Source organism: Haliotis rubra, unplaced genomic scaffold (genome assembly GCF_003918875.1).
Source record: "Haliotis rubra isolate DU_JTF1 unplaced genomic scaffold, ASM391887v1 Scf149, whole genome shotgun sequence".
NCBI lineage: Eukaryota > Metazoa > Mollusca > Gastropoda > Lepetellida > Haliotidae > Haliotis > Haliotis rubra.
Window position 1 is genome coordinate 699,931 of NW_025765436.1, and position 122,940 is coordinate 822,870.

General features: G+C 41.2%; 5 protein-coding genes across 11 annotated transcripts in view; 1 reads left to right on the plus strand and 4 right to left on the minus strand.

The window, feature by feature from the left end:
* The window catches only part of LOC124269971 (zinc finger protein 417-like), a 17,224-nt gene extending 11,530 nt beyond the window's left edge, over positions 1-5,694 (minus strand). Inside the window, exons 1-6 of the mRNA XM_046704969.1 lie at positions 5,599-5,694; positions 4,871-4,957; positions 4,465-4,699; positions 2,767-3,442; positions 2,205-2,457; positions 1,716-1,748 (exon numbers count right to left, since the gene is read on the minus strand). Coding sequence (XP_046560925.1) covers positions 1,716-1,748; positions 2,205-2,457; positions 2,767-3,442; positions 4,465-4,678 — 1,176 coding nt within the window. The 5' untranslated portion in view covers positions 4,679-4,699; positions 4,871-4,957; positions 5,599-5,694. The remainder of the gene's footprint in view (positions 1-1,715; positions 1,749-2,204; positions 2,458-2,766; positions 3,443-4,464; positions 4,700-4,870; positions 4,958-5,598) is intronic.
* A 10,181-nt stretch (positions 5,695-15,875) lies between these two features.
* LOC124269983 lies at positions 15,876-63,743 on the minus strand. Of its 6 annotated transcripts, XM_046704986.1 has the most exons (7): positions 63,579-63,743; positions 61,913-62,145; positions 55,986-57,514; positions 45,233-45,628; positions 36,803-37,198; positions 16,777-17,013; positions 15,876-16,716 (listed from the first exon to the last, which is right to left on the minus strand). In XM_046704986.1, exons 2-7 carry the CDS (start codon positions 62,142-62,144, stop codon positions 16,462-16,464), a joined length of 3,045 nt encoding a protein of 1,014 aa, XP_046560942.1. In that variant the 5' UTR covers position 62,145; positions 63,579-63,743; the 3' UTR covers positions 15,876-16,461. The 6 variants fall into 6 exon arrangements, with proteins under 6 accessions (XP_046560942.1, XP_046560945.1, XP_046560947.1 ...); XM_046704989.1 differs by lacking the exons at positions 36,803-37,198; positions 45,233-45,628; positions 55,986-57,514; positions 61,913-62,145; positions 63,579-63,743 and adding exons at positions 22,701-23,559; positions 23,629-24,460; positions 25,408-25,640; positions 28,471-28,590 and having other exon boundaries at positions 15,876-17,013; XM_046704991.1 differs by lacking the exons at positions 36,803-37,198; positions 45,233-45,628; positions 55,986-57,514; positions 61,913-62,145 and adding exons at positions 22,701-24,460; positions 25,408-25,640 and having other exon boundaries at positions 15,876-17,013; positions 63,579-63,739.
* An 11,170-nt stretch (positions 63,744-74,913) lies between these two features.
* On the minus strand, positions 74,914-94,555 carry LOC124269991. Of its 2 annotated transcripts, none has more exons than XM_046705001.1 (4): positions 94,422-94,555; positions 91,135-91,376; positions 88,569-90,331; positions 74,914-75,848 (listed from the first exon to the last, which is right to left on the minus strand). In XM_046705001.1, the coding sequence occupies exons 2-3, from the start codon at positions 91,373-91,375 to the stop codon at positions 89,259-89,261; spliced, it is 1,314 nt and encodes a 437-aa protein (XP_046560957.1). In that variant the 5' UTR covers position 91,376; positions 94,422-94,555; the 3' UTR covers positions 74,914-75,848; positions 88,569-89,258. The 2 variants fall into 2 exon arrangements, with proteins under 2 accessions (XP_046560957.1, XP_046560959.1); XM_046705003.1 differs by lacking the exon at positions 74,914-75,848 and adding an exon at positions 79,133-80,692.
* Positions 94,556-96,066: 1,511 nt separating this feature from the next.
* LOC124269996 (translation initiation factor IF-2-like) lies at positions 96,067-99,402 on the minus strand. The gene is made up of 2 exons (XM_046705015.1): positions 99,252-99,402; positions 96,067-98,107 (listed from the first exon to the last, which is right to left on the minus strand). Exon 2 carries the CDS (start codon positions 97,856-97,858, stop codon positions 96,953-96,955), a length of 906 nt encoding a protein of 301 aa, XP_046560971.1. The 5' UTR covers positions 97,859-98,107; positions 99,252-99,402; the 3' UTR covers positions 96,067-96,952.
* Positions 99,403-102,594: 3,192 nt separating this feature from the next.
* Positions 102,595-110,009, plus strand: LOC124269998 (cytochrome b-c1 complex subunit 7-like). The gene is made up of 4 exons (XM_046705017.1): positions 102,595-102,719; positions 105,127-105,189; positions 107,818-107,984; positions 109,746-110,009. The coding sequence occupies exons 1-4, from the start codon at positions 102,692-102,694 to the stop codon at positions 109,821-109,823; spliced, it is 336 nt and encodes a 111-aa protein (XP_046560973.1). The 5' UTR covers positions 102,595-102,691; the 3' UTR covers positions 109,824-110,009.
* The last annotated feature ends 12,931 nt before the right edge of the window (positions 110,010-122,940 follow it).

Sequence of the window (122,940 nt, forward strand, 5' to 3'; positions counted from 1 at the left end):
TCAGCTGTGCACACGCCCCCCATGATCTACCGGTGATTTTCGAAGATGAATTCTGATGCAATGATCGGAAAAATATCACCGTTATTTTATCAAGAGAAATATATTCTAGCATTGTGTAATTCTAAGTGCAGGTTTTGCTCTATCAACGTAAAATATTTATTATCATAACTAAGGCTATGTGACAGCACTTTTGTGTATTGTTCGCTGTTCGCATGTTCTGAAGTATACCCTTGGTGTGCCAGGCTACATTTAGTTTGACACGAGGTCGTGATGTTTTTAGACCAATCATCAAGCTAAAGAAATTACGGACGTTGCCGAGCTGCTTAATATGCAGCACCTGATTGGCTGAAGTAAACCTAAGGACTATACCACACATTAATGCAAGCAAAACCGAAAATAGATATCAGTCAAGAAACCGCTTTGGGTATTTGTCATGAAAAGAGAAAATGGTGAAAATGGTTTGGCTTAACAAACTGAAGAGTTTATCAACCTGATTCGCGGTCTTGTTTATATATTTACCAAAGATGCTTTTGATTTGCGATATGTAAATGCATCCCCAAGACCCACACATGTTATGCAGGTGCGTGAGTTGACACAATATGATAGGTATGTGGTCATTTATATTGCGTGACAGGTCACACATTGATTTTCATTTTTAGCAGGAGATGTACGTTAATAAGGGGGAATCCCACAATCGCGCAGCCTGGATGCACCACTGGACAATCAATTTTTTTTTAATAATCCCAAACTCTCTGCAGTCACCCATTTAATGGCAATCACATTTCAAAACAAAGAAATTCTTTGGGATTGGTCATATATTATAGGGGTTGGTGTGCAGGTTAGAACTGCATCACATTCAAATGACAACTAAATTGCTGATAAGTTATATTGTCAAATTTAACAATTATTTTGAGATCAAGTGGTGCCTCCGTTTTGCTTGATTCTTCTTCTTCACTGCAAGTTTCTCTTGCAAGATGTAAAATCGGCTCGTATTGATATGTCTAACATCCATGAAAATCTATGATCACTGTCAAGTTGACAAGTAAAATCAAAGAGGAAGCCATCAGCAATAGGCACATATGACGTCTAGTCATGTGATACCCACTTCTTCTCATTAACTGTCAAGTGTTTCCATAATAGGCGGAAATATGAGCACATTTTTTGTGTCTAATGTGATGTTATACACTATTTCGTCAATTATAAACATGGAAGGTGACTTTAAGAAACTTTAAGAATGATTTTATCTCTCTCTCTTCTCACTCACTAACTCACTCTCTCTCTCTTTCTTTCTCGCATTTATGCTGAGCATTGATAGGATATTTCTATCATCACAATTTCATAACAAATGAGTGAGTGAGTTTTAGCAATATTCCAGCAATATCTCGGCAGGGGACACCAGAAATGGGCTTCATACATTGTACCCATGTGGGAAATCAAACGCTGGTCTTTGGCATGATGAGTAAATGCTTTAACTACTAGGCTACCCCACTGCCCCATTAAAACATAAATGCAGATGTTATAACTATAAGTAGTCTGTAGCAATATCCCACATCAACATCAATATGCCTCTGGATGATGATATTCCTGTAGAATTAGGTGCCTGACTCTGAGGGTGTGGGTTTAAATCCCAGATGGGACTCAACCCAACAAAAGTACTAGAATCTGTAATCCCAAATATAGCATGTGTTACATTCCTGTACAAATTGTCGACTCACCAGGAAGTTTCCAGCTCTTCCTTTCTTCAGAGTCTGAAAACAAAAATAAAAATATTACTGTTGTTGATGCTGTTGTTGTTTTTGTTGTTACTAAGACTCTACTGCTTCATTAGGGATGTGTGAGTGTAAGTATGGTTTTACGCTGCTTTTAGCAGTATTCCAACAATATCACGGCAGGGGACACCAGAAATGGGCCTCACACATTGTGCCCACGTGGCTACTTCATTAGGAATAGGAATGCACTACCAATATGACTGGCCATGCCTGACAATGTACTTTCCCATTACAGTTTTAAAGTAGATATAATTTTCTGGGAGCTACATAGCTGAAAACTGACATGGCATAAAATCTCCACTCACTCACTTTGGCTCTACTGCAGTAATAGTGAATCACGGTACTGCTAGAAAACAGATTGATCATTATTTTTGTTACAGACTTGGAAAAAGTGCTAAGCTAACAAATCACATATTGAAAAGAACTTTGACAAACCTTGACAGCTGTCTTTCCTGGTTTCCTCTTCTTTCTAGGACTAGGAGATAAGAACTTGTTTGACTGGTCATTACCGTCTGTATGAGGAGGAAAAAGTGGTGTCTCATTTGGTTTTTTATCAAAGTCATCATCCACGGCTAAAACTTCATCAACATTGTCAACTTCTGATGTCACATCACACCCAACAGAATCAACACTCAAGATGGCAATTCCATGCCTCTTAGACATAGAATCTGCTCCTGCAGACTTGGATCTAGTTCTCAACAACACACACTTTCCTTAATGACTTATTCATATTAACTCTTGATGTTAATTTATTTGATTTTCGATTGTTGTCTCTGATGTCACAAAGGTGAGAAGCTGCAGAGTTACCAGTCTGAGCTAGAGCAGTGCTCCGACACCCACCTCTCTGTTTCGCTGGCCTGTTCTTGCTATAATCTAATTCATCAGGTTCGGTTTTCCTTCTCCTTATCTTGTTCTCTTCCTGTTTGTCACCGACTGTCAGACATTTAGAAAAGGACACTACTTCAGGAATATATCTGGATGGACTCCCTTCACTTACATCAGCTGATGATGATGTATGCAGGATGTCCTGAGAGACGGTCCTTCCTGAAACATTTGGCACAATATGGCCAATACAGACGGCTTGACCATCAACCATGTCCAGGTTTCTTTGCTGATTTTGTTTGACAAAACTTGATTACTTGGTATTGATGCCAGACCTGAAGCTTCTGTGTTAAATGTAACTTGTAGATTTGAGCTTAGTGGGTCTTCCTCCTCCACCTCATCTTTGACTCGACTGATGTCAAACTCTACACTGTCAGAGTGGGGGAGACACTCCGGGAGGAACACGGACTCCGTCTCATCTGTTGGCAGATCCGGTTTCTGTGAGTCTGATCTAGGAGAACCCCCAAACCAGTCATGATCTTTCTGGTCTCCACTGGACTGGTCTTGATCTGACTGGTCTCCACTGGACTGGTCTTGATCTGACTGGTCTCCACTGGATTTATACCTGACACCACGAAGGTCCAAAGAACTCAGTGTTGTGGCCTCAGAAGCAGATTTATCCATGTAAGTTGCTGTCATCACAGATGTTTGATTAGAAATAAATTCAACAAGGTATTCAAATTTCAGTTTTTTTCCAGTGTCCAACAGTTGAGCCCTGTTTGAGTCATTGACCATGACCTTTCCACTGTATAAGTAGTCAAGGATATTCTTCAGCACATCAAAGTCAACATCTGTAAAGACAAGTGACTGAGTAAGTGAGTGAGTTGAGTTTATCTTCACATAAATAATAATAATGACCATTTACAACACACCTTTTCCACACACTCGTGCATGCTCAAAGTGCAAACACATTATTACCCCGGATAACCCAAGCTGCCTGTGAGGCCCTAGAAGGTTATAAGTCACATGACTTGTCCCACCGGGTACCCACTTTCTGCTGGGTGAACAGAGGCAATTTTGAACAAACTCACTTGCCTAAGGTGAGACCACATGTGTCACATGTGCTTCGTTGTGGGGCAAGACTGAAGTCCTAGAAACCCTCAGGAGTCAAGCTGTCAAACCCATCCAAGGACTGTCCACGCTCAACATTGCTTAAGTTCAACTGATTTGTGACCTGAGCTCTATGCACAGGACCACACGCCACCAGAGCTAGTCAGCTTGTCAGTTTGATGTGGGAGTAAAGCCCAATGTGATGCACTTTGTTGAAGACAATGAGCATAGTATGTGCTGATGAGCATAGAAATACAACATAGAGAATGGGGTATTTGAATCTGCAATCGTTGGTTTCTGGTGCTCTTTAGGGTCACACCTCTTCACTGCAATTTCTGAGGATTTAACGACTGTACTATCTATGGCCCATGTAAATACGAGAGACATTTCTGGTTAGATAATATGTTGAAACTGAACCAATGAACATTGCATGTCAATGCTGAACACAGTACCGCTATAAACATTGCATGTCAATGCTGAACACAGTACCGCTATAAACATTGCATGTCAATGCTGAACACAGTACCGCTATAAACATTGCATGTCAATGCTGAACACAGTACCGCTTATAAACATTGCATGTCAATGCTGAACACAGTACCGCTATAAACATTGCATGTCAATGCTGAACACAGTACCGCTATAAACATTGCATGTCAATGCTGAACACAGTACCACTATAAACATTGCATCCACAATCTAGTACAAAACAAATTTACAGTACATTAATGTCACATGTAGATAGCTACACATTTGTACACACCTAATTCAACAGTGTCCACTGAACCATCTGAATTCCTTGGCATGTGCATGCTGTGGAAATACTCTGAGTGGGCGGCTAGAATTAACCAATGAGCTTTCAGCTCATATCCATCAGCAGTCTTCAGGGTAATGTCACACAGGCACTTTGTCTCATACAGACGATGCAGGCTTGTCGACAGATTTTGTTGATAATGGGGATCTTCTATACTCCCCATGCTTACTGTTCCTGTTTAGTCCTACAAAAAATAAAGTTTGTTTTCAAATATTGGTATATATGTCCTCATGTCGGACATTAATAATGTTTGCCTAATATGTGCACAAAAGGCATAATGTATGATGACTTAAACAATAAGTCTTCCATTTCAGTATCGTTAAATTGTCTGGTAGAGATCCTACTGGTATCTCACCTTCATATGAGCACCTGTTTTAAAGTAGGCCTATTATCCAGTGTCTGCATGCATCTCATTAGAAGTTAACAAGGTATCAAATTGTTCCTGCAAGGTACAGGATAATCGTAATCAACTACAGTGTATAACAAAACAACACTATGCAGACACAAAAATGTGAGTTTTTATTTATCTGAACGAAATGAGAAAGCAGCACCAGACACCACTATAAAGATATAGCCATTATTATTTTATGTTTCCAATTAAACATTATAATGTGTCTGTATTATGTACATCATGTATGTTATGTTTGGTACTCTTCTTCTAATCAAACGAGTCTGGACCAAATAATTCAGTGATTGACAACATGAGCGCCGATATATGCAACTTTGATGACATGTAACAAACAAGTCAGCTATAACCATCCGATCCCGTTCTTCGCCTCGCTCTTATGACAGTCGGTTGCTGAAGACAGTTCTAATCCCGATCTCCATGGATTGTAACGGAGGGGTCTTCAAATCGACAATCTGCCTGTTGATAATAAAGTTTCATTTCCTGGCAAAAAAATGTGCTTTTAAACCGCTTGCTAAGAGTAAGACTGGCAACTAATCCAAGTCATGCCACCGCTGTCATAGTTCACAAACTGACGAAGACCAGATTGGCCTAGCTTCTAGCTCTGCTCGACATGCTTATTTGCAAATGACATTACAAGGTGTGCTGACTACATTTCCATATCCATTTGCACTTACCTAATGTATTACATGAGGACTGTAAATTCACTGTATGCGTTACCCATAATTACAACCATAACAAGATTTCAGCAGTATTTTGCTTCGAACGGGCACTTGCTGAACTATAACTAGAATTGTCTCCCTTGTCTTATGGTCTGTTTTACAAATGTGTAATTTCTAAAACTCTTCGTCATGGTTCCAGCCTTCTCAGCGCCTTGTTTTATACCGGATAATAGACATATTTCTGTTCTTTGCTGCTACTCTTGTTGTCATGATCGATACCTGTCTCATTGAGCTGGTATTGTGAGTGTGTAAGTGTGTATCATGTGCGAGTGTGTGGGTGGAGGGTGGGGTGAGGGCGGCTAGCTCGTGCCAACAAACTACTAACATACTGACTATTATCAAACAATCTATTCAATTTCGCTTTTTCCCCCAAAAAAAATTATGTTTGAGTACTTTCGAGAAACCCATTCCTCCTTCACACCGACACAATCACTGAAATGTGAAACCAAACAAATGGATGATTCCTTATATAGAATCTATGGCCAATTCTGCACCGTTAATGTTGTTATATAGCCTACACTGGTGACACGTCCAAATTTGTTTCATTTACGTGTATTGTTAATTCACTCCCATTATGACTATTCCGGTGTATTCCCAGAATGGCCCCCGGGCCCCTGCCTATGACGTAACAAACCAAATTCAGGGTCCACTCCGGGACAACTCGTTAAGAAGGTGTGAACGTGGGGGCCAGTGTGGGACAACTTGTTAGTTGTCAAAACAAAGAGTTAGTCTGCTACTGTGAGTAGAAGACAGCAGTAATAAACTGCTACTGTGAGTAGAAGGTGGCATAAACCGACTATTCCCTGTCTGATTTCTCTAACAAAACAACATAATTCATTTCAAACTTGCTTGCAAAGGGCACTTTGTTTTAACTTCAAGATAAATCTCCTTTAAAGGTATTTAGGAGGTCATACCTGTCGTATGCAAAGCGAGGAAACAATTGCTTTTTTTAAGTATGTAACACAGAATTAGCCTGAGCCAACATCACCGTTTGCAATCACTGTTAAATCAAACATACTCATCAATTATTGAAACATTGTCGATACACATTTTTGCAGGACTTTAGGGACCGTTCATAACTTATGACTAGGGGTGGGGTTAGATGATGATATTAAGGGGGGTCACCCATTTTGTTCTGGGGAGGTAGGGGGTCATCAATTTTGTACACAAGTTTCTAGGGGGGTCAGCAATTTTGTACATAAAGATATTTAAAATTATGATTTAAAAATATGGAAAGGGGAGGGGGATCCATTGACTTTGTACATGACATGCAGGGGGGGTCACTTACTTTGTACAAAAAATTTAGGGGGGTCATTCACATTGTACATGCTTCTCCATAAAAATCATCATCATCCCACCCCACCTACCCCCAGCCATAAATTATGAACGGTCCCTTATTGACTTCTTTGTCATACAATGGCCGTGATACTCGTGATACAAGTTCATATAGACGGCATATAACCTTTTTTGAAACACGTACATAATTTGGACCTCCGGCATGGTTAAAAGCAGATATATAGCTACAATGGGAGGAAGTAAGAATATTCAACTATGGATGAGTGACACTATCCCAGTTATATTACATGATGTGCGATAAAATGCCGACGTCGTGCAGGTCTCAGACGTTTACCATTTTGGAGAAATCTACAAGCATGGGCAGGTTTGTTTGTTCATGTACAGGTATACGAGATGTAGAGATAGACCAGTGTCGTTCTAGCATTAAACTATCCTATATTGGTCCAACGTTGAACATTTCCTATGTTGGAAAAACATTCGAACTCCCTAACATTAATGAAAAAAAACCCCTTCTGATATCATTCCCAAAATGAGTGAGTAGTTTGGATGCTTCGAACTATGTTATAGTTACTGAAAAGTGCGGTGGCATAATATTTTAGCAATTCAGTGCATAGGGTCAGAGACCCGGTATATGGTCTCTGATAGGGTCAATATCCTTTTTAAATTGACGTTATCGTTCAAACAAAAATACCCACACCGTCGGCATACTTGCCTCGTGTGTATTTGTTAACAACTTTTATTATTCTTAACATAAAGTGGAGTCGTTTAGACAGGTTGGGGATCATGTATAATATTATATAATCCCTGCTCTGATCGGAGTGCAGTTGGCATAGTTTTCACCGAGCTGCAGTGTTGGCGTCTAAGGGAAGTAACTCTATTTACCATCGCCGCACAGGAAGTTCCCCCGAGCTTCAAAATGGCTGTCATTCACAGAGCCCTGTTCACCTGGTTTACTGTTTTAGTGTTTCTTATTCTTTTAGTACTGCGTTTGGACCACAAGGTTGAGTGGAACTGGTTCTTGATTTTCATCCCGCTGTGGCTTTTTGATGCTGTTGTTGTCATCTATATTACAGTAAATATGATCGTCCATTGTAAAAATGGTTATGATAGAAACGAACTGACAATGAGAAGAAAAGCCTGGTTTATGGCATCGGTTGTGCTCAAAATGTCGTTCCAAGTGTTACTCTGTCTCAAAGTACAGTACTTTTACGACATCATATCCACGTACATTGTGATGATTCCATTCTGGCTTGTTCTGTCAGGTGCATCGATTGATGTGTTCAGAAGTTTGATGAGGTTACATTGATATCCTGTGTGTTCTGTGTTGGCACACACATTATTTCTGACGTGGGATCCATCCGTCTACAGGAAATTCACCGTTCTAACAAGTCATTCCATTGTGTTGTTGACACCTAACCCAGCCTGTTTGAAGCAAGTTGCAGTGCTCAGCACCTATGTCATTCTTCATCATCCACGATATGTTTTTTGATGTTCTGGATATACTTTCATGTTAAGCAAGGTTGTTTTGGAAAAGTTTGTTCACCAAGGGATGCTCAATGGAAGTAGTAAACACTGATAATGTGTATCCACACAGGTAGCAAGGTGTAATATGCTGCCATGTATGACTGATACATACTGTTTACAGAGGGTATGGTCAATGCCTACAGAAAGAGCAGAAGGAATAGGTGATGATAACAACACTGGTAGTAACAATGACTTACCATAAATGACCAAAGCAAGAAATTCAAGGACTAGGTTCTGATTTCGGGGACGAGAATCATGAAAGCTATATTTATCTGGCATGTGTCCTTGTGCATGCAAGAATGCTAGAAACATTTACTGTTTGAATTTAATAGATGATGATATGTGTAGGTTAATGACTAATGTCTAGTCAAGTTGTCAACAGTATTACAGCAGTGGAAACAACATATCTAGTAGAAGTAGTAGTGGTGGTGGTCCGATTAATTGAAATACTAGTAATCGAAGATTGGTCGCAGTGACTAAATGACCAAGCAATCGAACATGTTTTCTCGTAATAGACACAACCAATCTTGGAACACTTGTTTGCATTACGATATTTTTCACAAGGCTGGGCTGGTTTTGTCTGGGTCATTAAATTTGCATTTCATAAGCACTACAAGCTCATTTCAAGTCATGATTGAATTTATCTTAAAGAATCTAGGAAATATGTGTTCCTAACATACTAACCATCATTTAAATATGTAAGAATTGCAAATGGACTCTATGCAATTTGCAAACAAACAAAAATTACTACATGTGTTTTTCTTTATTTTTGTTAGTGCATTAACAAAAATAACAGGAAATTTGATAAATGACGCTAACCAATTATTTTCAATGATTCATCGGTTGTAATGGACCAATCATCAATTACTAGATTTTACCCAATTCCCAACACTAAGTAGTAGTACCAGTACTGACTCCCAGACTGTATTGCAAAACACACTGCTATAATCTGTTGACAACCAGATGCTTTTCTGTCAGTTATTGATGGAGATGAATATTTATCATTGTTTATGTGAAGACAAAGTTACAATATTGAAAAGATGATGTGTTATAATTTCTGAAATGTTTGACATACATACTGGAACCATGATACCTCTTACAATCAGCAGTGAAAAATTGTATAAAGAATGTTATTGCTTCACACCGAATGACTGATTAAACCATTGTCTCAATGGGCATGTCTCATCTCTCTGATCATTATTTCATACAAATCAAGCAGGATAAAACTATTGCTTCATACAACAATGCCTTGTTAACAGTGTTTGTCTTGATGAAAACTCAGGTTTGATTCAATGTGGGAAACATTTTATTTGTCACTCAGAATGAAACTGCTAAAAGGGTAGTATTTGTCCAGACATCACTTTGTGTGCCGAAACTATTAAGATGTAAGAGTCCCAAAATTTCAATATCAGCATAATTACCCGGAGATATCTCAGTGTCATGGCAGGGACAACATCTAGAAACACGCCTGAAAAAAGCACTTGAGCACATGAAGAGGGTAGGATTGTCTCGGATCACAATTTTTGAGAAATCACTGATCACATGTTACTGATGCTAATATGCTATTACATGAAATGCACAGTGACATCTCACTGATGAAAACACTTACAAGAGACAGAAGGGTACAACAGTTCTATTTCCACATGGGTAGAATTTGTGAAGTCTTGCCGCAATGAGAAGACTGAATTAAAGCTGACACAGTATAACACTCATCTCGTTAAATATTAGGATTTCCCCTAGTGCATGTACAGATATGGTGCTACTTGTCATGGCCATTGCTTTAATAATCATATCACTGGTCTGAAATCACTGAGGATCTTCCCAGGGGTCCCACAGAAAACTTGCCCTAAGGGAAAATGTCTTCATTGGAAAATATTGTAACACTTGATAAGTACTGGATTGAAGTTTAATTGATTTAATTTCAGCATATTTGTCTGGACCAAGCTGGACTGCCCATCCAAAGCTGATAACCATGTCATGAGATAATGTATCAAATGAGCCAAGACAATATTGTCTGCCAAACACTTTTCCCATTAGGAAATTGTGGCCTTATCATGCTTTATGTTATCACAATGTTTTTTTACAAGTGCTTGAATGTTCAAGTCATTTCAATATGATGATAACTATCATTTTCATCTACATATCAGCGTCCATTGTAATTACAATATTGTTGTTTTTCACTGTCTGCTTTATCAAGGGATATAGTATTGTGAAAGTGATATTGATGTATGGAGGATATTCTCATACAGTTTGTGTACACTCTGTAAATACGCAAGTCTTGTGTAAATAAAATATGATATTGACTTTTAAGATGTGTACAGTGCCATTCATTTTATCCCCCCGGCATGTCCTCTTCCATCTGTCCTTTATCATTTTGTTTCCAAAGCACAACTCGAAAACCATTCAATATCTTTCAACAGAACTTAGCAGATATGAGACAGATTCCAAAGTGGTGGTCTTTGCTATTTGCAGATTTTGGCATTTTTATTTTTCTCAGTTTCCATGGAAACGATTTGGACTTATTCTCAAAAAGGAGGGGTGGGCTTTGTTTCCAGAGCACAACTCGAAAACCGGTCAATATCTTGCAGTCTTCTTCCAACTTCCAACATGCCAAATGCATATATCTGTTCCTGACGTGACAGACACTGCATGCCATAAAACCTTTGAGTTTAAAACAATGTCAGAAGAACTTCAGTCTGGTTTTTATCACTGATTGGTTGGCTGGTTGGGTTGTTGTTTAACGCTGCACTCAGCAATACTCCAGCTTTGTGGCGACAATCTTTAACCGGACAATCCAGTGATCAACAGCATGAGCATCGATCTATTTAATTGGGATACATTTACATGTGTAAACCAAGTCAGTGAGCCTGACCACCTGATCCGGTTAGTTGCCTCTTACGACAAGCATGGGTTACTGAAGACCAATTCTAACCTGGATCTTCATGGGTTTTTTATCACTGAAATGCACAGCAACATACTGACATGTTTGACTGTAAATTGTGAATTTTACCATGACATGTTCATATGCACATCATGAAAAAATATTTGCTAGAAATTGGCATGTTTGCATGAAATTCATAACATCTTGTGTATGGATTAACCATTTTCTAAGTCCATATACAATTATACAACTTAGTTCCTAAAATAATGTTAGCCCCAAATGGAATAACCCCCATGTTTAGTATATAACTTTGTATACATCGTGGGGTTCAACTTGCTCAACTTCTTGTCAATACAACAAAGTGAAACATGGATGTTCTAGCAAGTAATTTTACTCAATATTGTACAAACAATCCATGTGTTCTAAGCGTATTATTAACATAAGTTGTCCACTGATATGGGCAGCAATTTGGTCCAAAATACCTCCAGGGTTTTATGCAATGCACAATTGTGCGTCCCGTACACACAAATGTAGAGAATGGACGCAGAAAGAAGTCACTGTGTTCAGAGGGACGCATAGTATTATTCAATGACTTTGCTAAGTGTTTTGGAGTTCCTTTCAGAGCAGTTACATGCATAATTTCATCCATCAGTCCAATGATTCATTCCATTTTCTAAAGAAATTAAGAAATTGTACAGACCTCTACACTCTCAAATTGCCTCCAAGGACCCTCAAAACTAATAATTAGGGACCCCAAGGACCCCCATGTTTGTGAGTCGAGGTAAAACCACAGTAACCACAGGAATGTTGTGAATAAATTAATATACTACAAACAAAACGTATGGGAACACCCTAAAATTTGATAGTCATATATAAACTTAAACATGGTGAGGTCATTTATACTCTAAGGTAAATGCAACTTTTTGTGTGTTTAATGGACATGTGTTTAAACGACATGTTGGAACATGCACTGAAGCAACTGATACAGTATTCGTTGAGTTTGAGTGAAATGAAATATTGACAAAAACAGTGAAAAACAAGGGTGCTGAAACACACCAGCACTATGTTTGATTCAAACGCCCAAACAGAACAGCCAAGACAGACTTCCCATGCAGCTTGTGGCAATGTTTCCTTTTAAAGAAGCTACAGACAGTCTTGAGGCATCACAACTTCTTCACCATGTCACAGCCCAGACTGTTAAGCGCCCACGGCAGAAGCAGGGCCATTGCATGGTTACAGGATGGTGAATCCATAAGAAGTGCTGCTCGCATCTTCAGGTGTCGCTCTCTGTCATTCACAGACCGATGGACAGGTTCCATGCCACTGGTTGAGTACAGTCATCACTCTGAAAAACATCAAGGGCAGAAGACCGATATGTTGTTCTCCAAGCCCTTCGGAACAAATTCAGAACTGCCAGTGCCCAGTTGCTGCATGGGAAGTCTGTCTTACACATGCACTAGGCTGTTCTGTTTAAGCGTTTGTATCAAACATGGTGCTGGTGTGTTTCAGACCCTTGTCTTTCACTGATTGACAATGTTAAATTTCACTCAAACTCAACGAATATTGAATCAGTTGCTTCACTTCATGTTCCAACATGTTGTTTAAAGTGCCCATTCAGCACACAAAAAGTTGCATTTACCTTAGAGTATAAATGACCTTACCACGTTTAAGTTTGTATATGGCTATCAAATTTTGAGGTGTTCCCATACTTTTTGTTTGTAGTATAGATGCTGAGGTGAATAATGTATTATGTAATTTGTCATGCACCCTCTATGTGAAGTCATCTGTGGGACAAGGAAATATTGTTTGATATGAAGCTTTCTTATTTGTGAGATTTACAATACTAGCCTTGATTAACACAATATTTTCCAAAATGTTCCTATTTCCTTGTGGCTAAATGTTCAACATCAAATCACAGCATGCTCATGTGTATGTACACAGAGGAAAATGCAGATTAAACCCTGAATTTGGAACCAACTGCACCACCATCAGACTTTCTTTGTAGTAATGTTGTCCTTTCAAAGAGCTCTGAATATCATGATGAAAAAGAGTGAGTGAGTAAGTTTAGTTGTACGCCGCACTCAGCAATATTCCAGCTATATGGCGGAGGTCTGTAAATAATCAAGTCTGGACCAGACAATCCAGTGATCAACAACATGAGCATCGACCTGCGCAATTGGGAACCGATGACATGTGTCGACCAAGTCAACGAGCCTGACCACCCGATCCCTTTAGTCGCCTCTTACGACAAGCATGGGTTCATTCTAACCCTAATCTTCACGGGTTGATGAAAAAGAAACACAACAAACCAAAGCATGGATGAGGGGATGATATGTAGAACTCTTCTTGTCTGGCAACAAACAGAATAACTCAGGGAAAGATTCATTAGAAGTGTGGGAATGAAAAACATAAAGCTGGTAAAATCAACATAAATCTTGGGGCAGATCTTGAAGGTACCATCCATGGAAACAGCACTGCTCTTGCACAGCCTTTGCAGGTTATCAACAGTAGCAAATACAAGAATTCTACAACACTTTCTTGAAGATCGTCTATGAGCAGAAAAAGTCTCTGTCCATTCACCATCTAGCTGGATATCTGTTGCTGCTTGCGGTGTCGGTGGAACTTTCTTGGCACGTTGGCTGTACAAACTCGACTTCACACTGTGAAAGAGCTTACGATTTGTAGCAACTTCTAGTGGTGTTGCATCTGCTGAACCTGTCAGTAGTTTCTTTCTTTCTTGTTCATATATCTGTGGGATGCTGATGAGTTCCTCTCTGGCTCTTTTCTTCATAGAAGTTGTGATGACATGGGCAGCAGTCATTCCTGTATGACTGATGGGTGTGGCCCTTCCCTCTTCTATGAAGAGAACCATCATAGGAGACTAGTGTCTTCTATTCACAGTAGCAGATTAACTCTTTGTTTTGACAACTGAAAAGTTGTCCCACACTGGCCCCCACGTTCACACGTTCTTAACGAGTTGTCCCGGAGTGGCCCCTGAATTTGGTTGTTATGTAATAGACAGGGGGGGCCACTCTGTGAAAACACCATGTACACAGTGGAAAATGCTGATTAACCCCAGAATTTGGAACCAACTGCAGCACCAAATACTTTCTTTGTATTAATGTTGTCTTTTAAGTTCTGAAACACACATGCACATGAGGGTTGGTCATTGTTTCATATTCGGAGTGCATAATGTAAAAACAATAATCTGTATAAAAACACTTCATACTTTATTCATAACATTTGACTATTATTGTACACTGATGATCTTTATTTCAATTTCTGTGTTTTGTACTACCTGCAGTTAGCATGTATAGTGGCATCAAACCCAACCTACTCACTCACTAATACATCCATACCCTTTGTGTGTTATGTTATGAAAGTAATATGTCTGTTCTAACACTTTTTGTGGAAAACGTAATTTTGCTGAATTTGTGTAATCAACTAAGCGTGATGACACATATTTTCTAAAATGTAAAACTGAGGAACTAAAAGTGATAATTATATCTGAGGAACTGAAGAACTAAATATGATAACACTTATGGGTAAGAAATGAATGTGTGAAGAACTAACTAAATGTGTAAACCTTTGTGTTAATGAATTTCTAAGAATTTAACTAATTTTACAAACCCCTAATATCTAAATTCTAACTCTATTAATGTTCAAAACATGGTTAAAAAAAACAACTAATCTAACCCTGAATATCTAACCTCTAACTTTCTTTACTAACAAAGCCCACTGATTGTCTAAGCTAATTTATGAATATCTAACAAATGACTGACTTTCTAACCTTACCCTAAATATTTTACCTCTGGTATCAGCGATGTTGAAAACCGACTTAAAATTCTAACATATGAAATCTGGGAGTGTGTAGTTCACTCGCAGGTAAATCTCGTGCAGTCAGTGTCTGTGGCAGTTTAACTCCGCGAAGTAGCTGCATTTCGAGGAATGTTTTTAAATTCCATAAACACTAACTGAATGAGATGTGTTTGGGTGAACTCTCCCGAAAAATGTCTGTCATTGGGCACAACATGGCCAGTCTGGCTTAACCCCTTCAACAGGATCTCAGTTAAAGCAGGTGAACTTGATATGTGAAGAAAGCCCAAAGGAATGCAGATCTTTGATATTTACCTCTTTGACAAAGTAAGGACAAGGTGCAGACAAACCTGGAAACTGATGAGGGCAATATTGGGATACAAACCCTTGACTGAAGACTTCCAGTGTGCCCAAGGGAGGCAACTGTGCACAGCGAACGATAGTCCATGATAGTCTGAGTATATCTGTGCTGTCTTGGCAGCTGTCAATTAATTATTGATATACATCCTGTCATGGTTTGTCTGTTACAAGTTATACAACTGTTAAATCTTTATGGGTTAATGTCTGTTTTAAAGATTAAAGGCTGATGTGAGTTGACAGTGCACATTGATCTTTCAATGTGTGACCAGATCAGTGTTCCAAACCATCTTGGATTATCCCAAAATGAATATCCATGAACAATGATGAATATATTCCGTTAATCCAAATTCTGCAATGACAAAAAAGCACTTTTTTTATTGCTGAGTGAAATCCTGCTTATATACAACAATGATTCACATAAGAAGTTTACAAATTATAGCATGGTACATCTAATGCTAAAGGTCATGTAGACATGGTAAATAACTGATGTGTATGTACATAATCATGATAATTTGTGACAGCATCAATGTAGATGAGTAATAATATACACGAAAGAATAAACAATAACACTAACATCTAATGATCTGAACCAAACATGATGTCATAACAAAGAAAAACAAACTTGCTAAAGTTCAGCTCCTCAATTACGCAAAATCAGTTCACAGAGTCAATATGCACTGGAATGCTGCAAAAGCAGATCTGGGTAAACTTTTACAAACTGTAAAGACTTTCAGTTAGGTGACATCACCCTATTTCAGACACTTCAACCATGTTTTGGTACAAACATAAAAGGAGAAGAAAAACTGACAAACAACATCCCAGAAAAATAAAAAAATAATGTATTCTTGCAACAATTCGAAATCAGGCCGAGTGCCTTGTGATGTCTTGAGCGTGCCTTGAAGCCACTCAAGAAGAGAAAATATTGCCTTTTCATTAAGTTATCAAATGACATGTTTTCTTATGAGCTGAAAAACTGAACTCCTCCTTGTATATTTCTGCTTAAAGTGGACTGTACGAATATGCCTTATTGTGGTATCAGAGCGGGTAAATGTTTTGTTACACAATGTGCAAGTTGCTCCATTGGTATATAACCTTACCAACTGAGAGTTCGATGATTTCTTCACATCTGCTGTCCTCCGGCTGGAGGCGATCTCTTTAGGCTCGCCAATGACCTCTCTATGTGGGATCTCTTCGACCTGGACCGTTGGCTCCTTTTTAGGCTCGCCAATGACCTCTCTATGTGGGATCTCTTCGACCTTGACCTTTGGCTCATTGCATGTCTTAAAATGGCGAAGCATGTTACTTTTAAAATGGAATGGTTTACCACAGTTACTGCAGGGATACCTCGGCGAAATGTAAACCTCTTTTGTCCTGGAATTTTCTTGCATGAAGTGTTTCTTTTCACTTTCACGACTGGTGCTGTCTGCAGTAGTGGATGGCATAGTGTTGTCCAAAACTACATGCTGTCTGTCCTCACCTGACTGCAACAAAGACTGCAAACAGAAAAACAGATGTATTTCTTCAACAGCTGCACGAGGTGGTTATTATAACTTTCAATTTACTACCAGCTGGCGAACAATTTGCTCCATTGTTTCTTAACCGTATGAAACCAAATTTATCTTGATGATAGATAGCTATTCGCTAATGTTTCCTGCTTGTTTAGGTTCTACTACACGAAATCAGAATCACTTACTTGCTGAGCCAGCGTTGTGTGGAAACTTCTGGCCAGATAGAGACGTGTGACAAATGTGATTTGATGAATATATGTTAGATTTTTATGTTTTTTAAAAGAACATCCATCCAGTGATTAAAACTGACCACAATTTGAAGTATTTAATGCAGTCATTTTTATCACCATGACTTATCATCAAGTTATGCTTAATGTGTGTACAGATATTTTCAAGTAGATCTACGTGACATTTGGTGCGGAACTGGGGATGATGTGCTCAACTTCCTGTGATCGGAAACTAGACTGCATAAGTTACTAATTAGTTAGCTGGAATTTGAGTTTTTATTGTAGTTTATTCATTTTATTTGTATAATAATATTTGTATAGACCCAATCTCCAGCTCAACTGCTCAAAGGCTCTCTGTTTTTCCCTTGATCATTGGATGTCAATCTTAAATGGCACATCGTATTATCAATCTCAACTCCACTAGGCTCACCGAGTTAATGTGGCTTTTCCATCCTTATGAGGTACCCATTCACAGCTGGGTGGACTGGGACACATAGTCACAGTACTTTGTCCAAGTTTACTGCACGATGCTGAACCCGCAACTAGGTGTTTGCACCATCTGGTCATTTACCAATGGATTCTTGGCTTCTTTTAAGTGCATGGTGTTGTGTATTGTACACTAGGGGTTGTGAAAAAATTGAAAGAGTCTGCACACAAAGTTGACTCCCAGGTTTTTACACCTGGTCACAGGTGGGCTCGATCCCGGCACCTCAAGCTTGCTGGACCACTAGCCTGGCGCCATAAACAGGTCGCCTACCATATCCCAAGTTTAAAGGCCAGACTGTGCCCATGGATGGCTGTTGACAGCCTTGATGATCTAAAATAAATGTAACTGTACTATAAAAGTCTATGGGAAAATCATGTTTTTTTTCTAAAACAGGAAGAGCAGCAGTACATATTATGCTTTCCTAACAACTACCAAGAGCCATTTCTGAATTTTTCATGTTATTCACCAAATGTGACATATGGTAATAAAAATATTGTCTTTGAAACTTTGACAAACTGAACAAAATTCATAAATGGAATTTGTTTTAAAAGATGAAATTTAAAAGAACAAAACTCACTCTCATTGTGAATGTTGATGAATGCTGATATAAGCTAATTTTATAGACGGTTTATTCACCTCAATTAATTTGTTTGTAATTGTCAAATCGTAACTGAATGGATGATATGAAATGTTTTATGTGCATATGTCTTAGTGAAAGGAAAACACATTGTAGAACATGTCCAGTTATGACATTATTTTAATATTAGAGAGAAACTTTTCATAATCATTTTAAATTATTACTTTAGACAAACGTGCATGTGAACAGAAATCAGAAAAGAGTGCATTTTTAAATCAGTTTTATTCACAATTCATTCCAACAAAATAACTGGTAACATTTTGTTTGATAGATCTTTAATATCTCAGGAATAGTGACTCATGTTTGAAATGTGATTTCTTATATAGGAATATTACTTTTGAAATAAAAGTAAATGCTGTAAATTTCACATTTGATAACTGCAGTCGGACTTTGTCTCGCAGAATACCCACTTTGACCAGACAGGATGGCACTGGAGTGTGTCTGATACCAGTGATCCACTGTGGTAAGTGGCCTTATACTGATGGTGGACAGCACCCAAGAATTGTTTGTTGCCTTCTCCCACTCTGACCAGAACAGGGAGAGGCGGCCACCCACATGGACATAGGGTAGAATCACGTGGGTGGTCCCTTGCCAAGTGACTGGCAGGGTTGGACCCGACTGAGCATCCTGCAAGCTTAATGCTGCTGCGAAAAGGCTGCTGAGAACCAGCACCACTCTTCCCTTGCCTCTTCCTTGGGTGGGGCGACTCTTCCTCCTACCCCAACCTTGCGGCCGAGGCTCTCCGGCAGAATTGGGCGCAGGCTCCGCCAAGAGGAAGAACTCACCGTGGGCGCGAGCAAACTGTGGGTGTTTCAACAAAAACTTAGAGTCTTTGAAGGAAGTCGCCACTACCACGGCCTCCCATATGACCTGCTGAGCCCCCAGAAACAATGTCGCGCCCAGCCGAAACAGAAGGGCCAGCAAGGTCTGCTGTGTAGCCGCTGAGTACCATGTCAACAGCCACAGCTTGGACATGCCCATAACTGAGCACATCACCTGTGACGCCGCTGACCTCAAAGAGTCACGTGTCAGGTGAGCCTGGACTTCAGTCAATTGGTGGAGAAGAACCACATTTGACGAAATGTTGTCAGGGTTCCCAGCTGTTTCCAAGACGGACATCTGAAGCGAGGAGAGGTAAGCGCCATGGACTGCAACCCGAATCTGCTGAATTCGGAATTCAGCTACGCCGTCAGCAGAGGATCTCCCGAAGAGGAAAACGTGGGAACCAATCTACCCTGCTTGGCGGCTGGAGCAGCTGTCTTCCACCACCGGCACCTGGAGTAGCGAATCGTCCACCAACCGGTAACTTCTAACAAGCTCAGGCAGGTCAAAACCAGCAAGCAAGGGAACGACCACATCCCGGACCAGCAATGGCAGAACACAGAACTGGGTCTGGGTAGGCAGCCTAGGGGCGAAAGCCTCCCCCGGTAGGCAGAACTCAGCCTGTGGTAATACCACCGCTATACGCTGGCGAACTTGCCTCAAAGCCGACGCTGAAAGCCCCCCTCGGGTTCCTCTACATCTCCCACCTCCATCGATTCGGGCTCCAAACCTGAGCCTGAGCCAGGGATCCTCCCAAGAGAGGACCCAACAACAGACCCAATCGAAGACTGACACAAGGCCGCGCACGTAGTAAGAGTACCCCGGTCACGAGACTCGGGAGGACGCATTGGCTGAACAGTGGCCTCCAAGCTCAAGGGCGCTTGAGTGGTCGAAGCATCCGAAACAGCGGGGATACTAAGCAGAAAACGAGCCAAGAAAGTGAGAGGGACTGGGCGTGAACCGCGAACCCTCCCTCTTCACCGGAGCCGAGGCTACTGGACCCACCGCCCAAGGCATTGGAACAACAGCCGCCTCCAGGCTAAGCAATTGAGCCGAGCCCGGCGACCCCACACACGATCTCTCCGAACCACCTGCCGAACCAGTGAGGAACTCCTGCCGGACACCGTCAACCGATTCATGCAGGAGATACATCATTGAGTCCATGTGTTTTGTTGGAAAAGTTGATGAATTATTGACATATCAAATGAAGGCTGAAGACTAGAAACCGAAGAAGACGATTTAGAGCTTTTAGGTTTTTTTGCCTTTTTAGCCTTAGAGGGAGGAACCTCCTCTGTAGAATCACCCCCGCCTCTCTTAAGTTCTTTAAAGAAGAGGAAATCCACTACTTGTCTCTTACGAGCCTTTGGAGTAAACCAAAGGCAGAGCTTGCAAACATCAGGGTTGTGGACTGCCTTTTCCAGACAACAAAGACTCTTGTCATGGCTATCTTGCGGAGGGTGATTTGAGGAAACGACTGAAAGCAAACATGCAAAGCATAACGCTAACGGCAGACAGTCAACAATACACAACACAACAAGCATACATAAAACATTGAAAATACGTGAAAGAGGACTCAATATGATGCAATATGAAACATCGTTTAAATAAGCAAGTTTCAAGTAACGTGAACCAACGTAGGTTTCCCCACCATGGAAAAGCAATTTATACGTCACAATAAATAAAATATGCATAACTGCAAAAGTCAATAAAGGGTTCCTTTAGAACGTAATAAGGACCAAAAACATACAGTATTCGATGTCTGAGACATTATCTCAAGTCAATCTTGCACAGCACGTGTGGCACATAGCATGACAACAGAAGGAAAGATGATTTGGGCTAGGGGTGGTGAGGTAACTTCACGTGGTGGGGGCTGTATAGTAAATAAAAAGGCTTTTTTATTCATTGTACAATATTTTATTAAAACATTGTTACAACTGTCACATGACATTTTCAGTCACAGAAAATGCATATATGTACCCCAAGGAAGATCTCTGTGAAGAAGAATATGGAAGTACAAAAAGCTGCCTGCGTAAGTGCCACAGCCAGGTGTTGGTGATAACTGTTCGCCAGCCAGTAAAGGACATTTTGTTACAAATTCCAGCCACAGATGCCTGTAGTTATGGGAATTACTTGGGTGCAGGCTTGGACTTGGTGTAAGAAACATCCCAGTTGTTAGGGTACAATTGCCTGATCTGTTCACTCACCTCTTTCAACAAACATGCTTTACTGGGAACCAGTTCTGTTCTTGAATCACTACTCAAAACCCTAATTTTGTAAAACATGACCAAAATGCTGTCCACTATTACAAAACCTTCCAACACTTATGTCAATTAATTGACAATGCAGTGATCACTGTTAAGTTCTGGGCAAGACAATATATTTAAGAAATTGCTTCAACCAAAAATACATTGACTATAACTAACAGCTCAGGTCACATAACTTTCTGTTGTCAATCTATTAACCAAAAGCAACCAGGATTACAATGATAACAGACACTACAAATACTGTAGTGTGACCAGCAGTTACCACTTCAGTTACCAGCACAATCACAAGGAAGCTTTCCGAACAAGCTGAGGTTGTCATGTCATAATATGTATGGATTGCCTTCATCACATTCTGTGTTTCAGCTATACAAGTGGTAGGTTATGACATGTACTTTAAACTAAACATAAATTCTAGCACGACATTGTGATACTCGATTCTGATTGGCTGAGAGCTCATCAAAGCCGTACTTAAATGGCAGTTTAAGGACCGTTAATATTAAAGTGACCGATTGACCGCATATGAATACAATGAACTCGTTGACCCCTTTGTTTGTAAACAAACATGTCGGACAACCTCGGCAGCATGTTTGATATTTTCGAAGTAAACACCAAATGGTTTGAAGAAGAATTTATTGAGCCTAATCCCACTAAAGAAACTTCGAAGCAGCAAAATTCTTCAGGTAGCGATAATTCGTCAGCAGCGCAAAAGCAGCAATATTCCACCATACTTCGAACCGGGTTAGATCTGGCGGGCATGACATCGACAACTGCTGTTAGCGGCGAATAAACTTAACAAGTTCACTGCTTCAATTGGGGGAGTCGATTGTCATACAGTTGGGGAGATTAGTAATTCGCTTGAGAAAAATCAAATAACTGTACTTGCACACAGTATAAAGTGTATTTTTGTAATCTATTTATGCTATTTGTTACAAATATAAGCATATTGGTTCATGCCAAAGAGTCCGGTTTTAAAACACTTATCAGTTGTGCTAAAATGAAAATAAATGTTCAATTTAGAAACCCCAAGGCTAACGTGTTCGGTTTTTAAATTACATTTGGCAGTCTTAAATCAACGATAAAGGACTGCAAAATTGAAAACAGAGTAGCTTTACCTTCTAAACTATTACTCAAGATAGCAGAAGATGACCATCATGGCACAGTGAAGAAAGCAATCAATGTATCGTGTAGAACCATAATAGACAGTAATCCTATTTCCAATAAAATAATCAACTTACTATGTTAGCTGTGTGATCCTGTTGTGTTGAGATCCTTCTTGACATCCTCCACTCTCCCACCTGGCCAGAACCTTCAGTAATTGTCGGTTGAGTTGCGTTTAGAGCCTCTGTTGGAAGATTTCTTTTCAATCTTCTGACTTTTGATAAGTGTGTTGACAAACAGTGATATTTCAATGAACTGAGGTGCTTGAACCCTCTCTTACACACCTTGCACCGAAATGGTGACATTTCTGTCTTCCAAATACACATGTTTTGGACATATTGAGAAAGTAAATATTTACTCCTTAATACACTTGTGAGTCTGTAATATGACATAGATCCCTGTGATGAATGTTTCTGATGTTTTGAGGTGATGATTTTTCTGGCTCTACAATTTCTTGCTTTGTCTTGAGCACAGTGAGGTAAAGACTTTTCAGAGGAATCAGTATCAGAGGTGTCAGGATTCTCATATATGGCATAATCCAGGCCATCAAACTGTACGGTCTTCACAAGCAGTAGGTCTACTTCAACACTGTCTCGTGTAGAACTACATTTATTTTGTGCTGTCATATCTTCTGCTGCAACTTCTGCGCTCAAATGTGAAGATTCCCCTTCTTTATGTTCATTCAATGATCTTTTTTGGCAGAGATAAGGTTTCACAGCTTCTAACACAACAGAACCAGATGATTTATTTTGATTCATCTGTTTTTCTGTTGCAGACATATTTTTTCTTGTACTAAGAGTCGCAAACTTTGCTGAGGAACATTGAAAGTTGGGAATGTTCACATTAAATCCTGTTCCTGGTCTTCCTCTTTTTGTTTGAATGACAGCTTTGGGTTTTCCAGCAGGCCTAGACAAGCACCATGAATTCCTATCTCCACCTGGTCTCTTCCCAGCTACTATCTGACCTTCATCCAAGAACTGCCTAGTGGGTTCACTTCTCCTTCTATCTGGCTCACCAGATTCATGTTCAGGAGGAACACATGAAGGCTCAGAGAAAGCAATCTGTGCCTTATGTGAAGTTGCATCATCTGAGGAATGGACCCTTTGACTGGTGCTGCCATGGAGACCATGATCCAGGTTGTTTGTTGCGGAGACTTCCGTGCAAGGAGATATTTTCATGGGAACATTTTGCTGATGACCTTCCTGCTGGGTGCACACTACTCCACCCTTCCCACGGCTGACACTGGACTGTTCATGAGAACTGTCCGTGGTGTGAGGTCTTTGGTCTAGATATGCATTACTGAATGATGGGGAGCTAAATGCTGTTTGACTGTCACTAATAGATTCCACAGATATAATGGTAGGTTGTAAAGGTGATGCTTCCTCCTTCAGCACTGTTGCAGGTTGCTGCATTCTATGGGAATCATTGTCATAGTGTTGGCTTTGGAGATAACCCTGGGAATATAACATGGGGGAGGCAGTTGACTGCACTTGGACAAATGGTGCTGGTGACTGCATTGACTGAACCTGACCATATGATGCGGGCGACTGTGTTAATGTTCCCATAACAGCAAACCCCTGGTCGTCTGGACTCTGGAGCTGCTGTTGTTCAATGACCGGTGCCTGAAGTGATGCAGTTGGCTGCAGTATTTTGGACTCAGCTTCAAAGCTCTGATCACCCAAGCCTGACAAGTGAGACTGCTCCAGCAAGGCAAGAGCTTTGGACAGCTGTAATACCTTGGCGGCCATCTTTATCTTGTGCAGAGTGTCCTTGGTGACCACAAGCTCCCCAGTGTAGAGATAGTTCAGCATCATCTTCAGTATCTCCGACTCTATATCTGAAACCATAATTACTGTACTCATAGATTAAGACTACCCATGTTTGTTTAAACATGTCAATTCTTTCATTCACCCACTGAAAACTGCATTTGTGCTAAAACTGGTGTATTACCAGGGTCATGTAGTGCTTGAAATTATGGGGCTTCTGCAGTCCTATTGTACTGTATTTATATAAGACCCCACTAAGTCTTTACCTTTTAACAATAGAAATATGACATGGTCCCCTTGGCATTCATGCTCAATGTTATGCATTATTTTTGCAGCAATTCATTATTTTGGGAGATTACAATTTTATTGCCTTGTGGGTCACTAATGAAAGCCCTAAACTAGTATCATTATTAAAGCATATAAGAATGTTTGACAATATGTTGATGTATAGGGACAGTTGCTTTACATCTGCAGCATTAAAACGTAAGAAAAGTGTACATTGATGTATTGAAATTCAACAGCAGTATCACTATACCTAATATGAATCACTACAGTCAGAGGCGTAGCTACCATTATTAAAAAGCCTGGGCTTACACATAATTGTTGCTAAAAAGGTTGGGCAAGCCCTCAATACTATCTAAATATAAAGCTTTCCAACATATCAGGCTTACACGAAAAAATTGGCTTGCTATGCACCTGACAATTTAAACTAATATTATGAATATACTCTATATCTGAATACAGAAGCATACTTCAGGGAATAATTGTTTAATTTGGCATTGTAATATGTCTGAGTATTTGAATAAGGTTTAACCTTGCTACCTGTCTTGAACTCAAAGAATTATGTTGTTAAACCAAGAAATTGCCATTATAAATGGTATTTGAATTGTCAGGAATCAATCATGTGGCTAACACCAAAGGCCATATTCAAACATTGTCTCTAATAAAGCATAATACATACTTTATCCCCACACAACATCACGTGGAAAATAATTTGCAGAGAACAGTGACAGCTTACTTAGTTTCAGGCTGCCTGTGTCTGACAGCATCGCATTCCTGTTGACTGCCAGATGCTGAAGAAAATCTGAATGTGCTGCCAGAACCAGCCAATGAGCTTGAATGTCCACGCCATCACTGGAGGTCAAGGTCACATCACACAGAGCCTTGTCCTTGTACAGCCTATTAAAACCTTGTTTCAGACTGAGACCATGCTTGCCATCAAAGAGAATTTCCATGGCAGTTTCATCCATCCTGAAGCCATATCATACCACAGTATCATTCATGAATTTTTGGTCAGATTTCAATCTTGCAAATGTTCAAGGAGGCAAGACAAATTTCTTTGAAACATAGTGTTCAGAAATACACCAAAAGATGTTAAAAAACAGAGCCACAGTTCATGGCTCTATATCTGAATTGAATAATGAAAAAATAATGGTGACTATGATCATGTTGGAACTAGAATTCTGTGGGCAAATAGTAGAGACACCATAGCTGTAAAAATTTATAGCAAGTTTGCGGTTCATTGGCCTTGTGGTTTCTGAGGTGTCAAAAATGCATCAACACTAGAAATTATGGCATATGTGAAGGTCAAGAGCTTGAAAACATATCAAAATATGCCTAAACATGAATATTGTTAAACTACATACCACACATAATTCCTCCATATCAGATTTTATAAAATGCACAGAAACAGCTGAGAAATGGAGAAAACAAAATATGCAATATATGCTTTTTCAAAGGAGCTAAAGAGGCTATGTTAGCGCAGGTCTGTCCATAACACATGAAAATGCTTGGTTTGCCCTGAAAGAATGACAAAATATTACTTACATATCCATAACATTCAAAACCTCAGCTTTCAAGTTAAAGTTAATTGCATTTCTATTTCAGCTTCAGTGAGTCAGATCTGACCAGTGTGACTGCTGTTTTAACCTCTTACCACAGTGGTTAGGATCATTACTCATAGACGATTACATACAAATCACCTTAATATACAATGAACAGTACTGACTACAGGAGAATGCAACATTCATTTCTCAAACCCCTCTCCCTTCTTCCATCTGCTATATCTCCTCGGAGCTTATTTCACTAAACCTACACAAACATCTAGATCCATTCGTAAGTTTTGCAAAATCTCAAGTTACTTGCCCTTGTTTAAATTTACAGCTTATCAACCAAACACAGGAATGAATCAAGGGGTTAGTGTTGGATGGACTGGCTCTAGAATCCATGAATTCTTCATTTTGATTTGGCAGTCAATATTTGCTCAGGGTTAATCTTCGGCTGAACTTGACACAAGACAAGTACTGCTGATTTTACAGAAGATCCGGCTTATAATTGGTCTTCAACCCATGCTTATTGTTAGTTCAGCCAGCTAAACGTCGTGTTCCTACCAAGGTAGCTGGCTGAACTACAGCGGGTGGCCACATATGACCCTTGTTCCTCAGAATTTTCACTATTCTCCGTGGAATTGATCTGTACAAGTTCTGTATGTAGTTAACCGGCGTGTTTTGACAGATATCCCTGATTTCTCTCTCGAGATCAGCTGCCGACTGAATATGTTGTCGGCGTGCGGCCAACTTGTTTTTCAACATCAACCAACAATTTTCAATTATATTTGCATCCGGTGATTGTGCAGGCCATACTATGCCATTTATGCCATTGTTTTGTCTATAGTTCTGTACAATTCTGGCCCGATGCACAGGGGCATTGTCGTCTTGGAAGATATAATTATTTCCAGGAAAATGACGTGCTACAACAGGCCAGAGGTGAGAATCAATTATGTCTATATATTTCTGGGCATTTATATTGCCGTTAACAACAGTCAAAGTTCCGACACCATGCCAAGTAATGCAAGCCCATATCATCAAACCCACTCGAGGCTGCCGACCTGGACACAGGCATTCGGGTAGGTACTCTTCGCCGAGCTCTCTCCAAATATAGACACGATATTTTCTCCAAGAATAACCTTGCATTCATCACTGAATATTACTCTATTCCAGTAATTATCCACAGTTTTGTACCTTTGCCCTCTTGCCCATGCGAGACGTTTTCTGATGTTGTTCTCTCAAATTCTTATTTTCTTTCTAACGATCGCCTGTGAAATTTATTCTCATGTAAAACCTGTCTAATTGTCCTCCGTTGACACAGTGGAATTTCTACCCCTATTAAAAATGTTGGTAATTTCATGTAAAGGTCGCGATCGATTGTCTTTCACGATCCAAACAACTGTCTCCTACCTCTCCGTGACACCTTGGCAGCCTGCGACCTGTTCGATGGCAATTCTCAATCGAGCCTCTTCGTTGAAAACGGTTTACACAAGAATAAACAGTACTTCTGGGCAAGCCGAAATGTCTTACAATAGCTGAACAATTTTGGCCATCCTGATATCGTTCTACAATAATAGTTTTAACGTCCGAAGGCAAGTCTTGAGATTTTCCCATGTTGACGAAAATAGCAGACGGAAGCGAGCAGACGACTTTTTTCAGTCGCATGAATGTCACATGACGATAGGGCGTTTCGGTTCTACTATTTCGCTAAGATTGGTTACGTTTAGAGAGTTAGTTTTCAAACGCGATCGTTTCAAAGTAAGATTAATTTCTAAACTTACTAAAAAATATGGACAATGTACGTAATATTGTGGCCACCCGCTGTAGCTTATCGTAAGAAGCGACTAAGTGACCGGGTGGTGTTGATCAATGGATAACTGGGCCCTGTTCCTCAAAGCGATCGTAGCGCTACGACTGTCGTAAGTCTATGTCAAAGTATGGGAGTTATGATCATCTTAGGGTTACGATCGCTTTGAGGAACGGGGCCCTGGTCCAGGCTTGATGATTTACAGACCGCCGCCGTGTAGCTGGTATATTGCTGAGTGCGGCATTAAACAACAAACCAACCAACCAACCAACAGCGTTTGCCTTATGAAATTCCCGACTAAAACACTCAATTTTGACCGGCCCGAAAATGACCTGTAAATCGTGTTGTGGTTGTTACTGTTAGCAAAGAAGTCGTGAATTGTTTCTGAATGTTTATCAATATTAACATCAACGTAATGTAGATAAAATATACCTGTGTGTTATATTACGTGAGCCTCTGTATCATTAATCCACCAACATTGACGTACTCTTGGCATCTATTCTCATTCAACTCTGCCACCAGGACCGGATGTTTAACCATTTTTGTTGATGTAGTCGACTGTAGAACAGAGTAGCCTCCCTTAGTTGATTATGACATTCGGATTCATTCGTAACTCCTCATGTCATTCCGGCAAGCCCGTCTTCCTTGTAGGTCACGGAAAGAGGCGGGTAGTTTCGAATGATTCGGATTGTACCATATGGGTGCGTTCGTTTTACACAAAATGTGTCGCACGTGCGATGAATTACCTAATCGAACGGCCCGAGCGTCTCCCGCGTGAGATCGCTCGAGTGTCAAGAGGGCCCTCCTGCAAAATCGAGGAGATAGATCGCGTGATTTGTAACATGGTACGTCATTTGACGCGGTGTTTATAGCAACATGGATGAGTAGGCCAAAGCTATTCGACCTTATTTACCGACTTAGTCACACAAATGAACAAATTCGTAATCAACCAGGCTGATGTTTTGGTTAATTGAATCAGAGACCATATAATATATTATATGGTCTCTGATTGAATTGATTCACAGATGGTCGCAAATGAGTGTTACAACCCGTAGGAGTCATATTCGGACATTGCATCATGTCTATATCTATAGACCACTGTTACTAGCAAGAAAATAATTACAGACATATTTTTAATCCATTGACCTAAAATTATTTTATTTAAGAAACACAGTTCGCTCTACCACGATGTATAGTGTAATAAAACACACTTTCGCCCTGAACTATTAAGCAAGCGTCCTCGTACACTATAATAGTTCAGGGCGAAAGTGTATTTTACTTACACTATACATGGTGGTAGAGCGAACTGTATTTCTTTTCTAAGATGCCAAATTTAATACTTTCTAAGGATAATTACGATTAATTTAAGGCAGAAAGCAAACGACGGTGTCGGTGACCTAAATTAAGAATCCTCGCACAGGGCTAACTGGCGCGCTGTTCTATTGATGTGTCTGCCCCCTACGTTAAGACGAACGTTACCAGAAAAAAACAAAGGATAACAGTTTGATGACGGTTTACGTTCGGATTAAATATCTTCTCTGAATTATTTTAATTACATCTGTCATTAACGTAAAACCATATGGGGCAATATGAACGTTGCATTTCTACTACCAGCGTAAGTTTAGATCAGTACATCCAGAGGAAGTTGAGTAGTCAAGCGACATTCCACGATTGCATTGTGGGAATGTAAACATTACGAACGTTACCGTGTCGCTGAAAACTTGTGAGTCGAAATGACACATTTTAACCGTCGTAAAACATAAACGTAATGTTTCCACCAGTGATGTTAGCTGCGTGAAGCAACAGCAAACCAAGAAACTGGATGCAACGGTGTAGTTTACTGTAGGAGGCCGTACGAGGCGATGACAACTGACATGCATCGTGACGTCGCTTACATTGTGACGTAATGTAAAATGGTTCGATTACGAGGGGGCACACTAGAATGGCGCAGTGACGGGAGAACGCCATTCTTCATCAAAAAACTATACTTTTATTGTCTGATAATGTTTGTTTTTTTCGATTGTTCTACCGGCTAGGCATCTTAGAATTGTTTGTAATTATGGCTAAAATACATGGAATTATCATGAAACGGCCCTCCCATTATCAGAAATTTGCGGGCCGCTGCAAATGATATTGGACCTCCCATTATCAGAAATTTGCGGGCCGCTGCAAATGATATTGGACCGCTCAACCTTAACGACGGGCCACTATCAGTTTTGTTGTCAAGTGACGTCATAATGGGTGCGTGGGCTTACGGTTCATTCGACATTAATTTGCTTTCGACTGGCAGATATTCTGGGTCAAACAAGTCAAAGCAACCCGAATTCCCGCTTTAAATAGCGGTAATATTGGCTTTCTTGTTGGTGCTAACCTTAACAATTGCACTATTAAGGCTGTTGATGGACCAAAACCGAACACTGACATAGTTTGACATGTTGCAGGCTATGGTCTTGTCAAAGGCCAAGGTCGAATATCGTCACTTTCTGTTGTGACGTCACTTGAATTGTTCGATGACGTAATTGAATTCGGGCAGTCAACCCCGTCAGAAGTTGATTTGGGTAAACTTACAGTCAAATTCCTTCATTGTTTCCTTTTTCTTTTCAACACAAATTCCATGTATTTTAGCAATAATAACGGTAATGCTATTTTTGAAGGCATTATCATTTGCAGAAGCCCTCGGTCTTTTTCAACTGCCCTCCTTCGTCGGGCAGTTAATGGAAGACCGCGGGCTTCTGCAAATGATAATGCCCTCAAAAATAGCATTACCCTTATAAAAACAGTCAACCAAGTGTGTCATCCAGCGGAGCAATGTGTTGTTCGCGCTAGGTGACTATCTGAGCATGCGCAAGCGAGCACTCGGGTGAAACAAAACGAACGGGTTCCATGGGTACAATGTCATAGTTGGGGGTAAGCCCTGTCTATGCTCAACCGGAAGTTGGACCTCATCAACTACCATTTCCCCGGTAGACAGTCGATCCCGGTAGAGAGTGAGCCCCAAACTTCGTAAGATTTTGATATTTCCAAGTAGTAAATGTTTATGAAATTGACTCGCTGAATGGTCATGGAATTATATCCTCTATATCATTTGGTCATGGATTATATCCCCTATATCATTTGGTCATGACACATTATAAGTTGTTCACTGGTCTCGATGGGGATTGTACCCTCGATGTTCGTTCCATGAGCTTTAAAAGTTTGCGCTGATGGAAAAAGAAACATAGGACCAAATATGTCATTCAATGCACAGCTGCATGCTTCAAAGCAAGGTCCTACCTCAGTTGATAAATAATACGAAACAAACTACCCGTACTGTACCTCTTCAAGAACCCGTACAGATTTGTTTACAAGAGCAACTACCGTCGCTGCGTACAGATATTGTTTTTGTGAATATCTCAGTTTGTATGTATTGATTGAAGCTAAAATCTTGACACAGCGGCTACATAACCTCATGTAGGCTAATAATGCACAATACGTGAAATGAATTCAAGTGATTATGTTGTAAAGACGTCTAAAGTGGTCGATTTTCTCGGCTTTTCGGATTCGCGCCATAAGACGTGTCAAGAAATGCTTCAAATGTAAATAAAATATACTGTGTCATGACCAAATGATATAGGGGGTTATAATCCATGACCATTCAGCTTATAAGACAAGTCGATTTCATAAACATTTACTACTTGGAAATATCAAAATCTTACAAAGTTTGGGACTCACTCTCTACCGGGATCTACTGTCTATCCGGGAAATTGTAGTTGATGACGGCAAACTTCCGGTTGAGCATAGACAGGGCTTACCCCCTGTGAATGTGATGCCCATTTCTTGTGTCCCACCCGCTGATATTGTTGAAATATTGCTAAAAGCGGTGTAAAACCACACTCTCTCCCTCCCTCACTCCCTACATTATTCATTGTGCCCACAACACAAGTGTTTTGTTGTTCCTTTCACCCTACATGCATCATTTCATCCATCAGACCACATGATCAATGATTCATTCCATCAAAATGTACAGTTATCTACACTGTTACTTCACAGGACTCACAAGTTGCCTGCAAGGACCCTTAAAACTAATAACTGGGGGTCCTGCGGACCCCATGTTTCTGATTTGAGGTAAAACCCTGACCGCAGATGAAATATAGGTCGACAATACACAGTAATAATATAATGTTGTGAATGAATAAACAGATTGTGAGGTGCCCAATGTTTTACGTCATTCGTCATGCACCCTCTTGTGTGAGGCGACTAACAGGATCGGGTGGTCAGGCTAGCTGACTTGGTTCACACATCGGTTCCCAATTGCGCAGATCGATGCCCATGCTGTTGATCACTGGATTGTCTGGTCCAGACTCGATTATTCACAGACTGCCGCCATATAGCTGGAATATTGCTGAGTGCGGCATAAAACTAAACTCACTCACTCCTCTGTGTGACGTCATCTGAGGAACAAGGAAATATCGTTTGATGTGAAGAAAATTCCTTATTTGTGAGATTTACAATACTAGCCTTGATTAACACAATATTTTCCAAAATGGCCCTATTTCCCTGTGGCTAAATGTTCAACATAAATCACAGCATGCTCATATATATGTACACAGAGGAAAATGCAGATTAACCCCAGAATTTGGAAGCAACTGCAGCACCAAATACTTTCTTTGTATTAATGTTCAAAACACACATGCACATGAGGGTTGGTCATTGTTTTATATTCAGAGTGCATAATGTGAAAACAATAATCTTTATAAAAACACTTCATACTTTATTCATAACACTTGACTATTATTGCACACTGTTGGTCTGTATTTCAATTTCTGTGTATTTTACTACCTACAGTTAGCATGTATAGTGGCATCAAACCCAGCCTATTACTCACTAATACATCCAAACCCTTAGCCCAATGTTCAATCTCCTACCCAGAGTTCCATGCGGCAAGTCAGCATAGTACCTCTGCCACAGCCCTTGCACCGTCCATTTAATATAATGTACATATTTCTTAACTCTTTTATTTTTGACGAGCCTAAACATCTAATTAAACATCTTAGATAGAATGGTTTAACTTCTTTGAGTGGCATTTTAGAAGTTGGGAAGTACAATATAGAACAAACTTTATGGATAACAACTTCTTTTATTCGTGAGTGCGACGTTTAGATACAGATTCTTGTACCGTTGTCAAGCATAACGCTTGACAACGGTACAAGAATCTGTATCGAAATGTCGCACTCACGAATAAAAGAAGTTGTTATCCATAAAGTTTGTTCTATATTAGAATGGTTTAGTTTCACTGAGAAAATATCCTAAAACGTAACACTATTTCGATTTGTGTAGCGATCCTTTGTTTACATAGGTTGTACGGCTCCACGTGCTGTCATCGAAGCCGACAGAGAGCAAACGATGCAACCAGTTTGATATCTAAATATATACTGTCATAAATGTTACTGTCGCAGTTGTGGAAGAATATATATGTAACAATGTAAAACATTGCGAAGAGTGCGTCGAAAAGCTTGCGTAAGGCCAGTCTCTTCTTATTATGAATATGCGCGTTTGTTTACAAACAAGAGAAAAAGTCCGGTCACGTGATATGCAAATTAGCCTGTGGCAGTGATGTTATGCTAAGTCATCACTGTGCCGGAGTGTGCCCAATGTTATGAAAGTAATATGTCTGTCATTGGGCACAACATGGCCAGTCTGGCTTAAGCCCTTCAACAGGATCTCAGTTAAAGCAGTTGAACTTGATATGTAAAGAAAGCCCAAAGGAATGCAGATCTTTGATATTTACCTCTTTGACAAACCAAGGACAAGGTGCAGACAAACCTGGAAACTCATGAGGGCAATATTGGGATACAAACCCTTGACTGAAGACTTCCAGTGTGCCCAAGGGAGGCAACTGTGCACAGCGAATGATAGTCTGAGTCCACTTGTGCCTCAGACTTGGCAACTGTCAATTAATTTTGATGATACATCCTGTCATGGATAGACTGTTCCAACTGTTAAATCTTTATGGGTTAATGTCTGTTTTAAAGGTTAAAGGCTGATGTGAGTTGACAGTGTACATTGATCTTTCAATGTGTGACCAGACCAGTGTTTCAAAGTTTCAAACCATCTTGGATTATCCCTAAAAACGAATATCCATGAACAATGATGAATATATTCCTTTAATCCGAATTCTGCCATGACAAAACAAGAATATATGGCACTTTTTTCATTGCTGAATGAAATCCTGTTTATATACAACAATGATTCACATAAGAAGTTTACAAATTATAGCATGGTACATCTAATGCTAAAGGTCATGTCGACATGGTAAATAACTGACGTGTATGTACATAATTAGTGACAGCATCAATGTAGATGAGTAACAATATAATGTATGAACACAGAAGAATAAACAATAACACTAAAATCTAATGATTTGAACCAAACATGATGTCACCATACAGAAACACAAACCTGCTAAAGTTCAGCTCCTCAACCATACAAGATAAGCTCAGAGAGCCAATATGCACTGAGACGCTGCAAAAGCAGATCAGGGTAAATGTTTACATACTGCAAAGAGTTTCAGTTAGAGTCAACTCAATTAAGACACTTCAGCCAGGTTTTGGTACAATTATACAAGATGGAAAACCAACAAACAACATCTTAGGAAAAGAAAACAGTATTCATGCAGAATTTCAAAATGAGGTTGAATGGTTTACTATAGTGATGTCTAGAACAAACTGATTTTCATGAAGTTACTATAATACATTCACACCAAGTTTAAGTCCTGTCTCCTCTGGTTCTCAAAAATATCTTTCAAAATTCATAAAATTTATTTCCTTAAAGCTTGTTACATAACATTGATGAATATTCACATATTAATACCCAACATCAATGAAGTATAACAAAAAGACAATTAGTGACAGCATCAATGTAGATGAGTAACAATATACACCAACAAAAATATACCATAACCCTAACATATAATGATCTGAACCAAACATGATGTCATAATACAGAAAAACAAACTTGCTAAAGTTCAGCTCCTCAAATATGCAAGATCAGTTCACAGAGTCAATATGCACTGATATGCTGCAAGAGCAGATCAGGGTAAACTGTAAAGACTTTCAGTTAGAGTCAACTCAACTAAGACACTTCTGCCAGGTTTTGGTACAAACATACAAGATGGAAAACTGACAAACAGCATCCTTGGAAAAGAAAACAGTAGTCTTGCAGAATTTCCAAATGAGGTTGAGTGGTGTACTATAGTGATGTCTAGAACAAACTGATTTTTCATGAAGTTATTATAATACATTTAATTCAAGTTTAAGCCCTGTGCCTTCTGGTTCTTTAAAACATCTTCAAAATTCATAAAATTTAATTAGCCTCAGTATTATTCATTACACTGCTATATGGTTAGGTCTACTAATGCCTACAGGGGAAAATAGCTACAAAGTTTATTGTGACAGCGATACTCTTACCTGCACACAAGTGGAATGCTCCAATTAGTGTGCACTAATGCCTACAGTGAGATTAGGGGAGTAAAGAGTAATTTTCCAGTTATGTTTTGAAAACTTACATGCATTTAATTTTAGAAGAACCTTCTCACATGAGAGGAAGACTGTGAGATGAGGTGAAATGGGGGTTTAATGTTGTACTTAAGAATATTTTGCTCATATGATGACGCATTTGCGTGTATGTGTGGCTGCTTGTACTAGTCCAGACTTAAGCTGGTTTTATTGTGCTAGCTCACTGAGATACCATGCCGCAGTTAAGCATGAAAACATTATACTGACTCCGAGCTGACCAGTCCTTGTTGTACCCATTAATGCCGAGCACCAGGCGGGGACCAACAAGTACCATATTTTAACATCTTTTGGTATGACGCGGCCGGGATCGAACCCGCTACCTACTGAGTCTAACAAACCCTAGTAGAAGGTCGCGTTAGCTAACCTTTGAGCGACCTATGACCGTCCAATCAAACACAAGACGGACAAACTGAACTAATCAGACAACAGCTACTATTTAGGGTTTAGCATGACTTACAAAATGTTTTTGGATTTTCTCTTCCCCAGTCGCCAACACTGATCTCTCCACAAACGAAAACAGATATTTGGCCTGCAGTTTATATGCTTAGAGGTTTCTGATGACATGATTACTATTAGTTTATATTTCCGCAAGATGACAAAAACGCTATTTTCAGCGACTGTTTACTCACTGTTGTGAATAATGGAGGCGATCGTGTGAGCATTCAAGGAAAATAGCATTCAAAATCGTAAAAGTTCAAACGCTTTCATGGTAAAAGTTCTAATGGTATGTCGCGAATGTTAACTTTTTGTGGCCCCACGTTTGCAATTTGGTAAGCTGTGTTCTGATTGGTCAATTCAAAAGGTTACCTAACGCAAGGTTAGAGTAGGAAGATATGACAACGCCTTCTTCTACTAGGGTTTGTTAGACTCAGTATAACAGTGTAACGAATAATACTGAGGCTAATTTACTTAGACTAGTATTTTATTCCCACCAATTATATTAAACATCGGACCCACTACTTATAATACATGGTCTCTGTTAATATATATAAATCTGTAAACATTACAACAAAGTGAAGAAGAGAAAATATTGCCTTTTCATTGTGTTATCAAGTGACATGTTTTCTTATGAGCTGACAGCTCTGGCCAACTGAACTCCTCCTTGCATACACAGGTGTACCTTTTCTGCTTAAAGTGGACTGTACGAATATGTATTCTTGCGCTATGAGCTCGGGTAAATGTTTTGTTACACAATGTGCAAGTTGTTCCATTGGTATATTTCTTTATCAACTGAGAGTTCGATGATTTCTTCACATCTGCTGTCCTCCGGCTGGAGGTGATCTCTTTAGGCTCGCCAATGACCTTTCTATGTGGGATCTCTTCGTCCTTGACCTTTGGCTCCTTTTTAGGCTCGCCAATGACCTCTCTATGTGGGATCTCTTCGACCTTGACCTTTGGCTCATTGCATGTCTCAAAATGGCAAAGCATGTTACTTTTAATTTGGAATGGTTTACCACAGTTACTGCAGGGATACCTTGGAGAATTGTAAGGCTCCTTTGTCCTGGAATTTTCTTGCATGAAGTGTTTCTTTTCAATTTCACGACTGGTGCTGCCTGCAGTAGTGGATGGCATACTGTTGTCCAAAACTACATTCAGTCTGTCCTCACCTGACTGCAACAGTGAGTGCAAACAGAAAAACAGATGTATTTCTTCAACAGCTGCACGAGGTGGCTATTATCACTTTCAATTTACTACTAGCTGGCAAACAGTTATTGCCATTTTTAGATGTTTTCTCACAATTTGCTCCATTGTTTCTTAATTTAATGAAACCAAATTTACCTTGATGATAGATACTGGCTAGCGAACAATTATCGCAGCGTAAGGGTTACATCAGTATCACACGTGTGCAGCTCCGGTCGATTACAATTCCAGTATTTTATCCCCATGGTATTTGACAACAATAAAGGACAGCAAAAGAAAATTCTTCACGGTAAGTAACATACGAGAAAAATTAAAGATAAAGTTATGAACCCTATAACACTTTTTTAACTTAGTCAGGGGGATGTCCCATGACCTATATAATAGCAAGTTCAAGTTCACAAGTCATTAATTGTTTCATTCCCTATCAATCTACTGTAAAAGAAACACTCAAATAGTCAAACAATCAATTATTCAAGTTTGCTATAAGATATAAATATATATATATATATTATTTCACGAATGGCATGAGAAATTCTAAATGGCGATAACTGTTACAGTTAGTTGTGGGAAAACATCTATTAATACTGCCATGATTCCCTTACGCCACGTTATATATAAAAACATGATCAGCGGCAGTGAACAGGCTGGACACATAGGTGAACAGCTGTGATTGGATGAATAGATGCAAGATATTGTATTGATGCTTTTCAAAAGCACATCCACAAAGTGATTAAACCTGACCACAATTTTAAGTATTTAATGCAGTCATTTTTATCACCATGACTTATGTTTAATGTGTGTACAGATATTTTCAAGTACGTGACATTTGGTGCGGAACTGGGGTTGATGTGTTCAACTTCCTGTGATCGGAAACTAGACTGGATAAGTTAGCTGGAATTTGTGTTTTTATTGTAATTTATTATTTTTATTCGTTTACTAAAACTTGTATAGCACCAATATCCAGCTCAACTGCTCAAAGGTGTTTTGTTTTCCCCTTGATCATTGGATGTCAATCTCAAACGGCATATCGTATTATCAATCTCAACTCCCTGAGGATCATACAACTCTTTAAAGCCACAAGGCACAACGAGTTAATGTGGCTTTTCTCATCCTTACAAGGTGCCCATTCACAGCTGGGTGGACTGGGACACATAGTCACAGTACTTTGTCCAAGTTCACTGCACGTTGCTGTACCTGCAACTAGGTGTTTGCACCATCTGGTCATTTACTAATGGATTCGTGGGTTCTTTTAAGTGCATGGTGTTGTGTATTGTACAATAGGGGTTGTGAAAAACTTGAAAAAGTCTGCACACAAAGTTGACTCCAAGGTTTTTACACCTGGTCACAGGTGGGCTTGATCCCAGCCCCTCAAACTTGCTGGATCACTAACCTGGGGCCCTTGATAGCTTGCCTACCATGTCCCCAGTTTAAAGGCTAGACTGTGCCCATGGAATGGCTGTTGACAGCCTGGATGATTTAAACAAAACAAGAAGACAAAGTCATCAATTTTGTCCCTGCAACGGCAAAATTGGAAATTTTAATATAAATTGTATATTTATATATTTATCCTATCTCACGACTTGCACCTCTCTCTCTTGCTTCCACTTTTAGTGGAACGACTGTAAACTTTTTCCAATAGGCCTCCTTGTCCATTCGCCTGTGCACTCCATGCTGCTCTCCTTCATTAGCTTCCTAGTTCCTAATAAAGCTTTGAGCATGCTCCACTAATTGCCCACATGACTACCTTGAATGATCATTCTCATCTTGGAGCCAACGTTGTAATCTGAGTAGTGGGGAGGCCGGGCGGGCATCCATCGCGTGAGATAGGATAAGTATATAAATATACAATATATTTTTAAATTTCCAAATTTTTAAACTTACCCTTCTGTCTGGACAGCGCGAACAGCTGGTCTTGGAGCTGTGTGGACTGATGACAACCGTAGATAGCGATGTACAAGGGAGGCCTGTTACGCATGCACGCAACTCCTATGCTTGTAGTGGGTTCTCCGGAACCCCTTGGCTTACTAAGCACAACGACTTCCAGGGAGATGGGTGCTCCTGAGTTATGTGGTGTTCGGCCGCAACCTTGTACAAGACAAGGGACGCAACTCGGCAAGTAAGCCTCGCCTCACCACGATTTATAAGGTACCCCAGTAATTAAAGTCTTGCGACTAGAATGGGGCCAGCCCCTGCTTCAAGAAGGCCCCCCAGACACCGACCGAGGCGGTTGAAAGAGAAACACAACTTGGCATCTCCAAGGTTTAACGTTCAGTTCCGGGCAGCATCATATCGACCCTCACTCCTTTGCCTAAGCTTAGTCAAAGGATGTGCCTGGCAACTTTGGAGGCAGAACACAACGAAATCCATTGGAATTCGGGAGTGTCACTTCACTGACGTAATTGCTCTGTGGAGTAGAGGTCAGTAAGCGTGAAGCTCGAACACCTCTGTCATACTGATTGTGCCACGCTAGGTGGCTGTATTCCGATGCCTTGGTATGGAGGCCAAGTGAAGTAGTTCTTAAACCCATATAATGAGAACAAAAGGTTGAGATCCAGTTCAACTTTTATTCAGTATATACAAGGAAGTAGTAACGCGAATGCGGAACCATCCCTCATCTGCGTTGTTGGGCCAATGTAAGCTGCTGAGCCAGTACAAGAGGTCCGAACTGGTGTAGTCCCTGGACATGCGTGACAGACAGGTCTCGCAGGTAATGTGAAGTGAAGACAGTATCAGAACGCCAGAAGCAACCTTCCATGATAGCGGTCAAGGAGCAGTTGCTATGGAGGGCCATCGTCGAGGCTAGTGCACGAGTCTCATGAGGATTGGAAGTGGCTGGAGGAGGCAACCCTGCAAAGGTGTAGGCTCGCAGGATCATGGCACGCATCCAGAAGGCCAATGTGGTCCGGGAAACCTCAGTTCTTGAAGCGGTTGACAAGGGTACGAAGAGGCACTTCTGTAGCCGTTGACGATGCTTGGAGGCAAGGTAAACGTGAAGAGCCCTAACGGGGCAGAGTGTCAAATCTTCATTATCCTCAGGCCCAAGAATGGTGGACAACGGGGAATGGTAAACATCCGGTCCGGGATGCTGGAGAAATTCAGCAACGACCTGAGCCGAGGTTGAAGTGGGAGATGCAATTCCTCTAAGCTTGCAATAGTCTTCAAACTTCTTCCACTTGTTATATTACAAGGAACGGGTCGAAGTACAATGCGATGAAGTGATAGCTGTGGCTATTCGGCGAGACTAGCCCTTAGCTACTAGAGACCTCTGAAGATGCGCTAAATGTGTAGATTGAGGGTCTGAGGTGACCTGTGGGACAGTTCCGAGTGAGGGTGAAGAAGTAGGTCGTCCCGGTTGGGAAGCGGTGGTGGGTTTGGTTCTGCCAGGCTTCTTAGGTTGACGAACCAACTTCTCGCTGGCCAGAAGGATGCGACCAACAGCAGTAGTATGTTGCTGGTGGCCAATAGTTTCTGTTTTACTTTTGGTAGCAGAGCTGAAGGGGGGAACGCGTAGGCATTGAGACCCTCCCATGATATCGCCAACGCGTCGAGGTCCCACGCCAAGGAGTCTGGGATTGGTGATACAAACTTTTGCAGTTGGTTGTTGAACCTTGTGGCGAACAGATCTATTTGAGGTCGTGATAACGGGTTAATCATCAAAGTACCTGTTCATCGGATGACCACAGCCCGGCCACTTTGTGGTTGAGGAAGTGAGCTCCCCAACCCATGAGGGATGCATCGATGAATAGGTGATTAGTCGGTGCAAAGGGCATCATAGAGACTCCGGCGCAAACATTCCGTTCGTCGATCCACCATTGAAGGACTGGAGGAAGCGGTTCTGGAAGGCAAATTAGTTCCTTGGGGTTGTCGGCCTGAAGGTACGGGGGTAGAAATGGCTGTATCGGCCGAAGTTGGAGCTGGCGTCTGTACGTTAAGGCTTGAGCTGATGTCAGAAGGCCCAGTAGCTCCTGCCACTGTCGTAAGGTTTTCGCCTGAGACAGTGCTGGAGGAATGCATTGCTGCATCTTTATCCACCTGTCGTGAGGTACGACATCATCCCCTGACAAGTGTCGAACAGTGCTCCGATGAATTAGAGTTTCTGAGTCGGTATTAGTTCCGATTTCGCGATGATCAACAGCCACTCTAACTGTCTGAGCAGCGTGGTGGTGAACTGTAGCTGGCGAAGCAATACGATCGGATCCTGTTGAGCCAGGATGCAATCGTCTATGTAGCTTACGAAGGTGATCCCTTCAAAGTGGAGGAAGCTCGTTATGGGCTTGGTAATTCGGGTAAAAAGCCACGGGGCCGTGGTAATTCCAAATGGTTGGACTTTCCATTGGTAGTGATTCCCGTTGAACACGAAGCGAAGGTACTTCCGGTGTTCTGGATGTATCGGAACCTGAAGATCTAGGCTGATGAGGAAGTCTCCCTTCTTCAGGATGGTGCATAAAGGTTGATCGACACCATCCTGAAGTGAGGCGGTGGAAGCAGGAATCGGGCATTGAACAACTTCATATTGAAGATGAGCCGGAGTTTGTTGGAATTTTTCTTTGGAACCAAGAAGATGGGGCAGTAGAATCCTGGAGTGACGAGCGATGGACCTAGGAGCTCTATTGCGAGTTTGTCTAATAGCATACCTATTGTGGATTGCAGAGTCTAAAGCTGGTCCATAGGATATGAGCGATGCGCCGGATGCGACGTCAGAGGTGGACTGCCAATAACGAGTAGCTGATAGCTGTGAAGTAGCAGGTTGGTGACGTACGGATCTTTGAGGATGGTCGAATTCGGGGTGTAGATCTGCAATCTCCTGCCTACCGGAGTGTTGTAAATCGGAACGACTGGGGCCGGGAGGTCCCAGTCGTGCGATTGTCTCAAGCCATCACTGCTTCCCGGCGCTGGTCCCTGGGCCAGAGTTGGTCCTGGGGGAGGGCGACGGAAGGAACCACCACGGCCAGATCTGTTTCCTCTGCCAGGGCCTTGAGTGGATGCGCCACGAAAAAGATTGCGTAAATCTGGATTGGTAGGGGTGAACTGTGCAGTTCGACGCTGTTTTAATGATTCCTGGAGCTGTGACTTCTGTATCTTTAACAGTTCAATCGAGACTTGAAAGTGGGTTTATTTATCAACTTTATTAGATACTTCTTGGATGCTACCATTGAAGAGGGAGTCAGTAAACCAAGGCTGGCGAAACAGTTCTGTTTTAAATCGCTCCTCCCATGAAGAGATGTAAAGGGGTCCACGTCGGCGAACAGCAAGAGTGTAGCCCAAAAAATGAGACAACTGATCCAGGATTATTTGGAACTGGTCCAGAGCTAAAGTCATGCATCCTGATGTAAGCGTCTTGATCAGAGTAAGTATGCTCCAAAGCAGTGTTAACAGCGTCGACTGCTGCAATCATGCAACTATTAGATGGCAACATCTTTCTCACGGCTGAATCCATGTGATCAAACTCTCGGTCCTCAATAAGGTAAGGCGAAGCAGCTTGCTTGCCACACAGGGTTCCAATATCCTCATCAACTGTTGGAGCTGTAGAGATTTTTGTTAGGCCGTGGACATGAGAGGTAGAAGGATTATATCTGGGAGCAGAGAATCCGTCCTTAATTCGTTTCAGGCTCTTGAAACCATCATTTAGTGTACTTGATAATTTCAGAATACAAGGTCGAGGTGGTAGGGTGATGGTAGACCAATCCCAGTTCCTAAGAGTATAAGAGTGATCCAGGTCATCTGCTGAAGTACTCAAGGGAAGTTGGAGCTTCTCAACAATCCAAAGGAGTACCTGAGGTGTCTCAACTGCTGCAAAGCTACCCCCAGGGGTAGATAACTCTGAGTGAGCGGGAGATACAGGCACGGCTATTTGGACTGGATCAATCTCAGGAGGTGAGGTGAGGTGAGGTGAAATTAGGTTTTACGTCTTGCTTGAGAATATTTCGATCATATGACATACATACATACATACATACATACTAACATTTGTATAGCGCCGATATCCAGCTCAGCTCTGCTGCTCAAAGGCGCTTTGTTTTTCCCTCGTTCACTGGATGTCAATCTCAACGGCACATCTTATTGTCAATCTCAACTCCCTGGGGAGCATACAACTCTTGCAGCCACTCTTGCAGCATGACGACGTGCATGCGTGTGTATGGGTATGTGCGGCTACTTGTACTAGCCCAGACTGAAGCTGGTTTTATAGTGCTAGCCCACTGAGATACCATGCCGCAGTGAAGCATGAATACCCCACTCAGAGCCGACCAGTCCTTGTTGTACCCAGTAATGCCGAGCGCCAGGCAGGGACCAACAAGTACCATATTTTAACGTCTTTTGGTATGACGCGGTCGGGGATTGAACCCGCGACCTTCCGCTCTCCGGGCGGACGCTCTAACCACTACACCACGGAGGCGGTCCAATCTCAGGAGGTGGACCAAATGAAGAACCAAGGGCTACCGAAGCCGGATGGGCTGGAGTAGAAGGCTGTATTTGGTTCCAGGCTAAGGTTATGGCCCTGATCATCATATTTAGATCCGGAGTCACTGTAGGAGTGGGATTGTTATCAGGTTCCTATGACTCAGTGATGATCCTAGAATGAGTCGAAGGATTCTCAGAGCGTGTAGACGGAACATCATAAGAGACTGTAGGCCTATCAGTGGTATCAGAGCAATGATCACCTGAACGTCGGTCAGAGGAACTGTATCGAGATCTCGACGTGGTAAGTACCGAAGTAGGTTGGTAAGCCAGTGATCTGGATTCCCTAGTATGGCTAGGTGATCCGGTATGATATGAAGAACTAGTCCGGGTCGCTGCAGTGATATTAGGGGAGTAAAGAGTAATTGTCCAGTTATGTTTTCAAAACTTAAATGCATGTAATTTTAGAAGAACCTTCTCACATGAGTTGAGTTGAGTTGAGTTGAGTTGAGGTGAAATTGGGTTTAACATCGTGCTTGAGAATATTTCGCTCATATGACGACGTGCATGCGTGCGTATGTACATGTGCGGCTGCTTGTACTAGCCCAGACTTAAGCTGGTTTTATTGTGCTAGCTCACTGAGATACCATGCCCCAGTGAAGCATGAAAACATTATACTGACTCCGTGCCGACCAGTCCTTGTTGTACCCATTAATGCCGAGCACCAGGCGGGGACCAACAAGTACCATATTTTAACAACTTTTGGTATGACGCGGCCGGGGATCGAATCCGCTACCTACTGAGTCTAACAAACCCTAGTAGAAGGTCGCTTTAGCTAACCTTTGAGCGACCTATGACCGTCCAATCAAACAAACGGACAAACTGAACCAATCAGACAACAGCTACTATTCAGGGTTTGGCATGACTTACAAAATGTTTTTGGATTTTATCTCCCCAGTCGTCGACACTGATCTCTCAACAAACAAAAAACAGATATTTGGCCTGCAGTTTATACGCTTAGGGGTTTCTGATGACATGATTACTATTAGTTTATATTTCCGCAAGATGACAAAAACGCTATTTTCAGCGACTGTTTACTCACTGTTGTGAATAATGGAGGCGATCGTGCGGAAAATAGCATTCAAAATCGTAAAGTTCAAACGTTTTCATGGTAAAAGTTCTAATGGTATGTGCGAATGTTAACTTTCGCAATTTGATAAGCTGTGTTCTGATTGGTCAATTCAAAAGGTTACCTAACGCAACCTTCTACTAGGGTTTGTTAGACTCAGTATAACAGTGTAACGAATAATACTGAGGCTAATTTACTTAGACTAGTATTTTATTCCCACCAATTATATTAAACACCCACTACTTATTACATGTAAATCTGTAAACATTACAACAAAGTGAAGAAGAGAAAATATTGCCTTTTCATTGTGTTATCAAGTGACATGTTTTCTTATGAGCTGACAGCTCTGGCCAACTGAACTCCTCCTTGCATACACAGGTGTACCTTTTCTGCTTAAAGTGGACTGTACGAATATGTATTTTTGTGCTATCAGTGCGGGTAAATGTTTTGTTACACAATGTGCAAGTTGTTCCATTGGTATAAAACCTTACCAACTGAGAGTTCGATAATTTCTTCACATCTGCTGTCCTCCGGCTGGAGGCGATCTCCTTAGGCTTGCCAATGACCTTTCTATGTGGGATCTCTTCGACCTTGACCTTTGGCTCCTTTTTAGGCTTGCCAATGACCTCTCTATGTGGGATCTCTTCGACCTTGACCTTTGGCTCATTGCATGTCTCAAAATGGCAAAGCATGTTACTTTTAACATGGAATGGTTTACCACAGTTACTGCAGGGATACCTCGGAGAAATGTAAACCTCTTTTGTCTTGGAATTTTCTTGCATGAAGTGTTTCTTTTCAATTTCACGACTGGTGCTGCCTGCAGTAGTGGATGGCATAGTGTTGTCCAAAACTACATTCAGTCTGTCCTCACCTGACTGCAACAGTGACTGCAAACAGAAAAACAGATGTATTTCTTCAACAGCTGCACGAGGTGGCTATTATCACTTTCAATTTACTACTAGCTGGCGAACAGTTATCGCCATTTTTAGTTGTTTTCTCACAATTTGCTCCATTGTTTCTTAACTTAATGAAACCAAATTTACCTTGATGATAGATACTGGCTAGCAAACAATTATCGCAGCGTAAGGGTTATCGCCAATACATCAGTATCACATGTGTGCAGCTCCGGTCGATTACAATTCCAGTATTTTATCCCCACGGTATTTGACAACAATAAAGGACAGCAAAAGAAAATTCTTCACGGTAAGTAACATACGAGAAAAATTAAAGATAAAGTTATGAACCCTATAACACTTTTTTAACTTAGTCAGGGGGATATCCCACGACCTATATGATAGCAAGTTCAAGTTCACAAGTCATTAATTGTTTCATTCCCTATCAATCTACTGGAAAAGAAACACTCAAATAGTCACACAATCAATTATTCAAGTTTGCTATATGATATATATTATTTCAGGAATGGCATGAGAAATTCTAAATGGCGATAACTGTTACAGTTAGTTGTGGGAAAACATCTATTAATACTGCCATGATTCCCTTACGCCGCGTTATATATAAAAACATGATCAGCGGCAGTGAACAGGCTGGACACATAGGTGAACAGCTGTGATTGGATGAATAGATGCAAGATATTGATGCTTTTCAAAAGCATATCCACAAAGTGATTAAACCTGACCACAGTTTTAAGTATTTAATGCAGTCATTTTTATCACCATGACTTATGTTTAATGTGTGTACAGATATTTTCAAGTACATGACATTTGGTGCGGAACTGGAGTTGATGTGTTCAACTTCCTGTGATCGGAAACTAGACTGGATAAGTTAGCTGGAATTTGTGTTTTTATTGTAGTTTATTATTTTTATTCGTATACTAATACTTGTATAGCACCAATATCCAGCTCAACTGCTCAAAGGTGTTTTGTTTTCCCCTTGATCATTGGATGTCAATCTCAAATGGCACATCGTATTATCAATCTCAACTCCCTGAGGATCATACAACTCTTAAAGCCACAAGGCACAACGAGTTAATGTGGCTTTTCCCATCCTTACAAGGTGCCCATTCACAGCTGGGTGGACTGGGACACATAGTCACAGTACTTTGTCCAAGTTCACTGCACATTGCTGTACCTGCAACTAGGTGTTTGCACCATCTGGTCATTTACTAATGGATTCAAGGGTTCTTTTAAGTGCATGGTGTTGTGTATTGTACAATAGGGGTTGTGAAAAACTTGAAAAAGTCTGCACACAAAGTTGACTCCAAGGTTTTTACACCTGGTCACAGGTGGGCTTGATCCCGGCCCCTCAAACTTGCTGGATCACTAGCCTGGAGCCTTTGATAGCTTTGCCACCATGTCCCCAGTTTAAAGACCAGACTGTGCCCATGGAATGGCTGTTGACAGCCCAGACGATTTAATTTATTGGACATCAATATCCCCCGCAATGGCAAAATTGGAAATTTTAATATAAATTGTATATTTATATATTTATCCTATCTCACGACTTGCACCTCTTTCTCTTGCTTCCACTTTTAGTGGAACGACTTAACTTTTTCCAATAGGCCTCCTTGTCCATTCGCCTGTGCACTCCATGCTGCTCTCCTTCATTAGCTTCCTAGTTCCTAATAAAGCTTTGCAGCATGCTCCACTAATTGCCCACGTGACTACCTTGGAGCCAACGTTGTAATCTGAGTAGTGGGGAGGCCGGGCGGGCATCCATCGCGTAAGAAAGGATAAGTATATAAATATACAATTAATATTAAAATTTCTAAATTTTTAAACTTATCCTATCTCATGACTTGCACTTATCCCACGGTTGACTGGCAGGCCGCAGATTACCCTTCTGTCTGGACAGTGCGAACAGCTGGTCTTGGAGCTGTGTGGACTGATGACAACCGTAGATAGCGATGTACAAGGGAGGCCTGTTACGCATGCACGCAACTCCTATGCTTGTAGTGGGTTTTCCAGAACCCCTTGGCTTACTAAGCACAACGACTTCCAGGTAGATGGGTGCTCCCGAAGCGATGTGGTGTTCGGCCGCAACCTTGTACAAGACAAGGGACGCAACTCGGCAAGTAAGCCTCACCTCGCCACGATTTACAAGGTACCCCTGTAATTAAAGTCTTGCAACTAGAATGGGGCCAGCCCCTGCTTCAAGAAGGCCCCCCAGACACCGACCGAGGCAGGTGAAAGAGAAACACAACTTGGCATCTCCAAGGTTTAACATTCAGTTCCGGGCAGCATCAAATCGACCCAGCATCAAATCGACTAAGCTTAGTCAAAGGATGTGCCTGGCAACTTTGGAGGCAAAACACAACGAAATCCATTGGAATTCGGGAGTGTCACACTTCACTGACGTAATTGCTCTGTGGAGTAGAGGTCAGTAAGCGTGAAGCTCGAACACCTCTGCATTGTCATACTGATTGTGCCTCAGGTCCTTAGGGCCACGTTAGGTGGCCGTATTCCGATGCCTTGGTATGGAGGCCAAGTGAAGTAGTTCTTATACCCATATAATGAGAACAAAAGGTTGAGATCCAGTTCAACTTTTATTCAGTATATACAAGGAAGTAGTAACGCGAATGCGGAACCATCCCTCATCTGCGTTGTTGGGCCAATGTAAGCTGCTGAGCCAGTACAAGAGGTCCGAACTGGTGTAATCCCTGGACATGCGTGACAGACAGGTCTCGCAGGTAATGTGAAGAGAAGACTGTATCAGAATGCCAGAAGCAACCTTCCATGATAGCGGTCAAGGAGCAGTTGCTATGGAGGGCCATTGTCGAGGCTAGTGCACGAGTCTCATGAGGATTGGAAGCGGCTGGAGGAGGCACCCGTGCAAAGGTGTAACTTTGCAGGATCGTGGCACGCATCCAGAAGGCCAATGTGGTCCAGGAAACCTCAGTTCTTGAAGCGGTCGACAAGGGTACGAAGAGGCGCTTCCGTAGCTGTTGACAATCCTTGGAGGCAGCAAGGTAAACGTGTAGAGCCCTAACAGGGCAGAGTGTCAAATCTTCATTATCCTCAGGCCCAAGAATGGTGGACAACGGGGGAATGGTAAACATCCGGTCCTGTTGCCCTGGCAGTTGGTTTTTCGCAATGAAGTCCCAGCGGAGACCCAGGGAAGCCTTGCCATGCTCCTTCCGCTTGAACCACACCCGATTGACATCAAGCGCATGCAGTTCAGATATATGAGCAGCGGTAGCCAAAGCTACCAGGAAGAATGTCTTGAATGTCACTTGTTCGAAGTCCTTGTCTTCTTAAGGTTCATAATCTGTAGAAATCATAAGACAAAGGACGACGGACAGATCCCAGGCCATGGGTCTGATCTTCCTGGACTGGTCAGAGAGTCTATAGGAGCGTAGTAGACTCTGCAACTCGGGAACAGTGGAAATCTTTGTGCCCGTGGTGGTAGCCAAAACTGAGTTAATGGCGGCTAAGTAGGTAGCTAACGTAGTACCCTTGAGTTTCTTAGTAGTGCGGAGATGCTGGAGAAACTCAGCAACGACCTGAGCCGAGGTGGGAGATGCAATTCCCCTAAGCTTGCAATAGTCTTCAAACTTCTTCCACTTGTTGTATTACAAGGAACGGGTCGAAGTATGATGCGCTTAAGTGATAGCTGTGTCTACTCGGCGAGACTAGCCCTTAGCTATGAGAGACCTCTGAAGATGCGCCAAACGTGTAGATTGAGGGTCTGAGGTGACCTGTGGCGCAGTTCCGAGTGAGGGTGAAGAAGTAGGTCGTCCCGGTTGGGAAGCGGTAGTTGGTTTGGCTCTGTCAGGCTTCTTAGGTTGACGAACCAACTTCTCGCTGGCCAGAAGGGTGAGACCAAAAGCAGTAGTATGTTGCTGGTGGCCAATAGTTTCTGTATTACTTTTGGTAGCAGAGCTGGAAGAGGGAACGCGTAGGCATTGAGACCCTCCCATGATATTGCCAACGCGTCGAGGTCCCACGCCAAGGAGTCTGGGATTAGTGATACAAACTTTAGAAGTTGGTTGTTGAACCTTGTGGCGAACAGATCTATTTGAGGTCGTGATAACGGGTAGATCATCGACTGAAAGATCTGGGGCAGTAACTTCCACTCTGTCTGGGACGATCGGTTGGATCGGGACAAGGCATCAACAGTTCAATCGAGACTTGAAAGTAGGTTTATTTATCAACTTTATAAGATACTTCTTGGATGCTACCATTGAAGAGGGAGTCAGTAAACCAAGGCTGGCGAAACAGTTCTGTTTTAAATCGCTCCTCCAATGAAGAGATGTTAAGGGGTCCACGTCGGCGAACAGCAAAAGTGTAGCCCAAGAAATGAGACAACTGATCCAGGATTATTTGGAACTGGTCCAGAGCTAAAGTCATGCATCCTCGGATGTAAGCGTCTTGATCAGAGTAAGTATGCTCCAAAGCAGTGTTAACAGCGTCGACTGCTGCAATCACGCAACTAATAGATGGCAACATCTTTCTCACGGCTGAATCCATGTGATCCAACTCTCGGTCCTCAATAAGGTAGGGCGAAGCAGCTCGTTTGCCACACAGGGTTCCAATATCCTCATCAACTATTGGAGCCATAGAGATTTTTGTTAGGCTGTGGACATGAGAGGTAGAAGGATTATATCTGGGAGCAGAGAATCCGTCCTTAATTCGTTTCAGGCTCTTGAAACCATCATTTAGTGTACTTGATAATTTCAGAATACAAGGTCGAGGTGGTAGGGTGATGGTAGACCAAGCAGGCATGGCTATTTGGACTGGATCAATCTCAGGAGGTGGACCAGATGAAGAGCCAGGGGCTACCGAAGCCGGATGGGCTGGAGTAGAAGGCTTTATTTGGTTCCAGGCTGAGCTTATGGCCCTGATCATCATATTTAGATCCGGAGTCACTGTAGGAGTGGGATTGTTATCAGGTTCCTATGACTCAGTGATGATCCTAGAGTGAGTCGAAGGATTCTCAGAGCGTGTAGACGGAACATCATAAGAGACTGTAGGCCTATTAGTGGTATCAGAGCAATGATCACCTGAATGTCGGTCAGAGGAACTGTATCGAGATCTCGACGTGGTAAGTACCAAAGTAGGTTGGTAAGCCGGTGATCTGGATTCCCTAGTATGGCTAGGTGATCTGGTATGATTTGAAGAACTAGTCCGGGTCGCTGTAGTTCTAGTTGGTGATCTGGTTCTGATTGGAGCTCTGGTTCGACCATCTGAATAGGATCGGTCATGAGATGTGGATCTGTACTGTGATCCAGATGGGTCAATGGCTCTGTAAGGTGATCTAGATCGTATAGGTGACCTGGATGGGTAAGATGATCTGGATTTGTAAAGTGATCTAGATCGATTCGATGCACTAACTGGAACTGTGATCGTGATCTGGATCTATAAGGTGATCTGGATCGAACAGGTCTTGATTTGGCTTGATTTGGTGATCTGGATCGGTTAGGTGATCTACTTTGATGTTGTGATCTGTATCGGTTCGGTGATCTGGATCGGTCCGGTGATCTGATTCGAGGTTGTGATCTGGATCCATTCGGTGATCTGATTCAAAGTTGTGATCTGGATCGATTAGGTGATCTGGTTTTGGTCCAATGATCTACTTTGATGTTGTGATCTGGATCGGCTAGGTGATATGGATCTATAAAGTGATCTGATTCGAAGTTGTGATCTGGACCCGTTTGGTGATCTGGGTCGGTTAGGTGATCTGGATTGATCAGTTGATGTCGATCGTAGTTGTGCTCTGGATCGTGACTGTGATCTGGAATGATCCGGTGATCTTGATCGGCACGGTGCGCTAGATTGGTCTTGTGATGGTGATCTGGATCGTGAAGGTGATCTAGAATGATGTGGCGATCTGGATCGGTGATTAGGTGACAAAACTTGAAGTGTTGATTCATGATGAACGTCCCCTGGCGACGCTGTTGTAGCCAGCTCCGTCCGGTTCAATGAACTGTGGGGAGACAGTTGGCTGGTTGAACGCGGTTGGCCAGGCTCCAAACAAACTGAGACAGTCGAGGGGATATGTACCGATGATTTTCTGTCGCTGTAACTTGATACGCTTGGCGGGAGTGGTATCAGATTCTGTTGATTTCCTGTCCCTATCGGCGATTCTCCGGGAGCAAACACGAAGGTAGGCCATAAAATCCTCATCTTTTAGTGAATTACACTTGCCACATCATTTGTTTCAGTTACATTGTCCAATACAGTCACTGCCAGACAATTGAGGGTCGAGGGACGAATAATTCGTCTTGCATTGAGCACAAACTTTCCTTTCCTTGACTGATTATCAGTTTTCCCCATGATGTTAGGGTGAAATAATGTCCCTAATATACAGCACGTCCACACAGTCGTGCGACAAGAAAGAGAATGATCATTCAAGGTAGTCACGTGGGCAATTAGTGGAGCATGCTGCAAGCTTTAATAGGAACTAGGAACCTAATTAAGGAGAGCAGCATTGAGTGCATGGAGTGCATGGACAAGGAGGCTATTGGAAAAAGTTTACAGTCGTTCCACTAAAAGTCGAAGCAAGAGAGAGAGGTGCAAGTTGTGAGATAGGATAAGTTTAAAAATTACTCTTTATGAATATGTCCACTACTTATGATTCTGTCAAATGTTTTGGAGTGTATATAACAAAGTGGAAGGAGAGTATTGAAAAGTTTTTAAGATCTGCTCCGGAAAGGAGCACTACCACCAAAATCAGCTGAAGCCTAAAGCCGCTTTTACATGCACACATTTACTTACAGGAGTATATTTGCTTATGTAAGTAAATTTACTTATGGTACGTAAACCATGTAAACGTCACAAAACGAATTTACTCACGTAGATATTTATTCTCCTGGAGTAAATTTACACCTGCTCCGGAGGTAAAGTAAAAGTATATTACTCCTAGAGTACGGTATTTTACTCCAGGAGCATATTGACTGATATAAGCTACTTTTATAGACGGTTTATTCACCTCAATTAATTTGTTTGTAATTGTCGAATCGTAACTGAATGGATGATATGAAATGATATATGTGCATATGTCTTAGTGAAAGGAAAACACATTGTAGAACATGTCCAGTTTTGACATTATTTTAATATTAGAGAGAAACTTTTCATAATCGTTTTAAATTATTACTTTAGACAAACGTGCATGTGAACAGAAATCAGACAAAAAGTGCATTTTTTAATCAGTGTTATTCACAATTCGTTCCAACAAAATAACTGGTAACATTTTGTTTGATAGATCTTTAATATCTAAGGAATAGTTACTCATGTTTGAAATGTGATTTCTTATATAGGAATATTACTTTTGAAATAAAAGTAAATGCTGTAAATTTCACATTTGATAACTGTGGTCAGGCTTCGTCCCACAGAATACCCGCTTTGACAGGACAGGATGGCACTGGAGTGTGTCTGATACCGGTGATCCACTGTGGTAAGTGACCTATACTGACGGTGGACAGCACCCAACAGGGACATCGGGTAGAATCACGTGGGTGGTCCCTTGCCAAGTGACTGGCAGGGATGGACCCGACTGAGCATCCTGCAAGCTAACGCTGCTGCGAAAAGGCTGCTGAGTACCAGCACCACTCTTCCCTTCAGCTCTACCTTTGGTGGGGTGACTCTTATCCTACCCCTATCTAACGGCTGAAGCCAGCCAGGAGACTCTGGTGCAGGCTCCACTCGGAGGAAGAACTTGCTGCCTCCGGGTGTGGGTGTTCCAACAAAGCCTCAGAGTCTTTGAATGAAATCGCCGCTGCCGCGGCCTCTTATATAACCTGCTGAGCCCCGAAACAACATCGCACCCAGCCGAAACAGAGGCCGAGTACCAAGACGTCGACAACCACAAACAGCTCCAAACCCGAGCCTGAGTCATGATTCTCCCCAAGAGAGGACCCAACAAAAGACCCAATCGAAGACTGACCTGAGGACACGAGAGGAAAAAGTGAACCCAGAAGGCTCTTCAATCCGGAAGCTGCGCGCGTAAGAAAACCCTGGTCACGAGACTTGGGAGGATGCACCACAGAACAGTGGCATCCAAGCTCAAGTGCGCTTGCACTCGAGTGGTCGAAGCATCTGGAACACCTGGGATACTAAGCGGAAAAAGAGCCAAGAAAGTGAGAGGGACTGGGCACGAACCGCGAACCCTCCCTCTCCACCGGAGCAGAGGCAACTGGACCCACCGCCCAAGGCATTGGAACAACAGCCACCTCCAGGCTAAGGGATTGAGCTGAGCCCGGCGACCCCACACACAATCTCTCCGAACCACCTGCCGAACCAATGAGGAACTCCTGCCGAGACAGTCAACCGATTCATGCAGGAGAGATGTCATTGAGTCCATGTGTTGCTGGTAAAGTTGATGAATTATTGACATATCAAATGAAGGCTGAGGACTAGAAACTGAAGAAGACGATTTAGAGCTTTTAGGTTTTTAGCCTTTTTTAGCCTTAGAGGGCGGAACCTCCTCCATAGGATCACCCCTGCCTCTCTAAGTTCTTTAAAGAAGAGGAAATCCACCGCTTGTCTCTTACTACATGCATCACATGTCGTAAACGACTGAAAGCAAACATGCAAAGCATGACGTTAACAGCAGACAGTCAACTATACACAACACAACAAGCATGCATAAAACATTGAAAATACGTGAAAGAGGATGCAATATGAAACATTGTTTTAAATAAGCAAGTTTCAAGTAACGTGAACCAACGCAAGTTTCCCACCAAGGAAACGCAATTTATATGTCACAATAAATAAAATATGCATAACTGCAAAAGTCAACAAAGCGTTCCTTTAGAACGTAATAAGGACAAAATACATACAGTATTCAATGTCTGAGACATTATCTCAAGTCAGTCTTGCACAGCACGTGTGGCACATAGCATGACAGCAGAAGGAAAGATGATTTATTCATTGTACAATATTTATTAAAACATTGTTACAACTGTCACATGACATTTTCAGTCGCAGAAAATGCATATATGTACCCCAAGGAAGATCTCTGTGAAGAAGAATATGGAAGTACAAAAAGCTGCCTGCATAAGTGCCACAGCCAGGTGATCGTGATAACTGTTCGCCAGCCAGTAAAGGACATTTTGTTACAAATTCCAGCCACAGATGCCTGTAGTTATGGGAATTACTTGGGTGCAGGCTTGGACTTGGTGTAAGAAACATCCCAGTTGTTAGGGTACAATTGCTTGATCTGTTCACTCACCTCTTTCAACAAACATGATTTACTGGGAACCAGTTCTGCTCTTGAATCACTACTCAAAATCCTAATTTTGTAAAACATGACCAAAATGCTGCCCACTTTTACAAAACCTTCCAAACAGTTATGTCAATTAATTGACAATGCAGTGATCACTGTTAAATTCTGGGCAAGACAATATATTTAAGAAATTGCTTCAACCAAAAAAACCTTGATTATAACTTACAGCTCAGGTCACATAACTTTCTGTTGTCAATCTATTAACCAAAAGCAACCAGGATTACAATGATAACAGACACTACAATAACTGTAGTGTGACCAGCAGTTACCACTTCAGTTACCAGCACAATCACAAGGAAGCTTTCCGAACAAGCTGAAGTTGTCACATCCTAAAATGTATCGATTGCCTTCACCACATTCTGTGTTTCAGCTATACAAGTGGTAGTTATGGCATGTACTTTAAACTAAACATAAATTTTAGCATAACATTGTGTGATGCTCGATTCTGATTGGCTGAGAGCTCATCAAAAGTGACCGATTGACTGCATATGAATACAATGAACTCGTTGACACTTTTGTTAGGTTACCAATAGTTACTTCCGTGAATAAAGTTAGCAGCGAATTAACAAGTTCACTGCTTGAATTGGGGGAGTCGATTGTCATACAGTTGGGGAGATTAGTAATTCGCTTTGAGAAAAATCAAATAACTGTACTTGCACACAGTATAAAGAGTATTTTTGTAATCTATATATGCTATTTGTTACAAATACAAGCATATTGGTTCCTGCCAAAGAGTCCGGTTTTGAAACGCTTATCAGTTGTGCTAGAATGAAAATAAAGCTACTCTGTTTTCAATTTTGCGGTCCTTTATCGTTGATTTAAGACCGCTAAATGTTCAATTTAGAACCCCCCCGCTAACATGTTCGGTTTTTAAATTACATTTAGCAGTCTTAAATCAACGATAAAGGACTGCAAACTTGAAAACAGAGTAGCTTTACCTTCTAAACTATTACTCAAAGATAGCAGAAGATGACCATCATGGCACAGTGAAGAAAGCAATCAATGTATCGTGTAGAACCATAATAGTCAGTAATCCTATTTCCAATAAAATAATCAACTTACTATGTTAGCTGTGTGATCTTGTTGTGTTGAGATCCTTCTTGACATCCTCCACTCTCCCACCTGGCCAGAACCTTCAGTAATTGTTGGTTGAGTTGCGTTTAGAGCCTCTGTTGGAAGATTTCTTTTCAATCTTCTGACTTTTGATAAGTGTGTTGACAAACAGTGATATTTCAATGAACTGAGGTGCTTGAACCCTCTCTTACACACCTTGCAGCGAAATGGTGACATTTCTGTCTTCCAAATACACATGTTTTGGACATATTGAGAAAGTAAATATTTACTCCTTAATACACTTGTGAATCTGTAATATGACATAGATGATGAATGTTTCTGAAGTTTTGAGGTGATGATTTTTCTGGCTCTACAATTTCTAGCTTTGTCTTGAGCACAGTGAGATAAAGAGTTTCCACAGGAATCAGTATCAGAGGTGTCAGGATTCTCATATATGGCATAATCCAGGCCATCAAACTGTTCGGTCTTCACGAGCCCTAGGTCTACTTCAACACTGTCTCGTGTAGAACTACATTTATTTTGTGCTGTCATATGTTCTGCTGCAACTTCTGCACTCTTATGTGAAGATTCCCCTTCTTTATGTTCATTCAATGATCTTTTTTGGCAGAGATAAGGTTTCACGGCTTCTAACACAACAGAACCAGATGATTTATTTTGATTCATCTTTTTTTTTGTTGCAGACATATTTTTTCTTGTACTAAGAGTCACAAACTTTGCTGAGGAACATTGAAAGATGGGAATGTTCACATTAAATTTTTTTTTTGGTCTTCCTCTTTTTGTTTGAATGACAGCTTGGTCTTTTCCATCAGACATAAATAAGCACCGTGCATTCCTATCTCCACCTGGTCTCTTCCCAGCTACTATCTGACCTTCATCCAAGAGCTGCCTAGTGGGCTCACTTCTCCTTCTACCTGGCTCACCAGATTCATGTTCATGAGAACTGTCCTTGGTGTGAGGTCTTTGGTCTAGATATGCATTACTGAATGATGGGGAGCTAAATGCTGTTTGACTGTCACTAATAGATTCCACAGATAAAATGGTAGGTAGTAAAGGTGATGCTTCCTCCTTCAACACTGTTGCAGGTTGCTGCATTCTATGGGAATCATTGTCATAGTGTTGGCTTTGGAGATAACCCTGGGAATATAACATGGGTGAGGCAGTTGACTGCACTTGGACAAATGGTGCAGGTGACTGCATTGACTGAACCTGACCATATGATGCGGGCGACTGTGTTAATGTTCCCATAACAGCAAACCCCTGGTCGTCTGGACTCTGGAGCTGCTGTTGTTCAAGATCAGGTGCCTGAAGTGATGCAGTTGGCTGCAGTATTTTGGACTCAGCTTCAAAGCTCTGATCACCCAAGCCTGACAAGTGAGACTGCTCCAGCAAGGCAAGAGCTTTGGACAGCTGTAATACCTTGGCGGCCATCTTTATCTTGTGCAGAGTGTCCTTGGTGACCACAAGCTCCCCAGTGTAGAGATAGTTCAGCATCATCTTCAGTATCTCCGACTCTATATCTGAAACCATAATTACTGTACTCATAGATTAAGAATACCCATGTTTGTTTAAACATGTCAGTTCTTTCATTCACACACTGAAAACTGCATCTGTGACAAACCTGATGTAGTACTAGGGTTATGTAGTGCTTGAAATTAAGGGGCTTCTGCAGTCCTATTGTACTGTATTTATATAAGACCCCATCAAGTCTTTACCTTTTAACAATAGAAATATGACAAGGTCCCCTTGGCATTCATGCTCAATGTTATGCATTATCTTTGCAGCAATTCGTTATTTTGGGAGATTACAATTAAATTGACTTGTGTGTCACTAATGAATGCCTAGAATAGCATCATTATTAAATCATATAAGAATGTTTGACAATATGTTGATGTATAGGGACAGTTGCTTTACATCTGCAGCATCAACACTTAAGAAAAGTGTACACTGATGTATTGAAATTCAACAGCAGTATCACTATACCTAATATGAATCACTATAGTTTAAACTAATATCATGAATATACTCCACAAACAGGTAACATATATCTGAATACAGAAGCATACTCCAGGGAATAATTGCCTAATTTGGCACTGTAATATGTCTGAGTATATTTGAATAAAGTTTAACCTTGCTACCTGTCTTGAACTGCAGAATCATGTTGTTAAACCAAGAAATTGCCATTATAAATGGTATTTGAATTGTCAGGAATCAATCATGTGGCTAACACCAAAGGCCATATTCAAACATAAAGCGACGCGACATACATTTGCTATAGAAAAATCTGGGAACGGGTGGTTAGAATTTTTTCATAGCATTTTCATCAATACTATGGCAAAGTATACGTCACCAGAACAACGGCCATCTTTACTTTCAGTGTACAGAAAAGGTTATTTAAAGGTCACATGCAACGTAAAACACAACTTTGCAGATTCTGATACCTTTCGGTATGGACTTACCAAAACAAATCGTCAAAAATGCAAATTCAACTTATAAAGTTAAAAAATAACGCGATGAAAAAAAAGGCGCAAAATCGGAGTTCAAACGTTTCACTAATTTTCCCCAGACTTTTCTGGGGAAAACGGGTTTCAACAGCTGGGCTGCGCTCATAGCACGTGCGCAGTGAAATAGGTTCGCGCAGCTTGGAAGCGGGTTGTCGGGTGAATACTCGGTGAAGGCTTTGGTGTCAGCTATTTTTCTAATGTTTTGTTGATATCTCACAGGCGCGAGCTTTTTATATGTTATGATAGTAAATTAACTGTTTATATAATTTCATTTGTCTATTTCACCACACGTTCTTCTTACCGAGTCACTTTCTCAGTTCGATACTAAAAAGCAATGTCATTATTTAGCGTTGTACAGAATTTCTAACTGTGATATAGATATGTCGTTGTCACAGACAAAACTCAATGTCTTGTTTTATTGACACCTGTGTGTCTGCCTGCCTGTCTGCTGATGACAATATTCAATACACAGCTGCTATGACTGACCACATGCAATTTGAACTTAACACCAATCAGGCTATACACCATAAACAAAATGCATTGATTTATGGCCCGAGTTCGGTCTCTGTCACATTATGTAATTACACAGACAGGCAGGTGTGATACTTGAACACATGACATGTTATGATGTCTGTTGATTGCAAAATGTTATACACAAAAAATGAGCATGTATTTACAAAACCCAACATCTCTATATATACACACACAATGAGCCGTGAAGGCATCTGCAAATGAACCGGCCGTTACACTTGAGTGCACACCCACCCGCTCTGACTGGGTTCGGTGTCCCGGCTGCTTCGTTTCTTGGGAAGTAAACCGAAGTACACAATTTTGCACTTTTGATTTGCGATTGTACGCTTATAATTTTGTTTATATGTTTTTTCATTACCAGCAATGTATATTATATGTCATGAATAAGTGATAATTGTGTTTTAATTATGTTTGATTTTTTGGTTGCATGTGACCTTTAAGCAGTTTTGAGACATGAACATCGTCGTTACATGAGCGATACGTAAACAATGACACACCCATTATTTTCATCACCGACATGTGCTTTGATATTTCGTGTCAGCTCGCTATTGCCACGAAACTCTACACATAAAACATGGAAATGAACGACCACACTGATTGAATATAGTTAGCATCTTCATTTTAGCAAAGTTGATGACGAAAATATCGCCGATTATGTCCCGTGTCTTCCATCGCTTCAGGGTAAGTTTAGTGGATATATTTTTCGATCGCCTTGTGAAACTACAAGGTAAAGCGGTTAAATCCATATGAATGATGTTAATGACAGGGTTTGTCATTCTGATATTTAGCCTCTACAAAACAACATGAAACAGTTAACATATATACCAATATCATTCAAAAATGATTATAATAAACATGGTGAATCAAATATCTATATACAAAAATACACACACATATACAGCTAAAAACAATGAATTTGGTACTTTATATTACTGAACTGAATATATAAAAATACATGGTATGATCAGTATGTGAATACATTGGTATAACATATATGGGAAGAAGAACTTTTTAGACAGATGAACATTCCAATATTTGTGAACTGTTGAATTAAGGGTGATTTTTACCAATGAAACCTGTCATGAGTATGCATTTGCTGTACATTGATTATTTTGATTGTGATAACCCTGGTGTTATTAGAATACATCTGATATCAGCAATTATTCAGTCAGATATCAGTTATCTAGTTTGGTTAAATGCTGCTATGGACTCTTTGCTTTTGAATTTTGGGTAATTTGCTCTGTACTTGTTGACCAGTTCACTATTGTGATTTTATTTCTAAAAAATCCTAATTTTATGGTGTGTATCTTGAAATTGTATCTTTATATAGATATTTGGTATTATGTTAACACTTTAACTTACTTGGACTAAAGCACTAACTACTCTTGGTGCATACAGTAAAAAGGATGTTATGGCATTGTACAGATGTCAAAAGAAAGTTGAAAATAAACCATGTCAAGATTAATTATGATATTTAATGCTATGATTGTTCCTATGCTGTGTAACTGTAAGTGTGCAGAAGTGTAGGGGGACCTCATATTGTAAAATTATTGAAGATGTACAGCATAAAATGTGTAAATGGTTTCTCAAAACAGCAAACAATGCTATGGTTTGGGGAGAATGTGGCAGAACCCCTCTCCAACTTGTGCACACCACAAGGGCTATAAGTTATTGGTGCAGGCTACTGTATTTGGATGAACACAAACTGTCTCACCAATGCCTTACCACATGGGCTCCTCACATTAAAAATATTCTGTTTAGATTTGAATTTGAATATGTGTGGTTAGCACAAGATGTGAAGATATTCATTCACCTTTTGCAACAAAGATCATTTTACAACCTACAACAAACATGGTGTAGTTCTATCAACAGTTTGTCTGATTCCTTCTATTAACAACATTTTAAATCACTGTTAAATATGGGAAAGAATCTTACACTCCCTATCCCTGTACACTTAAGACTGTCCATGGTTATTTTCAGATGTAATAGGTTTAAAATTCCAGTCAATTTTGGAAGATACACAAATGTCCTATACACTAAATGACTGTAAATATTGTATATTAAGGGGAAGATCTTTTGTTGAAGATGAGTTTCATATGCATGTATTGCTTGTATGTGAGCAATACTCAGCCATAAGAATTATGTATGTATCTTTAACAATTATATGTACAATCCCACCCTGTAACATTTTTTATCGATCAATGCTTATGCTGTTGATCTCTGGACTGCCTGGTCCAGACACCGCTATATAGCTTGAATAGAGCCGAGTGCAGCCATAAACAATAAACCAACCAACATCTTTTATCTGAAAACTTTGACAGACAGACAAGACAACTTTGATGGAACGATGGAAGACACTGGACATAATCGGCGATATTTTCGTCATCAACTTTGCTAAAATGAAGATGCTAACTATATTCAATCAGTGTGGTCGTTCATTTCCATGTTTTATGTGTAGAGTTTCGTGGCAATAGCGAGCTGACACGAAATATCAAAGCACATGTCGGTGATGAAAATAATGGTTGTGTCATTGTTTACATATCGCCCATGTAACAACGATTTTCCTGTCTCGATACTGCTTAAATAACGTTTTCGTACACTGAAAGTAATGATGGCCGTTGTTCTGGTGACGTATACTTTGCCATAGTATTGATGAAAATGCTATGAAAAAATTCTAACCACCCGTTCCCGGATTTTTCTATAGCAAATGTATGTCGCGTCTCCCTGCAGCGAAGGCCGCCATTCGGCAGGGGTTGCCTGGGTCAGTGTCGGAGCGTCAGCGCAGGCGCAACAGACCCAGGGAACCAGGCTGAGCATAATACATACTTTAGCCCTACACAACATCATATAGGAAATAATTTGCAGAGAACAGTGACAGCTTACTTAGTTTCAGGCTGCCTGTGTCTGACAGCACCACATTCCTGTTGACTGCCAGATGCTGAAGAAAATCTGAATGTGCTGCCAGAACCAGCCAATGAGCTTGAATGTCCACGCCATCACTGGAGGTCAAGGTCACATCACACAGAGCCTTGTCCTTGTACAGCCTATTAAGACCTTGTTTCAGACTGAGACCATGCTTGCCATCAAAGAGAATTTCCATGTCAGTTTCATCCATCCTGAAGCCATATCATACCACAGTATCATTCATGAATTTTTGGTCAGATTTCAATCTTGCAAATATTCCAGGAGACCAGACAAATTTCTTTGGAATTTAGTGTTCAGAAATACACCAAAAGATGTTAAAAAACAGAGTCACAGTTTGTGGCTCTATATCTGAATTGAATAATGAAAAAATAATGGTGACCATGTTCGTGTTGTAACTAGAATTCCGTGGGCAAATAGCAGAGACACCAAAGCTGTAAAAATTCATAACAAGTTTCAGGTTCATAGGCCATGTGGTTTCTGAGGTGTCAAAAATGCATCAACACTAGAAATTATGGCATATGTGAAGGTCAAGAGCTTGAAAACATATAAAAAAAATGGCTAAACATGAATATTGTTAAACTACATACCACACATAATTCCTCCATATCAGATTTTATAAAATGCACAGAAACAGCTGAGAAATGGAGAAAACAAAATATGCAATATATGCTTTGTCAAAGGAGCTAAAAAGTCTTTGTTAGTGCAGGTCTGTCCATAAAACATTAAAATACTTGGTTTGCCCTGAAAGAATGACAAAATATTACTTACAAAGTTACATATCCATAACATTCAGGACCACGGCTTTCAAGTGAAAGTTAATTGCATTTCTATTTCAGCTTCAATGAGTCAGATCTGACCAATGTGACTGCTGTTTTAACCTCTTACCACAGTGGTGAGGATCATTACTCATAGACGATTACACAAAAATCACCTTAATATACAATGAACAGTACTGACTACAGGAGAATGCAACATTCATTCATCAAACCCCTCTCCCTTCTTCCATCTTCTATATCTCCTCGGAACTCATTTCAGTAAACCTACACAAACATCTAGATCCATTCCTAAGTTTTGCAAAATCACAAATTACTTGCCCTTGTTTTAATTTACAGCTTATCAACCAACCACAGTACCCATGTGGGGAATCGAACTCGTGCCTGCTGGGTGATGAGCTAACGTTTTAACCACTAGGCTACCCCACCGCCACTCCAGGATATAATTGGTCTTCAGCAACCCATGTTTATCTTAAGCCACTAATGTGGTCGGGTGGTCAGGCTCGATCCCTTGTTTGACACATCGTCGTATCCCAATTGCGCAGATCGATGCTGATGCTGTTGATCACTAGATTGTCTGGTCCAGACTCGGTTATTTACAGACAGCCGCCATGTAGCTGAAATATTACTGAGTGCAGCATTAAACAACAAACCAACCAACCAACAGCGTTTGCCTTATGAAATTCCCGACTCAAACGCTCAATTTTGACCGGCCCGGAAACACAATGAGACTGTGAACCGATGCGATGACCTGTAAATCGTGTTGTGGTTGTTACTGTTAGCAAAGAAGTCATGAATTGTTTCTGAATGTTTATCAATATTAACATCAAGGTAATGTAGATAAAATATACCTGTGTGGTGTATTACGTGAGCGTCTGTATCATTAATGCACCAGCAATGACACACTCTTGGCATCTATTCCATATTCAACTCGTCTACCAGGCCCGGATGTTTAGCCATTCTTGTTGATGCCGTTCGTCACGCGCAGCCTGGTTCCGCAACAGACCCAGGGAACCAGCACCACGCGCTCCTTTCCGTAACCGGCTTGTCCCGGAACAACACGAGTTGGTCACGATTGATGTAAGCTGGCTCCCTTTGTGCGCGCTAAGATTCGACAAAGCTAGGAGCCGGTATAGGCTGCCATTTATTGCGATATGCGAGACGGGGCCCAGCTTACGATTGATGTTGACTGTAGAACAGAGTAGCTTCCCTTAGTTGATTTATGACATTCGGATTCATTCGTAGCTACTCGTGTCATTCCGGCAAGCCCGTCTTCTTGTAGGTCACGGAAAGAGGCGGGTAGTTTCGAATGATTCGGATTGCACCACATGGGTGCGTTCGTTTTGCACAAAGTATCTCGCACGTGCGATGAATTACCTAATCGAACGGCCCGAGCGTTCGCTCGATTGTCAAGAGGGCCCTCCTGCAAAATTGAGGAGGGAGATCGCGAGAGTGGCGAAAGTACGTTATTTGACGCGGTGTTTATAGTAACATGGATGAGTAGGCCAAATCTATTCGTCCTTATTTACCGACTTACTCACACAAATGAACAAATTCGTAATCAACCAGGCTGATGTTTTGGTTTTGGTTCCCGTCTTCTTGTAGGTCACGGAAAGAGGCGAGTAGTTACGAATGATTTGGATTGTACCATCCCATTTCTGGCGTACCCCGCCGTGATGTTACTGAAATATTAATAACCTAGGCGTAAAACCATACTCCCGAATCATAAGCAGAACTTCAAAGCGCTCACACATAACACCTGTCATGAAAAAACCTCCACTGGCTGCCTGTTAAATCAAGAATTGACTTTAAAATATTGTGTTTTGTCTACAAATGCCTCAATGGCATAGGCCCAGAATACTTTAAAGAACTTCTTACCCCGTACACTCCAGAAAGACAGCTCCGTTCTCAGAATCTGAACCTACTCTCTGTGCCTCGGTTCAAACTGCAAACTTTTGGAAGGAAATCCTTTGTCTGCTCTGCCCCTCTACTCTGGAACTCTCTCCCTATCACCATTAAATCAGCAGTTGACTTTTATTCCTTCAAACGACTTCTCAAGACTCATCTGTTTTCACTGCATTATGACTAGCAACTAGTCCCTTATTGTATATATGTATATTATCCACTCACTTTGTTAGCGCTTTGAGCATGGGCCTTGTGCATTGAAAAGGCGCATTATAAGTTCACATTTATTATTATTATTATTATACTTACTCCCTCCCTCGCTCCAGGGTTGCTATGCGACGCGCAATTTTGTATCCAGTACACACAAATATAGAGAATGGACGCAGAAAAAAAAATCACTGTGTCCAGAGGGACGCATAATATTAACATCGTGGGGCTCAACTTGCTCAACTCCTTGTCAATACAACAGAAGTGAAACTTGGATGGTCTAGCAAGTAATTTTACTCAATATTGTACAAACAATCCATGTGTTCTAAGCGTATTATTAACATAAGTTGTCCACTGATATGGGCAGCAATTTGGTCCAAAATACCTCCAGGGATTTATGCAACGCGCGATTGTGCGTCCCGTACACACAAATGTAGAGAATGGACGCAGAAAAAAGTCACTGTCCTGAGGGACGCATAATATCATTCATAGAATAGAATAGAATAATACTTTAATGCCTTCTCAGGAATTTGTGTTACATCAGCAGAGCTACTGACACATTAGAGAGATACCAAACATATTTACATAAATTCTTTGATTTAGGTATCTTCACATTTGTTTAAGAGAGATATGGTACTTGGAATAAAGGATGTACGGGCTCTCTTAGTTTTCACAATTGGAACTTTTGTAGCGGCGGCCTGAAGGGAGGAGGTTGTATTCCGATTTAAGTAGTGAGTACGGTCAGATATGATTTTGACAGCTTGATTCGCGATTTGCCGCTCATATATTGATGATAAACATTCAAATCTGACTCCAGCGATTTTACTTGCAGTGTTAACAATTTTGTCTATTTTAGATTTGAGATGAACTGAGAGAGACCCGTACCAACAATGGAAGGAAAATGTTAAAATACTCTGAATAAATGCTACATAAAAAGATGACATCACAGATGGGTTAACATCAAAAGATCTCAGTTTAGGCATGAAATGACGACGTTGTTGACACTTTTTGTATAGGGCTTCAGTGTTAGAGTTCCAGTTCAGCTTAGAGTCAATGAAGGTTCCCAGATACTTATACTCCGACACTGTCTCAACACATTCACCGTTGATTATCACTGGAAGCATTTCTGTGGGTTTACTCCGAAAGTCAATTACCAGTTCCTTTGTTTTTGTGACATTTAAGAGTAAGTGATTTTCTGCACACCAAGTCGTAAAATGATTAATGTCCTCTTTATACAGTTCTTCAGAATCAGTGTCGTTCAGTTTGCCGACAATTGCTGCATCATCTGCGAACTTTACAGTTGAACAGGTTGAATTCGAGCTTGCACAATCATTAGTGTAGAGGGTGAAAAGAACAGGAGATGTTACACAGCCTTGTGGTGCACCAGTGTTGGTGGTCCATTTACTCGATACAGCCCCGTTAACTTTCACGTACTGCTGTCTCTCCACAAGAAAGTTTTCGATCCACTTGATGAAGTATGAGTTAACGCCCATGTCTAACAGTTTCTGTATCATGATATGTGGCTGGATAGTGTTGAACGCAGATGAAAAGCCAACGAAGAGGATCCTGATGTATGACTTAGGTGTCTCTAGATGCTTATAGACATTATTAAGGAGTGACAGTGTGGCATCAACAACTCCTCTCCTTGACCTGTAGGCGAACTGAAGCGGTTCAGTATGTCGGCAACTTCCTGACGGAGATGTCTCAACAAGATGCGTTCCAGCGACTTCATTGCTATAGATGTGAGAGCAACTGGCCTGTAGTCGTTGAGTTCTTTAGGTTGTGTCTTTTTAGGAACTGGTACAATTTCTGATGTTTTCCAGACCGAAGGAATAACGTGTGTATTCACTGAGAATTGAAACAAGTCTGCACTCCTTCAACACAATGCCGTCAAGGTTGTCAGGTCCTTTTGCTTTTCTGATGTTAATTCTGGAGACGCTTTGAATGACGTCAGCTTCTGATATATGGATACGACTTTCACTATCCTGTACGGCTTCACTAAATTGAGCTCGTACACGCAAAACAACCTTGTAGGGTTTCAATAGATTCTCTGTTCCATGATTTGACAGTCTTAACAATAGCCTTCTCTGTTTTTTTCATGGTACCCACAACATATCAATAACTTTGCTAAGTGTTTTGTTGTTCCTTTCAGAGCAGTTACATGCATCATTTCATCCATCAGTCCACATGATCGATGATTCATTCCATTTTCTAAAGAAATTATCAAAAGGTACACTGTTACTTCACAGGACTCTCAAATTGCCTACAAGGACCCTTAAAACTTATAATTGGGGGTCCTGGGGACCCCATGTTTCTGATTTGAGGTAAAACCCTGACCTAAGAGGAAATATAGGTCGACAATACACAGTAATAATATAATGTTGTGAATGAATAAACAGATTGTGAGGTGCAATAATATCTCCACTCCCTCAAAGTTCAGGACAGAATCAAGTTTAAAGTGCTGACTCTGACATTCCGTGCTATCCACCGCTATGCTCCTCCGTACATTTCTGAACTCATCCAAAAATACAAACCTGAGAGAACTCTACGTTCCTATAACCAGTGTCTGTTGAAGCTTCCGTCAGCTCGTACATCATTTGGCGAGAGAAGTTTCGAAATCTCAGCACCCCAGACATGTAATTCCCTCCCACTTGAAATAAGAAGTGCCCCTGAGTTTGAATCATTCAAATCACTACTTAAAACACATTTGTTTAAAGTCTGCTACTGTTAGACTGTGTATTCCCATGACAGTTCATTGCTCACAAGCGCTTTAGAGCAGTTGATTATACTGGAAACAAGCGATATACAAGTGTATATTTATTATTATTATTATTTCAAATAATAAACCACAAAACAATAAAACTTGAACTCTCAGAAATACATGAACGTTGTAAAGGGAACAAGAACAAGAAGAGCTAAATCATCTATGAAATTGTTTGAATCAGTCAGAAACAGATCTGCTAGCATCAGTTACTGTATGCATCAACTCTACTTGAAGAGAAGTGCCATTGTGCAGGTTTTCCACTACCTTATTAAAGTAGACATCAAAATCCCTGTGAATATGAAGTGGTGCAAGTGCATTAAGCTGTTCCGTTGCCATTGTTGACGCGCCCATTGTGCTGAAGGAACGCTCAGAAGTTGCCAAAGACACTGGCACTGTCACACGTGTTTTGAGGGCAACACGGATATTTGGATAAAGATCTTCTTTTGCGAAGTCCAGTTTTGCCAACAAACACGATGGTTTCTCCTCTGCTGGAACATCTTGCCATCGTAATTGCCATTGCCTGATTTCTACCGTTTGTTGCTCATGTGAGTTCTCTTTCAGCTCAGTGAACTGTGCGAATATTCGCCTACTATACCCATTTTCTCGGTCATATTATGGACTGAAGCAGGTACAAAATACTGAGCTTCGAATCGGCCATTGGGACAGATAAGCCTATCCTCTAATTGCTGAGCCATATGATCCAGCAAAGGGTAAAACAGATTCCTCTTCCAGTAGACTTAAGGTCTGGATGCATGGGCATTGTCGCGCATCGTTTGACGGCTCACACATCTTGGATTAGTAGGAATAATGTCGTATTTGCTCGCCATATCAGATGCCTCACTGAAAAGTACCTCCATCTGTTATTCTTGTCAGCAAAATCTAGCGATGGCTACAATATAAGTTATTCACTGGTCACGAGGGGGGCATGGGTTGATGTACCCTCGATGTTTGTTTGTTCCCCTCGCCTGAAGGGCTCAGGAAAAACATCGAGGGTACATCAATCCATGCCCCCCTCGTGACCAGTGAACAACGTATTTATCTTACCGAACACCTTAATGTTAATTTTGAATTGTTTGAATGAAGCTGAAGCTAGATTTTGCTGACAAGAAAAACAGATTTAGAGTAATCTCCCTTCCATCGATTTGCATTCGCAAAACATCGGTAATTTCCGTACATCATACGTGATTCAATGTTATTCGAGATAAAGAATTACTACCACGAAGTACCAAATGAGTTGCCATTGACAGCGGGTTACATTGAAATGTTACTCGCTTGTAAGCAGGGTACATTGAAAATAATAGAAGAGTGCTCAGCCAATCAGAAAGCGACATTTATGTGTGAGGTAAGATAAAAAGATTTGTACCCGTGCTTCAAACAATTCAAAATTAACATTAAGGTGTTTGGTAAGATAAATACGTTGTTCACTGGTCACGAGGGGGGCATGGGTTGATGTACCCTCGATGTTTTCCCTGAGCCCTTCAACATTAATGCACCGAGTTTAGGTAACTGAAAGTACATGTGTTGTGATTGGTTATTGTAAAATTAACTGTCCAATCGTAAATAGTTTAACATAATTATCATAATACTTTAAACACCCCAAACTGACGACCAGAGAGCCTGTCTGATATTATGAAATATTTACTGTTAAGGGTAAAAGTAAGTACCAGGTTACTTTTGAAAATTGACCGTCCGAGATGAAAATAGACCGTTCCAGACGGTCGAGCTGGCGGAAATTTTAAACGCTGATAATTTGAAAACGATAATCTTTATTGAAACATTTCATACTTTATTCATAACATATGACTATTATTGCACACTGTTGGTCTGTATTTCAATGTCTGTGTTTTTTTCTACTACCTACATTAGCATGTATAGTGGCATCAAACCCAACCTACTCACTCACTAATACATCCAAACCCTTAGCCCAATGTTATGAAAGTAATATGTCTGTCATTGGGCACAGCAAGGCCAGTCTGGCTTTAACCCCTTCAACAGGATCTCAGTTAAAGGGGCACTGATCCAGAGCAATTTCCGTGGACTGTTTGTTGCTTTTGTTGTTTTTCTCCAGTGAGTACCCGGATGATATCCCAGAATTCATGACTGGTTCGTTACCTCTGCTGCGCCACCCTCATGCGCAATTGATAGTATAAGTATAGACTGATCAACAAAGATGAAATCTTTTTTACTGGATAGTCTAATATTGATTTTGTTGTAAAATTATGTAGACTTTGTTGAATGATTTAGTTTCTTATAAAAAAATATTCACTTTTATAAAAATGCTGATTTTGATGTAAAATTTTGATTTCATAGTAATGTTGCTTTATAAAAATGTTAACGTAAATGGATGTAGAATTTGATTTAAGAAATAGTCGGACCTTGAATTTGGTGAGAAGCCTGATATAGCACTGTTTTGAAAGTAAGGATAACTAAGTACATGGGGAATCTTCTGGGGAGAGTAGTGAGCTTGGGTTCACTACTAGTCAATCTGAATGTTGTATTAAATGGCATTATTTTGATAACAAATGAAAACATTTTAAGTTTAACCATCTGCCAGTGGTAATAAATGTTAGGACTGAAATAACAAAGTCAATGTACGTCTTTATATTTTGTCATATAATCCTAATTGGTTTATTATCATATTTGTAAGCAGTTTGAAGTTTAATAAAATGCATATGATCTGCTTATACTTAATGTATTTATAACATGACTGTAAATATCTAGACATCTTATAGGTTGCCAACGTGTATCATATATCACACATATGCCCTAAGCGCGACCTAGTGTATGTTTTCTGTCTCATTACACTTCAGGACAAAAAAAAATGATTCTGTTGAATGCCATAACAATTAAATATAAACAAAATGCAAATATTAAAGTTTAAACAGACTAAAGTTATAGCAACAATATCAGGCTATTACCTTGTTCGGGAATGTATCCATCAATATCCACTTACACTGACTGACTGACTGAGTTTAGTTTTACACCGCTTTTAGCAATATTCCAGCAATATCACGGCGGGGGACACCAGAAATGGGCTTAACACATTGTGCCCATGTGGGGAATCGAACCCGGGTCATATCCACTTACAGGAATGAGATGCCATTCATCTGCAGCTGACAAAGTATCTTGTTCCATGCCATGTGTCTTTTAACAGTCTAATATGCGAAAAAGTGATCTATCTTTTCAGGTATTTCACATTGGTGTATAGTCCCATTGGTCACCCATGATAGCAAACCTGGCAACTTATTGCATGATGTCCGACATTCTTTAAAAAAGTAATTTAGTTAGCCAATAATGAGCAATCAATCAATCAATGTATTGGCGGTTAATCCTTTGAAGGAAGGAAGTTGTTTTTACAAGGAGACTTTACGACAGGGCATATCCAGTATAGATTAGTAAATCTGCATACATAAACACTACCTTTTGACAAATCCGCTGTGCAGGATAAAAGCAATTAATCAATCAGAGTGTTATCGGTTAATCCTTTGTTTTGTAACTCAGCTGATAATTCCTCTTAATGCACTTTCATGCACATATTACATAAAATGTAATACATTTGCCACATCAGACCTCAATTTATAATGATGAGTATTTACTCCAGACACAAGACATGCAAAATGGGAACCTTTGTCGGGTAATCTGAGTGGTGTTATCACCAATTATACCTGTTATAAATTCATTAACTGACCATCAAGTGAATGATGACAAATAACATGTCTAGGTTTACCACCAAACAAGGGTTACAGCAAGAGAGTAGTAATCGCTGTATTGCATGCAAGTTCGATTGCCTGAAAAAAAAACTTATGGGCCGACACTGTTTTGAGGATACGAACAGAACTTCATTGTTACATAAGAAATATATATAAGCATTTGCTGTGTACTTAGTTAAAAACTGTATATACCTATGTACCTAAGTAAAATTTCAGATTTTTTTTGCAATGGCAAAGTGGGGTTGTTTAGTTTATGGATTCAAATATATCAAATGTGTGTTTTGATATCATAGCATACATAATAGACATCATACTTTTACATAATTAAATATTGTGGTAAAAAGCACAGAAATAGGATCAAATTGGACCAGTCACTATACCATCGAAACATTTGAAAATCTGTAAAAGCCTACACTGCTGGGATACTTTATTACAATCAGACAAGAACTACCGGGGATATTTTCAAATAACGGCATCTGATGGGCATCCACCCTTCCTAATGTCCCACTGATTAGGTTGAAGAAATTCTGCCAAGGTGGACAGTAGCCCAGTCCCCGTCGAGGGAGCAGGGGCTGACCAGTTTGCAGCTAGGTTTCATAATTAGACTGTTGGCTGGAAACATTAATCGCTCTGGATCAGTGGCCCTTTAAAGCAGGTGAACTTGATATGTGAAGAAAGCCCCAAGGAAAGCAGATCTTTGATATTTACCTCTTTGACAAAGCAAGGACAAGGTGCAGACAAACCTGGAAACTGATGAGGGCAATATTGGGATACAAACCCTTGACTGAAGATTTTTAGTGTGCCCAAGAAAGGCAACTGTGCACAGCGAATGATAGTCCACTTGTGCAAGGACATATACTAGTATCCCACACATGATGCTATCCTTTAGGTGTCCAGCATTAGCGAATTACCCACGATGCATAGCGCAGCCACCCCTATTGCGGCAAATGAGCACGTCCCACATCAGAGCGAGCTGTCAATGGAGGCTTCCAATCCTGTGTATATATATCGTCTTTGACTTGTGCCTCAGACTTGGCAGCTGTCAATTAATTATTGATGATACATGGTTAGTCTGTTATAACTGTTATGGGTTAATGTCTGTTTTAAAGGTTAAAGGCTGATGTGAGTTGACAGTGCACATTGATCTTTCAATGTGTGACCAGATCAGACAATGTTGCAAACCATCTTGGATTATCCCTAAACGAATATCCATGAACAATGATGAATATATTCCTTTAATCCAAATTCTGCAATTACAATACAAGCATATATGGCACTTTCTTAATTGCTGAATGAAATCCTGTTTATATACAACAATGATTCACATAAGAAGTTTACAAATTATAGCATGGTACATCTAATGCTAAAAGTCATGTCGACATGGTAAATAACTGATGTGTATGTACATAATTAGTGACAGCATCAATGTAGATGAGTAACAATATAATGTATGAACACAGAAGAATAAACAATAACACTAAAATCTAATGATTTGAACCAAACATGATGTCACCATACAGAAACACAAACCTGCTAAAGTTCAACTCCTCAACCATACAAGATAAGCTCAGAGAGCCAATATGCACTGAGACGCTGCAAAAGCAGATCAGGGTAAATGTTTACATACTGCAAAGAGTTTCAGCTAGAGTCAACTCAATTAAGACACTTCAGCCAGGTTTTGGTACAATTATACAAGATGGAAAACTAACAAACAACATCTTAGGAAAAGAAAACAGTATTCATGCAGAATTTCAAAATGAGGTTGAATGGTTTACTATAGTGATGTCTAGAACAAACTGATTTTCTTGAAGTTATTATAATACATTCACATCAAGTTTAAGTCCTGTCTGCTCTGGTTCTCAAAAACATCTTTAAAATTCATAAAATTTAATTCCTTAAAAATTGTTATATAACATTGATGAATATTCACATATTAATACCCAGCATCAATGAAGTATAATAAAAAGACAAAAAACATTTAAAATCGATTTGCATAAACGATAAAAATATTGAAGTCCATATTACACAACAGTTTGATATTCAACACACAATATAAAATATAGATTGTGCAATATGCAATATTTTTAGCAGTGCTGAAAGTATACAAATCAGTATTGTTCCTGTAGCTGCCAACAGAATGCATATGTTAACAATAAGCTATCTACATGATGTATAAAATATATGTAATGATTTATGAAAATATTTGGTCTTTGGCAGTGATGTTACCCATACCAAATAGGTGGGAAGAAACTGTAAATAGTAGTACTTGCTCTTACAACTGAAGCTCACCTTCCTTAACCACTTAACCTTAAGACATACTCCACAAATTGGCAAATGAACACACTTACTGTGGTTCTAATACTAAGGTACAGTACAACACCTTTGCTGTTTAAAGCATCTCATACCGCTATATACCAATAGATAGAATATTGCTGAGTGCGGCGTAAAACTAAACTAATTCACTCACTCACGCATCTCATCTATCTTAGAGTCCTAAATTTAAACAATTTAAAATACAATTTTCTTATGGTACATAAATTTCTGTGACTGGCTGCAAATAAAAAACAAAATATTCACTGTACTCAAAGATAATCTTAAAGACAATGAGTGACTATTCCACCCATCCACAATTTTAAAAGCAATTCGTTCACTGTTTCTCTCATTGCAGAAAACCTTACAAAAGAAAAGACGTAAAGTGAATACATGAATACTAGAATGCGTTGGGTTTTATGCCTCTTTCAATAATATTCCAGCAATGTCAAGGTGGGGAACATCAGAAATGGGCTTCACACATTGTACCCATATGGGGAGTGGCACCCACCACTGGCGTGAAAAGAAAACACGTTAACCCCTAAGCTACCAAAACAAAGCATTATACCCACCCTGCACTTAATACAGGAAAAAGGTTTTATGTTATTGCCATCAATAGTATTTTCAGTCTAGGTAAACTTAGGCTCAGTATTATTTGTTACACTGCTATACTGAGTCTAACAAACCGTAGTAGAAGGTCGCGTTAGCTAACCTTTGAGCGACCTATGACCGTCCAATCAAACAGACGGACAAATTGATTTAATCAATCAGGCAACGGCTACTATTTAGGCTTCGGCGTGCCTTACAAAATGTTTTTGGATTTTCTCTTCCCCAGTCGCTGACAGTGATCTCTCAACAAACGAAAATCGGTGTAGAAAAACAGATAATTGGCCTGCAGTATATACACTTGGGGGTTTCTGATGACATGGTTACTATCAGCTTATATGTCTGCAAGATGACAAAAAATGCTATTTTCAGCGACTGTTTACTCACTGTTGTGAAGACTGCCTCCGGGGTGTAGTGGTTAGAGCGTCCGCCCGGAGAGCGGAAGGTCGCGGGTTCGTTCCCCGACCTCGTCATACCAAAAGACGTTAAAATATGGTACTTGTTGGTCCCTGCCTGCGCTCGGCATTAATGGGTACAACAAGGACTGGTCGGCTCGGAGTCAGTATAATGTGTCTGAGTGGGGTATTCATGTTTCACTGCGGCATGGTATCTCAGTGGGCTAGCACTATAAAACCAGCTTAAGTCTGTGCTAGTACAAGCAGGCACACATACACATACACACGCATGCACGTCGTCATATGAGGAAATATTCTCCAGCACGACGTTAAACCCAATTTCACTTCACCTCACCTCACCTCACTGTTGTGAATCATGGCGTATCACTTGGAGGCGATTGTGTGGAACATTTTTGAGGTAAGAGTTTAATCGGTATGTGCGAAAGTTATCTTTCGTGATTTGGTCAATTCAAAAGGTTAGCCGACGCGACCTTCTATTAGGGTTTGTTAGACTCAGTATAACAGTGTAACAAATAATAGTGAGCCTAAGTGTACTTAGACTAGTATTTTATTCCCACCAATTATATTAAAAATCAGACCCACTACTTATTACCTGTAAATCTGTAAGCATTACAACAAAGCGTGCCTTGAAGCCACTCAAGAAGAGAAAATATTGCCTTTTCATTGTGTTATCAACTGACATGTTTTTTTATGATTTGACAGATCTGTACTCCAGCTGAACTCCTCCTTGCATACACAGGTGTACCTTTTCTGCTTAAAGTGGACTGCACGAATATGCATTCTTGTGGTATCACCACGAGAAAATGTTTTGTTACACAAAGTGCAAGTTGTTCCATTGGTATATTTCTGTATCAACTGAAAGTTGTTTGCTCTTCCATTCAATGATTTCTTCACATCTGCCATCACCGAGCTGGAGGCAATCGTTTTAGGCTTGCCAATGACCTTTCTATGTGGTATCTTTTCGTCCTTGACCTTTCGTTTATTGCATGTCTTAAAATGGCGAAGCATGTTACTTTTAAAATGGAATGGTTTACCACAGTTACTGCAGGGATACCTCGGAGAATTGTAAGGCTCCTTTGTCCTGGAATTTTCTTGCATGACATGTTGCTTTTCAATTTCACTACTGGTGCTGTCTGCAGTAGTGGATGGCATAGTGTTGTCCAAAACTTCATTCTGTCTGTCCTCACCTGACTGCAACAGTGACTGCAAACAGAAAAACAGATGTATTTCTTCAACAGCTGCACGAGATGGTTATTATAACTTTCAATTTACTACCAGCTGGCGAACAGTTATCGCCATATTTAGTGTTTTTTCACAATTTGTTCCATTGTTTCTTAACTTAATGAAATTTATCACCAAATTTATCTTGATAATAGATAGCTATTCACCAATGTTTCCAGGTTGTTTAGGTTCTACTACACTAAATCATAATCACTTACTTGCTGAGCCAGTGTTGTGTGGAAACTTCTGGCCTGATAGAGATGTGTGACAAATGTGATTGGATGAATATATGTAAGATTTTTTTGTTTTTTAAAAGAACATCCATCCGGTGATTAAACCTGACCACAATTTTAAGTATTTAATACAATAACTTTTATCACCATGACTTATGCATAATGTGTGTACAGATATTTTCAAGTACGTGACATTTGGTGCGGAACTGGGGTTGATGTGCCCAGCTTCCTGTGCTGGGAACATAGACATAAGTAAGCTGGAATTTGTGTTCTTATTGTAGTTAAAAGCCAGACTGTACCCATGTGTACATGGATTGGCTATTGACAGCCTGGATGATTTAAGAAAAAATAGAACATTTCTATAGAAGTGTATGGGAAAACATTTGGTTTTGTGTAACCTGTAGGGTTCGAGCACATTTCAGTAATTCATACTTTACATGCTTTCCTGTTTATATTTCACCATGGAAACAAGTTGGCATTAATGTAGAAGCAAATTTAAAGGTAATGGGAGTAAAGATAGGGCTGTTTTGAGTGGAATAGATTGTTTTAGCATCAAGGATATGAACGTTACTTCGTTTTGTGGTTGAACAGTGGCAAGAGACCCCCACAGTGAATCTAAAGTAATGGTTACGTGGCTTCTAACTTTGTTGGAACTGCTGAATTTGACAACAAATTAGGCTTAAATCACCACTGCCAGAACAGCATGGGTGTTTGAGTTAGTCTCCTGCGGGTCAAGTCATGTGATAAGGGTATCATGAGTATGAAATTGAAATATGTTCACTGCCAACAGCAGAACATGTCACAAACCCTTTTTTTAATATATGAACAGTGCAGCGTATGATCAGTTCTTTCTGTTCGACCCATTTTGCATATGGATCAACTTAATTTTTTTTTCTTTTTTTAAAAAAATACACCTTTTTTTTTTACTCATATAACTTTCAAAATTATATCAACAACTGTCCTATGGTGTATGTCCTATGGCTGTTATGGTCTTTATGATTTGACATTTAATATGATCTCAATGCTATTTTCAGCTTGTAGAATGCCTGTTGGTGACTTGGGAGGTGTATCTTCACAAATACAGCAGACGCAGAAGCCTTCACATCCAATTTGGTATTTCGACAAGTCGGGTGGAAGTCTGTTGTTGGCAGTGTGTAATCAAGCACACTAATTTTGCTTTGATAAGCTTAACCGCCTTGTAGAAGTTATGGTACTGACTGACTGACTGAGTTTGGTTTTACACCGCTTTTAGCAATATTCCAGCAACATCACGGCAGGGGACACCAGAAATGGGCTTCACACATTGTACCCATGTGGGGATTCGAACCCGGGTCTTCGGCGTGACGAGCCAACGCTTTAACCACTAGGCTAAACCCCAACCCCCACCCCTGTTATGGTACTAGGACATGTAAGTACATATAGTACATTTACATCCAGTCCGGTTAAGGCACCACTATGTCTCACTATCAAATCCATCACTCTTTCACCCTCATCCATTAGAAATTTCTGACAGTGCTCCCTTAATGCCTGACTGTGCAGTTAGCCAGAATTTGTGTTTTTATTGTAGTTTAAAGGCCAGACTGTACCCATGTGTACATGGAATGGCTGTTGACAGCCTGGATGATTTTTAAAAATATATAATGTTACTATAGAAATCTATGGGAAAACATTTGGTTTTGTTAATCTGTACAGTTGGCGATCATGTTTTTCTGAAAAACTGCAACAGGAAGGGCGGTAGCACCAGTACATGTTGTGCCTTCCCAACAAATAATAAAAGCAGTCATTGCCACTTCTGAATTTTTCATGTTATTCACCAAATATGATAAATTTGGTAATACAACTATTGTCTTTCAAACCTTGACATATTGAACAAAAACTGGAAAAAGTTTAAAAAAATGAAATTTAAAAGAACAAAACTCACTCTCATTGTGTCACTGAATGTTGACGAATGCTGATATAAGCTAATTTCATAGATGCTTTATTCACCTCATTTAATTTGTTTGTAACTGCCCAATTGTAACTGAATGGATGATATGAAACTTTAATCATCAACTGTTTCACGTCAGCATTCAACTTCATTTTTCATCAGGCATGTGTATCCCGTGCACGACGAGATAGTGGCTGTTCCGTTTCTGCAGTTTCACCCCGCCGCGACAGATAACAACTTTTGCGTTTTCAATGATGATAGTTTCTTAAACAACTTTTTGGGTGGAGTCCGGAAAATTTTCAAATGTAAGAAAGCTGTTGGGTATTAGTAAATGATAAACATGTGTACTATTTATATTTATGTGGCAATTTTGTACAATGATACACTTTGCAATTCATCAGTCCGTTTCTGACTCAAACGGACTGTAGGTACTGAGTTTGAAATGTGATTTCTCATATATAGGAACAAATATATACTACTTTTGAAATAAAAGTAAATGCTGTTAATTTGACATTTAATAATTGTGGTCCAATCAAGTTAAAAAGGAAAATGCTTATTAGTATTATCAGTATTTGCACACATCTACATTCAGTTCAAGGGTTTTAACTATTACTGTATATTACCGTAGATAAGCCAAATTTTGAGGACCCCTCTGTAGAAGGGGTCGGCTTATCTTTGGGTTACACTTTCATCAAACTTTTTTTCAGGGGGTAAGAAAACACATCGTATCGCTTCGTTTGCACAAACAAGAGAAGACAACTTGTCAGTAAAGACGTCAAATTTGTTTCGGGCAAGTGAAAAACATAATTTGCTCGTCCTAGAGGACGAGTACATTTTCTGACTCAAAAGTAACATTTTTCTTTTTCCCTTAAGTTCAGCTATCTTAAATGGTGAAAGAATTCAATTTTGTCCAAATTTTTGTACGGAAGACAAAGTAAGTAATGTTTATTGTACTTTTACTCCAAGCAAACATTATGAAATAAAATAATTTAAATTTATATTCATTGAGATGCATGATCAATAGGGCAAGAACAGTGTTAGAAGGATGAGTGGAAAGTTCATATTTCTCAGATTTTTAAGTTTTTAGCCCTGACTGCAGCAATCCTCTTTTTCTCATCTTTTCTTCATCTGTTCCAGTTTCTCAGAAGTCATTCATTTGTTCTCCCTCCACATTTCCTTCTTCGTTCCACTCATTCTTTTCTTTGTTCCTCTCTTGCTTTTCTTAACTCTTTCTCTGCTTTCTTCTGCACCTGTTTAACATTACTTCTTATCTATCGTCCTTATTCTTTCATTTCTCTTTCATTTTCTCAATCATTTCTCTCCCATCACCACTTTTGCAATATCAACTGTTTTACTTTCATGCTTGCTTGGAATAGGGGCGTTTGGCAGGACTAGCATGTCACTGAGATAAAGGGGTATCAAATCTGAAGAAACAAGGGGTGGTTAAAAAATTCCAGCACATTTCGCAGGACAGGACAGAAGGAGATGGCTGTTTATTGGAGGTTGAAGGCTGAGGTGGATATGACTGTGTGGGGAATGACGGAGCGACAAGCTGGGATTTGTCAATGGCATGAGGAGAGAACGGAATGATTCCCGTTTTTCTGAACGACTCTGAAGGCGAACAAACCTAGTCAATAGAGTGGCTCTGAACAAACAAGAATCGAGCTTTCCCTATTACCATTTGGCTGTTGACAAATCCCAGCTTTGTAGCTAAGTTTGTGAACTTGGCCTTTAATGAACACCTTTAATGGATACATCTAGGGGGTGCAGTATGTGGTTAGAATGAGGTCGTAGGCATAGCAATTCCATTTGGTTCTCAACTGCACATTCTAAGAGCTCAAGCTTGATATGACAGTCATGGTTATTGAGAACTAGTCCTGGTCTCTCTCAGGTCCAGGAGAACTAGTCTCTCATGTCCACAGTTGGGAACGAACAACTTCGTGAACCACTCCATAAACAGCTTGCTGTCAACATAACCACGTTCAGAGCTAGCAAATATCTAGTCGGCAGGGAGACCATCAGTGTAATTTCTATGTGGCAGTGACTTAGAGAAAATAAGCATAGTTGGCAATACCCTGCTATTGGCACATACACGAACTGTGGACGTCACATGATCCGACGAAGTCACCGTCTGTTGATAGGTGTGAGTCCTTTGTTGGCAGGTCACATTCTCCCTGACCATCATCTTCCCACTGAACCCTGACTCATCAACATTAAGTAACCGTCTCATTTGACATCCTAGTTCTGGAGCGATCTTGTCTCTCTGGTCGTTGCTCCTGAATTTCAGGGTGCCGAGACAAGAATGATCTGAACCACCTGTCAGAGGGTCCATCCTTGGAAAACAGTGTGGGCCTTTTGGAATTCCTGACTAAAGTTGAAATGAATGATCGACTGATAGAACGAGTCAACGGGAAACCTTGGTTGGACATATTTGTCAAATAATTTACGAAGCTTGTTTCCTCCTCAGCGGTTAGCATGGGTGAGGGACCGGGTCTACCACCCACCGGCTTGCCAAGTCGCCCCTTTACATGGTCGTCAATTGTCTTGCGTGGAACGCCAAAATTCCTTGATGCCTCTGACACTGTTGATGCATTATTCTTTACAGCCTGTACCGACAAAATAAGCTTGTTCGGTGAATAGAGTTTCCTCTTTTTCGCTGTCAGCATCTAAAATTTGAACAAAATGTACTTTGTCTAATATTCAGTATTGTCTACATTAAAAAATTCCTTTTAAATACCTTTAATCCTTTATCTTTTTGTATTTGTTTCAAATTTATTTAAGGCTTATGTAAGAAAAACGTAATTTTTTAGCATAACATCACTGCCACAAGGCTAATTTGCATATCAAGTGACCAGACTTCTCTCTTGTTTGTAAACAAATGCACATGTTCGTAATTATATGAAGACACTGGCCTTGTACAATTTTTTTTGTGCACTCTTCATAGTGTTTTTACATTGTTACCTAAATATTCTTCTGCAACTGCGACAGTAATGTTTATGACAACACATATTTATACATCAAATGGGTTGCATTGTTTGTTGTCCGCAGGGCATCGATGACACCACGAGGAGCTGTACAACCTATGTAAACAAAGGATCGCTATGCAAATTGAAATAGTGTTACACGTTTCAGGATATTTTCTCATTGATAGTAAACTATTCTATCAAAGCAGTTTAATTAGTTGTGTAGTCTCATAAAAAATAAAAGCGTTTATATATATATATTCAATATATATATTGAATGAACTTTATTATCATCACATCTCTCTTGCAGCGACCATGCAGATGACACTGCGTGACATGACAGCTGTGATTCAGTGTGAATGAAATCAGCCTGTCCTCTACTAATTTGTCATAATCGACTTACAGTGATTTTAACTTTTGTAGCATATCGGTTTAGTGATGTCTCAATAAGTCAAATAGTAGAAAGTACAACTACAAGTCAAGCTGGCTGCGCAAGCGCCACAGCCAGGTGTTGGCGATACCTGTTACGCGGCGATAGCCGTTAGCCAGCCAGTAAAGGACATTTTGTCACAAATTCCATTCATAGCATTCCAGCCACAGATGCCTGTAGTTATGGGAATTAATTGGGTGCAGGCTCGGACTTGGTGTTAGAAACTTCCCACTTGGGGTGGAAATAACTTTAAAATTGCTAGTGAACTCCGGAACAGTGGCACATGTAATATCACTTGCCCTGATATTGTGATAATTTTTCCACAATACCGTCCATTTTCTTGTTGATTTTTTAAAATAAACATGTAATTTTCTGAATAAAATTGATATTTTATACTTATCCTGACTCATGCTTATTGCTTGTCTCCTTCCTTTTGCGAACGTTAGTGGAACACTTCATGAGTTATCTGTCTGGCCGTTTTGGCGGGAAATGTGGCGCCACCGCTCCCACATGCTTCACTCTCTCCGAATTATGAGCCTGACACTTTAATTTGCAGGGAAATCCAAAGTGTCTAGTGGGGAGGTTGGGAGGGCTTATCCATGAGTCAGGATAAGTATAAAATATCAATTTTATTCAGAAAATTACATATTTTTCCTTATCCTGACTCATGCTTATTGCTTGTAGAATCCGTCGGATTTGGTGGTGGGTCAAGCTACTCCTGGATTTCATGTAGTGATTTACGTCTTATATACCCCCCTATGGGAACTTCTTGTTGGCACTTCTATTTTACTGCTAGTCTCTGCTGCTGCTGTACTTCCAGCTGTCTCTGACGGGGGGACCACAATTGTTAACTTTTGGTCCTGGCTTCTGTTAACATTTTATGTGGATTTTGCGACTCCATCTCTTGATGCAAGCATCAAGTGGAGAAGCGACCCTTTCCTGTACGAGTATCCTTACAAGTACTAGGTCATATCACTTATGCTTGTCTGTCCTTAGACGTGCATATAGACTCAAAAGCTGAACTCTTCCGAGTGTAGGCTTTTGCAAGTCATGTGATAAAAGGGCGAGACTTCGTCTCAGCGCCTTTGAGGGACTGTCAACTGTTGTGCAACAACCAGCGGGCCGAAATGGTGAATGCCGGAGACGTCCTCGGTGGCAATGTCCCTCAGGTAATGGTTGGCAAACACCATGTCTGATTTCCAGAAGCAGCCCTCCATTATCGTCCTGATAGAGCAATTCCCATGTAGAGAGAGTGTTGACGCCAGAGTCTGTGTCGCTGTCGATATCGGGACGAAAAGACGCTTGAATTTCCGTCTCCTGGTCCTGGATCTTTGTAGGTAGACTTTCAATGCTCTTACTGGGCACAAGGATAGGTCCTGCATATCCTGTGATCCAAGGACTGATGATAGTGCTGGGACGTGGAATTGTCTGTCCGGTTGACCTGGCAGTTGATTCTTTGCGATGAAGTCCCATCGCAGTCCAATATGCACGGTGTTTTGATTTTCATCAAATCGTGTTCTCTAGAAGTCCAGAGCATGTATTTCCGACATCCTTGCTGCTGTTGCTAAGGTGATCAGGAACAGAAGACGTCTTCTCGTCAAGAACTCGAAGGATGTCCTCTCTAATGGTTCGTCCTTGCTGCTGTTGCTAGGTGATCGCCACTGGTGAGATGTCTGGAACTACGTTGAGGTCCCAACTACGGGTCCCACGCCGCTTTAAATCTCTGTTGTTGGTCCTCCAATTTAAAAAGAGCGTAGTAAGGCCAGTAACTCTGGTACTTTCGTCAGTTTTGCACTCGTCCTCATGGTGATGACTGAGCTCAATGCCGCTAGGTATGTTGAGAGTGTTGACCCTTTTAACCGCCGTTTGTCGTAGGTGACAAAGGTAGTCCGCCACTTGAGGGTGTGTCGCCTTTATGGCTGTAAAGCCGGTCCTCACAGCGTATGTCTCGAAGCTTAGCCACTTGTCAGTCGTATTAAGGTGCGTGTAGACTTCGCGTGAGAGCTAGTGTGACTGCTTTCGCTGCCCTGGCGAATATCCTCTCTTGTTCAAGCACCTTGATACAATCCAAATGTGTAGCGGAACACCTCTGGGTTGCCGTGGCGCTGCTTTGTGTGAGGATGTACTAGTAGATTCGGCCCACTCTGGTAGTTGCAGTTGAGGTTGTCCTAATTCTTGTATGAGAATGGGGAACCATATTCTCGCTGGCCAGTAAGGCGACCAAAAAATCAGTTGTAGGTCCTTCGTCTGGCTGATTTTCTGCAACACCCTCGGTATTAGAGCTGGTGGTGGAAACGCGTAAGCGTTTAGTCCTTCCAAGGAGTCGCTTAGAGCGTCCGTTGCCCATGCTCGAGGATCTGGTATTGGTGAGACGAATGTTATCAGTTGATTGTTGAATCTTGTGGCGAAGAGGTCTATTAGTGGTGCTCCCATCTCTTGTATGATCTGCTTGAAGATCTCTGGATGTAGCATCCATTCTGTTGGGGATGGCTGCGTTGGACGGGATAGTGCGTCTGCTATCACATTCTTGGCTCCTGGAATGTGGCATGCTCTTATGTGGATGTTCAGGTTGTCTGTTATGCTGAACAGTTGAAAACAGAGGTCCAGGAGGTTCCCCGATCTAGTTGATCCTTGCCTGTTTATGTAGAACGCCCCTGTGGAGTTGTCCGTATGCACCATCAGATGAGCATTCTCCAGAATGTTTGTCCAGTGGAGTATGGCGTTTAGTACTGCTTTCATTTCCAGCATGTTGATGTGCAGATCTTTCTCCTCTTTGGTCGATGTCCCAGCTGACACTTCGTCGTCGAGATGTGCTCCCCAACCTTGGAGCGATGCGTCCACGGCTGGGCGACGAAAAGAGTCCATCTCTCCTTTGAAGGTGCTCATTTTCTTGTCTCTAGCCTTCTGGATGCCTGCGAACTTCGACTTGCCCGAGTAGCGCTGGGACGTCTGCCTGATGACACTGGCTAGTGTATCGATGGACTTTATCATGAGGACTTCTCTGGAGTCTTTGGCAACTTCTTTGGCGACGTCGTCAATCTCCCCTGCGAAGATGGATGATGTCGACCATGGGGCTCTGTACAGCGACTTCGTGAAGCGTTCGCTCCAGGTGCAGGATGCCAGTAGTCCTTGTCGTCTCGCCAACGTCAACGCTGCTGAGATGGATGATAGATGGTCCGTCATAAACTGCTGGTCCTTCTTCTGCATGAGTAGAGCAGAGTAGATCATCCGGTCCTCCTCTGCGGTAGAGTCCCTGAACTTGGCTATGAGCGTCTCATTCACTGCCCTGGATCTGTTCAGGCCGAAGAACATCCTTCTGGACATCGTCTATATCTGCGCCAGCTTTTTGTCGTCAATCTTATAAGACTTGGTCCGGGCGTCGTTGATGACCTTGTAGTTATCATCAATCTCTTGTGCCTTCATGAAGGGGTCCATACTGTGTAGGGAGAACTTCTTAGCGTTGAACTGTGGAATATTCGGCGCTTGGGATCTCGTTGCCTTCCTGAAGGCTGCGTCCAAAGTTCTCTGGAACTTCCGAGATGGGATCAATTGGCGGTAGAGTGATCGTGTCGACATCATTGTCCTGCATCAGGTACGTGAGTGCTGCATTCTCTTCCTCAGAGGGTGACGCTAACTCCAGTCCGCTGGCCATCCAATATCTTATCTCTGCGTCCGAGAAGATAATACCGCCATCGTCCTCTGTTTCAGGGGCGCTGAGCTGGTATCTTGATCATCCTCCGCTGGGGATGTGTGTGGAGACCTGCGTGGAGACATGCACGGAGACCTGCGTGGCGTTCTGCATCTGCGATGAAGGGATGTCCGAAGGGGCAGCCCTCTTCTTCGAAGTGGCGGACAACGTCCCACGCCCATCCTCCGAGAACATCTCCGGCGGATCACTGGAAGGAAGAGGGTCATCTGACAGCAGTTGACACGTGAGGGACTCAGCCGGCTTATCCATGACTTGAAAAAGTCGTCTGGACTTGTCTTATGCAGAAAATATATTTATTAAATTCAATATTGGTTAAATGCTGACAAAGGTTGCAGCGAGAGCTGGAAGTACATGGTGTTGTGCAGCTAGGGCACAATAAATGCGGGTCTGCAGCAGAGAATCGGAACCTACAACGAAAACAGGTTTTCATGAAATGTAAACAACTGAACAAACACGGACAAAACCGTGAATAAACAGTGAAAAATACGAATAAATTTCAAACCATATTGTTGAAGGATACTCCCTAAACCCCTAGAAAGGTAATGTATAGGGTAATAACTAATAAATAAAAGGATATAGTGCCGTATAGAAGACACAGGCACTCTCTCAACCGTCCACTAGGGCGAAGAAGGAGAGAGTGAAGCATGTGGGAGCGGTGGCGCCACTTTTCCCGCCAAAACGGCCAGACAGATAACTCATCTGTTTTTATTGAAGGGAGCTTCATTAGAAGATACAAGTGTTCCACTAACGTTCGCAAAAGGAAGGAGACAAGCAATAAGCATGAGTCAGGATAAGGAAAAATAACATAATTAACATTGGAAAGTCAACTGAACACCGGTAGAGTGTGATATACAAATCAACTTGCCAACTTTCCACCCCTGCCCAGTTGTTAGGGTACAATTGCTTGATCTGTTCACTCACCTCTTTCAACAAACATGCTTTACTGGGAACCAGTTCTGCTCTTGAATCACTACTAAAAACCCTAATTTTGTCAAATATGACCAAAATGCTTCCCGCTATTACAAAACCTTCCGAACACTTATATCAATTGACTGACAATGCAGTGGTCAATGTTAAATTCTGGCCAAGACAATATATTTAAGAAATTACTTCAACCAAAAATACATTGACTATAACTAACAGCTCAGGTCACATAGCTTTCTGTTGTCAATCTATTAATTAAAACTCAAAAAGCAACCAGCATTACAATCATAACAGACCAGCAGTTACCACTTCAGTTACCAGCACAATCACAAGGAAGCTTTCCGAACATGCTGAAGTTGTCATGTCATAATATGTATCGATTGCCTTCACCACATTCTGTGTTTCAGCTATACATATGTTAAGAAATGACATGTACTTTAAACATAAAACTATTACTTTAAGATAGCAGAAGATGACCATCATGGCACAGTGAAGAAAGCAATCAATGTATCGTGTAGAACCATAATAGTCAGTAGTGTTGGGAATCGGGAAACCAAATCCACTTAGGAGATAAACGTACTGTGTTTGGAAATTAGATGAATGTTAAACCGAATTGATAGTCTCTAAATTTTATTTGAAGCCGAATGCGTAGCGTGAGGTTTCAAATGATTAATTTAGAGACTATCAATTCGGTCTAACATTCATCTAATTTCCAAACACAGTATGTTTATCTCCATTCTACCATAACCGATTTAACATCGAACTTCCTGGTCCTGCGGAAGACACTGCGTAATCCGGCATGGATGAGAGGCAAATTGAACTCGTCTGATAAAGGAGTGGTAGGTTCCGTTCGTATTTTTTTAACATTGCAACATAAAAAACATTCTGTCCAAAGAAAACAAACTACTGTTTATGCAATGCAATAATGTAACACCTAAGAGCTTGGTTTTTATAATCATAACTCCACAAGACCGAAACCAGCCTATTGTTTTGTGTGCCGTATTACTGTACCCCCCCTGGCCACAGTATAATGGAATCGTCTGAACTACTTATTTTCTTGAAAGTAGACAGTTACGCAACAGTTCGAAATGGCGGATGAGCCAGTCTTTACATTTTGCGAAAGGTTGAAATTCGAAGTAACAGTGGAAAATACTTGACTGACTGTCGAACCTGAACCCTGCAGAATGGAAGAATAGATCCTTTTCTGATCGACCTATAACCTGTAACGCATCAATGACTGTTGATTTTTATGACCGGCGAGTGTCGATCATGATTTCACGTACGTGCCTCCACCCCGGCATGCGAGGAAGAGTGACAGTGCAGCTTTGTGTACATGCGACTAACTTGGGATTCCTTGGAACATTGTTCTCATCATTTGGGACTGGATTGTGGCCAACCTTTTCAAACTGTACGAACATAGCAGTGACAGCCTTCGGGGAAGGTGGCAGAGAACTGAATTCTCGCGGTTCAGTTTTTGACATTTTGAACGATGCAACGGGACATGATTGAGTATGAGTGGCAAATTTTGTGTTTCGCCTGACCGTTATCTTGCATTAATTTCCCATTCTAAACGGAAACAAATATACCATTTACCAGGTAGGTAAATGTTTACGAACGTTTTGCCGCACAAATAGGGATAGATAGGGATGTATTTTTACAAGGTTTTCTGATTTATATGTTAGATATTGTAATTTTTTTGTTTGGGGCTGTGTATTGTAATTGAGTTTGAATATTTTTATAATAGAAGGTAATAATTATGATAGTAAGGTCCCCTAATAATTGTGGAGGAGAAATCGTATAATTGTATTTTACGAGTTTTAATAAATGTTTCATCAGCATTTCCATCACGTCTGTTGTGTTGATATTAGTCATGTTGGTGGCCAAGCTGAAGTAGTACGGCAGTGTTGTATATGTGCGCAGTGAAACGCCGTGAAATCAGACGCATTTTCAATCCAAATTGATACCGTCTGAATTTATGGCTTGACCAATCAAATTCGAGCATTTCATGTAGCCATGGTAGAATGTCGATTATCGGAGGACCTGTGGTGAACGATTATCGATTGTAATCGAAATATGTACATTTTTATTGTAATCACCAATTCTAAGGGTTTTCCCCCAGTTTTTTTCTAATTGATGTTAATGTAATTATTCTGTTTATTTATACAACAAATATCTATCAGTATATCTCATTTAGTTCACAATAGATGCAAGATATATTCATATACAGGTTACAGTAATATTTACCGTTGTGATGAATGCAAAACTATGAATACAATGCACATAGCTTTACACTGTTGAGCGCATGTTTGTTTGTGAATATTCGTCGAAAATTTAATGGTTAGTTTACTTCATTCAAGTGTGTTATACTAAAACAACACAACTGTGATTAATCGAAAATGTTTTTTACAATCGATAATTATTTTAAATCCATCTTTCGATCGATTTTCGATTATTTCCGATCATCGGAACACCACTGATAGACAGTAATCCTATTTCCAATAAAATAATCAACTTACTATGTTAGCTGTGTGATCTTGTTGTGTTGAGATCCTTCTTGACTTCCTCCACTCTCCCACCTGGCCAGAACCTTCAGTAATATTCGATAGAACAAACTCCCAAGATCTGCTCTTCCTGGTCCTTTGGGCCTTACCATCACTTGCTGGTGCCTGTGAAGTTCCTCTGGTCAATGATTTTCCTTTTGCCCTTAATGTCAATGAACGCCCTTTTGTCCTTGAATTTCCTGTTCTGTGTTGGGTTGGAACAGAGTTGTATTCCATCATAGATGTTTGACTGGAGGGTGGACTTGAGCTTAGAGCCCCTGTTTGAGGATTTCTTTTTAATCTTCTGACTTTTGATAAGTGTGTTGACAAACAGTGATATTTCAATGAACTGAGGTGCTTGAACTTTCTCTTACACACCTTGCACCGAAATGGTGACATTTCTGTCTTCCTAATACACATGTTTTGGACATATTGAGAAAGTAAATATTTACTCCTTAATACACTTGTGAATCTGTAATATGACATAGATGATGAATGTTTCTGAAGTTTTGAGGTGATGATTTTTCTGGCTCTACAATTTCTAGCTTTGTCTTGAGCACAGTGAGATAAAGAGTTTCCACAGGAATCAGTATCAGAGGTGTCAGGATTCTCATATATGGCATAATCCAGGCCATCAAACTGTTCGGTCTTCCACGAGCCCTAGGTCTACTTCAACACTGCTCGTGTAGAACTACATGACCCACTTGAATATGGACATGTATTTTGTGCTGTCATATCTTCTGGTGCAACTTCTGAGCTCAAATGTGAAGATTCCCCTTCTTTATGTTCATTCAATGATCCTTTTTGGGAGAGATATGTTTTCACAGCTTCTAACACAAAAGGACTAGATGACTTTTTTTTATTCATCTGTTTTTGATTCATCTGTTTTTCTGTTGCAGAACTCTTTTTCTTTGTACTAAGATTCACATACTTTGCAGAGGAATATTGAAATCTGTTAATGTTTAATCCTTTAAATACTGTTTGTGGTCTTCCTCTTTTTGTTTGAATGACAGCTTGGTCTTTTCCAGCAGACCTGAATAAGCACCATGAATTCCTATCTCCACCTGGTCTCTTCCCAGCTACTATCTGAGCTTCATCCAAGAGCTGCCTAGTGGGCTCACTTCTCCTTCTACCTGGCTCACCAGATTCATGTTCATGAGAACTGTCCTTGGTGTGAGGTCTTTGGTCTAGATATGCATTACTGAATGATGGGGAGCTAAATGCTGTTTGACTGTTACTAATAGATTCCACAGATAAAATGGTAGGTAGTAAAGGTGATGCTTCCTCCTTCAACACTGTTGCAGGTTGCTGCATTCTATGGGAATCATTGTCATAGTGTTGGCTTTGGAGATAACCCTGGGAATATAACATGGGTGAGGCAGTTGACTGCACTTGGACAAATGGTGCAGGTGACTGCATTGACTGAACCTGACCATATGATGCGGGCGACTGTGTTAATGTTCCCATAACAGCAAACCCCTGGTCGTCTGGACTCTGGAGCTGCTGTTGTTCAATGACCGGTGCCTGAAGTGATGCAGTTGGCTGCAGTATTTTGGACTCAGCTTCAAAGCTCTGATCACCCAAGCCTGACAAGTGAGACTGCTCCAGCAAGGCAAGAGCTTTGGACAGCTGTAATACCTTGGCGGCCATCTTTATCTTGTGCAGAGTGTCCTTGGTGACCACAAGCTCCCCAGTGTAGAGATAGTCCAGCATCATCTTCAGTATCTCCGACTCTATATCTGAAACCATAATTACTGTACTCATAGATTAAGAATACCCATGTTTGTTTAAACATGTCAATTCTTTCATTCACCCACTGAAAACTGCATCTGTGACAAACCTGATGTAGTACTAGGGTCATGTAGTGCTTGAAATTAAGGGGCTTCTGCAGTCCTATTGTACTGTATTTATATAAGACCCCACTAAGTCTTTACCTTTTAACAATAGAATTATGACAAGGTCCCCTTGGCATTCATGCTCAATGTTATGCATATTTTTTGCAGCAATTCGTTATTTTGGGAGATTACAATTTTATTGCCTTGTGGGTCACTAATGAATGCCTAGAATAGCATCATTATTAAATCATATAAGAATGTTTGACAATATGTTGATGTATAGGGACAGTTGCTTTACATCTGCAGCATCAACACTTAAGAAAAGTGTACATTGATGTATTGGAATTCAACAGCAGTATCACTATACCTAATATGAATCAATATAGTTTAAACTAATATCATGAATATACTCTACAAACATGTAACATATATCTGAATACAGAAGCATACTCCAGGGAATAATTGCCTAATTTGGCATTGTAATATGTCTGAGTATATTTGAATAAGATTTAACCTTGCTATCTGTCTTAAACTGCAGGATCATGTTGTTAAACCAAGAAATTGCCATTATAAATGGTATTTGAATTGTCAGGAATCAATCATGTGGCTAACACCAAAGGCCATATTCAAACATAAAGCATAATGCATACTTTAGCCCCACACAACATCACGTAGAAAATAATTTGCAGAGAACAGTGATAGCTTACTTAGTTTCAGGCTGCCTGTGTCTGACACTATGGACTGCATCACATTCCTGCTGACTGCCAGATGCCGAAGAAAATCTGAATGTGCTGCCAGAACCAGCCAATGAGCTTGAATGTCCACGCCATCACTGGAGGTCAAGGTCACATCACACAGAGTCTTGTCCTTATACAGCCTATTGAGACCTTGTTTCAGACTCAGACCGTGCTTGCCATCAAAGAGAATTTCCATGGCAGTTTCATCCATCCTGAAGCCATATCATACCACAGTATCATTCATGTAATTTAGTGTTCAGAAATACAGAGCCACAGTTTGTGGCACTATATCTGAATTGAATAATGAAGAAATAATGGTGACCATGTTCGTGTTGGAACTAGAATTCTGTGGGCAAATAGTAGAGACACCATAGGTGTTAAAATTCATAGCAAGTTTGAGGTTCATAGGCCATGTTGTTTCTGAAGAGTCAAAAATGCATCAACACTAGAAATTATGGCATATGTGAATATCAAAATATGCCTCAACATGAATATTGTTAAACTAAATACCACACATACTTCCTTCATATCAGATTTTATAAAATGCACAGAAACAGCTGAGAAATGGAGAAAACGAAATATGCAATATATGCTTTGTCAAAGGGTGAGTGAGTGAATTTAGTTTTACGCCGCACTCAGCAATATTCCAGCTATATGGCGGCGGTCTGCAAATAATCGAGTCTGGACCAGACAAGCCAGTGATCAACAGCATGAGCATCGATCTGCGCGCAATTGGGAACCCATGACATGTGTCAACGCTTTGTCTAAGGATCTAAAAAGTCTTTGCAGGTCTGTCCATAAAACATAAAAATACTTGGTTTGCCCTATACTAGTGAAAGAATGACAAAATATTGCTTACACATCCACAACATGCAGAACCTCGGCTTTCAAGTAAATTTCTATTTCAGCTTCAATGAGTCAGATCTGACCAATGTGACTGCTGTTTTAACCTCTTACCACAGTGATGAGGATCATTACTCATAGACGATTACATACAAATCACTTTAATACACAATGAACAGTAATGACTACAGGAGAATGCAACATTCATTCCTCAAACCCCTCTCCCTGCTTCCATATCTCCTTTGAACTCATTTCAGTAAACCTACACAAATACGTAGATCCATTCGTAAGTTTTGCAAAATCTCAAATTACTTGCCCTTGTTTTCATTTTCATTTTTGCAACCAACCACAGGAATGAATCAAGAGGTTAGTGTTGGATGGACTGGCTCTAGAATCCATGAATTCTTCATTTTGATTTGGCAGTCAATATTTGCTCAGGGTTAATCTTCGGCTGAACTTGACACAAGACAAGTACTGCTGATTTTACAGAAGATCCGGGTTATATAGTTGGTCTTCAGTAACCCATGCTTATTGTAAGAAGCGACAAACGGGATCGGGTGGTCAGACTCGCTGACTTGGTTGACACACGTCATCGTATCCCAATTGCGAAGATCAATGTTCATGCTGCTGCTCACTGGATTGACTGGTCCAGACTTGATTATTTACAGACCGCCGCCATATAGCTGGGAATATTGCTGAGTGCGGCATTGAACAACAAACCAGTGAATTTGGATGTTGTGTGATATGTTTGTCGAAATTTTTGTTTTGTTGACAAGATGACTTATTTGTACTAATTTATGGATCGTTACTATTGTCAAGTGTAAAGCCACATTCTACATGTTGGCTTCTCATGAGTTATCTCCCTGTTAAAGAGTGCATCTTCAGGATGATAGTTCATGTAAACACAAATCCATCAACAGGGGGATGTACATTTACTTCAGTCTTTACATCCAATCTGACTGTCATTTTATCCTGAAAATAATATTACACTTTCTTTGAAACAAGCTTGAATATGATGCAAAATGAGCAATTGTAGATCGAATTTGTGAAATACCGTGCCGTACCATGTTTTCGGGGGAACCACGTTTTCGGGGTATGTCTTTTTCCCGTAATTTCTCGCGTACAGTGAGATGACAGCGCCACCTGTAAACACCGTCTCCAGTGCAGAAGCTTCTGGGACACAAAATGTTTGAAATATCCAGCTTTTACGTAAGTTGTGACCTATATTTCTTTCAAAGTACTAAAAGTTCTACCCTAGAACGTAATGCACTTTCAGAACCTTCATAAATGTGATCATAACTTTTGAAATAAAGCTTGTATCTTGTCAAGCGGACCATTGTGTGCTAGAGTGAAAAGCCAAGCAGATCACGTGACACTAATGGAATGTTGCCGACGTAATAAAAAAACTATGGAAGACCGAATTGGTCATCTCTTACATATTTTTTTTCCCCGTGTTGCAGAATTCGTCTCGGCTTGTGACCACTGGGTTCATTTAAAATACTGCTGCGATGTCACTGTACTGCGCAGACATGACGTGTTTTATTGTCCCTGCCATGGCGTGCCAAGCAGACAAGAAGAATGAATGTGCACATGATTGAATAACTTACCTGTAAATATGTGAATTTCACACACAAAAAACCCACTCAAATAATCAAGAAAAAAATAACCAGTTTGCTTGACTTTTTATTAAAATGCCACGTATTTGTTGACAATGTTGAATGTGAATACATCTCCTGGGCTTCCATACAAGGTCGTGACCCCATGCTATATAACGAGTAACCCGAAAACATGGTACGTCACTTCTCCCTCTCGCGCTGGCGGACAGACATGAAATGTTCGCTGCATTGGAAAGCAGCGGACAACAGAACATTCTGACAATAAATTTATGAAAGGTGAGATGATATTTAATTGCGGAATTCAGTTTTGGTAATCTACTTATACACAATAATTTACATATCATCTTTTACACCATGGACGATGGTACTGCCAAGAATAGGGAATCTTCAAAACTGGGGATAAAATGGGTGTTATATATAGGATACACAATGATTACCTGTCAAATAAGCTTTTGTCTTTAAACAAATGCTACAACACTTAATCTCTAATAATATACATTTATAACTACGATAGACTTCAGATGGGAATATTTCCGGTGATAGCCCTGTGTAGACATCCTTGTTACGATTCTGTGGACAGTTAGGTCTATCAATTTAAATACCTTTCAGTTCCGAAACGGAAAGGGGCGTTTCAAGACTAAAACGCTCAATTTTGACCGGCCCGGAAACACAATGAAACTGTGAACCGATGCGATGACCTGTAAATCACGTTGTGGTTGTTACTGTTAGCAAAGAAGTCATGAATTGTTTCTGAATGTTTATCAATATTAACATCAACATAATGTAGATGAAATATACCTGTCTGTTATATTACGTGAGCGTCTGTATCATTAATCCACCAACATTGACACACTCTTGGCATCTATTGCACTTTCAACTCGTCCACCAGGCCCGAATGTTTAGCCATCTTTGTTGATGCAGTCGGCTGTAGAACAGAGTAGCCTCCCTTATTTTACAGTTGATTATGGGATTCATTCGTAACTACTCGTGTCATTCCGGCAAGTCCGTCTTCTTGTATGTCACGGAAAGAGGCGAGTAGTTGCGAATGATTCGGACTGAACCACCACTGTGCAGTCAGACAGGGCGGATACATTATTGCAATGTTGGAGGTTGTTTCCGACCAATATGCATAGTTCCGACCGATCGCCCGTCAACCAATCAGATATGTTATGAATACACAATCCCAATTAGAAAGTGGTCAAATGTAACACATGTTATATTTGCGATTACACTTTCTCAGTAAAATACAGATTTTAGTACTTTTGTTGGATACCCAACCCTGAGAGTGTGGGTTCGAATCCAGGGCCTAGATTTTCGAAGCACTCTTAGCGCTAAGATAGTCGTAAGCCCTATACATTAACTTAGACTATCTTAGCGCTAATGAAGATTCGAAAATCTAGGCCCTGGTTGGGACTCAACCCAACAAAAGTACTACAATCTGTACTTTACTGAGAAAGTGTAATTCCAAATATAACGTGAGTGTCAAGTGTCCATATGTTGCTATGCCTGCAGAAAATGTTTTTATAAGAAATTCTATTTCAACCTACATTTTTAGAGTACCGATATTACAACTCACTGCATAAACTTCCCTTAAACAATTAAGCTAGGGGCACGGATTTTAATATCCGTACTTGATACAGTATGTGTGTGTGGTATAATACCATTATATCGTAAATGGTTGGTTTGAATATTTGGCTCACTCATACCGAAACTTAGAATCTCGGAAGCTACTACGGAGGTGTAGCAGATAGAGTGTTGTATTGTCGCCAGTTAACGTTATACACAGGGGCGTGTAACGCTTAGAAACAGCGTTAGAAAGACATATACGTATATAAGCCCTACCCTAGTTAGAAACAGCGTTAGAAAGACATATAGGTATATAGAGCCTCCCCTAGTACTATACTAGGGTAGGGTCTAAATACCTATATGTCTTTCTAACGCAGTTTCTAAGCGTGACACGCCCCTGTGACGTTATATGCATGGAACTATAGCAGACGACAATAATTCAAATTGAAACCAACAAGCTCGTTTGGTCCAAAGGGACACACAGGCCCTTAACTGGTCAGTGTACAGTTTGGCCGTTTGTCTTCAGTCTAAGCAATGTGTACACTGAATGCAACACAGATGACACCGTACTTACTACCTAGTGAGTACCTAGTACCTACCGAGTTTAGTTTTTAGCAATATTTAAGCAATATCAAGGCGGGGGAGTAGTCAGAAGTAAAGCGTGGTCCCGCAGAGGACCAATTAAGGATCGATTCCCAGTATATGGACACACTATGTAAAACCAAATCTTTAGGTCTTCCGCTGTGATCCTGGTGTGCTACTAAGTCCGTTTGCCATTGACGCATTTTGAAAGCCAAAGCGAGGGTATTTGGTCAAAAGAAGAGGAAGAAGTATTCTCACAAGTTCGCATATACAAACAAAAATGACAAATATAATGTGATAATTTCAACGTTTTATTGTCTTATATATACTATGTATGATATCACTCCTGGTGCATGATTATAAGGTGACTATCTGATGGAGTGAAACGCATTCCGTGTGTTGTGAGTCAGAGAGTTATCTTTATGTCAAAACTACACATGGATTGGACACGTGTACTGTCAAGAGTTGACTCGCAACAAGATATTTCCCACTGGAGGATGGAATAAATAGGGATTTACGCCTTCTTTTGCGTAAGATTTACTTGTTGTCCGATACTTTGACTATCAGGATGAATACAGTGATAGACAATGTGAATTGTTACAATTTTGAAACATGTCTTCTTCAATCACGCAATGGAAAAGGCTGAGAATCCCAGTTTTCATTAAAATCTTATCTTACTTCTCATTACCACTAAACAAAGATCAGACCAATCAGAGCGTCGCTTATCACAGAGTGACAGTCGATGTTTTTTAATCGTGCAACCTCGAAAAGGTTAACACTGGTTATTCCGAAGACAGGTCCGGAGTATAGATTTATTCCGCCAAATGTCATCGTCTGTTTCTCGCTTCAGGGTGATGTACATTTGAACGAAAAAAGTGCAATTCCGCCGTGCATCCTAGAATATTCTTTGGTTGAGTTTTCCAATTTTGTTTCGAGATCTATTTTCTGGTTGACTGAAACTGACGTCGCCAGAGCTATAACTGGTGGCACATGGATCTGGAAAGCTGCCTTCTGATTGATTAATATCGGCTTCTTCTTTGTCATTTCATTCGTCCGTCAAATTTCATAAAAGGTCGTCCTGACTTCACCTTTAATATTGGATGTCCACACATTTCAGTTTAGCGAAATGTTCAGAGTTAAGATAAGATTTTAATAAGATTGCCGAGTTACTCTGTGTGGATCTATCTATATTCGGCTGCAGACCCCGCCGAGGAACCCCTTCCCTTCCCTTCTGTTTCACCTGGTTCCCTGGACTTCCGGTTTGCTGACATCCAAGCAGCAGCAGTACCACCAGGATAGGAGCCGAAACTGCCGAACTGTGACCCACCATACTGAGGCACACTTCCAAACTGAGATGTAGGGCTGAATTTTGACCCTCCAAACTGAGGCATACTTCCAAACTGTGACCTAGCGCCGAACTGTGACGTATCTCCAAAAGAGGACTGGCCACCGAACTGTGATCCAAACTGATTTGTCGACCCGAACTGTGATCTCCTTGATCCGAATGACGATGCGGATGACGTATCCCCGGAAGTTTCTGGGTAGAAACCTTGGAAGTTGTTGCTCCACCAATTCTTCCACCAGGGATGAAATTCATTATTTCCTGGCCACCGTAAGCTTTTATCGCCTGACCCATGGTAGTAATCCATACGTCGTTGCTGAGTAATGGCCGGTTTCCGAGCTGCTGGAACCACTGCAGGTTTGAACTGCATAGGGTAAGATGGCATGTAACGCTGTATGGGTTGTCTCACAGGAGTCGGCCTTGAAGGTCTTGGGGCAGGGCGTGGCGCCGGTTTGGGGGCAGGGCGTGGCGCGGGTTTGAGAGCCTGTATAGGTTTGGGTTTAGGTCGCGGGGCTGATGGCGGTGGTGGTGGTGGTGGAGGCGTGGGCTTGGGTGTGGTTGGCGGATTTAAGACAGGTAGAACAGGTACGGGTGGTGGAATGGATGGAATAGATGGCTGTGTGTTGGTATTGTTCACCAAATTTTCAAGGCTGCCACGGACTTCTGCCATTTGGCTCGTGAGATCGGTTAGTTGCTTGGTTATGGAACCGATAGTCAGTTCCAAGAACGAATTCAGTTTCACCATGAATGTCGTAATCTTCGTTAAGGAGTGAAGATAACGGTCTTCCTTGGCAGCAGAAGCCCTTTGCTTTGGCCGAGGATGTAGCTGACGCTGTTACCGATGCCGCTGGAGTTAGGGCTTTTGCAGTGGCGGGTGTAGATGTAGGTCCAACATTTCTGGGTAGTGGTTTCACTGGAGGTATACCACTACTTGCTGGGACCCCGGCGGCAGGGCCATGGGGTCGATGGTATTTGACCGTAGACGGGACAGCTCCTATTTGGAACAGAAAATGTGCATTTTAAGTTGAGATATATTTGTTTGTCGAACATTTGGGTTCACAGTATTTGATGTTGGCCTGTACCAAGCAATCCAGTGAATGATACCAGGAGTATCGCTCAACGCAGTCGGCATACGACCACATGCATGGTTTTCTGTGGACCCATTTTTCCCCCCGGAATCTCAATGGGTTGAATGTGTGGTGCAGTACATGGTTTGAAGTGAGTGAGTTGTGTTTTACGTCGCTTTTAGCAATATTCCAACAATATCATGGCGGGGGACACCAGAAATGGGCTTCACACAATGTACCCACGTTGGGAATCGAACCCGGACCTTCGGCTTGACGAGCGAACGCTTTTAACCCCTTGGACTCCCCACCTCCCACATGGTTTGAAGGTCAAGGTGACTGTATCTGCACACACGTTTTCAGGTATATGAGGAAATAACCTGGCTGTAGATAGAGTACAATGGATGCATCCATACCCTGAACCACATCTGTCATATTAAATAAACGTGCATGTCAAATGGCGAAACATATTTATGACGTCATATATTTTTTATATTCCAAAAGTACATTATATTTTAGTATTCATTTAATATATCAACATGGTTATATTTATTTTCCTTTGAGAATTTTAATTTCAACATACTGATACATTTGCAATGTCTTGTCTACAAAGGCCAGTCACCACAAAAGCTATATAATGGGACCAATATTGTTTCAAGGGATCTGATGTTTTCGCCCACAGGGGCGTGGAACGCAAAAAATAGTCTCGAGGTATATCCCTATACTGTCCGAGGCTGGGGTATTAGCACTACATAATAGAATATCCTTTCGTTTGGTGCTGTGACAAGTGAAAAGGTGCACCTTGGTGTTAGTTTTTGCGTTACAAGCCCCTTGTGGTTTTCGCCCAAGATCAAATAAGAAACAGTGCGCTCTTTCATGGCTTAGCAGTGCAGTAAATGAAACGTACATGATAACATCAGAGAAAAAAACAATGACAATTTTAACAAAATGATCAAAATTGTATTTTCATATGGAATTGGTTACTTGTTTCGTTTAAAAAGGTCCACTCAAAAAATGTTTTCAGCCTCTTAACTAATCAAAGTAGCTCACCCCAGTTTATACCTATGAACTTACCATCACTGAATCCCAGCCAGGTCACCTGTATGGCGAGCAGACCGATAAGTATTGGTAACAGACCCATCGGAACCCTCACCAAAGGCTTGTGTGCTTGTAACGGTAGTGGCAGCTGCTCACTTTAACATCACGGGGTCAGGAGAACGTCATCGTCTGCCACAGCCGAGCCATGACAACCTCGTAAACCCGTCAACGAAGTCGTAGGTGGATGTTTTTCCTTCTCGTGACACAGGTCCAGTTAGGGTGGTGATATTGTGTTTTTGGATCCTAACTTGTTCAAGGAATACTTTATTACATATTTCGAATGTCACTTTACGACTGTGTGTGGCTATTTCAACAATGCCTATGGGGTCAAAAGAGACATGATTTTGTTTCCTCTATGTATTGTGTATTATGACGGCAGAGGGCCTCGAGCCGAATGTGACACGTGATTTTGAATCTTGGAAATCTTGTAAATGCCATTCGATGTTTTCCATGTCCCGTTACTTTGAGGCGGATATGACTTGATTAGAACACGCGTCACAGGGAATCAAGTAAGCAGTGTATTAATCAGAATCAGAAGTGCTTTGTATTAATCATAATACCATATATGGAGGGTTACACCGTCTACGTCATGGCTGTCATGTTAGCCTCATGCACTGTCGGCTCAAGGAAATTGTAAATTTTGTGTCAAAATAGAGCAAACTCTACCTCGATGACGTTATTCCTCCCATGGAAAGTATATTTCTCGTATTTATAATGTCTTAGACAAGCGATAGTGGAGAACAGGTTGATTCGACACCAGCAACTATCATTCGAGACGGATGCGATGGATTTAGTTACACGGAGGTACCCAATCGAGGTTCTAAACCTCCATTTTGAAACCACAGTTGGTTTATCTTCATTCAGCCATGGCACAAGGACAAACAAACGAACTATTTGGTTATAGTGGAAATGATCAATTATGTGTTACATAGTAGACTGTTTCATGTTACATGGTAGAATGGTGATTACTCGCACTCTGATTATAGGAGTCATTGTTGACGTAATACACCGGGACGTCACAGTAATAGATAGATTACTTCATATGTCATTAAATAAAAGTAGGGGATATTCCATTTCGGGGCGATATTATTTTGGAACCAAGTTGCATACTTGTATATGGATTTAGAAAAAGATTATTCCATTCCCAAAGTGTATGAATTTCGTACCTACACTCCAGTTCCTTTCAAGCATTTTTCATGATGTGCATGCATATGAAAATGGTTGTGGTCAAATCTGAAATTTACAGTGAAACGGGCCAGTGTGTTGCTGTACATTTTAGAGATAAAAACGAGACTGAAAGTTGATCTGATAGTGCTTTAAACTCAATCAGACGGGGACGTCTGTCACGCCAGGAACGGCTACGTGCAGTTGACATGTTAGACGTTGGAATAAGAGCTTCGTTCATTAGCAGATGGGGCGGTGGGGTAGCCTAATGGTTAAAGCGTTGGCTCGTCACGCCGAAGACCAGGGTTCGAATCCCCACATGGGCACAATGGGTGAAGCCCATTTCTGGTGTCCCCCGCCGTGATGTTGCTGGAATATTGCTAAAAGCGGCGTAAAACCAAACTCAGTCAGTCAGTCATTAGCAGATTACAGATCACGATATCGACAAATAACGTTTCGGGACAAACGTCGAGCTGGTCCACCAAAGGCGACACCTGGCGCACGTTTCATCAGCGCGACTGTGTTACGAAACGTGGTAAAAGTGCCTCTCACTTAGAGGTGAGCTTTACAGAACTACAGGTGTTAGTATGGGTTGACAGGCGATTCGTAATCACTACACAGATGGAAGTTGGAACCTACATGCCCGACGTCACTTTACTACAAGGCGTCGTTAGTGTCAAGAGCAATGGCGTGCGCCAATCGTCTTTGGACAACGTTGTGCTTTCGGATGAATCAGCTTTGACTGGACTTCCTGTACAGGCGCAACGTGGCGTAAGAATGGGCGACCGTTTATGGGGTGGTTCAGTAATGGTGTGGGGTAAGATCACTGTAACTTGCAGGACACTTTTACATGTTAATCACTCAGTACTACCGTCACAACGTCCTGGAACCCGTGAAGATCCGGGTTAGAATTGGTCTTCAGTAATGCATGCTAGTCGTAAGAGGCGACTTACGGGTTCACTGACTTGGTTGACCACATGTCATCGTATCCCAATTGCGTAAAACGATGCTTATGGTGTTGATCACTGGATTGTCTGGTCCCGATTCGATTATTTACAGAAACCGCCGCCATATAGCTGCAATGTTGCTGAGTGTGGCGTTAAACAACAACCAACCAACACCGCGCTGCAGACACAAGGCAGTGCGCGCCGAGATGACAACAGGATGACAACATAAGAGCACACAGTACCTCCAACATAATATAACAAGTTTACCATGACCTGTCCATACCAAACATGTCTTGGATATCATAAGATGGCGCGTACGTCACCGTCAACAACCACCGACCACTCACATATATTTATTTAATGTTACGTTTACACGATATATTCATTGGACCAGAGCCCGGTCACATTACCATATTCCTTTGCTTTCGATCATTCAGCCTAAACATTTTAGCATGAATTGGAAGAAGTCAGAACGCATGTCATTTCAAGAATATACTCCCTTTGACCAGGGATACTCTACAACCTTATAGAGTCTCCCTGCTTTGACTGATCGTACCGAAGACATACACATCCAAACTGCAAGACTCGATTAGGGTATTTCACAAACCCATGACAGTCTACAGAGGTCTATAGATTAAAATTAGTATCTATTTGAAACATCTTCCAATGATCGACCAAATGATCAATGATGAATAACATTTATAACCTTCACAGGATAAAAACCTGCTTAGGAAATCCCTCCCGACACGACTATCGGCCATTTTGACGTCGTGTATTTGATACAGGCTAAATGTTACTGTGAGAGACTTATGCTGAGGTACTTATGCAAGATACATTTTTCATCTGTTGGTGGTAGTATTTGAATGTTTAGGTTGTAACAAGATAATATTGAACATATTATAGATGGTCCTGTAAGAGCCAGATGAGCATGCGTGCGCGTATGTAACCTCTCCTTTTGAAGATCTATTTTGTTAGGTGAACTACAGTTACTGGTTGTTTGTCTGTCCGTGTACGTCACGTACTACATGAAATCATGTAATGCTTTCCTCAAGGTGTAGAACAGGATTAAAATTATAAGAATTCTAAAATGTAACATGCAGCTCTCAGTTGTGGCATGCCATGATACAGAAAGACGCGAGTTGTAACAAATGCTCACTCTCCAAGCCAGAGTTACATGCGCCGGAGTGTGACGAATGTTGTCATGAGCTGCGATATCCGAAGTTAAACGAAGGAAGGCGGAAACAAACGATGTTATTCCGAATGTAAGCAAGGTCAGCTCTGAAGGTCGGTCGGTAACAACTAACTATGGCTGCTAGGCGTGTTGTCACAGAAGGTGAGACTGTAATTTGCAATTAGTACCTCAGGATTCATAACTAATTGGTTATCGTAGACTTAGTAAATGGAGATAGAAGTAGTGACACTTGCAGAGATTTTTAGATCAATGGGTCAAATTTGGTAATGTAATGTGATATTCAACATACGAATGTGTTAGAATACCAATGACAAGATTTCTGTGAGTCTAAGGTGAGCGAATATTTTGTATTTTGTAATTTTTTAAATTTGGGGACCTAATGCAATATAGTAGGTACATGTCCGGTGGTTCGGTCAATGCATTCTATTTATTAGGATTATTTCAAGGGGTTAGGGTTAGGGGTAGAGGGTTTAGGGTTTGGGTTTAGGGTTAGGGTTAGGGACCTAATCCAATATAGTAGGTACATGTCGATGTAATCACGTGAGTACCATTTGTTGTTTTCCTTTTGCATTTTAATACTCTTTTTTCACACCAAAGCGGAAACCAAAAGCGTCGAAAAGTACATTAAGAAATGGGTTAATGTAGAAATTTTGGCCTAATGGAAATTGGCCTGGAATTTGCACTCTCAGCCTCTTTCACACGCAACATAAATTTTGTAAAGTAATGATTTGAAGGCTAACTCACCCTCGTGCCGTCACTACACATGCTCATGTCTCCCTCGTTCCTTAGTGCGATCCACATTATTCTTACAGTGTTCCCTACATCACTTTTCTGTCACAAAATCACCGATTTATATAAAAGCTGTCATTCATGCATGCACCGGTGAAATTCTCGTCTGGCCTGACATCAACAACCCTTTTCAGTTTGAGGCATATCGGCTCATTCCACGCCACATGTTAATTTGTAGATTACGGAATTGGACGAGTGTGCCAAATGGCATCGGATCCATTCGGCAATTGTCCGTAGAATAAAATCACGAGACACCAAGTCCACCCGTAGCATTCGTAATTGTCCGTGACCTATTCGACTCTTTCCGTTCATTTCCGTGACGTCACAGGAATGACTCGATAAATTTGCACATTGTGCAACAGTGTGGACGTAGCTCAGTCGGTTAGCTGTCGAGCTAACAATCCGAAGGTCGCGGGTTCGCGTCCGACAGGTTCTCACAAACTGGTTGCTTGTCTTAATGACACGTGACCTACGGCAGAGATCGTCCTCACGAGAAGTTGTGGTGCTGTATTCTAAAGGTGCTCCGAATGTTTTAGTCTCTCGAGGATATGGTACTTCAGGGAAAGGTGCTGTAGTACTTCACTCCTTCATTCTTGCTTGACAACTGTTTTAGGATTATACTTAAACGTCGCATAATATAATAAAGAATTTGCCGTCCATAACTTATCTTGCCTTTTTTATTACCCATGATCTTTGAAAATGACACTCAAACAGATCTTTATAGAACATGGACCATGTTTATCTGTTTGTTAATATAGTATATTTAATTACATGGTCCTGTGGTGTTCTTGTGTTGAAATGTTACAGATGCTAAGTTAGAAGTAGGAACATCATAGACTCTTCAAAAGGAATCAGTCCGAACCAGATAAGCTTTGTATCCCAAATATCAACATGTCTGTGCTATTATACAGTCTGCCATCTAGTCCCAAACCCGTGACTGGTAAAAGAATCTGTTCAGTGTTATAAACAAGCTGGTAACCATGATAACAGCCCATGTGATAATTTGAAACGCTTCTGTAAATGACTCTTAGACTTAGAGCTATATTGCGGTCAGTATGTTTGGGACACAGGTAATTATTATTACAGAAAATCATGTTTGGACATTTAATGAAACACATTTCCCATGTTTATGAATGATAGGTTTTCTGATCAGTTCACTTTATGCGCATTGACAGATTGCCACCCAATATGCTCTGAAGATATATTTTACAAGTTTCCTTATAGACATACAAGAATGTCCTGTCAGAAATTCATAATATCATGAAAATGTCCCTCTCCCAATTTCTCCAGCAAACTTCATGTGAATGTTGTATAATTTGTAAAGCTAAATGGGTGCATTTGATCACAGGGTTTCAAATTAAGTTACCGGTAATTAATGATTGCACATGATCCTATCTGCACAAAACTCAAAGTAACAGTGTACAATAAACATGATAAACTGTGAGTTGTTTTTCATCTGTCAGAAAGACAAACATTTTAACTGGCCAGTGGCCTAATGTTTATCCAGTTTGCTTGAATGAGGACATTTAGAAACAGCTGTATATGGTTTTAATTTTACTGGTCAAAAGTTTTGGTCCCAGGTGTTTGTCAATCTGACCCAATGCTCAAGAATATGATTTATTTTATCAATTATATTTTCAGCCTTAGATAGATTACGGGAATGGTCACCTAGTGGTTGAAAGACAGCTGGTAAATCTTTATGTCATAGTGTGTCATAACAATGATTACCATTATTAATATACTTTTATTGTATTTTCAGTTCCTGCTTGGAGGAAGTCACTGGCCAAGTGGGCCTATAGTCTGTCTTACTTCCCCCAGATAGGTAATAATTATGATGTTACAGTATTAATTATATTCTTAATTCCATTTGTCAATGTTCATTACAATATCCTCAGATGTTTGCAACAATATTTAACTTTTCTTATGTCCTCAATGAACAACTGAAAATTATACCTAAAATAATAATGTATCTCTGAGGGGTATATAGAATCAACAGTATTTGACATGAAGCACACAATTCAAGGTTTTGTCATAGTTCTGATGTTAAATTAAAGATTTATGGGTTGCCAAGATTCAAATACAATAGCAGGCCTACCAAAGAAAACTTTCCCACTGTGCAGAAAAATTCAGGAATAGTGCAGAAAAAACATGAAAAAACCACATTAATCGTGGAAATAGCAACATAGACACATTACCTCGCTACTGAAACAGTAAAAACGGCAACGAAATACTATGAAACTGCAACATTTTTATATCAGCAAACTTTGACCTCTACTGCGCATGTGCAAAACGATCCGGGCTTCATTCCAATTCCGAGCAACCGTGAATTGCCTCGCGTAGAAAAAGTATTAAATATGTCGAAATAACTGCTGTCAATCGTTTCATACGAATGGAAAGTAAACTAAACAAGTGTGCACACAAGTATCATGATGATAAATGCCAAATAACACAACAGAAATACTTAAAAAGGAATGTAACTTTTGCCCAAGCTGGAAAATGTCAACATGCGGTCAAGACTTCCTCTTCCATGTGCGCATGCGCAAAATCGAAGTTGCGGGTTCCTCGTTTTATGATGCAGTGTTAGCGATTTAAAGTTGCCGTTTTTACTGTTTCAGTAGCGAGGTATTATGTTTATGTTGCTATTTCCACGATTAATGTGGGCTTTTCTGCGTTTTTCTGCACAGTGGGAAAGTTTTCTTTGGTAGGCCTGAATAGGAGCTGGCATCAACATGGTCATGCAGCTACATATAATGACCTCTAATTAGGGTGTTATCTGTGAGTAGGATTCTGAAGTAAGTCTTCTTGGTATGCAAATTGGGACACAATTGTTACTTCTCTCGTTTCACTTGATTTTGATGTTATCAAGGTTATCCTGACAGCATTACAAGGTCTTTGGAATGAACAGGATTAAGAAGCTTCAATGACACAGTAGGATGTTAAATATCCTTCATGCAAAGTGGGATGGTACACATAGGTTTGGGCTATGTATATCTTTAGATATGGCTAGAAGGATGACATTTTGCATATTTCAATTATAGATATATATGTTTTTTGAGTTCTGAAACCTGGTTAGCAAAGTTGCAGTTGCATACTTAGACAAGTGCTGTATAAATGCCTTTGATGTTCTGGCATTTCTTTAATATTTATTAAAAAGTTCCAAAGACATCAGTTTAAGTATGTTCTCTGTTTTCACAGAGATAAGATTTGTTTATTTACAATTGGAAGCACACAAGAATGATGGGGATATAGATGATTGATTCTTCTTTTTTTATTATCCCCCGCCGTGCGAAGCGGGGGATATAGTATTAGGCTCCGTCTGTCCGTACGTACATACGAATAGGAATATCTTAAGAACGGTTCACTAGATTCTTTTCATATTTGGTACCTAGGTTCATCACACTATAAGAAAGGTCGGAGTCAGGTTTGGTGACCTTGACCTTCATTTCAAGGTCACAAGGGGACTATCACATTTTACCTGCATGTTAAGCTATCTCAAGAACCGTTTCCTGGATTATCTTCATATTCAACCCCAAGCTTTATCTAGGGTAGGTGCAGGGCCCAGTCGAATTTGGTGACCTTCACATAATTCTCAAGGTCATGGCGACACTTTGAAGATTTCAGCATGTAAACCTGCATGTTAAGCTATCTCAAGAACCTTTCACTGGATTTTCTTCATATTTAACACCAAGCTTTATCAAGGGGAGGCGCAGGGCCCAGTCAGTTGTGGTGACCTTCACTTAATTTTCAAGGTCACAGAGACACTTTGAAGATTTCAGCATGTTAAATTGCTTAAGATAGTCAGCAAGATATCGCAGAAATATTCAGTGGATTTCTTCATATTTGACACCAAGCTTCATCTAGGGCAAGGCCCAGGGCCCATTCAATTTTGGTGACCTTCACATAATTTTTAGGGTCCGCGAAGCGGGTTCGATCCCGACTCATGAAGATTTCAGAATATTAACCTGAAGTGTCAGCAAGATATTATAAGAAACGGTTCACTGGATTTTCTTCATAGACTTTCAAGTCCTCCTTGAATGTTTTTCAATAAGCAATTTCTTTGGTACTAGTTTTGCATATTTCATACACTATGACATTCATGTCAAGGTCAAAGTCAAAGTCAGTCTTGAAAATATGTGTGTGTTTGAACAACTAAAGACCAAGATAATGTTTTTGTTGACATTTAACTTCATCTTCAACTTTCATTACTTTATGAGTTTGATTTGATAATTTGCGGCGGGGGATTATGTCACCTTAGTGACAATGCTTGTTATAATACAGTCAAGTCTCGTTAATCCGACTCCCGTTTATCCGGCAAACGGCTTTATCCGACACTTTTGTTGTATCTATATTTAATATCCATGGGAACTCATATTTATTGATGGATGCTAAGCACTGCTAAGGTTTGAAAGTTTAGGTATAGAAGTATTTTATTTTCTTTCTGTACGTGCAGGTCTGATGCGGGATGACATACTTAATGAGACACCAGATGTGAAAGAAGCCCTTCGTCGCCTCCCTAGGGAAGAGTATGATGCCAGGCAGTTCCGCATCTCTCGAGCTCTCAACCTTTCAAACAAGAAAGATATTTTGCCCAAGGATGAGTGGCAAAAATATGAGGAGGTGAGGTCAAGGTAGCATGATAACAAGGCTGGGGGTAACAATTTGATCTTAGAGTTACTTAGATCACTGACTTACCCGTGAAGGTCGGGTTAGAATATTGATCTTCAGTAACCCATGCTTGTTGTAAGAGGCGACTAACAGGGATCGGGTGGTCAGGCTCGCTAGCTGACACATGTCATTGGTTCCCAGTTGCGCAGATCGATGCTCATGTTTTTGATGACTGGATTGTCTGGTCCAGACTCGATTATTTACAGACCGGCGCCATATAGCTTGAATATTGCTGAGTGTGGCGTAAAACTAAACTCACTCACTCACTAGATCACTGACTAGAGTTGCAATTTAAGGTCAGGGCTAAGTCATGAGTAAATTATGATTAAAAGGTGGGTTACACTATTGTGTCATTTGTCATCATTTTCAGTAGATTTACAAGTGACAAGTTTAATTTACAATTGAGGCCTCATGGGTCCATAGTGCTAAGATAAAACAATCATCATACATTGAGCAAGATACAATGATATTCAATGCAAGACCACTTAACATAAAACATTTCTTTTGAGGAACAATGATATCCTTTATACAAACAGAATATGTTATTGACATTAATGAGACAAATTCAGCATGGGATGGATTTTTATAATATGGTGTACAAACAGTTCTCTACACGTCTTATAATCAGGACATAACAGAAATGAAATTCATCTTCAACAGATCAGGCATTACACTTCGCGCATAACAGTTTGTTATGATCTTTCAAACAACGTAGTAACTACGTGTATAGTACACTCTTAAAAGATCTTTTGACTGGAACAGCTCTGATGCATACTTCTTGCACGTAATACAGTGCGCAAGATATATTGATATACAGTGCAAGACTAATTAACAAGATACATTTCTTTAAGTGATAACCTCTTTATAATAACAGAATTTGTTGTTGACATTAGTGAGACAAATTTATCATGGGATGGATTGTTATAATAATATGGTGGTATAAACAGTTTTCTACTTGGCTTATAATGAGGACATAACAGAAGGAAATGAAATTCATCTTCAACAGATCCTAGATTACACTTCGAGCATAATAGTTGGTTATGTTCTTTCAAACGTTTAAAACGTAGTAACTGAACATTTAATTTATGCGATGTACAACGAAATTTACAATATACTCTTAAGAGATCCTTTGACCGGAACAGCTCTAATACATACTTCTCAACTCCTAAAAGAGTTTTAAAATTACCATAAATACAAGCTGATGTATGGACAATTATTATCTGAGAGTACCAGACAGAACATATATATAAACTAGTTAGATAACTCTAGAAAACAATTTTGGGACCATGCTGGCCAAAATACCTTTGTTACCTGCTTGTATCCCAGCAGATTTGTGTACATGTAGTCATGACGTTAAAATATCACGTGTTAACATATCACTGGTCATGCCTAGCACCTGGGTTCGATACCCCACTCTTAGTACAAGATGTATGATATGTGAGGCCATGTCTTGGTGTTGTGGAGGCTTTGGGGTAGCCTAGTGGTTAAAGTGTTCACTCGTCATGGCGATGACCCGGGTTCGATTCCCCACATGGGTATAGTGTGTGAAGCCCATTTTTGGTGTCCCTTGCTGTGATATTGCTAACAGCGGTGTAAAACTATGCTCACTCAGTCACTCACTTGTTTATTTCAGTCCTGATATTGCCGTGTTGCTTAAAGCCAATATTCTCTCACAGAAATGTATGTTTGTAAATATGTATGTTTCCACTTCAGGACCATCGTTATTTGAGGCCCTATTTGGATGAAGTTGTAGCTGAAAAACAAGAAAAGGCAGAATGGGCCAAAAAGTGATTTTTGTTTCCCTTAGACAATTTTGCACATGGATACAAACAGTGGATGAACACAATGTGCTCACTATGAAGTGCGGAAGAAGATAGTGTATATGTGTGTTAATAGTTACTTTCTGTGAATGGTCTGATATTTTCATTGATGATTGGGCTTGTATCAGATCATGGATTCATTAAAACATGACCAGAGTTTTTGAGTTTGTTTTTCTCCTTTGTCTAAGAAGATATGAGTTATCACACCTTCATCAATCAGCAGTCAAGAACACCTCTGTGGTGGCATGGCAGACATGCTGACAAATTGTCAAATGATGATGCTTGATTTGGCTGACATAAGTTTGCTGACAGCTGCATAGAATCATACTAACTACAATTTATATATATCATACTAACTACGTGTGTGTGTGTGTGTGTACGTGTGTGTGTGTGTGTATAATAGAGAGGGAGATGCATGCATTCATGCATGCATACATACATATACTCAAAGGCAAAAGTTATTGTGATTGACTTGAAGTTACATATGTGAATTAGCAACTGATATTTTTATGAGACTTTTTTAATATTGCAAGAAAATCATTCCACAATAGGATTGCAAATGGCACATTTTAAACTTTTCTGGTATGCACATACTAATGAGGTCACAGTGAGAGTACGGTCAAAATGAAATTCACAGTCAATGAAGATTGACACCTGCACCTCATAGAGCCAATCAAATGTCGCAAGAAGTCTTGTGGAAGCATCTGACAGAGTTCTTGAAGCATGATTTCGGTGATTTGGCCAACGTCTCAATCTTCTCTCCTTTTCGTCCCAGACATGTTCCATAGAGGACAGATCTAGGGATTTAGCCGTCAGCGCGGTGCAAGAGGAATCTTGACTCGTCAGTGAAGAGAACATGTCTCCACTCACGTGTTCTCCACTGCAGATGTTATCTGCACCACTGCAGTCGTAGAGGTTGGTGACGTAATGTCGTTGTCTACACCACTGCAGTCGTAGAGGGTGACATAATGTAAAAATTTGTCGTCTGGTTGGATGTCAAGCACCTTGGATCCCGTGTGCAGCCAGACACCGGCAAATGGTTCAGTAGTATACACAATGGGGCTACGGGACCAGGTACGTAAGTCCCTAATCCCGTAGCCCCATTGTGTATACTACTACTGAGGTGCATGCAAAATTTGATGAAAATCGGTCGAACAGTTTCTGAAATATTGACTTTTAAGTGAGCACGGGGTCGGTCGGGAAAAGGCAAAATGTCCAACTTTTTGTCGTAATTAAGTCTTAATTAATCTAATGAATTTATCGAGAGTGTTCCCTATGCCGTTTTGCTATAGCGTAACCATCTGCCGAGATGCATGCAAAATGTCACGAAAATCGGTCAAATAGTTTAGGAAACATCATTTTTTAGTGAGCATGGGGTCGGTCTGGCGTAAGGCTAACAATCCAACATATTGTCGTACTTGTTATATATTATCGAGGCGAGAGGTGTTTTTAGCTTCCGTCTCGGGGGTTGCTTTGAGCGAGCGCCATGGACGAGTATAAGTGTTTGTGCGTGTGTGTTTCGTCTCGGCTATGATGATGCGGGCGTTCATTATCATCGGGCTGACTAGCGAGGCTACAGATGTCTGAAAGTGAATGAAATGCATCTCTGGCAGTTCCTCCCCCGCTCGCTGGTCCGGTATCACCGAGCAACAGCCAATGCTGTGGCGAAGTCGCAGTGTGTGTCTCGGCTCAGCTATTATTCACCATGTGCAGCTCGCTGTAGAGCTGGCTAGCCACATAGCATACCACAACATTATAGCACATACAAATAATCATGAGAATTATCATACAGTGGGCTGCGATCTGAAAGGGACTGTGTCGTGAGATCAATCCTCTCCTCAACTGCTCTCTGACTTTCAATGCTACAAGTCCGGTTCGCCGCTTTGATGTCGGCAAGGTCTACGTTGTAATGTTTTCATGGACCACATCGGATCGGGTGGTGCGCGTTTTTGCTTTCTCCTCAGATTCTTCCGCTCCCCACTCACCGACGAGGATTCTGACAGATTTCATTTTGATGGCTTCGGACGGGTCTCTTGCCCACGAGTCTGGTGACTTTGTTGTTGATGGCATCCACCACTCGTGGCTGTCACGACCCTATTCCGTGTTCTGTTTTGGGGATCCATTAAATCCTGCGAAGTACTGATGTGAGAACAGGCGTTCGCTAAGGTGCGATGGAATCTCTTCGACTATGGCTTGGCTTCGGTGAGCTCCAGCCATACCTTGTCTCACCTGGACTTTGTGTTTGCCAGCAGTTGTGACATGGCTCCCATGAACTCGCGTCGGGATTGATTTGCATACGACAGGCCAGGTCAAGCGACTCGCGCTTTGTATATGCGTTCTAAGGCTTTGGCGACTTCGCTCAATCTTTGGTCATCAACGGTTTGGCTTCCTTGTAGCGACTGGCACGCCGTCGACGACTGTCAGGAAGCGTACTGTAGAGTTTACGCCACCCTGTCGTGGAGGTAGAAACAGGTCAGCTTTGTGAACGCGATTTGTGTAGTTCTGCGGATAGTCAAGTCCATAGCCTCAAATCCAGCGATGCTATTCACGCCAATCATCCCGGTGAGAAGATCCATTCGAACCCCCGGTGGAGAGATACTGACTCATGGCCCAGCGGTACAGGTTGTTGGCAATCGAGATAGATTATGTGTTTGTCCGTTTGCCGGGGAAATCAGTTCCCGGTCTTTCTGTTCTGGGGAAGGCGTGTAAAACTGCGAGAGGGTGGGTTCGTCGCCGAGGGGTTTGAGTCGTTTGCAAGTGAGCTGGTAGTATTCTCGCATGCTGTCATCGACGTTCTTGAACGTTTGAATGGCGGTTTCGGGAGGGTTGGTCGTTGGTGAACTGTATTCCCTGCACATTTTTGGGCGTACTTGAGCGGTGGTTTGCAGTTTCTCCAAGGCCAAATCGCGGACGCTTATGTTCCGCTTCCATTTCGGGCTGCATTAGACGCGTCAGTAATTTGGAGAAAGAGATAATTACCGAAAAATGCGGAACAGGTTCACCACAGCCAGATCTCTCCAGAATGACCTCCAGAGAGTTGCTGGGAACAGAATCTCCACACAGACAGTGAGGAACAGACTCCATGCTGAAGGTCTCAGGTCGAAGACCAGTGCAACGTATCCCACTGCCTGCACACCATCGTCAACAGAGACTGAATTGGGCTAACCAACGGCGTAACTGGAGAGTCAATGCGCTGGCGTAATGTTCTCTTCACAGATGAGTCAAGATTCTGTCTGGACTTCAATGATGGTAGGGCTCGTGTGTGAGAAACCGTAATCGAGCGATCACCCAACTGTACGATTGCTGAACATGATCAGTTTGGAGGTGATTTGATGCTGGGCAGGAATCCAAGTTGGACCACGAACTGATCTTGTGGTCATCAGGCGAGGTACCATGACAGGTGTGAGGTACCGAGGCGAAATTGTCACACCTGTGATCATTCCGTGGGCTCAGCAAGCAGGTCCTAACTTCATCTTCATGGATGACAATGCCCGTCCACATCGAGCAAGAGTTGTCACTGATGTTCTTCAGACCAACAACATCACCCATATGGACTGGCCTGCAAGGTCTCCAAACCTGAATCCTATTGAACATGCTTGGGACATCCTCGAAGGCGTGTGTATGCGGCCTCCACGTTAGATCCTCAGACTCTGGATCAGCTTGAACAGGCATTGCGGAGAGAATGGCAGAACATTCCACAACAGACTCTAGACAGACTCATCTGGTCAATGCCTAGACGTCTTGAAGCGTGTATTCAGGTCAATGGTGGCCATACACGTTATTAAACTTTGGATCAGTGCTCAAAACTGACAGTAAAAGTGTTTTCAGACATTTTCATACCCTGATGCAACACATTTTGCACGGCTTTTTCAGTGACACTGTTTTTGATGATTTGCAAGTCAGTTATTGTTCAATGAATTTTGATTTCTTTGTTGGAAAAGTGTGTGGATATGCTTTATCTTTGTTATGTTTGATTCAGTTGTAATGATCATGAGTAAAGGCATATGTACTGACCAAAAATACACTTGTTGCTTAATTTTTTGTGAGGAGTATATATTATCGAGGCGAGAGGTGTTTTTAGCTTCCGTCTCGGGGGTTGCTTTGAGCGAATGGCGTGGTTTTCTCGGGAGAGTTGGTCGTTGGTGAACTGTATTCCCTGCACATGTTTTTTGGCGTACTTGGCTTGAGCGGCTTGCAGTTTCTCCAAGGCCAAATCGTGACGTTTATGTTCCGCTTCCATTTCGGCCGCGTTCGACGTTCGTAATTTGGAGAAGAGATAATTGCTACCGGAAAATGCGAGGGCGTTGACTAATGCACCACCGACCATCATGGTGATCATAGCCATTCTTTTTTATATTACTTCAAAATATTTTCTGGTATAATTCCTTGTTTCACGAGGATGCCCTTGGTGGCCATCGCCATCTCTAAGTCCATGATGAGCATGCCCATGTCCTGCACGTTGAAATCAAGTTTGATCGTCGGCTGTTTGAGAACCATTTTCGTTAAGCGAGCGTAACCTACAGTTAGTCCGGCGACCACGGCGGCGTGATATAAATCGTTGATGACATTGTGTGTATATTAAAATATATATATATATTTTAACAAAAATTATAACATAACATGCAGATTTATTTCTAATTGCGTCGTCTGCTGTTGCGGTGGTGGTTGTTGCTTGTTATTATTATATAGCAGCATCACGACAACCACACTTAATCCTGTTGCCACGTCGGCATCAATCCACGGAGTGTAATGGGTATTATTATTATTTTTGTGGTGCTTGGCTAAACCACCTTTTCTACCGGGCGACTTTTTTAGGATTCTTGGTGGTTTTGACTAGTTGTATCGGTGTCATCGTCGCTTCCTCCATCGGCGTTTCCTCCTCCTGTTACGCATCCATGTTGTATATTATTATCATTATTATTTTTTTCTTCTTTAAATTGACAATGCTTTGCAGTGATTGCCGCGGTCACCGGAGCCAAACACATGCTGTATCTGTGGTATAGCACACAGCTGATGGCGCTCAAAGCGGATCTTTCTCGGAACGGATCGGATCTTTCTCGAGATCTTCCCACAGGTAAAGTTGACGTTCCGGCGGAATGGGAAGGAAGTACAACGCTACGCCGGCTTAGACTTGCGTTATGACAGACCCTATGGTTTTCGTCATTTCGGTGCCGAGTCTGGCTTCGTATCTCTCGTACAGCTTGTCGATTCTTTGGCTGGCATTTTGTGAAATTTATCGGGAGTGTGGTCGCCCCCACCCAAATATTGTTGGGAACCGGGAAGCCCTCCGATCGCAGATCAGCCGCGTGCGTGAAACCATCGACCGAGTCTTGAACTAGGACACCACGTTGGCCAACATGATCCAATTCTGTTCCGCGAACAAGGGATCACCATCGCCAGTGTTCTGACGGCTTTGGGCTTCATCATATCGACCCTGGTCGTATCGCTGACGGGCGGCTGTGGTACACCACCAACACCAACACCACCACCACCACCAAGCCAATCATCATCATCAGGCGATGACATCAGAGACTGGATAAAAAAACATTGAAATCTCTCACAAGGCCCTGGCTAAACTTGCCGGCAAAGCCGCCGGAGCACTGCCTGGCATCTTGGGCAGCATCGTTTCCTGGTTGTTAGGCATCTTGTCGAAAACGGTCAAAACCTCGGCTTTCGTCGTCGCCATGGCGGGTCTGGTGTACGGCGCAGCTCAGGAATTTTTAACCAAATGAGGCACAGTCCGACCGCTATCCCGCCAACCACCAGCGCCGTTTTGCGATCGACATGCCGCTGATTGTTTGCCTGTATGTGCGGGAGCAGTCGCTGCTGCAGCTGTCATCGTCGTGGTTCTACTTCTTCCAGTGTCGGTGCCCGTTTCATACTGCGACACGACTCGACTCGCGTTATCGATGCCCGGGTTCAAGCCCAACTTTTGATTGCCTGTGGCGATGATGATTTGGTTGTTGTAGCCCACAACTCTGTTCACCCTCAGTTGCATGTCGCTCGGTGCCATGTACAATCCCGTGCCGAACACGTAGTCGACTTTCGAAAGGGCGTATTCCAGCGCGTTTTCACATAGAATTCGATGGCACTCGGTAGATCGACCGGTGTAGCAATGGCATCCTTGACGTTAGCCACGAACTGTTTCTGCGCATCGTAAGCCGTCCCTTCCAACCCACAATGCTGGAACACGTTTGCGTCTGAGCGCCCAGCACGGCCCACACATACGTCCGAATGGAATCGTTTAATCTGACGACATCGGCACGAGTAAACCCTTTCGAAGTGTCCAGCATGAACATTTTCCAATCATCCGCGGGTCCCTGCTCAAACCTCCAAACGCGGTAATCCTTGCTGTCGTTGCAAGCCATGTAATCGTCGTTCCACTCGTTCGTTGTGACGTAATGATATGGCTTGTAACCCCAATCTTTCACTAGCTGTTTGCTGGCTTCCACGAGAGACATGTTATGAACGATGGGAATGCCCAAACCGTGGCTCGAACCCGGCAAACGCCAATCGACCGTCTTCGGATCTAGTTTGAATTCACCGCAAACAAGGTTGTACGCACGTGGATCGTATGGATTGTTTACGGCATTCCATGCCTTGTCCTGTGGAATCGGGGCGCTGATTTCTTTCAGGATATGTGTGATCTGGTAGTACACATGAAACGAGAATACAGACCGACTCAGTTCATCACGACGAGTGTCGAGTGTTGTTCAACGTCACGCCGCAACCGGTCGTCCCACCACACAGCAAAATTGAACTGATTCTGCCAGAACTGCATCGGGTTGTTAAACCAAGCATGTACCGTTTTCACATTCGTGACTGGAAACCGTAACCATGAAATGTAAACCATCCTTTGCATCGACCACAATACTCGTTTGAGTGAGATTGGTAGCACTTATATTATTGCTTTTAGAATAAAACACTCCCGGTTTGTACATATTTGAATTGTTATATATAGTATACATATCTACTTTTTCAATATGTACGTGACACCTACTACCCGCTATGGACCAACATCAGCGGCAGAAACAACAGGCTGTTCGTCAATAACGTCCGCAACCAAATAACAGACGGCTACTACAGCGTGTGCTCGCTCAACGAAGAAATCTTCAAACCCGTGGGAGCCGAACTCAAAATTAATGACTCGAATGGCACGGTCATGGTAGCCAACAACGGAAAAAACGACTTGAGACTCAGTCGGCCGTTGGCTAAAACGCTCGGGTTTACATCGAACGACATACCACTGGAAACCACCGTGACCGGCACGAAATTACCCCATCTCGTTCCGTCTCGCGAACTGTGCATTCATCTCGATCAGATGAGCACGACCAACAACGTTCACGACCTTCCATACTGCTGAGAGCCATGCCGGTTAAAACGGAAAAGTACAACAACGGCAGAACCAAATCGTTTTTGTCACGGCAGTACAAGAAATTAATCCGAGGCAACAGCACGGAATTGTATATATCTGTTTTAGACATTAAACATGATCCCGTAAGTATAGGATATGCACATACTACAATGACGGAGTCTCAAGGTCCAGGAACATGCGTTAGAAAATGCGCCATCATAGCGATCTCCGACCTCGGGGACACGCGCGGATTCGACGAATCCGGAGTCGACGACAAACTGTACGCCTTGCAACTGAAAAACAACATTTACAAACACGTCGAACTGCCGCCCTCTACTGCCGCACGTGGTGGTGGTAAGAACAACCTAGGCGATTTCGTCGATACCGAAGGAGCGGTCAACAACACGCGATACGACCTGATCCGCAACGACAAGGACAAATGGGCGATAACCCCAGCGTTCCGTGGCAGGCTGTTCCACCTAGACAACGCTGAGACCACGGCCATCTCCAGAAACACGCAGTTCACTCTCATCTTCAATGACGACAGCAAATGGGTATTAGTGCCATCCCAAATCGACTGCAATCTCAACATCACGCTCGACTCTCCCCACATTTTCACGGACAACAAAGATCACTACCTGACGAAAGTCGTGAACAACGGAACGCTTCTCGTGGCTTACGTCCCTATGCAAAGACGCAGACTGATCGTCAGCATGTTGAGGCAAAGAGTAGCCCACATGCTGTCGAGCAAACCCGGGGCGCAAAACGTGGGATTGCAAATGGTGTCGGAATTCGAAATCCACGCTGTACATCCAAGTCTACCTCAGCGAACCGCCGTCGCCGCCTGACGTCGAAATCGTGAAAGGGATCAAACTCCGCTGGGCCAAACAACAACAATACCAAGTTTGCTCCGTTTACGTGGGGGTGAATGGTAACGCCTACACCAGTCTGCAAGGAGTCACCGTGACCGTGGAAGACACATTATCTCTCGCCAAATTTTCCTACTCAACAACATACATCTCATGGGTTTAAAGTGCAAGTCCGTGTAATTATCCGATAACCAATTGAAAACCATTTTGTAATTTGGTATAAAACAACCGATGAACAAACATCATCTCAACGTAACGCTAGCCGATCTCGGGACACTGGGGGATTCGATCTGCCCGGCGAGAAAAACACCTTGTACGTCCTGCACTTAAAAGACAACGTATATGAGCGGGTGTCACTAGCAGACTTCAAACAGCCCAACTGGTTGATCGACATGACCCTCATCTCACCCCACATATCTGTTAAAAACAATGATTAAGTCTCCAAACTTACGAACAACGGGTTTCTTCTCACGTCTTTCACTCCAGAGTATGATGTACAAGTTTTATGAATACCAGGTCACACGGGCAACATGTTAGCTTCAAACGACGTGGCTTCATATTCACGGTTTGAAGTACCCGATTACCAACGGGATTTTTTCGATTCAAATTTGACTATCAAATCACACACCATACTCGTAGTAGATGTCTGTCTCGCAGACGCCCGTGGGTCAGAACGAACACTTTTGACTGGGTTGACAATACGCTTGTTCACCAGACACAATCACCAACGGTGTGGTATCGTCATAAGACCGGGATCGAAACCCTTAATAAGCCTCGATGGAATGCGTGTTATAGAAAAAAATTCGATTCATGTCTCGAATATTTAAGTGTACGATAATCTAAACCTTATCAGCCTCAAATACATCGATCGGACATTAACGGAAAACCAATTATATATTGTTATAAAAAAATATATATATACACACAGGATCGGACTGTACCCAGTCATGGATGAAGTAGCAAAAACACTTGAAACCGTAGACGAGTTTCATTTGCGACAGATATGCAAGATCAAACAACTAGAACGTGAACGCGATACGCGGTCGACATTACAGAAAAAATATCACAGGGCCGTCAATTCCGTGGACGGTGTTGACAGCGCTCTGGTTTCAGTCAGCATGGGATTAGGCGTAGCAGGTATCCGGTTATTATCCACCATCGTGGCCGCACCCATGGTGCTAGGCATCGAAATAACAGCCGGAGTGGCAGGGTTGATCGGATTGACCCTTAAGTTCATATCTCGCAGACTGCAACGTAAAGCATTGAAACACGACGAAATTAGAATTCTAGCGGAAGCGAAGTTAAACAGGATAGACGATCATATTTCCACTGCGCTCACCGACTCTAAAATCTCCGAGGAAGAGTTTTGTTTGGTGCTATCAGAAATTGCAAAATATCACAGAATGAAACAAGAGATTCGGACCAAGTCTCATAAAAACGCCGTCATTTGCGAAGACGAGGGAAAAAAATGCATAGAACAAGGGAAGCAACAGGCCCGAAAACCAAACAAATCATAGGATATTCACAATAAACTGTTTTGCGGACAACATAATGTAGCCAGCCGGCCAGCCAACTCAGCGAGCTGTAGGTGAATGGCCGAGGTGAGACCCACACACTGCGACTCGCCCACAGCGCTCGCTCAATGCTACCGAGACGGCAGCGAGGTGACCCGGGGGAACTGCGGAGAGCTGCCGTATGATTTAGTGGAAATCAACATAACGGTCGGCTGTACAAGCCGAGTCGAGACACACAGAGTCGAGACACACACTGCGACTGGCTGGCTGGCAGCGAGGCGACCCAGGGAGGAACTGCCGAGAGATGCGTTTCATTCACTTTCAGACATCTGTAGCCTCGCTAGTCAGCCGGCCGTGCATCATCATAGCCGAGCCGAAACACACACGCTCACACTTATACTCGTCCACGGCGCTCGCTCAAAGCAACCCCCGAGACGGTAGCGAGGTGATGACTGCCGAGACCAGCGTTTTATTCAGCTAAAAACACCTCTCGCCTCAATATATAACAAGTACGACAATACATTGGATTGTTAGCCTTTCGCCTGACCGACCCCATGCTCACTAAAAAATGATTATTTCCTAAACTATTAGACCGATTTTCGTGACATTTTGCATGCATCTCGGCAGATGGTTACGCTATAGCAAAACGGCATTGGGAACACTCTCAATAACTTCATTAGATTAATTAAGACTTAATTACGACAAAAAGTTGGACATTTTGCCTTTTCCCGACCGACCCCATGCTCAATATTTCAGAAACTATTCGACCGATTTTCATCAAATTTTGCATGCACCTCAGTACATGTAGTAGTATACACAATGGGGCTACGGGATTAGGGACTTCCCAAGGGCTCAATTTTTAAATTGAGCCCTTGGGGGTACCTGGTCCCGTAGCCCCATTGTGTATACTACTGGTTCTTGGCAATATCCTGTTGACACCAGGAACTGTTCGGGCTGTCAAAGTGGCTGGTTGGGATGTTTGGGTTGGGTGCAGATGGGTGGTTCGAATTCAAGGATTGTTGTGTGGCGTGGTTACAGGAAGACGGCCACTTCGTTGAAGGTCTGCAACGACGACGTTCTGTTGATAACGTCTCCACAAGCGGCATATGGTGTTTTTCATCTTCCTGTGCACGTTAAACTGCACTGGGGAGTTCCGGTTTCCTGTGCACGTTAAACTGCACTGGGGAGTTCCGGTTTCAGGCATTCCAATGGCTCGCCACCTTTCATTTTCAGTTGGCCGTGGCATAGGTAAAATGAAAGCAGATTCTTCAAAATTTGTGTTTTTTGGACCCGTCGACCTCAAAACAAGGATTTGGGTGACAATGATTCGAGATTTAGAGCCACACTTTTTAAAGGGCGGGCGCACACGCACACACACACACACGTCATGTCATGTATATTGCAGTTACATCTCGACTTACAACCGCGAATATCCGGGTTAGAATTGATCTTCAGCAACCTATGCTTGTCGTAAGAGGTAACTAACAGGGTTGGGTGGTCAGGCTTGCTGACTTGGTTGACACATCCCAATAGTGTAGGTCGGTGCTCATGATGTTGATCACTGGATTTTCTGGTCAGTCTCAATTATTTACAGACCTCCGCCATATAGCTGTAATATTGCTGAGTAGGGTGTTAACATCTGACAAACAAAACATCTCGGCTTGACTGACTGAGTTTGGTTTTACGCCGCTTTTAGCAATATTCCAGCAACATCACGGCGGGGGACACCAGAAATGGGCTTCACACATTGTACCCATGTGGGGATTTCTCGGCTTGACATGTTCATGTGGGAGGAAGGCTCAAATTGATGCAGGACTCTGATGTTTGTTACTGTGGTTAAACCAACCAACATGTGTATGTTGCGGGCGAAACAGAATCAGGGCTACTCTGCATTCGAACACAATCACGGGTTTCTGACATGCCCAAGGGGTACAACTCTGTGCCACGTATAAGGGGAGACATGGTGGAAGTTCATCCAAATCTCCTCAATAATTTCAAATAAATATATATCACAAAACGACCCAGTATATTTTGGCACTGTGCATGCCAGTTCAAAAGCTATAGCTAGTTACTTATATCAAAACTCGGCCTTATCATTATGGATTGTATTGCTGCACTAACAAAAAATAACCCCTAAACAAAGAAACAAACAAAAAAATTATCCATATAATCATTAACATAAAGAAACACTCACGAACCATTAGTGAATGCGTCAGAGCAAAGCTGCCTCCCTAGTAGTGTTGGGAATTGGTGTAAATCTCATAATTGATGATTGGTCCATTACAACCGATCAATCCTCGAAAATAATTGGTTAGCGTCATTTATCAAATTTTCCTGGTTATGTTTGTTAATGCAGTAAAAGCATGTAGTTCTCTCGTTTTTTTCAAAAATTGCACAAAATGCATTTGCAATTTCACATCTTTAAAGGATGACTAGTGTGTTAGGAACATACATGTCCTGGAGTTGTTAAGATAAACTTAATCATGACTTGGAACGAGCTTGTAGTGCTTATGCAATGTAGAGACAAAATCAACCTTCTGAAAAATATTGTTATTGCAAAGAAGTGTTCCAAAATTGTTTGTGTTCGATTATGAGAAAACATGATCGATTGCTTGGTCATTTTGTCATTGCGACCAATCTTCGATTATTTCAATTAATCGGACAACCACTTCTCCCAAGCATGTGACAGGGAGGATATTCAGCATCCCGTGGTACTATCTGATAACTTTATATGAAAAACCGATCATATTTCCATTTTAACTCGTGTCATGAATAAATAACAAAACTTTGTTTACAGAGATTACAGTTAGACTAACATCTATAGTCTCTGAAATTAACATACAGTTTTCCCTGAAATTATTGAGGAATATAGGGTATATATAATTCAGGGTCTCCAGGTCTGACTAGTGAGTGAGTGAGTTTAGTTTTACGTCGCTTTTAGCAATATTCCAGCACTATCACGGCGTGGGACACATTAGAACTGGGCTTCACACATGGTATCCATGTGAGGAATCGAACCCCGGCCTTCGGCGTGACGAGCGAACGCTTTAGTCATTAGACTACCCCACCTCCCCAAGTCAGACTTGCAATGGGCTATCATTTACAAAAATCAAGACTGTTGCCAACACAGTGACAGGGGCTGATGTGCCAAAACAGACAATGCATCATTGTCTGCTGCTCGTTTTCTGCAAAGTCCCCGACATTGTCATTGAGTTTGTGAAACTTTGACATTTTCTCTCAGTAGTTTGAGTTAACTTTCACAAATTCGCGAGCATCTTAAAATTTGAACCATTTAAGGAAACATTTTAGTAAATATCGACTAGGTTTATTAGACCTTTTTGTAAATGAAGG

Bases quoted from the DNA above. Each gene is read 5' to 3' on its own strand.
- LOC124269983 (XM_046704986.1), bottom strand. From the start codon at position 62,144: ATGGATGAAACTGACATGGAAATTCTCTTTGATGGCAAGCATGGTCTC. The intron at 57,515-61,912 runs GTAAGCTGTCAC...TTATGGTTTCAG, and splicing joins CACAGGCAGCCTGAAACTAA to ATATAGAGTCGGAGATACTG. The intron at 45,629-55,985 runs GTAAGTTGATTA...TTCTGTTTGCAG, and splicing joins AAGATCACACAGCTAACATA to TCACTGTTGCAGTCAGGTGA.
- LOC124269996 (XM_046705015.1), bottom strand. From the start codon at position 97,858: ATGGTGAAACTGAATTCGTTCTTGGAACTGACTATCGGTTCCATAACC.
- LOC124269991 (XM_046705001.1), bottom strand. From the start codon at position 91,375: ATGGATGAAACTGCCATGGAAATTCTCTTTGATGGCAAGCACGGTCTG. The intron at 90,332-91,134 runs GTAAGCTATCAC...TTATGGTTTCAG, and splicing joins CACAGGCAGCCTGAAACTAA to ATATAGAGTCGGAGATACTG.
- LOC124269998 (XM_046705017.1), top strand. From the start codon at position 102,692: ATGGCTGCTAGGCGTGTTGTCACAGAAG. The intron at 105,190-107,817 runs GTAATAATTATG...CTGTACGTGCAG, and splicing joins GTCTTACTTCCCCCAGATAG to GTCTGATGCGGGATGACATA. The intron at 107,985-109,745 runs GTGAGGTCAAGG...TTTCCACTTCAG, and splicing joins AGTGGCAAAAATATGAGGAG to GACCATCGTTATTTGAGGCC.